This window comes from Manacus candei, unplaced genomic scaffold (assembly GCF_025592945.1).
Source record: "Manacus candei isolate 608988 ecotype Guabito, Panama unplaced genomic scaffold, ASM2559294v1 h1tg000017l, whole genome shotgun sequence".
Lineage (NCBI taxonomy): Eukaryota > Metazoa > Chordata > Aves > Passeriformes > Pipridae > Manacus > Manacus candei.
Window position 1 is genome coordinate 30,466,689 of NW_026138065.1, and position 112,394 is coordinate 30,579,082.

The 112,394-nt window shown below is 42.8% G+C and overlaps 3 protein-coding genes and 1 long non-coding RNA gene across 7 annotated transcripts; all 4 read right to left on the minus strand.

Moving 5' to 3' along the window:
- Positions 1-30,480: 30,480 nt before the first annotated feature.
- Positions 30,481-50,574, minus strand: DTD1 (D-aminoacyl-tRNA deacylase 1). The gene is made up of 6 exons (XM_051783005.1): positions 50,442-50,574; positions 48,088-48,178; positions 45,671-45,906; positions 39,068-39,165; positions 32,863-33,039; positions 30,481-31,080 (listed from the first exon to the last, which is right to left on the minus strand). Exons 1-5 carry the CDS (start codon positions 50,482-50,484, stop codon positions 32,884-32,886), a joined length of 624 nt encoding a protein of 207 aa, XP_051638965.1. The 5' UTR covers positions 50,485-50,574; the 3' UTR covers positions 30,481-31,080; positions 32,863-32,883.
- Positions 50,575-52,174: 1,600 nt separating this feature from the next.
- Positions 52,175-71,791, minus strand: SEC23B (SEC23 homolog B, COPII coat complex component). Of its 2 annotated transcripts, none has more exons than XM_051782931.1 (21): positions 71,704-71,791; positions 69,488-69,723; positions 68,425-68,482; positions 67,711-67,797; positions 67,269-67,505; positions 66,813-66,898; positions 65,863-66,007; positions 64,738-64,896; positions 63,600-63,715; positions 62,294-62,417; positions 61,877-61,957; positions 61,455-61,544; positions 60,844-60,950; positions 60,508-60,661; positions 59,030-59,107; positions 58,584-58,745; positions 58,121-58,207; positions 56,522-56,677; positions 55,632-55,697; positions 53,951-54,681; positions 52,175-52,860 (listed from the first exon to the last, which is right to left on the minus strand). In XM_051782931.1, the coding sequence occupies exons 2-20, from the start codon at positions 69,706-69,708 to the stop codon at positions 54,592-54,594; spliced, it is 2,304 nt and encodes a 767-aa protein (XP_051638891.1). In that variant the 5' UTR covers positions 69,709-69,723; positions 71,704-71,791; the 3' UTR covers positions 52,175-52,860; positions 53,951-54,591. The 2 variants fall into 2 exon arrangements, with proteins under 2 accessions (XP_051638891.1, XP_051638892.1); XM_051782932.1 differs by lacking the exon at positions 71,704-71,791 and adding an exon at positions 71,674-71,692.
- Positions 71,792-77,650: 5,859 nt separating this feature from the next.
- LOC127469029 (uncharacterized) lies at positions 77,651-79,610 on the minus strand. Its single transcript, XR_007903784.1, has 3 exons — positions 79,440-79,610; positions 79,072-79,275; positions 77,651-78,967 (listed from the first exon to the last, which is right to left on the minus strand). It is a non-coding gene; the product is annotated as an uncharacterized LOC127469029 (long non-coding RNA).
- Positions 79,611-82,576: 2,966 nt separating this feature from the next.
- Positions 82,577-104,084, minus strand: APLF (aprataxin and PNKP like factor). Of its 3 annotated transcripts, none has more exons than XM_051783891.1 (9): positions 103,866-104,084; positions 101,685-101,836; positions 100,275-100,401; positions 97,481-97,659; positions 94,441-94,829; positions 89,506-89,631; positions 88,204-88,250; positions 87,246-87,284; positions 82,577-83,427 (listed from the first exon to the last, which is right to left on the minus strand). In XM_051783891.1, exons 1-9 carry the CDS (start codon positions 103,939-103,941, stop codon positions 83,222-83,224), a joined length of 1,341 nt encoding a protein of 446 aa, XP_051639851.1. In that variant the 5' UTR covers positions 103,942-104,084; the 3' UTR covers positions 82,577-83,221. The 3 variants fall into 3 exon arrangements, with proteins under 3 accessions (XP_051639851.1, XP_051639853.1, XP_051639852.1); XM_051783893.1 differs by lacking the exon at positions 103,866-104,084 and adding an exon at positions 103,238-103,475; XM_051783892.1 differs by lacking the exon at positions 103,866-104,084 and adding an exon at positions 103,265-103,381.
- Between the last annotated feature and the right edge of the window lie 8,310 nt (positions 104,085-112,394).

The following is a 112,394-nucleotide window of genomic DNA, read 5'->3' on the forward strand; positions in this document are numbered from 1 at the left end:
CAACCAGAACATGCTCAGTGTTCAGCTCCTAAAAGCTAAACAACCTGAGAAGGTCAATCCAACACTGGGGATGGAGACACAGCTCCAAGAAGTACAGTGGAACAATGCAGTTTTCCCCTGTGTTAAGGTATATTTAAATACCATGAGGCAGATGTTGCTGAAAGTGAGTAGTGGGCGTGTTACATGTCTCCAAACATGAGTACAAACACACTATCTGGGAAGAGTATACAGAGGAAAAGTCATCAATAACAACCAGGGCAATTTATGTCTTCCCTGACATTGTTAAATGTGTAAAAAAGGGGTTTGGGGATTTCCTTCAATACAGTCTTACAAAGTGAAGTTCAGTTTATTCAGCTTGTTGAAAAGAAGGTTGAGAGCTGACTCAATCACTGTATATAGGTAATTATATACAGAAGAAGTGTCTGATAGCAAGGGACTTCCTAATCTCACAAAGAGACAGCGAACCTACGTGGCTGGAATCTGAACAAAGTTGCACCAATTCAATCTTGAAATAAAACTGTTCCTGTCATTAGCAGTGTAACAACCATTAGAGACTGGAAAAGAGTGTAAGAGGAAGCTTTAGAGTCATTCTCTGGAGACATTAGGACAAGATCATTCTAATTTTCTATTATAGTATCTTCATCAATGATAGAGACAGCGAGATTGAACGCATCCTCAGCAAGTTTTCAGATGACACGAAGCTGAACAGTGCAGTTGACACTGCAGAAGGAAGGGATGGCATCCACAGGGATCTGGACAAATTTGAGAAGTGGGCCCACAGGAACTTAATGAAGTCCAACAAGTCCAAGTGCAAGGTGCTGCACCTGGATCAGGGCAATCCCAGACATGAGCAGAGTCTGGGAGAAGACCTAATTGGAAGCACCTCTGCAGAGAAGGAGTTGGGGGTTCTCATGGATGAAAAGCTGGTTATCAGCCAACAGTGTGCGCTCACAGCCCAGAAAGCCAATTTTAACCTGGGCTGCATCAAATGAAGTGTGGCCAGCACTTTGAGGGAGGTGATTCTCCCCCTCTACTCTGCCCTTGTGAGACCCTGTTACGACTCGCCCCAGGAAAAGAGGGGGGGGGTAACCCAGGTTTTATCAAAAATTCCTTTGGGGTGGATTAAAGCGAAACGACACTAAATAATCGGTGTATGAAAATATATAAGATTTATTTTAACAATTTTGAATCAACAGGTAAGTTAACATTTTTGGGTGCTGTCATAATCAATAGGTAAACTAACACTTTTGGGTGCTGTCATAACCTTTCTGGGGAGGAGAAAAATGCATAGGGGAGAGAAAGGCAGGATAAGAGCCAGGGAGAGTAAGAGAAAAGAAAAGAACCCCTTTTGGGGGGGGGGGGGGAGAAACTGTTTAGGGGAGAGGAAAACCAGGATGAGAGTAAGGGAAAAGAGAAGCTGAGAGTATAAAAGAAATGGACATAGTCACCGCCCACTGGATCCAGCGATACTTGAGAGCGATGGTCTTGATTCGCAGGCGGTGGGGGAGAAGGAGAACTCCCAAATTCTCAAAGTCACCAGTCAGTTTATATACCCTCAGCCTGCTCTGGCACCTCCCTGGCATGAGGGGTTGTTTTTCCTTTTTTGGGCTTAGTCCACCAGAGGCACATTGTGCTGTGTCTTTTTGTGTTTCGCCTGGTTCCCGCCTTTCAAGTTTAGCAGAGGGAGGGCGGGTCCTGATTGCCCATTAGATGTGTCAATAGGCAAAAGCCTGCAAGGTCAGTTCTTGCCTTTTCAGGACTTCACACCTCCTAATTGCCCATCAGATGTGTCAATAGCCCAAGGTCAGTTCTTGCCTTTTCAGGACTTCACACCTATGTGTCAAAAGCCTGAGAATGCATAAATCATCAACCATTTCAGTCTCTGACAGACCCCCACCTGGACTGCTGCATCCAGCCCTGGGCTCCTCAGCACAGGAAAGATATGGAGCTTTTGGGGCAGGTCCATAGGAGGCCATGAAGATGATCAGAGGGATTAAAAACACCCCTCCTATGATGAAAGGCTGAGAGCGCTGGAGTTGTTCAGTGCAGAGACAAGAAGGCTTTGGGGAGACATTGCAGCCTTCCAGTACCTAAAGGGGGCTTATTAAAAAGAGGGAGAGGGACTTTTTATACAGGTAGATAGTGACAGGACAAGGGGCAATGATTTTAAACTGAAAGAGGGAAGGTTTAGATTAGATGTTAGGAGGAAAATCTTTACTGTGAGGATGGTGAGACACTGGGCCAGGTTGACCAGAGAAGTTATGGATGACCCATCCCTCTAACTGGCCAAGCTGGATGGGGCCCTGAGCAACCTCATCTAGTGAGTAGCATCCCTGCCCACAGCAGATGGGTTGGAACTAGGCAGTCTTTAAGGTCCCTTCCAACTCAAACTATTCTGTAATTTGATGATTCTAAGATAAGGTAGCACTCCAACAGAAAGGTGTTTCACTCAAATTTGGAGGTACACTTTACTGACTGTGTATTCAGAATTCAGGTGCCCCATCACAGCAGTCTCATTCTGTCTTGAAGCTCCGTTCCTGCATAATCCCCTTCTTTATGCTGTCCCTAATATATTTGTGATATTTATAACATTACCATTAAAATAACTACCACAACTTCATATTTTGGAACATCGGAAAACCTTCAGGGTTTAGAAACAACAGATTGCACACACCTCAATTCTCCACTGATCAGCTATGTTACATTCCTTGGTTTTGTATCATCTTGCCTTAAGGAAAAAGGGATGGGGCAGATCGTCAATAAACAAGGTACAACACACGGAAAGACTGATCAGAACTGAAAATGAAGAATGCTCTTAGATGCATGACTGCTGCACATCCCTTACATGTGCAGGCAAAACCCATACCAGCTTTGGGTAGCTAGGACAGAACATCCAAAAAAAAAAAAAATTGGTCAAACAATGGCACATGAAGATAAATCAGTCCATGAACTAACATTGCTAGTGATATTCCACCTGACTTTATGTATCTAGTAGTCAGGCATCCCTTCAACTGAAAAGGAAAACCACAACCTGAGAGTATTTCAGACTTTCCTAATGTCTCGGTTTGCCACCTGCTGGGGCAGATGTAGGCAAGTGCTTTGAACAGCAAATACAGCTTCCAACACCAGGTCAGTTCCCCAGGTTCTTCAGAGCTGTTCCCAGTTTGAAATGTGAGGAGTGTAAAGTGAAAAATCTGCGTTAAGATAAAAATACAGTCAATTTGGTAAGCGATTTCCAACATGTTTTTTTTTCTCTGACATTGCTTATTAATCAAGAAAAGAGGTTTCTAGCACACCAAAAATTCATTTATGCCAATGACCACAAAATTACTATTATTCACTAATCATGAAAATCTGCAGTTTGGTACTGCTTAGTACATAAACAAATATTTAAACATAAAAAATTCCCAGGTAACCAGGATTTTATGCAGAAATTTCAAGAGAGAAAAGGATCATATTGTGTCTGTAATTCATCATCGGTTTGTGAGGGAAACAGAAACTTTGAACTGCCTTCTGCTGCAAACAGGAATAGAAAACTGTAAAGCTGTGAAATCTGCATAGCATAAACCTGGCAAAAGGCATGGACTGTTGTTGTTTCACGACAGCCTTTGAATAGAACAAACCCATCTTTAAAATTTTGTATAATACAGCCATTATGCAACTCCCAGTGTTTGATTAGTCTCAAATATCTCCCAGATCCTGGCTCCTAACACTGTCAGATAATTTTATATTCCATATTTCAGATTAACTCTTTTCTCTTGAAGAACAGGAAGATGCAGATTTGGTCTCTAGTCCTGCTTTGTGCAGCATGTGTGTGGCTGAATAACAAGGTGTTGTCTGCAAGTGTCAGGCCTTATAATCATGTTCTGCTTGCTGCACCTCTGAAATTCCTGGTCTACCATCCCTTGCCCACTGTGCAGAGAGGCACAGACCACATCCATCATGCTGGGTACTGGGAATCATTTTTGGTATGAGGAGACCAACATTTTTAGAGAAGTTCCCTTTGTAACTGCTATTTGCAGTATACTGCACCCACATAAACATTAAATAACAAAAATATCACTCAGGATGAAAGAGACATTGGAAACTGAGATTTAATGTGAGTTATAAGGCTTAATTCCTCTTCTCCACAGATGCAACTCACAGAGGCTTCACTAAGAACTGTAACTGTGTATTTGAGGAGCAAACCATATTCTTTAGGAAACCATTACTGCAAATCAAAATTGTAAATTTCCTGAAGGCATTATGATGTAACAGAGACAAAACCTCCTCACTTCAAGTCATGATGATTAGTTCATAATATTAAAATACAATTATTTGTTCTTTGCTAACTATAAAAATGTAGACAAAAAGCAATAGTGGAGTGAAACAAGCAATAATAGACACATACTTTGAGAAGAATATAAAAAACTTGCTCAGCTTTTAATCTAAGCACAATTCAGAACACATATTGCCATTGCTATGAAATTAAAGGAAGAAATGTGTCCAAAAGATTCACTTCCAAGGGTTGAGTTTTTTTCACTGATATAAATATATATAATACTGCATGTACAGGTTGGTTCATTATATAGGTGCCTCATGCTTCAAAAAGCATTTAAATATTCTTTTCTTCCTTTTTTCTCCTAGAATATATAACTATAAGGTCTGAAGTAACTGTAGCACTTAAAATTCTATTGTACAACCATACATTATGTTATGTCACACCAGTTCACGTCAGAAGGACAAAAAGAATTACTTTCAGAAATAGAAAACATTTTCAGGCTTGGAGAACTTGGAGCAAACTTTTTAAACACATACATGGTACAACTTGCAATGAACTTCCAGGTACAAAACTGCAGCATGAGAAGACATATTACTACATATGGTTACTGCCTGTAGCTCTTCCCTGGTGTCTGCTAATTGCCTTAGTGACATCTGCAGCACCAGCTTTGGGTACTGGCAGCATCATCACCTCTGGCACCAGCGTTACACACTTTCCTCTCCTCTGCACTGTCATGGCTTGTTGGAACTGCTCCCTCCTCCATCCCCTGAAAAGCTGCTGCTTGAGGATCAGCACCCACACTTGGTCAATGCCAGCAGGGAAGGCAGTCCTGGAGACAAGCTGGGAACACTTCATAGGAGCTCACTCTCTAAAACGAACCCGTTAACAAAGATGAGACAGGAAATCAACAAATTAAACATTTTAATCAGAAAGTTTCATCCAGCCAGCCCAAACCAGTCAGCTGCTTGGGGAGACGGAAGCTTGTGCCATTCTGTCAGAAATCAAAAATAAGAGCAGAAAGAAGCAAATCAAGCAACAATTACACAGAAAAAAAAAAAAAGGTAATACGAGGGAAGGTACTTCTAGAATAAATATTAAGTAGTAGCCAAGTTATTTTTACCTAACTTCTCTTCTGTATTAAAGCCTGCTGAGACTCCTAATTACATTTTTTGTACAGAACACGTATAAATCATGTTAGCTTGCATGCTTCAAGGTGAAATGAGAAAACAGCCCATGGGAACCTTTTTTCTCTCTGTCTTATGATATATAATGCCAGATGTTCTTTTTGCATCTAACGTTGCTAAGTAATTGGGCAAAAGATACACAGTATGCTAAAAAATACACAAGCATGACTGTGAAGGTACATTCCCTCAAAAGAAAAACCTTTTAATATTCTGGAGTTGCATATCCTAATGTAAGCTTGACATTTTTGCCTCAAAGATGGTCAGAGAGACCTGCGAGGACAGTCAGCAAAACTTAACTAAACTGCATTCTCCAGAAAGAACTCCCTTCTTCTGCTCACACCTTTGACTTCACAGAAAAGTCTCATTTCTCCCTATTTTCTATGAAGTCTCTTGCTGGAGATCAGCGTGCCTGGCCCCCATTCCCATTTGCAGAGAGACCCCTCTCACAGTCAGAAGGGTCACGGTCACCCACAATAATGTTTTGCCTTTAATAACCTGGGGCTTTAAACCACATCAGAAATATTAGGTAAAGCCTTCTTCCCCACTTACAACATGAATATAAAGGAATATATACCAAAAAAATTATATCAAGTTCTTTCTAAGCGTACCTTGTAACATCATAGTCAAGCCTGATAACTTTTGGAAAGCTGACTTAAATTTGACTAAAGGAAGAAAAAAAAAAGGTTTTTTTTAAAAAGAGAGGCTTGCTTAAAACTCACCTACAAAGGATATTCTGTTTCTTTAGATGTTACAAGTGCAACACAGTAATAAAGAATATAGACTGAACTAATGTTTAAGCAGGCTGAAAAGCATTAAAGGAATCTGTTCTGGGCTTTCTGCCAACAGCATTCAATGGCAGAGAGAAGGGGAAGAAGAGAACCAGAAAAGGTGTTGGTGCTACATTTCTGGAATAAAGAGTCTAGATATAAGAAAAGATCAAATAAGAAGGAAAGAAACTGGAGGAGAAGACTTCAAAACTAGCAGAGGACAGGTTCTGACTTTTTGGTGAACTGGATAAGTTACGGAAGAAAAGGTTAATTTATTTAACAAAACACTCAGGTATTCATGTCTGCTGGTCCCCATGTCTACTGGAAAATAAAATCAATTTCTGATGAGAGTTTAACATAACCTTTTCATCATTAAAAGGTGGTATTTCATCTTCTTGTTTGCCTATTTAGCAGCTCAGGATCACTCACTTCATCTTCACTATCCACTCCCATCAACGCCAGGTCTGTGGTTACGTGGTTTCCATAAGTAATTAGCTGACCTTTAGTTCAAGAACAGCAGTGCAGCAGAGCAACAAGAACATTTATTAAGAAAACAATGCCTGTAATTGAGAGCTTTAATTGGAAAACAAAGTTGTATGTATGTACCCTAAAGAAGGGTAGGATGGCCCTAAAGTCCTTTCCATCTCAGAGCAGACTCAATCTATTCGTAAGAGGGTGTGGGGGAACAGCCCCTGTCCTTGTCCCTGACATACAGTACAGAAAAGTAAAATTGTTAGAATAATCTTGGGTTTGGAGTCCTTTTCACCTTTGCCACGACCCTTCCTTTAGTCCCTCTTTCCAAGACCAATGTGAATTAAAAACAAGTACCACCGTGTTGACTTGCAGAAGGTCACGGCACCCGGGGAACACACTGCTCTCAGTATACAAAGCAATCACCCTCACAAATGCTCATCTAAGGCCAAAGTCGTGTATTATTTAGACACAAAATGGTGATTAAAAACAATTACCTAAAATTAAGAAGACTGATTCCTAAAATACTACGCCGGGCATGAAAAATAGCTCATGCATCTGAACAAAAACCAGAGCATGTGGTCTGAGCCAAGAATAAACTGGCAGCCTTTAATACATATTCTCTGTTAAAAGTGGCATCTGTGGTATCCTGTGTGTGTGTGTGTGTGTATACATAGGCTTTTGTCATGCACAAGCCTGACATTATGTATTTCTGGGAACCAGTTAACACCAGCAACCACTCCAGTGCCTCTAAACCCTTCTAGAATTGCTTCCCAATATTTTACTGCAATCATTTCTTCCTTACTTCAGGGAGAAAAAAACCAAAAAAAACCAGTTTAATTTTTGTGTGGTTCAAGTTAGAGAGAAGCATGCTATTGTCAAACTAGTTTTCCTCAGTGACTCAGAAAGCTCATCCCATAGATTGAGCACTTACCTTCAGGTGGTGATGCTCCCCACAAAAAAAGCCCTTCTTATTGCAGAGGGAAACCTGGACTGTTGCTTCTTTCTAAGGAAACAGCATTCTTTATTTATTTTCTGCATTTTGTGTATATATATATATATATTTATTTTTAGAAGTTAAAATGCAAATTTATTGCCTATGCTGGGCAATCAGTTGTTCCCAAAATTTCTCTATGTAAATTCATATACCTCACTTGGTCCTTTGGAATTCTAATTATGTAGAGGAAACTGTGGCTGTAGAGGCTGCAACTCCTTTCAAGAAAAGAAAGGACAAAATTCTTCTGATGTCCAAAGAAAGTTTATGTGTAGTATTGACAAATCTCATGGCATTTATTACATAGAATCATAGGGTCATTTAAGTTGGAAAAGGTCCTTAAGGTCATACAGCCCAACCATAAATCTAACATTATCAAGCCCACCACTAAACCACTTCCCTAAGCAACACATCTACACATCTTTTAAATACCTTCAGGGATGGCAACACACTTTCCTGGGTCAGCCTGTTCCAATGCTTCAAAACCCTTTCTGTGAACATGTTATATAACATTTGTTTTATATATTCTTTAAAAAGTTAGATCCTGAGATGGATCAGAATAAGAATACTTCCTAGAATCAGAGAAAATTTAAGTATAAACTATAAATATTCAAAGCACAAAGACAAACCCCACCCATTTCTTCGGTTCATTGTTTTAAAATCATAATTTTCAATTAACTTCTTAACCAAGAGGGTAAAATGGGAGAGAGTAACTTTTAGCTAATTTACACAATTTCTAAGGGCCTGGAACTAACATCTGAATAGCTCCTGTGTTCCAAAAGACTTCTGAATTTAAGATTGGTAGAGATAGTGTGGAGACGGTTTATCTGCATGTAACAACTGTGCACTAAGAACAACAGTTCTTGGCAAGTAATTGTTTTGTTCTCGGTGCAGAGGTCTCCTGTTGTCTACAGCTCAATCTACGTCCTCAGTGAAATTACACAGAATTTAGGACAGTCTCCTTTTTTAATGAAAATCTTTAACATTTAAGAAAGCTCGATGGCATTGTCATTGCAAATAAAACCCAACACATAAATTACACGTGGCCTGATTTCAGCCCCAAAAGCCAAAGCACAATTAATGCAGCTGGCCAACAGCTCAGAATGATGCTGCCAGAAACCAGGGCAGGGGCTGTTTCATAGATGGTGACCCTCTGTGATTTATAATTGAACACAATATTGCATAGAGGGTCTATATATTATGTGCTGCACATTCAATGCTATGTAATAACTACATATCATTATTGGTTACTTGCCCATGTTGAGCAAGGGGATTAATGCTGAAACTCCCAGTGGCAAACACCAAGTCACAGCACTTATCAATGAAGTGCAGAGGTCTCAGCAAGAAGTGTAGGAGAATTACACTTCTGCCATGCTGTAAATAAAAAGCTAGGGATTTTAGCGCATTCTCACCAATAAAAATGGGATTTATTATAGTAGTCTCTAAAACAGACCAAAACCTATTGCATTTGATGTTGTTTTCAAACAAAAAGGCAGTAGCTTCCCAAATATAAATCTTGGCTCCAACCTACCATCCTAATGACCTGCGTTCAGATTTATTCACTGCTTCTACAAAACAACTTCATTCAGTCATATTTGCAGTCAAAAATCATACATAAGGGTTTTTAAAAGTGATATTTGCTTCACTTAATTCAGTCCTAATATTCACATGTTCTACAGTATCTTTTTTGTCATAAAATGAAAGTCCTACTTCGGACTGCAGTGGAATTCATCTTCTTGGGAAACTTTTCCATTGCACACTCGTTATTTCATATCATAATAGGAAATCTGTCTTTGAAGAAAACTGCATACACATCAAGTCCCTAAACAGTTCCTTTAAGGCAGAAAAGAAGATGGAGGTTGCATTGCAACTTTAAGATTTGTTATCAAAAGTTACACTAAATAAAAAGGGAAGAGATACACTCTTTATCCTTTCTAGTAACAACACAGCCTCCTCTTCCTAAGAAAGCAAAGTTGAGAAAAAAATTAATTAATTCTTACGAGGATGCTGGTGAGCAACATAACAGCTACCAGAAGTCAGTATCTTCTTGAAGAATTTTTTTTTTAATTTTACTATATTGCAAGGGTTCAAAGAAAAAGCTTTACTGAAAAAAAAAAAAAAAAAAAAAAAGAAAAATTATTTCATTATGTCACCTTTTACTCCAAAACCTCAGTGAATAACCTTCAGGGTAAGGAAAGAACTGTACAAACCATAGCACAGCAGACATGTGAAGTAAAATGCTGATTTCTATTACAAAGACAAGAGTCCACTTCCAGGCATCTTGATGAAGAAGAGAAACAAAAGCACTACAGAATCTGTAATAACTTCCTTGTGTTGTAAAATACAGATTTATTCATTGTCTCTGAGGAGCCATGCTTGGACGGTCAGACTAGAAAGAAGAAAAGGAAAATTTAACAGCTAGTAATGCCATAGTTAAATGCCCAAAATAGCTCTTGCAAACTTAGAAATCATATTTCTGAAATACTTCACAGTGGCTTTACTTTTGAAACTGATTTTCCGCTTTTTAAAACGGTAAATAACGTTCAGTTTTAACTTTGGATGTTGGCTTACTCTTTTAAACCCAGCTGTGCTGCATTCTCTCTGGCACACACTCCAGCGTCTGCAAGCCACAAGCAACACCTACTTGCCAGTGACATGGACATCACGTTCCATGTGGGGATGTCACGTAGCTCTGTGTGCACTCGCTGCTACAGCCACGCCGAGCAGCTCTGGAGGAGCCAGGACAGGGACATCAGTGCCCGCCACACTCCAGATCTGACTGGCTTCATGCAGAGCCCTTTGGCTACACACAGCTTCTTGGCTTGGTGGAGGACCCACACCTCTAGGGCTCTGCTTTCCCATTATCCTGCACAGAGGGGCTAGATGCCAAGTCCAGGCAGGAACAGCAGCAACAACCTGTCAGAGAGCTGTGGATGTCCTCTCTGCAGCTGTGAGCAACTCAGCCTCAAGCTGGTGAAGAGCAGCTGCTCATTCCCAATGTGGGGTCAGACAGCCAGTGCACAGGTCAATTGGGCAGTAAACTCAGCAGGCCAAGGGCTTGTGTCAGCTGAAGGTGTGAGTGCCAGTTCTTGAACTTGCCAGCATGAACACTTCCCTTTTAATTTCCTTTGCTCAGCCATGGGATGAGCTTATCTCAGCTCAAGTGCTCAGTCCTGTTCAAGTGGGAAAGGCTGTATCTCAGCAGAGCACCTGGCCTGCCTACCTGCTGTTGGCTGAGAGAGCTAAAAAGGGAAAATTTTTGACTTCTTCCCCCCCCCGCCTCCTCTCTTTGTGTTTGGTTACCGAATATTGAACCCACTGTGCAAGGATGTAGCTGCTCATCTGCCATGATTTGAGTAAGACTACCAAGGATGGCTCCCAAAAGCCTGGGCAATTCACCTGCCCACCACATCCTTGCTTCTCCTCAAACATATTCCTTCAAAAATGTTAATCACAGGCTCGCTGTCACAGCTTTTGTCCAAAGGCAGGCAACTTGCATAGACACCAGAAAAAACTAAAGTAGGTAATCATACCTTTCATATGTAAAGTTTCAAACAGCAAACAAAGAAAGAACTCTAATTATAAATTTCTTCAGGCAACCCTCTTTGTCATTCCAAAAAACTGATGTCAATTAGCATTAAATACTCCAAAGAAACTCCTCTTTAATAACATAAACACAATTTTGTCACCTTTCAAAGAAGAATTTTGTTAGAAATGTGTCAGTAGTGAAGGCATTTAAGCACAAGTATTCCAGAACAATACATATGTTGTATTGCAAATTCTATATGTTAAATCTGCTTCTCTTGAGGGCAGCATTTGAAGATAAAGAGCTATTGAAATTTTTTTTTAGCTGGCCTCATTTTGATTACAGAATTGACAATAAACTTTTAATATTTGTTATGATAATTTCTGTTGTCTGCATTTTAACTACTATCAAGTGTTAAGGTAGCAGGATAGATGCTTTGTTATACGTATAAATCAAATTCCAAAACTAAAAAATAAAGCCAGTGGGATATTGTCTAGAAAATGTAATCAAATAATACTCACTATCTTCTCTTAAATTTTCCAAGAGGCTGAACAAGTCATGTTATGAAAGTGCAGTGCTAATTTACGCTGCCCATACCTGTTTTTTCCCACCTGAATTCCTCTACCTAGATCCCAGAGTGTATCCATAGCAGTTCCCACCTCCCTTTGGGTGTCAAAAGTAGCCACTAAAGAGCAAAAGCAACCACTAAAGAGCAAGGCCATTTCACCATCTTCCCAGTGTCTTCCTTCATCTAAGCTTGGGCCTTGTCTGACAGCATCTCAGTAACCTTCTGTAGCATTCAACATGGGGCACATACATTACTTTGAAGTGGACACATTAGCTCATATTAAAAATACCTCCTTAAAACATGACATGTATGACATGAATTAAACACCACGATGAGTGAAATGAGTTCAAATGTCATTTTTTCTGAAAAGGTAACTACTATTTCTGATCCCCAGGTTCTGGATAATTACTGTTGACTATTTGGCATTCTGCTGCTATTGTGCAGTAGCACAAAGAACTGTTTCCCACTTAAATTCTGGAAATTGGTGCATACAGAGGGTTTTTGCTAACTGTACCACTTACCAAAGGGACCCCTGGCAACCTGGGCAACGCTCCACCTTTCTAATCTGAAAGCTTTTGCTCCACAGTTGGAGGGAGTTCCTCCCAGCTCATTAACTCCAAAATGAAGTTAAGGGCATCCTCATCTACAGGGTAAATCCTACATAACAAAACACTCCTCTAAAGTTTTGACATTTTACACAGTACATTAAAAATAATAAGGGGAATAATACATAGAGAGCTTTGCCATTTTTTAACGAATCCTTACTGATTTATATCCTAAGGACAGTAAACCTGTCAAAGACAATTCTAAAGTAAATTTGACAGTATCACCCTTGCTAATGCAATCAGATACTCCTCTGCTACTTCTAAAAAGGAAGTTAAACTGGAAGAAAACGTATCTGCTTTCAAAGGCATAGGCCTCAGTCATAGGCAGCACTCATCTCTGCAGCATTTTGTTATCCCACCTCTAGTGCCAAGGTCTCCTGCTACCAGGGCATTATAAGCATTTCCATCACATTTGGAGAAGGAAGAGAGGAAAAAAAAAAAGCCAGATGAAGTATATTTAGCTTTTGGGGGTTTTTAAATACAGAATTAATATGTTTCAAACTCTCCTTCCCCCAGAGATTGCATTTGTACATATTCAGAAACTAGTCTAACTTACATTTCAAATTTTTACAATGTGTGAAGAACTTTTAATGATGGCTTAATTGGGTAATTGGGGAACGCAGAGGGTATGAGCAACTGTTATGGCATTATGTATGAAAAAAAGCTATGTCATTCCCCAGAATAGTTTCCTGCCTACATGTACATACATTCCTGAATTTCCATCTAAATGGTAAACTAAATGTGCTAAGTGCACAAAAATATCAAACCAAAAATCTTTAATAATTTGCTTTTTTTCCAGAGATTCGTGTCAAAAGTTGTCTCATGCACACTCTAGTGTGGTTTTTAAAAATCGTTTCCTTTTTCGACGTTAAGGGACTTCATGTTTAACTGCAACCAGAAGAAAATAATTTTTTATGCAATTACCAAACAACATCCAAGGGAGAGACCCAAAAACCCAGCTCCCTTTAAGCAAATGGTGATTTTGCTTTGTCTCTGATAACAGTGGCATTAAAGTTGTCATGGATTGACCAGCACATGATCGTATGACTGTTTTGCACCGGGCATCGGGGAGAGTTAATCAGCTGTGTCCATAAATGTCATTTATCATCTATAATTGCCCTGTTACTTTCCAGGATGGAATAGCTAATATTGCAGTTGAGCTTGAAAACATCAGTTTTCTAGATTGTGATCTGTTTTAAAAAGAAGATTTTTCAAGAAGGTAAGCAATCTATGTGAAAGCAGTTGTGGATTATGTAACAAAAGAATAGGAAGGATTATATGTAATATAAATGAGCAGCCAGGTATTTCTGTCATGGAACTGAAGTTGTGTGGTAGGTTTGCATTTAGTCTTCTCTATATAAATATGATCTACAGAGCCACATGTACACCAAACTTTAACCATGCTCCTCTAACTACTGCTTAGAAAAGTGTGAACATCAGTGAACAACAGAATTTCACTAAATGCAATTAAAACTACAATGGACACAAAATCAAACTTTTATAAACATTTTTTAAAGTTACTTTGAGCTAAAAATGGTTTTATTGAAATACATTTGACATCTGAAACAGGAATCGGTATTTAAAACTAAGTAAATCTTAAAATCCTACTCTTTTCAAGCAGCTGAGTAATAACTTTAATGACATTATAAAGCTTAAATTATTTTGGTAAAACCTCATAAACATGGAAGTCTAATCATCTTTTCATGGATAACAAAAAAAAAGAAGAAAACACAAATACTCCATAATTTTAAATACAAGTTTAATTCTACAGGGCCCAGTTAAGAACTACACATTACCATGCAGTTACTTCTATGTGGGAAAAATACAAAAATTTGACTGGTATTTTTGCCTTGCTTTGTTTAACACCATCTCTAACTGTACCAGTTTGCCTCCCTCCTGACCTTGGCATAGCTTTTCTTTACTTTCATCTCTTTCAGACCTCTTTCTACGCATTTGAAATGATTCTTGTTGCTCAACAAAATCTGGGGACCAATATAAGATGTTCGATGCAAGAATAGAGGAAAGATGCTTTTCTCCAGGGTAGTAATAAACCAGGTTTTCACTATGGCATTTTTCCCTATAAAGGGGAAAGAAATTGGTTTTACTAAATTTAATCTTCACCCACTCATTTTTTTAATTCCAGATTTTCTATAACCCTCACTAAACTTAATCTCAGTAACGAATTAGCATGTACCATCCTCTCAAAGCACATGTTAAACTAGCCAGGCAAGAGGACTGGAGATTAGCAGACCTTATTTAAATAAGCAACATAGTATTATCTGCTTACCAGACCCTGCACAGTAAATTCACTGGATTAAAACCACCTGACAACAGATAAGGCAGCTGATCCTCGTGCTGCTCGTGTGCTTCAACTGCATTACTTAAGGAGCATCCAAATAAACCTTTCCTGTCACATGAAGTATCCCCCAAAGTAGGGGTACTGCATGTTTCAGGAGTATATTTATTAAATCAAAATCCTAGAAACACAAGGAATAGGAGAAAAAACACAATGCCTCCCTTTACCAGCAAACCTCCACGTCTGCAACACAGGGATCCTACTGCAATCCTCTCCTGCTGAGGGTTGGTCTTGGACAGACAACGCTGTGACCACTTGCTTAAATTTCACCTTAAAACTGTGCCACATGAAATATCAAAGCACTGCATCTCAAATATAGGGACTATCCTAATACTGGGAACTGGTTTAGGATTTACATCCAGCTGTCTTTGTTGAAGGCTCTGCAACCCACCGAAGTTTCATTAAAAAAATTAATTGCTACTTTTAGATTTAAAAAAAATAGTGAAATAACTTTAAAGATGCAATGAAAGCAATGGAGTTTAAGTGTTCAAGAATTGTCAAGCAAGAGCTCAGAATTTTAAGTACTATTTCTTTCTACCCTCAATTTTATAGCCAGGCTAACAGACTGGAACTCTATACTTTCTCTGAATCCACAGAGCCTGTTTCAACTCCTTTCTTTGTGCCCAATAAAAGATACAAGGATGTTACCAAAGTGATTTGTTTTCCTTTGCCCTCGCCTCAATCAGCAGCACATCATATTTCAACATTTTGTTCATTATTCTGCATTATTTATAATATATACTGGATTAATTATTATATAATAATGGATGTATTTCTGACCAATAATTCGTGTTTGGTTTTTAAAATTTCACTATACATCACTTCAGTGAACTGATTTGGAAGCCACAAGCCTCATCATAGCACATTTTTACAGGTCTCTGTTTCCTAAATTACTGTATCACATATAAGAGTAGGGCAGAACATGATGTCCAGGGATGTTTACAGACACTTTCCAGGAGTTTGCAGGGAAAATTTTGTCTTATTTGAGATCAACACATACTCAGTATCCACATCCACTCCAGAAACAACAAAAGCAACCGAAAATTTCAGCAAAGAATATCCTAGACACCCTAATTCTTTCAAAAGCTTCCGTCAAGGAAAAGAAGTGCACCACATCAAGTCCACTAGTGAGAACAGGCTTTTCTCATACCAGGTAATTTCTCAAATAGCCTCTCCATGTGTTCAAGCTTCACTTAGTTATGGGAGGGAGGCTTCAAAATGCACTTACTTGAAATTTTAGTACTTTGGCTGAGAAGTTTTGCAGACAAAAATCACAGAATGGTTTGGGTTGGAAGGGATCTTAAAGATCAGCCAGTTCCAAGACCCCTGCCATGAGCTGGGACACCTTCAACTGATTGAAGACCAGTTGCTCAGGACCACATTCAACCTGGCCTTGAACACTTCCAGGGATGAGGAATCCACAGCTCTGGGCAAGCTGTTCCAGTGCTTCACTACCCTCACAGTAAAGAAGTTTTTTCTCTTATCTAATCTAAACCTGCCCTCTTTCAGTTCAAGGGCAGCACCTTGTCCTAGCACTGCATACCCTTGTAAAAAGTCCCTCTAACCTTCTTGTCAGCTCCTTTTAAGTACTGTTCTGAAACACTAATAAGGGTTAAAATGTTGCTTAATTTGATTTTCTTCCTTAAATAAGGGAAATCAGAGTCAGTCACATATGGAAGACAAGAAGAAAAAAAAACAAGACACTGAAATCAGGATTAAGAAATAAATATAACCCAGCCCTGAGAGCTATGTTTTTGGATCAAGTGGATAACTTGTTAGTATTTTATAAATGGAGGATGAACTAAATTCACCATTATCAAAAATTAATGAGATACTGTATCAGAATTTGAGCTTAAAGAAAACTTTAAAGTCTTGAAGTTTTCTTTCACGAGGCACACTAGTCACTTGTGCTACTTCACATCATAATGCTGAGGAGAACTGTATATCAAGGGTGAAATACATTGAATTCTGGCAAAATATTAAAATATTAAAAGAAAGACAGCAAGTAGCCAAAGACCAAAAAAAATGATTTTTCGAATGTATTCTCTACCACATGAAAATTCTTGTTTTCCAGCATAAAACACTCTCAGGTGCATGGACTCAGGTCACCATCAAAATCTTTAAACTCATTGATGCTGTAGCTTTAGATAGAACATAAAGCTCAAAACTTCCAAGAAGTGGCTGAGATTTGACATCTTCACAATATTTAATCCTTTGCATAATATTTTATGCATTGAAACTGCTTGGTAAGAGAACAAGAAGAGCTCAGAGACAGTAACACCATTATTTCAGAATAATACTGCATTTTGCCATAAATGAATTCCTGTAGGGTTAGGAATGAGGATCTGTAGTACTAAAGGAAAAGTCAGCTATAAGGATGTGAAGGTAGCTCACTGACCTACCATATGTATATTATTTTGCCTCTGCAATTATACACATTGCACTGTAAAACAACCATTATTTTATCATATTTTATAGCAGGGGTGTGTGCATCACATGCCATGCAAAAAATTACTTGGGTCATATCTAGAAGAATATATCATTCACTAATTTCAAGTCCTTGTTGGAGCCATTGTGTTGAACTGATACACTGTTTGCATGGCATGGTGCTCTTATTCCAAGAATAATGAAGCAGGGAAGGTACAAAATGTGTGTGTATGTGTAAACAAGTTATAACAGTGTGGCTTAAATGTGTTAGCTTTGGCTTCATGCACAACACTGGCATGCAGAGAAAGTATTTTTCAATAACTCATCCTTACTGTACAGAATCTAACTAATTAAGAGTCAATTTGATTCAATTACGGCATCAAGCCAAGTTCCCAGCAGACAGAGATGAGCTGACAAGGCCTTTTGAAAGCACAAAATCTAGACTGCAATTATGCTCTACAAGACTCCTCCTCAAAGAGCTGAGCTTCCCAGAGGAGGTTTCAGCAAGGAGCTTTAGCACGTGGCCCCAACCCCATACAACATGCAGGTATTAAAGGTGTGACTTTGTCATCTCAAGAGTTAAGGAAGGAGAGCAGGAAAACTCAGTAATATAAAGACAAACCCAGTTATGAGTCATATCGAAATGTAAGAGGTAAACTTCCTCTTTTTGGAAAACCATTCACCATGTGATCTGCAGCCAAAGGTTAGGCACTTTTGAGCACCTGGGCTGTAGCTGTATTTAGGTATTGTTTCCAATCATTTTTCATCACCACCACAAACTGCTGCACACATAGGGCTCACTTCTGCTGCTTCTCTGCCAGACATCTCATCAGTATTAGCAACTCCAGAATAATGCAAATATCTAGAGTCATAATTATTTGTGAGACATTAGAGAACAACTACATTTTATTTTTTCCTCATTACTGAGATTGCTTTAAAGAACAGCATTTCAATAATATGCTTTCACACTGATTTACATTGCTGACTGGCTGCATAAATTACACTGCACGTGGAGACTCAGGTGCCTCTAACATTTTGTATTCCATTATTTGGAGTAGGCAAGCAATAAATGTGTTTTAATTAGAACCAGAAACAGATACTTGATACAACCCAGCAATCCCTTTCACAACAATACTGGGTGCCCGTGCTATGCATTTAGATACAGGCTTCTCTGGAGTTCAGAGGTGAACATGGAAGCTGCAGACAAAATTAGTATTTCCTTCTGCTGAACTGCACTTACTGAGATATTGAAACAGAAAAAAATCATCTTATGTAATAAGTTGCCTCTCCGACCTCCATCCTCCCCAGCTAACAAAGGACTGGGGGACAGACACCAGTTCTTTTGGTTACTCAGATTTATCGATGCTGCTCAGAGATGGCAAACTATGTATCGTTGGAAAAGTTTACAAAGGCAGTATTTGATTTAAAGACGTTTCTGGTACTGAAAACTTTACCAGCCCATCTTTCATTCTTGAGGAGTTCAAGGAAAAAAAGCAGCTCTCGGTATCTGCTGCATCCTGACCTCATCAGCCTGACAGGAGCCCTCAGTCTGACACACAGATTCAGTGACTGCTCAGCTGACAATCCCCTTTTGCTAACAGTTAAGATAAAGTGTCTCCTTATTATTTTTCAGTTTTAAACATATTTAGTCTGTATCAAATATCTTTGTTCCTAAGTGCTGCCAGTCATGTGCAAAACACAGGATTCCTGGGAGAAGCTTCTCTGCAGTGTCTTCCTACTCTGGGAATTGTTTTCTACTCTTGGTTTTCTGCTGAAAAAGCTACTTATTTCTTACGGATTGGGCACATCAATAAATACAGCAGGGCTCTGGGAGGTCTGGATCTGCCCCTTGGCACAGCCATCCCATGCCAGTCTGTAGGGCAGTGGCTTTTTCTTTGGCTTGGCAGTGGACGCTTACACCTGACAAAAGAGCTGATACACGTTACACAGCACAAAATAAACAACAAATTGCCCAGAACTGGTGATTAGTGACTTCATAGGATGACCTCACCGTTTAGCAATTTGTCTGTAGTAATAAGGGAACCATCATTTTTAAGCTGTCACTACTGTGACATCCCAGCAGAGCAATTGACCTTCCTGACATCTATACACATGAATTGTGGTAGCTCTTTTCTCTAGTAAAGAATTAACTTACCTTCAAAGAAAAGCATTTTAAAGAAGATTTGGGGCTGTATACCTTCTTCAGACCAGCACAGTGGTCTGCTGAAGACACACCATATTGATCATCCTGTTTTTATCCTAAAATATTAAAAATGCAGTGCAGCAAAAAAAGGTAATCCTTTGTAATCAGTTATTTATGCTGAACTAATAAAGTTGCATAAATATAAAAATATAATACAGAGGAGAATCACTTTCTCCCTGTGGAGGACACACCAATAATCTTGCTCAGATGACAGACTGTTGGGTTCACATAGCTGCACATTATTAGCAGCATATTGTATGCTAATAATAATAAAAAAAAAGTAAGAAGTAAAAGTATAAATCATATTCATTGCTTATTACTATCTACAATCCTACTTAAGCATTACATGTGGTTTTCTCCTCCTACTCCAAAAGGTATCATACTGGAGGCATCAGTCCAGCTCCCTGTAAAGAATACTTGCACTAAAGTTTTGTGTGTGTACATATATATGTATGTATATAAAATTTTACATAGATATTCACATAAGTCTATGTGAATTAAACTATTACTGTCACTTTAGGACCAGAGAGAGATTATCTTCACTGAACAAAATCCTATTACAGAAACAATTTCATCAGAATCAAACTGTTTTGCTGGTGCTGCTGAGAGTGATTAATAAAACCATGAATTTTAGTCTTTAGTCTATTCAGAGGTTTGGTTTCCTATGTCTTGCTATTATATACCATTATTAAAATCTTTTTGTTTCAGTAATTTGATAACAGTTTTACATACCTCTTTGCAACTAAAATTAAATTGAAAACATTGAAATTTGACATTACAATGTCCAAAAGTAGAGCTAAACCTGTAAAACTGTATCTGATGTCAAATCAATGAAAGTCTAAAAACCCAAGCTAAATGATGACCATTACCATGGGATAGAAACTTTCTTAAATTCTCCAGTTTGGCACACTGAGCAGCAACAAACAAATGTGTAATTCAAAATTTACCTCACATTTCTGGGTTGCTCCTTTCTCCAGGATTACTTTTATTTTTTCAGTGTATCCCTAAAATAAATATTTTTTTTCCTTAAAAGACAATGGAGAACTGACATAGCCTATTTTTTTTCTCCACACATTCAAAAGAGAAATCAGAAAAATACAATATATTCAATACTTTAAATATAACCTGAAAAGCTAATGGTGGAAAAAATTAGACAAATTTAATTTAATTTTTCACATTTGCTCATTTACCCAATAAATAGAAATGGAAATCAAGTTAGGTTATTAAAACCATTAAGCTAACGTATTTCTGTTCTGGAAATAGGTCGTATATCTCACTTATAAAAACATATTAAACAAAAACCTTTCTCAGAAAAATCTCTTAACAAAGATTCCCTTCCCAAACATAACAAATGAACTCATAAACAGATGCAATATTTATAACACTTAAAGAATTATTCTGATGTAGTCTCAATACACTCTTTTAATGCATTTCAACTCCATTAACATTTAGACTGCCTTACAGCTGCCAGGATAAATTCACCTGATAACAGTGCAAAAACTATACAAATTATCATTCAGAATGCAGCAGGACATGGAAATGAGGCAACAGATTCCCAGGTTGCCTGATACAAAATTTGGGGCAAAGAATTTCTTCCACACTGAGGATGGTGTCACTTAACACTGGATCCATCTTGGATCCAGTGAAATGGATCCTTTGAAATGCCTGTGTGCCCATTTTCAGCACCCTCAAGCACAACAGGAAAAAAGAAGTCATTCTCATTAAGGAGATACAATTAAAGGATAATTAAAGTGCACAACTCAATGATTTTTTTTTACTAAATTCTCACTGCAATAATCATCATAGGTGGTGTGCACAGAATCAGTCCTATTAGTACTAGAAAAGATTCCTTATTTACCCTTATATTAAAGATGTGTACAACATGACTACATGTGCTGACTGATACAAACTGAGATACAAATCAATATATTAAAAATACCTGCAAATTGTCAAGCCCTCAAAAAGCAATCACTGAAAGAAGGAGAAACCCTTACAATCACCATGCCAACTAAACCTAAGCACTAAGTGCCACATCTAGTAACTTCTTGAACACTTTCCAGGAATGGTGACTCCACCACCTCCCTGGGCAGCCTGTTCCAATGCTTGACAACCCTGTCCATGAAGAAATTTTTTCTGAAGTACAGCCTGAACCTCCCACGGTGCAGCTTGAGGCCATGTCCTCTTGTCCTGTCGCTAGTTTTCTGGAAGAAAAGGCTGACCCAAACCTTGCTACAACCTCCTTTCAGGTAGTTGTAGAGAGTGATAAGGCCTCCCCACTCCTGCAGCCATTTAAGCTCTCATGGACCTACTAGGAGAGATTAAAAAAACCTTACAGCTGAGGCATTATCACTGTCACCTGATAAGACCTATCCTGGATATCAAAGGCGGCCCCAGAGAGACCAATAAAGATTAAAGTTTTTGCTCATCACATGAAAAGAGCCCTCAAGTCTGATTTGAGCTTTGCTGAGATGCCTGAAGAGGCATCAGTCAGCAAAGGTGACTAAGCACTGACCCCAAAGCCTTATACCATCCTAGCACAGTAGTGAGTCCAACCCAATCTGCCCTGATGAGTAGCTCAGTCTAGTAGCCACTTACACCACAGCCTCCTAAAGACCCACACAACTGGCTTGGAAAATCATCATGCAAAAACCCCCTTTTTTTTTGGTAAGAAAAGCACAATCACAATTGTTTCTTCAGCCATTTTGCATCTCTGCCTTCAATCTGTCTTGTTGAATTGGGAAAGCAGGATGCCAGAGCGTGGCTCACGAAGCGGAATCAAAACCAGGCTGCCTGCCTGAACCATGCTGGGGGGTTAATGAGTGACAACCACAACAATCATAAAATAAAACGAGACGCCGCAGACTTCAATGGGCATTGCATCCATCAAGGGGACAATTTTGGAAGGAAGGAAGAAGTAAAACTGCTCCTACAGGCTCTCTCTCTCTTCCCTTACTGTGAAGCTAGTACAGCAAAACCTAAAGGTCCGAAATATATTCCATATATTCCACTTTGTTACAGAAAAGGCTGTTCGGTATTTCTGTAAACAGTAGGTGAGAACATCGGTCCAGGTCCTTCTCAGCACCTTTTATTTTATTTTTACATCCTTCTAAATATTTCCAAAACCACCACAAAGCCCACTTTTCAAGTTGTGCTAGAAATTGCACTTATGCAGGAGCCCCAGGGGCGTGGGTTCACTTTTCAGAGGGGGGTTACAATAGACAGAGGAACAGCAGCTGATCAGCTTGATCATGGGGAAAGAAGGGATGCTGGAAAGCAAGATAAAATGTGCTCAAAAGCAATGCATCTGGGACCTTCCCTATGAGGTGCTAGGCATAAAACAGGAATTAAATGTATTCTGAGCTTATCTTTCCAAGTACGAGTATTCTAAGTAGGAAATAATAGAAAAAAATTGTTGACTGACCCCTCATTGATATGCAAAATCTTTCTGCCTTTTCTGCCTCCTCAGATTGGAGGATAAACAACAGTGCATCAAGAGAAGCAACAATTCTCCCAGCCTGAGATCCTATTCACCCTCAAAGGTACTAGAACTGGCACAGGTGAAGAAACAAGTGAAACCACATCACCGCAGAGCACAGTCTGAACACTGATGCAGAAAACAGCTAACAATTTTCAAAGTCAAAGTTAGGAGATCGTAGCCAAAACTTCTGGGCTAATGTGAAAACCTTTTTCCTAAACCATGTTCAACGTAATCAGCTCCACTTTCAATGTCTGCACTTTTATTCTTGCAAGAATGCACCGTGCTGTCCTTCAAGATGGTTTTCTTATCAGCATATTCCATGGACTTGTCAACAGCACTCTTAGGTAGAAACATTAGTCTGAACCTAAACACTCAGATCATTTTTCTTTATGGATTTTAATCAATAATGCATTCTATTTCACTGTAATTATTTGTAGGAACATTCTGGCAAGCTCAATATACTTTCACCAATGGAGCATAATGGAAAAAATACAATTTGTCTCACCATCAGGAATATTTCCAATCAGTTTTTACAGCAGAACAATGGGGATTTTCCCAAAACAGGGATGGGGAAACGGAAATCTAGTCATAAAAAGTTTAGTTAGATGTGTTAAAAATATACTTATATTAAACTAACTGAACATAAAAGAGTTTCTCATGTCCCTCCTCCCACCTGAAACGCAGAGGCAGTTTTGCAACAGGCAGACAACTTGATGGTTGCAGTGGACACCTGAACATATGAAGCCCACTGGTTATATTCCAATAAATTTCCTAAAACTTAAACTTTTCATTCTTATTCTTTTTAATCCATAATAAATATTAAACATCCCCATTGCTCCAGCCTCCCTTTCATCAAGTTCTCACTACAAATTAGCATATCATAAGCCATTCTAGTAGGTTCAGGGGGTTTTGTTCAGGTTCCTTTTTTTAAAAACATTTATTGACTTCTTTGAAACTTCCCACACTGGCCGGGAGTTCCTTGGCTGGTCAGGGCATCACAAGGTTGTTGCCCAAACTGCTCCACTTCCAGGAACACACCCACGAATGTTGTTCCCCAGATGATTGCTCTGTGTGCCTGCTTCAGGAACAGCAAACCTCAGCGTTGTGAGACCACGACAAAACATCCCAAAGCACACAGTAATCAACTCCCCACAGAGAGGAATATTCCATCTGACTGCCCTTTTGAAGTATTATCCTGAAATGATAGCTTTTAGAATGTGAATGTGTTTTAGGATTAAAAACGAATGTGTTTGCTCTTTACATTCCTATCTTGCGTCCTCCTAACTCCAAAGAAACAAAGAAAAGCATTTAGAGAAAACTTATTCGCAGCTAGCACAAGCCTTTTATTTCCCTGTAGATAAAAAACAAAAATCCATTGTATAACAAATGGTGTCTGACTTCAGAGAAGCCAGAGCATCTCAAAGAAACAAATTCTCAAGCTGGAATGAGAGACATATTCATAACCTAATTAAAACTGCACAAGCAAAGGCAATCTCCTCCCTTAAAAGAGCACTTGTACACATGGATGATCATACTCTGGCTTCATTCAAAAGGCACACAGCTATTTTTGCAGGCAGATATTTGTCAGTCATAAGGAGTAGTTTACGGTATTTGTAAGCATTGAAATTATCTCAGGAAAATCCACCTCCTGCCTTTACGCCCATAACACATATCTTGGTGCTGCCAAAATCACAGCAGTGTAGCTTGAGAAATGCTCTAAACTAAAGACAGCCCAGAGCCTGGAGGCTTCCATTAAGGCAGCAAAGACAGTGTTGGTACCAGCACACAGCTGTGTAAGCTGCAGTGACAAGGGGCACCAGGCACCCCAGTCCAGTGGCTGCTCATTCCCCTGGCAGGTTCTCTGCAAGACTGAGGGGTTTGCACAAATGTTATGCAGAGTACTGGGTTCATACACCAAAAAAAAAATTATCATATTGCACAGTTTTTGAACAGAGAGGCTACCTGGAGAGTGCAAATACTTACAGCAAATACACACACTCTGAAGAAACATGGATGTCAATTATGACCAAAATGATAATTTTTCTTTAAGGAAGGAAACTTCAATGAAAACCTCCTTAACCCACTGTAGCAGTTTTCGGTTTCTTAGGTTTTGCTGACACCAGGTGGCACAAAGGGAAAGAGTCTCAAAGCATTAAACATCTCTGTTCCTGTTCCACCGGCCACGTCATACCTCACCCTCTCTGAGTCAAGATTTACTACAAAGCCAATATACTCAAAGTTTTAGAAGAGATGCCATGGAAGTCTTTTACAGGTTCAGCCTTGACATCTACCATATGAACTGTTCACCCCCAAGTACTCCAATCTTTTGCATACAGTTGTATTAGTGCAAAAAAGATTAGTAAAAAGACGTATATTCACTCCGTAGAGCCATGAGCTTTTCAACTACCCGTATAAAATGAATCCCAGTTCTTAATAGGAAAAAATTTTGCCATGATACCTCAGCTGGTCCTGGTTAACATCCCCCAGATAACCTAAACATGAGGAAAAAACACTTTTTTATAGATAGCAAAGTACTCTCTTACACAAGGAGTAAATCTCCTCTCCTTGCATCATGACTGAGCCCCATACACCAGTGTTACAATATATTCATTAAATCCATAATAATTTTTTGTCAAGGAAATAAAAGGATTAACTCTAAAATATTGAGGGTATAATGTTAAATACATAAAGAACAAAAACATATTTAGATACTGCTGACTGCAAGTATTAAAGTATTTATTAAATCAGAGGATCTCTTTGAAAAAAATTAGCATGGAAAAATAAAATATTTAAATATTTTGAAAATATATTTATGGGGTACACAAGTGCCTTCGGTAACACTGAAGTCCATTTATTCAATACATATTTTATAAGAATATTTACAGTGTATTTTTGTGTGCTTCTCAACAACACATTTCAGGCCACAAAACAGACACTTGCAATTCAGCAGTCTCACTGAGGCTCCAGCAGTGTAAGGGTTTATGAGCAGCTTTAATATTATTCACAAAGTTTGTTTCAAACACCAATCTCACATTTACTTTTTCTATGTGTACACTAATTTTTCATTACCACATTTCTTGACGGGGCCTCCTGTGACATCCTCAGGACTTTGTTACAAGCAAATCCACCAAGACACGTTCCTTGTGTAAAGGCAAATGCTGTGACAGTGGCTGTGACCATGCATCCACATCACTTCCAGAGCCCCAGCACACCTGCTCACACAGCCAGCACCCCCTGACTTGTAGTGATGAGTGTCCAGCACAGAGACGTGCTGCAGCCTGGAAATCCTGACCACACACTTCCTTTCTTAAAATCTCTTGGCAACGCAACCCCAGAACTGTTCCCTGGTCCATCCCGGTCTCTCTAAATACTTGGTGTTGTCATTACCAACTACTCCTTTAACAAAGATTAGTAGGTAAATGATAACACACACGAAGCATACACAGAACAGAGATCAAAAGCCTTAAGAGAATTGTGAGAAGCCAGCTTGAGAGAACGCCCTGGCAAAGGCATTTTGCTTTCCTGAATCCTTCCCCCAAAAACCCAGTGCAGGACAGGCTAGGGAACAGAGCAAGCACCACTGACTTGCTCATGGCACCCAAGTGTTTTGCCCAGAGACCCGCTGCCTCCTCCTCCCAAAATCACGTTTTCACTGACACAGGTACTCTATCGATGCTGTCCCCACTGTGCTGAAATTGCATCTCATCTCTGTTGAAACACTGAGTGATTCTTTTGAGCAGCATGTGATATAACTAGCAAGATTTTGAGGAAGAGCAAGAGACCTTATCATGAACAAGGCTGGCAAAGGTCCTTGCAATGTGTACCACAAGTCCAGAGCATCAACAGGGATGTGAGCTAATAGAGGTGCACGGGCACGAATAATATCGAGTCCACACCAAAATTCAGGTGTCCAGCAGCACACCCTGCTCTCAGGGGCTGTGGTGAACACAGAAGACTGCACAGCAGGACAGCAGCACACACGGAGATGTCCTGCCCTCAGTGTCTGTCCCAGCCAGTGCAAGCAGAGATATTCAGACCCCACTATGCTGTGGGCTGTCTCCAGTACCTGGTATCTCTTACCCACCGAGGCTGTGCTGCTCTGACCTCAGTCCCATTTACATCTGTGGCTTCCTAAAATGTCCTACGCTAACACATCACGTGATGTAGTTACAAGGGAAACAGTTGTGGTTTTTTTTTTTTTAGTTAGGCTTGTACTTGCTCCATTAGCTCTTCCATGCTGAGTGTGGAAATCCAAGGTCAGCCGGAGCTCAGCATTTCCATGATTCATTCTCTAGGACCATTGTCATCAAGCCCTCAAGCTTCAGCCTGGCTTCTCATACCTTTGAGAGTTCAGCTTTGAGCCATCTACGCCAGGGTGAACAGGAGGCTGGTTTTCATAGGACTGGGACATGGTTTATTTAGCCTAGCAAAGCGTGGACTGGGGAGGAGACAGGGTGCTCTCTTCTTGTGGCACTGGAAATAGAAGTACTTACAATAAAACTGAGGTTGGCATGGAAAGGAACGGGTACTCCGGAATATGGAAAGGTGACCAACCTCAGGATTTCAGACAACCAGTTTATATTTTCACACCATCTGTCCTGATTCCTGCCAGAGCTCTGCCATCCCGCTTTCACTGAGAACTAGTGAACATGCACTGAGAACCATGGGGACATGCAAAAAGCTTAGGAGGCTGTCTTTAAATTGTCACCAAATCTTTCTTGTCTGCAGAGTCCATAGTTACATGCAGTTGAGCTGACAGATAAGCATTTCTAACCAATCAGATGCAAAATCGACTTAAAAGGGGCATTTCTAGGGACACTGTGGAACAGCTCAGGATGGACTGGCAGCCAGGGAAGAGCAGACACCTCACACTAAAAAAACCCCAAAATCAACCTGAAAACCTGCTCAGGGAGGTCTGACTGCCCTTTGCTGGGCAAGTACTGAAAGGTAGAAACTCCATTAGTCAGAGCGAGGGTACTGGTCAGCAAATAGAACAGCCAGGCTGCTGGCAGAGCAGTTTCCCCCTTTCTAAGAACCCTGTGTTTTACTGTACTGGACCATGAAGAGGTAATTCTCCTCCCCTTCCTGTTCCACAGACTCCAGCTCTCTCAGGTCCATCAATAGCACTGTCATCACTGAAAGGACTGCAGATCAGCTCGAACTGCAAGCCCAAAAACCCACAGGTGACTTCATTTTTGGCTGGCTATTGAAACGTGGCTTGCAATGAACCTGAAACTCCCCTCGTTCTGTGGAAGAACATATTTTAGAAAAGTGTATTTTAGAAAGGTGCAGCAAATTATTTTGAGACTGAAACCCATCATCACGGAGCACCAGATCAGAGCAGAGAGAGGGAGCTACTGCCAACACATTCAAACAAGGATTCTTCAGGAATGAGCATTTCTGTATATCAGACCAGTTTTAATTAATTGTCCTAATAGCTTCTACAATTGGAAACTGTGGACTTATCCACTGGGTACTTACATCAATGGTCATGATATTTTCCCTTTGATTCGTTGTGTTTGCACCCCAAATTAAAATAGTCCAATCATTTTTCCAAACAGCTTTGGACAAACATCACTTACTCTGACTCTTCCATTCTTAAAATCCCATTTTTCAAACTAATGTAGCCCATAGATTCAGGATCTGAATGGAGATGTTTGAAAACACCTGCAAAACAGGTTTTTGGTGTTATAATTATTGTATTTTCTGGTTATAGCAGTCAATGAAAATTAGCAGTACATTTCCAAAGAAGTCCTAGCATAACTTCTGCTTACCAGGGGGGGCTTCTTCAGAGAGTCTTCTATTGAGAAAATATTCTTTTCCTAAAAAAATATCAGTCTGAGGAACAGAGACAGGAATTCATGTCTCCTGGTTTTTGCCTGCAGCTCACTACAAGCAGAAAAATCCATGGGACAGATACTGAGTTTCAAAGCCATGCAACTGCACTCCTAAAAGTGGCCTTTGCCAAGTTTTTCTGCAAGTAGAATAGGCCAGTAGCTTTTGTTAAAACAAACAGTACTTTTAACAAAGCTGGTTGGTATTTTTTTGAGTCCTGAAACTAATCACAGTGCATAAAAATACACTGAGGACAACAGGAAGCATCGGTCCCAAACATACAGCTTTCCTGGATATCTCCATTTCCTGGCCCTCCATCACCTCAGACCGTGACCACATCCCAGTTTATGGTGAGCTTATCCTCATGCCTCCCACATAAGGCAGGAGAAAGTTACTGCTTAGAGGAGACTCAGAAAGACCATGCAGTGGGTCATGCAGAGAAAGCACAGCTGAGCAGGGAGCCAAGCATCAGCTCCCTACCATCTTTGCCCAACAGCCCCTTCTTTGCCATTCTCCTCAAACACAGCTAGAGCATCACCTGTTGCCTCCCCGAGACATATTTATGACACTTCTTCTTTTCACTCTTTATTGTTCTTTGTAGATTAGCTTCTACCAACTTACCTTTCAGAGTGCCAAGATGGGGTTTCCTTCACACCCTTATCTTCTTAAGGACAAGTTGCAAGCCAGAAGTCAAGATTTCAAAGGTGCTGGAGCAGGCAGGACACTTAAGCTAATGAGGCGGGAGTGAGGGTTGGTTGGCCCACAGCCCCAACAAACCTGAGAGGCAGGCACTCACTATCTTCCTGCCCAAATTTGCATTCTGCAGCCAAATAATTTTGCAGCCACTGATTTGACAACAGCCCATTAGACTGTAGCCCTAAGTGAGGAAGATTCTGAAGGGAGAAGACACAACAGGTATATATATCTCCAGAGTGAAAGAGCCTTGCTTGTGACAAGGCTGTGACCACAGGCAAACTAAACTGCATATCGAGGTGAGAAATTATGTAATTCTTAAAGGCAAGACTAAGTGTAACACTTCAACCTATCCTGCCTACTCACTGTTTAAATGCCAGGTGTGTAGCTTGCCAAATCTTTACTTAAGCTTGGTTTTAAAAAGCCCTGTCAGGCTGCAGTTCTCAAACTCTCCTATCTTGGGTTGACTGATACTTTACAACACAAGCAGCCTACAAGAGGAAAGTTTAAACCACACCCCCCCCCCCCCCAGTGGCTGCACAGTGTAACTGTGATGTGCATTTGGATTAACAACAACTCTCATCAGTGAGTTATCCCTACAGTCAGTGAGTATCCTGGCTCTCATGGGGGCCATGGCACATGGCTAGGGAAGACTGTACGGGCAAGGCAGGCCTGGAGAACAGCCATTATAAAAGGCACCACCACCTCTGAGAGAACTCAAAGGTGCAACAACCTGCAGCCTTTCATTTCCCCTGAAGCTTCCTTGGCTTTAACACCCACAGCAGAGCAGTTTTGCTGCTGCTTCTCAGCTCTTGCTGTTGGAAGCTGCTGTTCTGTCTCTGCTGGATCTGACAGAAGTCTTCACAGGACATGATGCAGCACGTCGAGCAGCTGTGTGCCATTTTGACAGACACCACAAAGTAACTAAATGACTTCGACGTGTTAGCAACAGTAAAGGTTTCAGGCCAGCAATCTTCCAAACTTCCACAGAAGTGGATGAGTTGGAACAGTAGATGTTCCTTGGCCTGTAAGTTTAGCTCTGTGTCCCCCACCCTGTTACACACAGCTGTATCTCAGGGAATGCAGTACACAAACACCAACAGGCACTCAGCTAGCATCATTTGTTTAATAAAGTCTTTTCTGTCTTTAAAAAAGTTTACAGGACACATGTGTTCCACATGATAAAACTACTAGCAGCTGATCTTTCCCTGTAATAACTTAATCCATGCAGAAAGACCGGGCTGCCTACCTTGGAGTTAACAGCAGCTAACAACTGACCAAAATACACACAGATCTACACACTGACATGGGTACAGGTAGCACGTGACACGGTAGGATGAGAATCAATATACAAGCCTTGGAGAATTTTCAGAATTCAAGTGCAAGTTTAAGGAAAACCCCTGATTTATTTTTTTTAAATGGAGCTTATGTACTGAATGTTCTGCTACGATCTGCCTACAGTCACCCTTTATTCAGCAGTCATGTGAAAACACATACACAAAAATGTTAGAAGTCCTTTTCACTACTGATACTACACATTAACAACTAACTCAGATAGCACTGCTTTGGTTGTTTCAATACAGAATGATAGGTTTCTAATGTCTTAGTTCTGTTTTCCCATTTTCCATCCTTTTCCAAAGTCGTTGAAGAGTGTTGCTGAGGCGAATATTGTGTTTTTCTTCGAGAATCCACTGTTGCTTTTGTATAAGAAACTGTGGAAGGCAAACAAACAGGAACATTACTATAGCTAGAGTAGCAATGCAGTAGGATTCCTTCAAATCCCAAAGAGAAAAGTATCTTTACTTATTGTCACAGCATGAAAATTAACGCTAGGTTATTTGTTTATCACATTTTAGAAACGTTCAGCTCCTTAAAAATTCAAATGTTATTGGAAAGATTGGACTGACCAAAGCACTCTAGAAGCTCTACAGACTTGTGCTGTCTAAAATGTTCTTATTTCAGCACACAACCTGGAAACAGGGGGCAGAAAACTTGTATCCCTGTAGCACAGCAGCAAGGCCAACAGCTGCTGAGAAATAATAGTACATCATCACTTCATTTTCTAAGAGCACATTTTTCTTCCCAATGTGCCTGCTCATCTCCAGGATCAAAAGAGGAAGATGCAACAAACATAGAGGCAAAGAGAGCAGAACTCCTGTGATCCTAGCTGTTGTACCATATGACAATCCACTTCTGACTGCAACTCAATTAAAAACAGAGCCATTTCACACCAATCTTGAAGCTGCTCTTCACGAGGCCAGGACTTGAGAATTTCTTTGATCCCTTTGCAAGGTAAATCTAAAACAAATTTCCAGAAATCTATTCAATGCCTTAGGCAAATTGATTTGTATTAGTACCACTTCTGTAGAACAGAAATAATCCCCCAATGTCTGACCACCAGGGAAATTAAGAGATTAAAAAAAAAAACAAAACACCAAAAAATAAAAGAAAAGAAAGTAACTTTGGGAGCAATGTGTGATGCTGAATAGTATCAGCCAGACTGAACTCTAGGGACAGGAAAATGAAAGGTTAAACCTCGATTTTGCAAAGCTGTTAGCAATTAAACTGCACAGCTGGCTCAGGGCTACAGTGTGCAGATGAGGTTAATAATACTTTCTTGAGAGCTTAGACATGTTTGAAAAGTCAAAATCAGCAGTGTGGCTTTTCAGGGGCAGGGAAAGGAAGGTAATGAAAGCTGCATCCTGAAGACTTAAAACTGACAGGAAGAGTATGATAAATACATATCTACATAGGCAGATAATCCATGGCAAAGGAATTGCATCTATATTCAGTCTAATTCCATTCACTCATGTCCACTCATGTGCCCTGCAGGTCAAGTGCCTGAAGGGAGAGAAGATCTGCTGCCAAACTCCAGCAGCAAGTCTGGCTCTCAGTGCCTGGCCTCGTGTCCTTATTAGATGGTGAAGGTATATGAAATAGCCTGTTACCAAGTCATCCTGGGAAAGAACAAACCCAGGATGGATGGGTAGGAACCATGACAGGAAGTTGCAGTTCTGGCCTGTCTCCAACTTCTGAGCTGTTTTGCACTTCCACTGCCAGGGACCATGTGCTAATTTGAGCACTACAAATGGTGGGGGCTGTTCCAGAATGACCTGCCTGCTAGGTGAAGAGAGAAATATAACTGTATATCTCCACTCTGAAGAATACAAAGCAGGATTCTGAGTTATATCACTGCTGTATTATAAGATCAAATTCCTAAATTTCCTGAGTCAACCTTGAAACAATCATGGCTGGGCCAGACTCACAGACACACCTCCAGCCAATCCCACAGCTGGGAAGAGATTTTCACCTACTCCTACATTCTGGTGTGTGACTGCAGACAGAAGCAGAGGTTACCCACCAGCAAGTATCAGAATTTCACCTTTCAGCACTTCTAATGCAGCTCTCTGCATGTGCTGCTTCAGTAAGACACACAGGGTTAGAGATTGCCAAGCAGGAGGCCACAGCTTTACAGAGGAGAGGAAAAGCCAAACCTGAGGCCTGCTCTGGATGAGCTAAGGCTCTCTTTCCGAAGACACATCTCCTTCTGCTCCACTGCTGGCGCTGGGGTCATCCTTGTTCCGGGGGGCATTTCTCTCTCTACTTGACTCAGAGGGCACCTTAGTTCTGGTCTTCTCTTTTCTTTGTTGCTGTTTTTCAAGTTTCGTCAGCTAGTCACAAAACAAGGAGAAAACACTTCATGCAAAAAAACCATTCCAGATGTCTATTTCTAAAAACTCATAAATGCGAGCATTTGTATAAAACTTGCAATTTGGATTCACATCACCAATACATATATCAAAAAAACAGGAAAGAAAAAAAAAAAGCTGAAGACTAGGATTTCCAGAAATTTAGAGAAGACAGTGAATTATCACCATGCACTAACACAATCATCCCAGAGCACAAAAGAGAAGTGCACATATTCAAAGAACTACCCTCAGTTTTCCAGGGTTCCTTCTTTGTCCAACACAATCTGTAAATGTGGAAAACAGTAAAACACAAGGACCACAAGAGAGAGCTGGATTCCACCAAACTTCTGTTTTGAGCTTTAAGTGGTGGTTTTGTAGTTTCAAAGGTGCTGACAACAGATGTGTCCCAAGTTTGGCCATCCAGCACACAAGAATAAATTCATTTTTTTATTTATCCAGAGAAAGATCCATGTGAGCTTTAGTATCACCTAGGATATACAATAACCATGTGAAATCAAAACCAAAGACAAAACCCTCAGCTAACTCTACCTTGCCACCTCTCAGTAGAAATGCTTTCAAATACTACTAAGAGTCAAGCTAAGTTGCCCACAGCTGTCACTTCATCTCTTCCTGATTTTTCAGAGAAGTAAATTTTGGGGATGCTACATACTGATAGCTACTTAAATCATCACACTTTGCACAATTTATCTGTGTGGATTTCTATAATCTACTGATTTTCTTTTTAACTCATTATCTGACAACGCACTCATTGACAACATGAATGCTACTCTTCAACCAACAAGAATACACTGTTATGTGACATTTTTTAAGTCACAATAATACAATATTTATGTGGAATTCATGTCTTCCTGACATTTAAAAATGTAAGTTACTTAAATGTCAGTCTTCAGAAGTTCCTTTCGTTTAAAACACTAACATTTCCAAGGGGCATTACACAATTATTTACCCCTCGTATCAACCAAGAGTGAGTACACTGCTTTACTGTAGTGATACAGGCAGGTTCAATAACAAAGATCTGCTACAATGCTTTCATTCTCCTTATCCCTCCCACTACAGGGTCTAGGTCCAAAATATGGTACGAAATATTACGTGGTTTATTTCTTTCTGGACCATAATGGAACAAATGGTCCCACAGAGATCAGTTCAGTGTCTTATCAGAATATATGCATTAAACACTGAAACTGCCATGCCAATTCCAGCCAGAATTCCACAATTATTCATAATGCTTTCAAAGTTCAGTGGGCTTTTTTTCTGAGTTGTCACCACGTCACCTCCCCAGGCACCCTGTAAAACCTCATCTTGCTCCATTTCTGTCTGGCTACTTCTATTAGCCACAAGTTCCTACAAATAAATACAAAGTACATCTCCCTAGTCTCCCCCAAACATGATATACACTTACAAAGCATTCTGGGCACAACTAAACTAATCTCAGCAATAATCCCAATAAACTTCATCAAGACAGCACAGAAATTTGCTACACTCTTAGCCCTTGGATAATTACATTTAGCTCTGTAATTATGCAAATGGCTGTATGCAAGTCCAAAAGGAATTACCCAAAATTGCTTCCCCAGTTAAGGACAGAAACTACAATGCTTGTGATTTGTTAGTACAAATGTTTGTTAGAACATTAGGGAAAATCCTTCTGTTTTCTGCATCACAGCCAAGAGTGAAGAGAAATATCTGATCTCCCCTCATTCTCCAAGACTGTGTAAGAAATGTAGTCACTATTACTGAACTCAGTACAGAATCATTGCATATTGACCTTCTTCCCTTTTATGCCTTTTTGTTTTCACATTTCTTATCCAGTTTCTAATCCCTGGATTTGTTTTGACTTCCAAGCAAAATTTGTTGCACATCTGACTTACTAAAAAGATGTTTTAAGAGCTCAATTAAATGCCAGCAATTTTTGACTTTTTTACTTTTCCATTCACACATCCAAAATTCAAAAAAAAATCACGAATCTTCAGTAAAGGCTCAGCAATCACTAATGTCTACTGGTGTAAGAATCTTTTGATTTACTCCATACTTTCAAATAATTTGCTTACTATTAAATCAGACCACAATGAAACTGAGCAATTCACAACAAACTAAACTCCAGTTGCTTCCCCTGCTTACTAGGGTTTCACAAACAGCTGTGATACTCTCTTTCTTATTTGTATATATATAGATTCACACATCTTATATATGTTATATATACCCATATACATATTTATTGTACAAGGAAGACACATTTATTTTTAATTGTTTATTAAACCGCGATTTGTTTATATCCCTCTAGCACAAGGAATAAATAATATACATTTGAATTAATTATTTTTATTAATTACATTGCAGAGGCATTATAAATTTCAGATTACCAATTACAAACACAGACAACCTCTCAGACAAAAAGAGGTATTTCACTGCCACATCCAATGACATAAAAGAGCTATTCATCAGCAATTATATGTCTAATTTGTTTTGGCTAACATCATATTAAATACTGCAGGATGGTTCAGTCATCTCTTCTGGCTAAAACAAAAAGCAAGAACATAAAAACCACACCATCCCTAAGACTTAGTTCCCATGCTACAAGGAAATCAACAGACTATATAACAGCAAAAAGAAAAAAAAATGCCACAGGCAGGGAAGAGGAAAGAGAATGACAATTTAAACTGGCTCTTCCTCATCACATCTTGTATGATGGGTAAGTCAATGGTACACATGTAAAACAGTATCAGGAAAGGATGCCTCAGAGCATCAGAAACAGCAGTGCCTCTGACTGTGTGTTAAGGTCTCAATATGAGCTAGAACAGATACCCAGTAACAGTTAAAAGTGCTGCCAGTTTTCAAGTAACAGGGTTCTTCGAAACGTGGTGTTGATCAAACTCTCAGTGCGTCCAAAGCACACAGGGTTGGATTCCTTTATCAGTGTCTCTGCCACTGTAAAAGCTCACCCATTTCTGTGACAGACAAGAATCCCCCAGACCAGGACAAGCAATGAGCTGGAACCCAAGGGGGCTCATGAAATGTGCATGGGCAACACACTGCAGAAGGCAGGAGAGCAAACTTTACTCTTACTCTCACTGCAGACTGTCCAGTACCCACTCAGATACCCATACAAGAACTCTGACCTTTACACAGGCTTTAGGAACACACTCAGTAAGAAGATCCTTGGTGTATCTTACCTTAGGACAAGTAACAGTGTTCTAAGCACATCCTGCACAAGAAGCCTCATCTCTGCTGATGAAATGAGTTTTAAGGAGGAATGGAAGCCAATCAGCAAGTGAGACTGAAGCAGAATCAGACATTCACACTAAACAAAGATTTCATGCCAGAGAAAGTTTGAAAACCAGCATCCTTCCCTTACTTCTGTCCATGTTGTGGCCACCAGGAAAGTGTTGTCAGATGGGTAAAGCAGGCAGCCTTGAACTGTGAAAGCAAAATCCTTACACAAGCCAACATTCCCCAGGAAAGAAATGGAACCTTGAAGAATCCTGCACACCTTGGTGATTCCTCTTGGGTTATTTAACACCTACACACGGAGCAGCGGGGTAAAAGCTCTCTGAATCCTCTCCATTTCAGTCAGAAACTGCACTGTGCCATCCTCTGGGGATCCACCCACCCTTAGGTCAATGATTCCCACTGACTGCTTCAGCAAAAAAGATTGCTCACCAGTTTTGCCCTAGAGACCATGACACCATGGGCTCCATCTCATGTTCACAGGCAGCAGGACAGGATGCTGCTCTCCATCTTGCCACTATGCGGTCAACTGCAGGCTACAATAAACGCTGCTACACAAGGGATATGGCACCTGCACCTGAGACAGAGCCCTGCAAGAGCATGGAGAACTGTGCAGAACACACTGCCTGATGGCATGGAGGGACCATGTCCTTTCCTACTCCACAGAGACTTGTAGTGGCAAAATCAGAGGGTTGATACCACCACAAGTACCACAACTAAACCTCAACCTTAACAAGTCATAAACACGGCACCTGAAAACACGGGGCCGTAACCCTCTTGATGGTTAATGGACAGTTCAAAGGGGACATCAAAGCACTCTGTTTCTCTGCCAACCCAGCTTTCTGCAGACTATTTCCCAGGCAAATCAGGCAGCAGCTCAATTCCCCCAAGTGGGAATGTGAGTGCCTGAATCTACAAGTAGTTCTCACTCCAAAAACAGAGCTACTGCTGCTAATTATGCACAGTTTGGCCTGAGAACTGGTGCTAAAACTGTGAGGGTACAGAAAGAAAGACCAGAAACAGAAGAACTACTACTTTACAGTCTTGCTCCACTCCCCCTCCTGAGGAAGCTGTAGTGAGCAATGAGGTCAACTCTCAGCCTCGTTTTCTCCAGGCAAACGTAGAGTTCTTTGCTGCTCCACACAGGACATTCCTTGCAGCCCTTTCACCAGCTTTGTTGCCTTCCTCTGGATGTATTCAAGTACCTGAACAACCTTCTTGAATCGTGGGGCACAGAACTGCACATAACACTCAAGGTGAGTCTGCACCAATGCTAATTACAGCTAATCACCTCTTTAGACTGGCTGTTTAAATTTGATACACCCCAGGATGGGGTTTGCCCTCTTGGCTGCTCAGGCACACACTGCTGACTCCTACTGAGCCTGCTACTGGCTAGCCCCCCACACCAGACCCTTTTTGGAGAGCTGCTCCCCAGCCATCCCTCTCCCAGTTTATATTTTTGTCCAGCACTGTTCTGTCTCAGCTGCAGAATCCAGCATTTGGCCCAGCTAAATGTCGTGCCACCGATGACTGCCCAACGCTCCAAACTATTTAGATCCTTCTGCAAGGCCTCTTGTCCTACAAGAGAGTCAAGAGCACTTCCCAGTCTGGTATCATCAGCAAATCTGCTAATGGTGCATTCAGCTCCTGCATCCAGACTGACAAATATATTGAACAGAAGGGGTACCAAAATTAAGCCCTGAGGAACACTGCTGGTGACTGATTGTCAGCCAGCGGTAGCCCCACTGACTACAACCCTTTGAGCCCTGCCCTTCAGCCAGTTCTTCACTGTGTATCTGCTTATTTCACAGCTGGAGGACTTGTTGAGAAGAATGCTGTGAGAGACAGTGTCAAAAGCCTTACCAAAATCCAGAAAAACTAAATCCACCACCTACCCTTCCTCCACTATGCAGGTGACCTTATTGTAGAAGGGTATCAAATCAGTTGGACAGGACTTTCCCTTTTGAATCCATGTTGACTCTGCCTGATGACTGCATTGCTCTTTAAACGCCTTTCAACAGCACCCAGTATGATCTTCTCCATAATTTTTCCAGGTACTGAGGTTAGATTAACTAAATTGTAGTTTCCTAGTCCTTCCCTGGTGCCCTTCTTATAAACTGCAGTAACAATTTTAACAAGGTTAAGTGAAACGTTATACAAATAAGATTGGTGTGGCCTTGCTGAGGCACAGTTGGTAATAACAAGCCCTCCCCCTTCTCTTTCAGCCTGGAAAAGTCACTGTTGTGTTTAGAAGATGAGAAAACCTCATTACTGTATTTGGTTTGCAGCATAACTTGTGCTGTTCCTAAGAAGAGCTAACTCTCCGCTCCAGAGTTAAATTTGGGACTTAAATTGCTGTTCCCTTTTTTCTGACAAAGAGGCATGTCTCCAGTTCCATCCAGTCACCCACATGCACAAGCTCCTACATGGCAAGAAACTTCACTAAAAGCTGGCAGGGGTGGTTGTCCAGGCATATTAAAAACATCATTAATGAGTCATGATTAAACAGCAGCTTTAATGATGAGGAGGAATAAACTGTAAAAAGCTTTTTTGCATTACACATGCACAACCTTTACCAGGACAGCAGGCAGCTATCAACAGGTCAGGGAACTGAAGAAAACAATGAAATTATTTACTTTTCAGAGGCTGCATAGGAAGGACGAGGTCCTTGTGTCTAAGGAAAGCTACACTGCTTCATAACAAGAATGCTACAAATCTGCAAAGGATATACATCACTCTTTCCAGACAGACCTTCTGGGTCACTTACCTGTTTAGGGTCAACAGTGGCAGCTGGGGACTCCAGTTCTATTGTTACAGGACCATCGTTCTGGATGTGTACCTGCATGTAGGCACCAAACTTGCCATCTGAAAAGGGAAGAGACAAGAAGTGCTGAGAGCTCTTGGAAGGATAACACATACCAAAGTGTTCACCAAATGTGCTACCAAAAAAAATAAAAATACATGAAAGGACTAACAAACTGCAGAAAGCTACTAAGAAAATAACAGTGTATGTGCACCCAGCTATGTAGTCTGGCATTCAGAGATGATAAATACACAGCTAAGTATAGAAACATCCACAAAACAAAGTCTACAGATAATCAAGGTGCTCACAGTTCAGGATAAGTGGGATAGTTCTCACAGTCAGGAGATGAAATTTTAAAGGATGTAACAGCTAAGCCTAAGGATCCAGTCCAACTAACCAGCTGATGTTTTGAAGAAACTTTAAACATAGGCAAAAGATAAAAGCCTGTTCTGAAGCATTTGTCATTGAATACTCTAGAGCAAGGAACACTGATGTGCAGCTCAGTCCTAATCTGCTACAGCCATTTCTACGTTCCTGCTTGCAACATAGGTTGTTCTTTGACAGAGTTTGGCAAGAAAAGGTGGAAAAAAAGACACTGCCTACTCCTTCAACCTTGCTGACTTCAGAGGAATACACTCCTGAAATCACAAATGTCTGTGTCATTTGTCATCAATGGCATTTATTAGCATACCAGCTGAGGCACAGACCAGATTCTTTGTAAGCATTTGAGAAGCTTCTATGACGGCAGAGCCATGACATTTTTATCTTGTATAGTTTAGGAAGGCCATCCTGTTGTATGCTGTCTTCTCCTCACATCTCATTTTTCCTTGTCCAAACTTCGTTGCTTCATTTTTTCTAATCTAGCTCTCTACTCCTCAAACTCAACCCACTCCTTGCTGAGCCTATTCTGCTCACTACCACATATTCTCTTCTACTGTCCTGCACACCTGAGCAGCCTTTATAGACTATCCTGCAGGGACAGTAACAAGAAGAGATGTTCCCATATCCCTACAAATGCATGGAAGAGAAAAAAAGTGTACTGCAGCAAACTGACAGCAGTTATCCAAAGACTGGAGCAGTCTCACTTACTGGGAAGGCAGGCCTGGAGTCAGCTCAGCAACCCAACCAAAACAACTTCCAGTACCACCTTGGACAGTGAGCAAGAACATGCTAAAAGCCATAGGCTCAAACTTCAGTGACACAACCACCACTGGGAATATTTACATGAGATTTTGTATAGCTACACAGCACACCTGTTGCTTTCCACAGCAACAGGTGATGTCCCTGACTGAAGAGAGATCAAGCTATTCTGATTTTTCAGACATGTTACTGGGGACAAAGAGCTCTCAGAGAGTTCCCAGTGTTTCCCTGTCACATCCTCTAAGTCAGACAGAAGTCTGATATTTGCTTGAAAGAAAAAGGAAAAAGAAAAGGCATGTTCAGGTCTGTCCAACACATATGGGCCATATCACAATCAATCTACCACCCAACTGCTTTTCCAAAAGCTGTATGCCACAAGACACCCTATGAACTAGAGATACAAGCTCTGGCAAAGCCAAAAATCATAGCACTGTACAAAAGTCTGCTGCCAAAATTTCAGCAGCCAAGGAAAAGGTTCTGGACTGATCACTGAAGAGTCACAGCAACATAAATGCCAATGGAAGGGGGGGTAAGAGCATGATTTGAGGGATTTATTCTATTAAAAGATATGTAATTTATTGCATAATTTTACCAGCTGCTGTCCTCAGATGTTTTGCCCCATAGAGGACATGGCTGAAAAGAATGCATGGCTCCTGCACACTCTGTGCTTTCCTCATGGGATGCTTCTGGATTTCTGTTCTGGCAGCTCTCTTACACAACAAAACCAGGTTCTAGTGGTCCCTTGATTCCCACAGCTCTTTTCAAGAAGTGACCTCACTGTAACACAGCTTTCTGCTCTGCAGCTTTAGGGTCTGATCTTGCCTGAAATAACATGGTAAAGATAAAACCTAGTTTCAACATTTCTTCTTAAATCAATGCCTAATTCCTCCTTAGGAAGACGACTTCTTCAGCAGAATCTCCCCCAGCATTGGCTGTCTGCCTCAAATACATGCTCCTGCATTCCTTCCCTTGTCCACTGTTGTGTCAGTATGTGGCAATTCATATAACCTTTCAGAGGGGGGGCATCTCTTATTTGTGCATTATGGTTTCCTGAAGAGGCAAGCTGGGAGACAGCCTAACTCCCTTAAATCAGACTGACATCTGTGGAAACACTGGATGTTGCATTCAGGTAAGAGCACATGGGGGGAACACATCACTTCTGCAGCACTCAGGCAGACAGGATGCAAAGTTCTGCCCTTGAATGCAACTTCTGAAACTCCGAGGCAGATAAATCCCACTTCTGTACAGCACTGCAAAGAAACTGAAAACATCACCTCTTTCATCTCTCTGTCCTGAGAGTTCGGATTGATTTTCACTTCTCAGTCAGAAGGAGAGGAGCAGAAAGAATCCACCCTCCTTGCATATTGCTTGTTACCCCAGCAACTTCAGGTAGATTTATCACATGACCCTGAACTGTCCATGGGAGACAGTAATAACTTACCCTTAAAAACACTATTTCCTTTCATGCTTTTTATACAATAATGCACTTCAGTGTAGTAAATCCTTCCCCACTTTTCAGACTCCTTGACTTATAAATTCACCTTACAACATCTTCTGCAATAAAACAGGATCCTGGAATTATAATTAGTGTCAAGTTTATTCTGCTGGACATCCATCTCTCCAAATTCCTTGTCTCTAAAAATCAGGCATGCATACCTTCCTCAGAGGTAAAGAAGATCTTTATCTACGGTGAGTCAGAGAGGCCACATCTGAGATGTAAAAACTTGAAAAAGAGATATAATTTACTTTCAGAATATTTTTGAACCTATCTCAAGCCTTATGACCCAAAAACCTCACACTGGTTTTATTCAGGAGTTACTTTCTAAGCTTGTCTACTTAGAAAGTTATTTTTAATTAACACCATGCGAATATCCTTGCTCCAGATAAGGACACTTATTCTGAAGTGACAACACTTACAAAGGGAATTTAATCAAGGAGAATAATTCTGCTTTCAACTTGTACCAAACCTTAATCTGACTTAAACTCTTCCTTGCGGAACAATCCTCTCATATTTACTGGGATATTCCTACTGAAGGAGCATGACATTTCACACTCTTTGCCATGCTAATCCTTACTGCCTCAGAACACTAAATGCACATGGCAAGGCAGAGAGCAAAGGCCCTGACACGTAACCTCTTCCAAGATTTTGTTTGTCAAATGTCCCACTGCTCTGGGTGTGAAAGAATGGTTTGTGCTTCTCTTTACTTCCCATTCTGAGCTCCTAGCTGGCAAGCTCCAGACAGACCAGATAACAGACAGAGGATCTGCCTGCCCAGCATCTCTAAGTGGCACACACAGCAGCCTAACTTCCAACAGCCAACTCATCTACCGAGAAAAAATAGGAACCAGAAAACACAGGGCTCTTAGACAACAGGACACGACATTTATTGATCTATCTTTGCCTCAGCTACACAAATTCCAGTTTCAGTGATTACATTACTCCTCTAAAACGCATTAAGCAATTTGTAAGATCAAAGGGAAGGGCACCTAAAGCAATCCAGAGAACCAAACTCTAATCTCCCAATAACTACAACTGTGTGTATGTAGGGGAAATACATGAGCAGAGATTTTGTAGACAGCAGCTAGAGCCTCATGCTGATAACACTAAACCTAATTAACAGTCCAGCCCCTCATTTACCAGAGCTCCTTCCCAGGGCCCTCCCACCACCCTTTGTAATCCAGCAGCATGTAGGACAGCCCCCAGCAAGTCAGGTTTTGATTTCCTCAGGACTTTTCCAGGACAGAATTCAGTATGTTTGCATGCCATAGTAAATCATAGATCAGGAATTACAATTTTACAAAATTATACTTCAGCTCAGGGTAACTGTAAACTCTGCTGATGCTACCACAGGACTTGGCCTACCACCTATGAAACTGCCAAACTTCATAAACTTTGCATGCACAAAAATAACTAGATCAAACAAACAAACAAACAAACAAAAGCACTGGCAAAGCAATTGGCACAACAGAAACTTTGACCTAACATAGTCGTAACAATACAGACTGGTACAGCTTAATAAAAAAGCGAAATCATAAGTTAACAGGTAGCTCCAGTGCTGCCAGCAGTTTGAAATGCATGTGTTTTCTGACACAATACCACAAGGCAGTCGCTCTTATGTTTCTGTGTTTTCAGCACAGAAAGAAAATGCAGAAGTTACGGCTCTTTTTGCAGAAAGTACTGGCAAGCAAGTGCCAAAATATGGGCACTTAACAACAGTGGTTATGCATTTCAGGTATACAACTGCTATTCACTGAGAGAAGTTCAGAAAGCTGTTGTCAAATTATAAACTGATTGAAGGTACTTCAGAAACAGAGCTTTTTCCAAAGCCCAAGGACGAAAAAGTAGATATACAGAGATGTATCAATTTTTCCACACCTCATTTAAGTGAAAGAAGAAAGTCCATATTTGCTCTTAGTTTCCCAGGATGTAAGTGTCAACTCAATCAAATCTCACCAGAGCAAATCTTATTCTCACTAACTTGCCAGGAAGTTCTGTTACCAGTTTCTGAGGCATAGGAATGGGTCCTAACTTAGTCAGAACTCATCAAAGATAAAGATTCAAAAAGCAAATATTCTGAATTAGTTAGAAGTTTTCTAGGTTACCAACTAAAAAGGATGCAGGAAAGGGGTATGAGAAATGCATTCCTTATCATGAACAAATGTTGACTGGAAGAACACATCAAGCCACCAGAAAAGAGGGACATTTTATGTGTGCATTTCAATGTGCCTCCTTGGAAAGCACTGAGATAATTAGCCTAATCTTAGAGTCGATATAAAAATTAGCCTATAACTCTTTCCCCAGCTACCAGTTTTCTGTTTTTTTTTTTACTTTTTTCCTCATAAGGAAAGTAAGGCTGACCATTATCCATTAACAGCCACCATTTAAAAAATAGTCTTTTCTAGGTACTTGTCTTCTGGTCAAGTGTAGCAAAAAATCAAGTCTAAATATGAAAATGGACAGAGAGCAATCAGAAAAGCAAACAGAAAAGATTAAGAACAACAATACCCAGGGAAGCCAGGCATTCTCCAGTAAAGAGAAGACTGTTGCATACGTGACACAGAGTTGAGAAAAGATAGCCTAAATCAAATACTGTTCTCAAACAACACATTACACCTCCCACTGTCGTCATTACCATTTAACAGGATGTAGAAGCAAAGTGACAGATGGAACTATCACACACTGGTGACACCTTCAAGCCTGACTCAACATATATCTCAGAAAAAGTGCTTGTCCTGGGTTAATCTAACTACACAGCACAAAACATCCAGCTTTTGAGGGAGCCTGACCTCAGAGCTTGTTCTCATGGCTGCAGCCTCTCTGTGTTACGTTGTCAGTCATTGCTCACGTTGTGCAGCCAATAACAACACAAGAACATCCATAAGTCTTACTGTTCCAGAGGAATGACAGGAAATGGCTTGGTTAGAGGAAGACTGGAGTGATCACCCTGCCAGGCCACTAGTGAAAATACCATAACATCCTCTCAGCTACTAGCATATAAAGACAGCTCTTTGCAAGTGTCCTAGTTACAGGGGCTGAGAGCAGTTTATCACTATGTGGGTATAACCAAAACCATATTCTACACCCTCTATGTCATTTCTGATGGACTGTTAATAAATAGATTGTTTGCAGCAGCTGCCCAGGGCACACCTGACACCTCAGGCTGGGTGTTAAAAAAACACTGTGAGGCAGGGAGTGTTCCTTTGTATTCACACCAATAACTCCCCTCCAGGGAGGCATTAACACCTTCACACCCAGCCTGAGGGGTCATCTCTGCTAATGGCCCATAATGGACTGTCGTAACAGGCAGCTGCAACAACCCAGACCATCAAAAATTCCAAAAATATCCCATGACTCACAGAGTTAAATCACCCATTGTGAAACTCCCCACTATAGGGGAGGTACTGGGTATTCCCACCTGAACCTGAGCATATAAAAACTTCAGGTTTTGGGACTTCTGGCACCACTTGTCGGATCCAGAGGAGGACCAGAACTTCAACAGGACTGCAACTGCCACTTCGACAAGACTGCAATCGTTACTTCCACAGAACTGCCACCATCATCCAGAACAACAGGCTTCCTTTCCTTTTACTTTGTCCCCGGGAGGGGCCATGTGGTGCTTAGCACACTGACTAACGAACACTGTTCTGTTCCTGTCCCAGGGTACTGAGTTATATATCTGTCTTCGGGGGTTAAAACCAGTTTTTTTCTCTGTATCATTGTATTTATTGTAATCTTTTTAGTAAATTGTGACTCTGACTTGTAATCTCTCTTGAGTTGGGTTCACTTCTCCTGCCAGTTCACTTTTAAACCAGCACAGCAAGACAGACAGAAAATCACAGAGTAAAGAAATCAACAATTGGGAAAGAACACATACAAGAAAGGTACGGTGGTCACATCAAGGACCTTACCAACCCTTCAGTCCTTACCTTTAATAAGCTCTGGCTTGTAGGCTTTTCTTAGCTGCTCTAGGAAGTTGTTATAAAAACACTCTGCCTGCTCTGTGGGCATTGCCATGTGGTAGTCAGGCTTGTTTCCTTTCAGGATGCACTGGAGGGTAAATTGGCTCACACACAACACTTCATACTGTTTATCCATCACACTTTTGGACCAGTGCTTCCCGCTCTCATCTTCAAACACTCGCAAGTTCAAGATCTTTCGAACCCTAGCAGGAAAAAGATAATTCTTAAATTGTCCCATGAGGAATCAACATACAGAATAAGATAACAGGAAAGGCAGATGCATATTCATTCTTTCTCCCCGTAACAAGATATCCCTTTGCACCTTCATTCCTAAGCCGTGGGAATCTCGTCACATTATCAGAGGCATAACCTTATACACCTACACAGTGTTGTCAGATCATTAATCCACACCATCGTTTTATGGAGAATGGGATCAGAACTGAATAACTGCATGTTATAGAGTGACGTAAAGATGGCACAGTAAGTTAAGAAAGTTCACTCTTTAATATCTGATTTTATGTGTCACAATATTCCTTAACATGTGAACAGCTTTGGGAATTTTAATCCTCCCACCGCACTGGAAAATCACACTTAGTATGAAATGAGATCATCCTACACTGTAGTTGTTGCCAGTCATGATTCACATATGCACCTCCTGCTTTGTCACTTCCTAGCACTATTCCCAAACCAGGTCCCACAAGCCAGATGAGGGCAACACTTTTTCATCAGGAGAAGAGGAAGGCAAGGAACAGGGCAGAACTGCAGGTGGCAGTAAAGTGGTGATTTGGACTTGTTTGAATTTTGGACCCATTTTCGGCTCTAATACTCAAGAGAATAAGAGGAACTTCACAAATGGATCCTGAAAAGCAACAGGAGGACTTGCAATCCAGTCCGTGTCAGGACTTTGATTGGTAACAGGACTGCAAGCCACTCCCCTGTCTTTGGTTTCTTCTTCTAGCTTCTCCACATCTGCAGCATCAAGAGACTATATCAAGTGCAAAGCATTTCAATTCCAGTCATCAGCCAGGCATTCTATATGGCACCAGAGGTGAGGCCGTTAGTACAAGATAAAGCTGAGACTTTGTTATGGTCTAGCTCCAGGGCTTTGCCATCACTAAGGCACAGTCCCAAGAACCATCCTTGCCAATCTGTGTGTGTCAACAGCAAACAGAATTAACTTCTGAATGAAATAGGTGGTTAAAAGCATCCACTGGAAGACCCCAGCAGAAGGCTTTAATCATCATCACTGCTCTGTTTTAATCTTAGAGGTGTTTGTTGTTTCACTTACAGGATTACTAAAGTTTCCTTTAATAGGACCTGAAAAACCTGGTTAAGCTGATTTCTTTCATTCCTTTTTCTCAGATGCTGGCTTCCTGCCCTTCCTGCATCAGTCATCCCAACAACCTGGTGTTGAGAGCACAGTCACTGTGGATCACCTGCATGTAATATTCAGAAGCACCCTCCACATTCACCAAGGTAAGGATAAGAAACAATGACAGAGCAAATGTTACACACTGAGGGAGGCAAACAGTAAGGTAAACCAGTGAAGCATGTCAGAATAAAACCCCCTTCAGTTCTGCTGCAATTCTCTACAAGTTTCAAACATTTATGTGAGATCTTTGTTGACCTTCAGGTCATATCCTCAGTCTCTTCCTTTCTGTGCCACATCTGCTAAGGGTTGTTTTCACCGTCCCTCACATTCTTCTCTCTTCACTGCTTGAGCCTTTCCTCTCCTTGACATCAGTCAGCTCCACCACCTGTTTCTTCTTTGCCTTTGTAAGGACTGAGGTCAGTCTTAGAATAATGATCTGTCTGAAGGAGACAGAAGAAGCCCCTGGAGAACTCCTCCTTGCATGTGTTTGCTGGCTGAATTACGCTATTCTGTGGCCATGGAACAGATGGCCAGAGCCAGTCCTCCAGGCTGCCAAAATTGATTCATGTTTCCACACAGCTAACTGACAGGAGTACCCTGCCTTTTGGAAGAACAAAACTTCTGTGCAAACTACAATGAGAGTTTGAGGTTTCTGATAAATCCCATCCCTGAAGGATGGATTTCTTCTGGGTAAATTCATGCAGTAAAAAGGACAGACAGCTAAAAAAGGGAAATCTGAAAAACCCAACATGTTGATTCTTCCTTTTTGAGTCTGCTCTTGTTAGAAAACACAGAGACAGGGAACAGAAACAGACTTTTCTCAGTGGAACATAAACTAAGAACTAACTAAGAAATTTGTATTCAAGGTAAAATCTCAAGAGGAACTAACAGGCAAACCTGAATCTCCCAATAGGAATAACCAATTTGTTTGGCTACTGCACAGGTATCAGTGATTCAGTACCGGCAGTAAACAAGTAAAACAGCACAAGGCAAAAGGAAATAAGCGACTTACATGTGCTCCAGCTCTCTTTGTGTATCTTCCAAAGAAATGCCCAGCAGCACACAGAGGCCTCGTCCTATTGAGCTGATCTGTTCACCACCCACTGGGGAAGGAGAGGGGGAAAAGTAAGGTTAAATGCACTGACTTGTTTTATGACACAAGTAAGTACTGGTTTCAGCTGGAAAACTGTTCATCCACCAAACAGCATTTCCAAACCCTGCTTATCTGTGTTAAGTTTTTAGAGATTAAAGATCACATAGAAGCATTCTTTCAAAAGCTTCCCAGTGTCACTTCTTTGTGAGCTCAGGATGCTTATTCCAGCATTTAAAAACTGTTGAAAGATTTTTACTACTGCTGGATCAGCTGTGCCAACCAGAGAAAAGGCAGAACTCTCTCCAAGACTTGTAAAAATTATCCACCTGGTTGATGTCACTAAGTTTACTCAAGTTCTCTACTCCACCATTCCCTTCATACCCTATTTATTGTGAAAAGGTGACTTCTACCTTCTACCCTCACGAATTTTTTGAAATATGAGTTTTAACAACCTGCAAATTCTGCCCTTCTAATTGGGAACACAACCCCTTTAATGACATTTACAATAAAGCACAAACCATCAAAGATCTACAGCGTTTTCCTAAGAAATGTTTTAAATTATCTTAAACTGATTATCTTAATTTAAATTATGGACCGTGGTTGATCCTGAGATCACTGTAGTAAGATTAGATGCAGCCTTAAAACTGAGATAAGCACCAGTTACCCAGCTGTTAAAACTGCATCCAGGCTCATGACTGGGGAAAAAAGCTCCAAACATTCTGTAAAATGAGAGGAGATCAGGTCTCCAGCAAAAGCTGAAAGCTTGTGTCTCTGCACTAGTGGCCATATCAGGACTATTCCCAATGGGCAGAAGCAAACCAGGGGGAAAAACTCCTCACAAAGACTCTTTCCATTTGATCTGGGTATGAGTCCTCCAGCTTAGAAATCTGTTCTGCTACGTACAGCACTCTCTCCCTCAGAGTGACATCTCAAACTCTTCAACAGCCAGAAGCAATAGTTTAAATTATTCCCCAGAGAAGTGGCAGTAAGTCAGCAAGAACTCCGGTGGTGATGGGGACTGACCACTGTTGTGGCCGCAGTACCAGCTGTGCACAAAAGCTGTGCCCCTTACACAAACACGCTCTGTCAGTGCTGACACACAAGCAGAAACTGTTTTATAGCGTGAAGGCCATCCTGCTGCACACTTCTTGACCCCTGCGCCGCACAGCAGAGCTCACTGCCTCACGTGCGAACTTCTTGGGGATTTTAAGCATCTCAAGCACAGAAGGTCCATCCAGTGCAATAGCGGGGACATTCCATCAGGACACACCATTCCAATTGGCACCAGGGCTACTGACCCAGGCAAGCAGTGCCCAGTGGCAGCAGGGACAGCACCACTGACACACGCAAGCAGTGCAAAAAGGGACACCAGGCTGCACTGCCAACGTGCTCGCAATGCTCCGAGGTGACTGTGATTGTACTGCCAATGCACAGGAGCCACAGGAGAGGGAAACTGGGAGGGCACTGCCACCACATACACGCTGCATGGAGGCACCCTTGATTACAGTGCTGACACATTCGCTGGGGGAAGGTGATCACAGGCTCACTGCTGACATGCACACGCAGGACAGAGGCAACTGTGACCGTGGTGCCAGCACGTGTCCGTGGTGCAAGGAGGCAGCTGGGATGGCTACTCTGACACACACACAGGCAACGTGGAACAGTCACCGGTTCAGTCCTGCCACGCAAGCAAGCGATGCAGGTGGCTGTGGCTGTCGTGGCACACACGCAGGAGCGAGGGCTCGCAGAGGGGATGGCACTGCCAACACACACAGCGCGGCAGTGACCAGGACGGCCCCGCCGACACGGACACCAAGCCCGACAGAATTCAAGAAGCGTTTGGACAACGCTCTCAGGCACATGGTGTGACTCCTGCGTATACCCTGTGCAGGGCTAAGAGTTGGACTCGATGATCCTCGTGAGTGCCTTCCAACTCAAAATGTTCTGTGATTCTGTGAACGCAAACAAGCAATGCAAAATGACTGCGATTGTGGTATGAATACAAAGGCACTCGAGGAGGCGACTGCAGCGGGACTGCCAGCCCATGCCGGCAAGGCGAGGATGTACACAGACCTCGACACACAGACCACACGCGCAACCCATGAGGGAGCTGGGCTGGGCCCCCGTGGGAGAAGCAAGCGAGCCGGCCCACGCCAAACCCGCGCAGCGGGACAAGGAAAGGGGAGCGCACACATGCATACATAGACACACACACACACATACACGCACACACACACGGCCGCCCCCAGCCCTCCCGGCTGGGGCGCACTGACCTGTGACGCTGGCCTGGGCCACCCGCTGCACGATCGCCTTCATGGCGCAGCGCGGGCCGGCGCCGAGCGGGGACAGGCGGCGGCGCCCGGCAACGGCGGCCGCTCCCTGCCCGCCGCCCGCCCGCACCGCCGCCCCGCGGCCGGGAGGTGCTACTGCAGCCCGCCGGCACCCCCGACAGCGCCGACAGGGGCTGCTTGGAGAGCAAAGGGACAGCTGTGCGCAGGACAGGAGTGCACGGACTGGGTGTGCACAGGGCAGGTGGGTGCAGGACAGGTGTGTGCAGGTGTGCACTGACCACGTGTGCACAGGACAGGTGTGTGCAGACCAGGTGTGCACAGGACAGGTGGGCACAGGACAGGTGTGCCCAGGACAAGTGTGCACTGACTGGGTGTGCACTGACCAGGTGTGCACAGGACAGGTGGGCACAGGACAGGTGGGCACAGGACAGTTGTCCACAGGTATGCGCGGGGCAGGCATGCACAGATGGGTACAGGCTTGTACAGGCCCAGTGTCTACAGGAAAGGTGTGTTCAGGGCAGGTGTGCACAGAGGTACACGGGACAGGTGCGTAGAGGTGTGCACAGGACAGGCATGCACAGGTGCGTAAAGGACAGGTAGGCACAGGACAGGTGTGCACAGGTGTTCAGTGTGTGGAGGGGCTCCCTTCCTCTAAAGGGGAGTTAATGTCTGTAGGGTTTTGTGGGGGCACCTACAGAAGGGAGAAAATGCAGGTAACCAGAGCGGCACCTCTATAGCACGAGGCAGTGCCCAGAGAAATTAGTGCCTGGGAGTAGCCCTCTGGAAAAGGAGGTGGTAGCTGTAGGGACCAGAGGAGTCTATATGGAAAGGTGAGTCTGTAGGTGCATGGACTGTGTGGGGCTTGTGTTATAAAAGCTCCAATAGAATTATAGAATGGTTTGGGTTGGAAGGGACCTTAAAGAGCATCCAGTCCCAATCCCCCTGCTGTGAGGCCTTTCACTAGACCAGGTTGCTCAAGGCTTTATCCAAAACCTTGCTTTGAATGCTTCCACAGTTGGGGCATCCACAACGTCCCTTGGCAACCTGTTCCAGTGCCTCACCACCTTCACAGTAAAGAATTTCTTCCCAATATCTACCCTAGATTTTCCCCCTTATCCTACCACTACAGTTCCTGATGAAGAGTCCCTCTCTGGTTTCCCTGTAGGCCCCCTTCAGATACTGGAAGGATCTGGAACCTCAGGTGTGTGGGCAGAGACAGCTTTCCTTATGGTAAGATGGGAGACCTTAGAGAGACTTGTGTGGGGTAGGGCAAGGGGTGTCCTAAAAAAGCTGTAGGGAGAGCCTTGATAGAAACAGGGAGGTGGGGCAGGGGCAGGCAGAAGCCCCTACAGAAAGGAAGCTCTGCCGGTGCAGGGTCTTGGGTCAGCTCCCCCCAAAAGGGAGGCCATGTCCATAGGGACTGGAGGAAGCCTGTGGGAAAAGGAAGGGCTGGGGGCAGAGCTCTAGAAGAGGAAGTGGAGGCTGCAGGGAGCCCCTGCAGCAATGAGGGTCAGCAGTGAGAGAAACGAGGGGAAACATCAACAGCAAATGGCCAGGAGATTGGAAAGGAGGTGATGTACATAAGGATTAGAGAAAACCCTACAGAATGAACATCGGTTATGGCCACGGAGCTAGGGGACAGCATCCTACAAGGGGGCATAGCATGTATAAGGATCAGGAAAATCCCTATAGAAACAAGAGCCTGGAGCAGAAAATTTAACAACTTTTAACTCGCAGTAGTTGTAATTCATCCCTCATAAGCTTTTATTTGAAGGATGAGTAAGAACTCTTGTACCTGAAACATTAAACTACACTCCTTCCCATTTACTAATTGTTCTTCAAGTATCCATTTCAGAGCTGCTCAGTTGAGAAGCCATCCCAGGTACATTGTGGATCATCCGGGTATGTCCTGCACACCAGCTGGGAAATCACACCTGGTCAGAGCATTGGTTGCAGGACACCAGGCAGCACACAGGTTCATTACCACCTCACAGGACACCTGATGAACCCAGTTCATGTTCAGCAATTCCAATACACAGACAAAGAACAGCAGCGATCCAAGCGGACAAGAAGGTTGGCAAGTCCAGCAGAGCGGTGTCCAAGATGGAGCTGTTGCTTCAGAAATGCAAGGGACAATTTTCCAGTGGTGGTCTGACATAAGGCACTGGGATGACATTCTCAGAGCCCCAACACAATGTTCTGAGCTTTCAGGCAGCTCACTTTTCAGAAGGCGGGCTGCCACTAGAATCAAAGAATGATACCACACGCCTGAGCAGTCGAGTAAGAGGAGGCTGATCATCTCTGTATGTTATTTCTGTTCTCACTTGGAATCCGAAAGGTGTTTCCGTAGTGTATACTTCCTTACGGGGCCCTTGGTTCGTCTGAGGATCATTTTCATTCTCTAAGGAATGGGGGGAGGGTAAGAGGGGAGACAAAAGAGAGCACAGCAATAAAAATGTTTCATGCTTTCATCATGACACAACAGCAGCCACATGGGCATTCAGTCTTCTTTTCCCTTTTCCTCAAATTCTGAGGAATAGATAGCAAAGATCTGGTAAGTCTGTAGCCAGAAAAAGTGATTTACTAGGGTAGGTTAGATACCTGCACTGGCACTGGACAAGAAACAGTACTACAATAGCAGCAATAACAACTGGCTTCCAAGTTACCCACATTACAGCTAGCTCAAGCAGCTCAGTGCAGAGCTGACCAAAGGTTAAAGTATTGTCCAAAGGCCTCTTAAACACCGACAGGCTGGGGGTGTCGACCACCTCTCCGGGAAGCTTGTTCCACTGTCTGACCACTCTTCCTAATGTCCAGTCTAATCTGCCCCCAGCACAGCTTTCAACCACTCCCACAATGTAAATAAAAGCAACAGTTCGGGAAGACTCTAGTCCCTGTTCCTGTGACCTGCGGTGAAGCACAAGCTTCTCCCTTCAACAGGGGATTTATCTTCCTTCAGGGTTAACCCATTCGGGCTGCCGGGGGGGCCGGGCGGACACCCGGTTCACTCACCCGGCCCAAGCAAAGGCCGCGCTCCGGCTGCCTCACAGTTGCTGATCACAACTGGGTTCTGAGCTATCACGTACTACAACTACGTGACCATGACCAGAGTACAAATGAAGCAAGTCAATCTGAAAAAAAGACCGCTGCTGTCACTTCCAGACCCAAGCGTCCCGAGGGGCGGGCGTACTGCCGGGGTAGCGCGGCGGGGGCAGCACCCGGCCCTGCTTTCCCCGGCCGAAATACGCGGCGGGCGCGGTCTCAGGGCCCATCCCGGCGTTTTCCCCCAAGACTCGTCCCCGGACGAGCCCCGCGCGCGGCCGAGCTCCCTCACGCAAGCACCGCCCCCGGACACGCCCCGCGCTGCCGGAGCTCCGCCCCCGAGCGAGGTTCCCCCTCCGCCAAACCCCACCCCTAGGCCCAGCCGCGTCACGCCTTCCCGGGGTGACCCGAGGCACCGTCCCCGGTCCCGGGGCCGCGCCAGCCCGTACCGGGGCCGCCGCCGCTCTCGGCGCCGCCGCCGCTGCCGTAGCGGCTGTAGTAGACCATCCCGCCCAGCGCCGTCCATCCGCCCAGCGAGTACAGCAGCGCTGCCCGCGCGTTCCACACGGCCACGCGCATCGCGCCCCAGTAACGCCGGCGCTCATTGGCCGCGCCCCGCCGCCAATGGGGCGGCGCGCAGGGCGGGGGCAGCGGCAAGATGGCCGCGGGGGCGGCGGGGAAAGGAGGAGGCAGGAAACGCCCATTCTACGTACACCTGAAGTCGGGGACAGCACGAAGGGGTGGTTCTCTTACCTGATTTTATTTTTCATTAATACAGTCCGCTGGTTGCCAAAAACCACTTCTTAAGAACACGCCACATTAAAATTAAGCCAAAGACTGTCAAAATCTCTGTTGACTAAAACATCCTTCAGCTCTAATTACAGTGTGTGAAAAATGTAGAGTAAGCAGAATATAGACAAAAGGGAATACAAATAAGTTAGAAAGGAGCAGTAAAAACTCCCCCGGAATGTTTATTTCATGTAATACTTAAAACCCCTAGTTTAAAAGAGAGAAAAGGAAATGTAACTAAACTGCTCCATTTCTGTCATCAACATGATCCATGTCTCTTCTTGCTCCTCAGTTTGATCCCTCATGATGCACTCGAAACTGCCAGCTTTTTTAAGTGGTCCATGAATACCTGGAGACTCACATCATCTGTCAAGATTGGAGCTCCTGATTCCTGAAAAAAAAAAAAAAGAAATAATGAGCCTAAAATACTGTTGTTAATGCAGGGGACTAATTGAAAGCAAATAAAATGTTAGCGCTCTGAACTGACTGCCTGCTAAATTAACCACCTTTTTCTCCTGCAAAAGACAGGATCAGTAGAGATCCTTTGCATCTCTAATGAAAAGTTGCTACTTTTTGGCAAGAGCACTAACACTATCCTCCAGTACAATCTGAATTACTGCAGAAAAGTCTCTTCTACCTAAAGCATTAGGAATTTTGCTGCCCAAAGTGCTACACAAACAAGATAAACAAAAAGGATATAAAAGTCTAGTATTCTCAGATAGAATTCTTAGATCTATATGTATCCATATGCTAGTTAGTTTTTCCAAGATACTAAATACATTGTGACCTATTTAAATCATATTTGTAGGGAAGGGTCAAGATAAATTTCTACATTAGGTCACCTGAAATCTCTAAGAACATAGGCTACATAAAATCAGCTGCTTCCTTCAATAGCAGCCAACACAGAAAATTCTCCTGGTTTGCCTGTGCCCCCCATGCAGCTGGGATATGGGAAGGGAAAAATCAAAGGGAAAAACTACTCCCTGTGGAAACCACTCCTTTCCTGCCATCAAGCTACTCAGGTCCTGAACTGTTGATGCATCACCTCTGTTTGGACAGGCATTCCTTGGACGCCTTGAGGAAAAACCTCAAAATCAACTGGGTTTTGTGGAAAATTTGTGGGGATTCAGTACAAGAATAGGAACACGAATTAGTCATCCAGGCTTGAAAACTGTTATTCTCATCATCTAGTGGTCCCCACCAGTACTGTTTATCTTATCAACAACCATGGTAAGAAACTGAGGGCAAATGTAACCTGCTCACAATGCCTGCTGCCCAGACAAATATGTACATGTACATTTTACAGCATTCCCAAACATGAGCAGCTCTTTCATTGCTTACCTGTCCCCATGCATAGAGGTTATTGTGGGTCTGAGATGGGTTCACTTTAGACAAGAGGAACCGGGCCTATCAGGACAAAAGAGAAGTAGTTTTGTAAAATGACAGACCTGTGAGCCCCCTCAAAGCTTCATACCACCTTAGATCCATGACTAGAGATGTTCCTCTGCTTTTGCAAGCAAGGTGCTAATGTAACTTAAACAGGTTTCAAGTCCAGAAACAGCCCTGCTCCACAGACAACCAGTGTCCAAGGGGCACTGAGTGCTCTGCTACAAGTCCTGCTCGCCTGGCAGGGCAGCTCTGGTTCCATGCAACACGGGCATGTCACCAGCTCTGTCCCTTGCATGCCCCATCTGCTCTTCAGAAAAGGGGTCAGTAGAGGACCAGTGTAACAGAGTCACATCAAAAATCAATACCAAATCTTTGTTTTGGACCATCAGTTCCTGCCTCTTCACTGCTACCAACAAGCCAGGCACAGGGAAGCACAGCACAACTGCAATTCCAAGAAGAACAACAATAGGAACTACTTTGTATCCTCATTCAGTGTTAGAGAATAAAGGAGCAGGTGGTCAATCATTCAGCATTACTGCAGGCTAACTATAGACACATAACCAAATCATTTCTTTCCCACTTCTTTGGGAATAAAAATGTATTTAAGTCAGCTTTTCCATTTTTTTTCCCATCCTCAGATTTCAAAAGTATATCCAGCAAGTGACTTACTTATTAAAAGACAGAGTTGTGGTAAAAGCTCATGAGAAAATATGCAAGCTCTGTACTTTGAAGAGCTAAATTACCACTACATTTAACTTACAGAACCATCCTTCCAGAAAAGCAGAAAGACAGCCATTTGCTCTAGGCAACAACAGAAGGAGTTCCTCCATAAACTTTCCTACCTGACTGCCCCCATGTTCAGTGTGGATGTAACGTGGCATTGGGAATCTGGTCTGCAGGATTTCCTGGCCGTCATCCAGTGGGGCTTGCAGTAGGTGCTTGAAGTTTTCATATTCAGGCATGTCTTGGTATCCAGCTTTCTGCCACTGTGCAATAGTCTATTGATGATACAGGGATGAAATGAAAACAAGAGTGGAGATATCTGCAAGCCTCTCCTTTTTAACCTGCACACCTTAAAGCAGCAAAATGTTACACATACTTTTGCTTACAGGGTAAAAGCACCCTTTCACTGCTCTGGCAAAAACATTACTTTCTGTCACTGAATTTAAGCACAGGCACTCAACACAAAAGCTGGTAGCAATTTGTGCAGTGCAAAAGCAATTAGTTGAAAGTGATCTTCAAGCCTTTATGTTTCAGCCTGTGCCAACACAGAAACATGAAGAATCTGACTTGACCTTACAGTATTTTCAAGGTACCTATTATATGTACTATACATATGTAGCAATTGTTCTACACATATACAGGTCACACACTTAGCTCTTCCTCTGTCTAAATTTTACCGAGTTGCTGAGTGTCTTGCTCTGCAACAGCAGGTAGAAACTGTTTAAGGTCACTCCAGATTTATTGTCATTGTTGACTCAAGTGTTCAACTCCTGTTCGTGTCAATTGGGTATCCCTTCTCACTTCTCAAAGGGAACAAATCCTATATGGAGTGAAATCAGGAGCTAACAGTGGGGCTGCCAAAAACTATCATGCCAAACTTCAAGCGTTCTAATAACAGTCATCAAATAACAGCAAAGTAGCTTAATTCAAAGACAAAGGGAAGGGTTAAAATACCTCCCAAAAAGTTTTCACTGATAGGAATCGTATGAGGGAATATGGATAGGAAGGATATGAGGGGGGAAAAAGGCATCAAAGAACAGGGAGTTTTCCAGAGAAAGAAGTGGAAAGCAGCCTTCCTCTTCGTCCCTTACCCTATGACTACTCTAGGATGTGACACATTTTTGTTCTTCAGCTACAGTATTGCACTGCTCCCTTCCAAAATCTGACAGGACTGAAATACAGATCTACAGGCCTGCATAGTACACAGGCAGACCCAAGTAGATCAAAGCCAAGGGGTAAGTCTGTTTAGAAAGAGCCAGTATATAAGCATTTACCTCAGTAAGGAAGAAATATAGGAGCAGCTTCCAAAAACATCCAGTATTTAAAAGCAAAAACTGTAAAACTGCCTAACTGATTTAAGAGAAGCAGTATTTAAGTGTCAAAACCCTGCAATCAAGTACCTGAAAACCAAACTGTAACTCTCTGTCCTGCTTAGTTTCAAATTTCTCTAGCCTCTTCCAGGCATGGTAAGGGACCACCTTCATTACCAAGCTAACATAACAGCTGCTACTCAAGTGCAGAACACATCCTTAGCAACTCCAGTATTATTTTAACTCTGATAGTGGAGAAATTCTATTCAAACAGGCAGCATGTATACCATGTCATTAAGCTCATGTGGGCTTTGCAAGAAGCTTATTTTACACTAACAGCAATGCTGTCCACATGCATGGCAGGAGGGAGGGAGTGCAAACAGAGAAAGAGAACGTGGTTCACTGTACCTCACCAAGGTAGATAACTATCTGGAAGAAAGTATCCATCAGGAGGATTCTGTCAGGAAGAATACTGCTGCTATCCAAAAGCACTGGCTGGAGAAAATAAAGAACAAAGTCAGGCACCCCTAAGCCCTCAGAGGTCTATTAACCTTCACGGCTGGCCAGACAGCTTGTTGAACCCTGCCCATACGGGCACTGCTCAGTCCATGGGAATGCCCAGCAGAGTGTGGCCAGCCTCCTGCAGCAGCACAGAATGGAGCAGCAGGTTATCAGCACCTGTATGAAGTGCAGGATGCCAGAGAGCATCCATGGCCATCCAAGTGTAATTTGATATGATCTTGAACAAAAGTATCTCAGCTTTAACAACTAAAAAAGAAATATAGGGGCCTTTTTGCTGAAATAGTGTTACTCTGACTGAATACTCGTTATTTTGGGTTGATTCACCTCTTCCTGTAAAACACAGACTCACCTCAGGAGGCCCATGGAAAGAATAAGCATAAAGGATGGGCTGGATCATAATGAGAGACTGGGTGAGATCTTGCCTAGCAAAGTGGTGACGGTAATATGAAGATTCATCAGGACTGTTATTGAAGACCTGCAGGAATGGGGAGCGTCGTAGATGGAACATGAACTGCACCAGAAAGATGAGTGAGAAGAGAAATGTCAGCCAAAGTTGCCAAAACTTCTGGACCCAAATCCAATCTTTCTGAACAGCAAATTCTTTGGAAAAAAGTCCACCCCTAATTAACTACTCAGAATTCTTCCCCTATCAGTCACTTGCAGCACTGAACTACAGGACCAGTCCACTAAATTAAAAAAGCACCTGTTCCTCCCCTCTTGAGTCTGACAAATAGTACAAGGTGTTTTAGTATCACTCACACTCACTCTTGCACACTTTTCCCACGACATCCTTACCTGAGGATACAAAGAAAATGATTCTGACAATCTGAAGGAGTTGGGATCATCTTTGTTGTATTGTCCAAATTTCTGACACTGTTGGAAGCAAAATGGATACTTTGGTTATCTATCTCTTTTTTCTATTTTTTCCCCCTTTTTTTTTTTTTTTTTTTTAGAATTAACACCTTTTTTTTCCCAGAAGGGTGTTCTCTTGGTTGTTTTTAAACAACCAAGGCATGAACCTGATGAGAACAAGTAATTACAACATTCACATTCTTTAAGTCAGTGGTTACTCTGTCTTACTGGAATGAGAATGATGATTCAATCTACTTATATATATATATATATATATATATATATATATATATATAAAACCCCTAGATTTGAAATTATCCAAGACTGAAAGAAATAGTGCTTTGAAGATCTCCATAGTGCTTCTTCATATAGTGCTTCTAAAGCACTACCCATTAAATCAGGGCTACTACATTATACTTAAACTGCTTTGTACACTATGAAACAGTTCTGTGACAATTACTTCCTGCTAGAACAGCAGCAGACTGGCATTTCACCAACTGCTTCCCTGAAAATAAGAAGCATCAATGGTTTTAGCAATTTAACTATAAATGACTCCACAGTCTTTTCAACATGCAGTGTGCTTGTTTGTGTTCAAATCTCAGTTTTTCAGTGTATGATGTGCCACACTGTGTTAGTACCAACTCCACATGGGTGTTTGGACAAGGTCAACATTGATTTAGACGATCTGGGCTTGTAAAATTCAAAGTAAGAGACAGCAAGAGCTTGAAGAATTAATTCAGATTATTGCTCTGAATTTAGCCCACATCTGAGTGCTGTGTCTAGTTTTGGGCTCTCCGGTGTAAGACAGACATGGATATATTGGAGTGGGTTTAGCAGAAGCCACCAAGCTAGTCAGGTGTTGGAGCATCTCAGGCAGAAAGTAAGGCTGAGGAAGCTGGGTTTGTTCAGCCTGGTGAGGAGTGGGATCAAGGAGTCCAATTGCTGTCTACAGCTACCTGACTGGTAACTGGGCAAATGGAAATTCTGACTGGGAAACAGAGGCAGGGGAGATCAAAAAAGGATCCTCGTGACTGTGATCAGACATTGGAACAGACTGTTAAGAGAAGCAAGAGAAACCCCATCTTTGGAGATCTTCAAAACTCAGCTGAATAAGACCTTGAGCAACCTGCTCTAACTTCAAAGTTGGCCCTACTTTAAGCAGGAGGGTCATATCAGAGACCTTCCCACCTGCATTATTGTGTTTCATTATCACTGATTCAATCTCAGGTTTAACTCTTTCAGCACAATGGGATGTTTACCTGACCACAACTTAATTCTGAGCTATCACATACTACAAGTATGTGACCACGATCAGAGTAAAAATGAAGCGAGTCAATCTGAAAAAAGACTGCTGTTATCACTTCTTAGACAGCATTTTTACTAAATCAAGAATGCACCCAACCGTAGTCTGATTTTCTTACCAGCCTGATCAGCTGTCTGTCCAGCCACCGCAGAACATCAGGTCCCTCCTCAGATTCAGCTCTGTACACTCCCAGTCGTGCCATCAGCACGGCAGCTGCTTCCTGGTCAAACGCAGCTTCTATATGCTGGAGCTGAGTCTGTGCATCTGCCCAGCTACAGGGTTAGTAAAGGGTTAGTGCTCCATGCATCCACCTTCGGCAAAACCCAAACCAGACTCATCCTCCTTGTGCCAGCTACTCTGTGGCCACTGCATGCAACAAAAAGCTAGAAAAATTCCAGCAGTCTGCAGCTTAACTTTCTGCCACTCTGCTGGAGAGCTGGCACAGGATACTCACTTTCTGGCTATGGTGGTGACACGAATGCGCTTTTCCGTGCTGGAGTGTTGATACTGAGTGACAAACTGCACTGCCCCTCTGCTTCCCTGAGGTATCGGTGCGTTGTGCTGCAAATGAAACAAGGGCAGCTTTCAAAACATCATGGCTTTTCCACAACTCTTTCCAACTGTAACAAGCCCACACGAAACAGAAAACAAAGAGAACACACATGGAATAAAATTCCTTTGGGGTAATCTTCCGAGCTGCCACAGTTACTTCTGAGCCATCAAGTTATTACAACTTGAAGGACTGATTCTCCAAAAATTTTAACATATTTTAACATTATTTATTCTCCACTGCACCTACTGGCAAAAAGACAATTTCTTCTTTGTTAAATAAATACTACAGAAAAAAAACAAGGAAAGAATGCAGGTTTTGTAAAGAACAAAAATAAGAGAAAATTTATACCCACGAAAACAATTTCTGAGACTATTTCTTTATTACAAAACACTTGATTGCTTTGCAACCATCCACCTGCAACACAGGGGATGTCACTGCACTTTCTAGCCCTGTAACAAGTAGTTTGATGTGTAAAAAAGATGATCAAAAAAAAAAGAGAAGCCAAGACTGACCTGATTTACCACTTCAAAATAAATGGCCAGAGTTGTACTGGGATCCAGACTACAGATTTTCCATTGAGATGTTCCTCCAATTCCAAGCTCCTGCACAGAATCAAAAAGAAAGCAGCAATTTTGCCTCTAGCAGCAGGAAAGGCAAGCTAATGTCAAATTCTGATCCAATGCAGAAGTAATGGCAGGCCACCTAGATTCATTATCTTTTGAGTGTGAATGAAGTTACTGAAGGCCATACAGCTAAAGAAAGCCTTATGGGGCAAGAATTTAGTCTAGGAAAGACTGTCACTTCGTAGGGATGTTTCCAAGTTGTTCTTCTCCTTGAAAACTCTGATATTCTAGCTGAGCTGTAGGGCTAGACAGAAACTTTGCACTGTTTTTTTTACTTTGCTATTAAAGATTTTTCCATGTCAGAAACTTACATTTTCAGAGACACACGGGCCTTTAGCATTCAGTGATATGCATGGTCCAATAGCTCCTGCAATTTTCAGCTCCCTAGAGGTCTAGAACAAGGTAAAAAAAAAAAAAGTCGTGGATTTTTTTTAATCAAGTCAATCAAATAGAGTACACAGTCTAAACCAGTTGCTCAGCTTTGGTGAGATGATAAAAAAACCAAACCCACAAAACAACAGCAACAACAAAAAAACCCGCCACAAACTTACTAAGCTTCCAAATAAAAATTCCTTCCACCAGCGTGGTGCTTCTCCCAAAGAAGCCAAGATGACATCTGACCTCAAACATATACACTTTTATACGCCCCAGAGACTTCAACTGACTTTTGAGTGAACAGCACTTGTATTATACCCCCATTATGTCATCCAATCAAACTGATCTCTCACCTTCACATCCAAATTTGCACCAAAAGCCATCCGAAACTCCCCGTTGTACCCTTTGTTAAATACCCGCTGGAAGGTCTGTTTGAAGAGAGAAGTGTTGAAGGAGTCTCCCATCACCATGTGTCCTCTGGGAAAGAAAAAACAGTACACAAGGGAACTGAAGCAACCGGGAACTAGAAGTACAAAGGATACATCCCTGCAAGTCTAACACATGCAAACACATTCAGTAACTGTTTTAGAGCATGCCTTTGCATCAGGGAATGCAGATTCATGGACTGTCAAAGCCAGACAGGTTAGTAGTGCTCTGCCTTTGCCAGCTTGCTTTCTCAGCTATATTTCTTACCATCCCTTTAGCTGCCTTCAAAATGTTCATGTTCCACGTGTTAGAAATGTCTCAGCTCAAGAAGGCTCTTTGCTCAGCCTGCTTTCCCTGAGCAGGGCTGGACCCCTCCACACTACACGAGGGATGCCTGCACTGCTGCAGCACTTGGACAGTTGTGTGGGTCTGTGATGGGCCTCCCCTCAGTGCCATGGCAAACCCAGCCCTGATCAGATGCAGCTTTGTAGTGCAAACAAAGGGTCTAACAATGTCTCTGCTGCTTACTGAGCACTGAGTGATTATTTACAAACATCTTGCATTTCCTCTAACCATCCTTTGGCTCCCTAGACACAGAGTATTTTAAACGGCCAGTAAGACATGCCGAGCCTCCAAAAGGCCTGGTTTGGCACACAGCCTCCCCACAGAGACCATATTCAGCAACACAGAACACAGACATTTATTCCTTAGAGATATCACTTAAAACTGGACCCAGGGAAGGCAAGAATCCCTGGAGGAAGCACAAGTGAGCTGTTAAGCAGAGAAAATCAGGCCCATACAAGAAAAGCTTCTACCCACCAAGCCTGACAGTTGTGTGATGGCACTTCAGTCATGCACAACCACAAAGCACGACATCTTTATCCCATAAATTCTGGAAGGGATACTTGCTGGCTCCAAAGGAGACATAAGGCACTTGCAAAAGACATATTGCACCATGCTTTAGAATACTTTTCTCAAAGCAGGACATAGAGTTTTATAACAGCAGTGCTAACTCACATGCTGCTTTGACACTCCAGAAATGTGGACTGGAATCAGGTAAGGTTTGGTCGTTTAAGTCCTGGCAAATTCAAACACAGTGTAGAACAGAATAACAATCTCACCCTTCTGCCCTGGCAGCAATATTAACTGCTTTTTGAACCATTCTTCCCCTCCAAAAAAAAAAAAAAAAAAAAAGGCAGGTGTCAACTTTGTGCTGTCCTGCTCTGAACATACCCGGTGAGGTTTGCACAGCACTTCATCTCCAGCAGCCCAGTCTGGTCCAGGGCACAGGCATAGATGTCGATGCAATGCCCGTTGGCTGCAGTGCGATTAGCCAGAGTCTCGTAGTGCTGGGGAACACATACACAGTGCTCAGGATGAACACATGCACAGTGCCCAGGATGAACACATGCACAGTGCTCAGGATGAACACATGCACAGTGCTCAGGATGAACACATGCACAGTGCTCAGGATGAACACATGCACAGTGCTCAGGATGAACACATGCACAGTGCTCAGGATGAACACATGCACAGTGCTCAGGATGAACACATACACAGTGCCCAGGAGGCTGCAATTGGGCAGTGTTTCTGCTGCTCTCCAGCTGAGGCACACACGTGAAACACAAGGTACAAATGGGGCAATTACCAGTGCTGTGGTAACTAAACAGCTGTTTGCTCTTGCTGCCCTGCTGCAGCACACTTCTCCCATCTAGGATGAGGGATGCACTTGGATGAGATTGAGTTGCATGTCTCAAATACAGAGAGTGCATGAATCACGTGGGATCTTTGCCTGTGATGACTTAGTGGAAACCCAAAGATTTCTAGGTGATAGTTAAGAGAATAGGTGCCATACTGCTTTCTCTAAGCTGACAAGGACATTTCATGTCTGACATTTTTACTATTTTAACAATTGTTTTACACATCAAGAAGAACAAAGGAAGCTTTCTGGAAATGACCAATTCTTGGAAGACAGGTTTTTTTCCTTCCCAGAAGGAATTACAGTGATGCTGATGAACAAACTCTCCACCCAACATCAGCTAAGAAATAACACTGAAATACTTTTTTCTCTGAGAAGATACAAGACCATGCTGGAGAAATAACTAGGAGAAAGTCTTTTACCCTTCCCTTGACCATTCTCACAATTTATCACACACGGAAGACTGGGCGTTTCAAGCACAACCATGCGAATATCTGGACATACCGTTCCTACACTGATAGAATAGAATATATTTACTGGGGAAGGACATTGGGCAGCTGTCAACATAGCAATGTATAAAGCTTTGTGTACTGTCCTTTCTCCCCCATGTAGCGTTCCAACACAATATTCAGTTTTAGCTTTTAAACACACCCAGCAGGCACTAGCACCTACTTTGGTGGCCTTCTTCATGAACCTTGCATTATCCTTCTCTATGTCATGCCAAGAACGGATGGGTGTTTTCAGTTCATCCCCCACCACCATGCCTGGTCCTTGTGTCGGTGGCCCGCCTGTAAACAGCATTATTCTGGCCCCTGTGTTTGGAAATGTGCCCTAAAATAAAAATAAAGACTTATATCAGAAGGAAGGGAGGGAGGGAGGGAAGGAAGAAAAAAGGAAACTTATTAAATTAAATGGTGTTATGGGGTTTGAAGCCTCTTTCTGAATTTTCGCCATGCCACCACGCAAGGGTGCTCACCGACAATGGCACCACAGTCTGGCCAGGCAGCAGTGGGAAGAGCTCTCTGCCATCCTTCCCCGCATTCCTTTGGTTTGCCAGGGGGAGGGGGGAAACCACGCAGCCGGGCGGTCTCCAGTCTCTTGAGGGGAGGTTTGGAGAGACAGACCATTTTCCCTCTGTACCCCTGTGGTTACTGTGTTTTGTCTGTTTTGGTCTGTATTGCTCTCTGTTATTAGTAAAAAAACTGTTATTTCGTTTCTACACGTTGCTCTAAAACTCTTGTATTTTCAAATTTACAAAAAGTTTGGGAGGGAGGGGTCTCTATTCCATGGAGGTCCTGCCTCCCTGGCATACATTGTCTTTAACCCAAGACAAATGGCAACAATGCTTTCTTGAGACAAGTGTCTGCATGTGTTTCTGCAATGTCATAGGCACCTGTCCCTGCTAGAGGCCACCTCGATAAGTAGCGATGACAATCACAGCACTCTGATGAAGTTTAAACCCCAACTATGTTAAGCTTCCTGTTTTCAAAACAGGAAGCAGGCAGTTTCTGTTCACTTTTATCTTAGATGACCCTCAGATAAATCCAGTGCATGGTATCACCTGTTGTGTGGCCATACACACGAGACCTTTAAACACCTGTGAATTTTACCATTTAGATGAAACCTCCAGCCCACTCTATATCAGCTGGTGCTTATACACATCAAATGTCAGTAGAGACAAATTGCCCCTCTGCAGCCCAGTGTAACCCAGATGGACTGACACCTGCACACATCTCAGCAAACTCTGCCATGTGCTTACTTTGACCTGCTCATCTCAAACAGCAGCATTACAAGTACCTCCAATAAGCCAACTGCGATGGAAAGAGCTACTCCAGTGGAACGTAAAGGTCTCTTTCCCTGGGTCACTGGCCACGGGTCCCTTTGCAGTTCTCCAAGAAGATCTGTTAAATTCATGTCAATCTTATGTACTGGCTGTAGAAACCTGCAAAAATTCAAATGAAATGTTGTCCTACTTCTAAGTTCAGAGAAGGAAAAAGGTGTCCCTTTGTTCCTGGCACACATAAATTGCACTGAAACAGCAATCAGAAGCAAAAAGACACGTGGCACGTTGCCTTCTTACATCCAAACTTTCCAAGATAACAAGCCTGTGCAAAACAAAAAATCTGATCAAAACAAGACATCAGACACTGACATGAAGGCAAAGTCACACAAAGAATAGGAAAAAAATTCAATGGTGATTTAGTTTGCTGAAACATGAGAGCTGCCACAGAAAAAGAGGAGCTGCAAAAGAGAAAACTGTATTCAACAGAGGCAAATACGGCTTTGCTGTTCAGGGGTCACTGATGATCATGTTTTGGATTTGCTGGATCAGGAGGTAAGAGATGATATATAGGATTGTTATCCATAGTCCAGGGCCCCCATTTGCCAGTCAATCAAAGACAGGTCCTTCCTCCAGGTGACCCCTAAGCAATGTGCTTTCCAAAGACAGCCACTCTATGTTTTACAAGTAGAAATCTAGCCTGAAAGGTAATCATGTTCTTGCAACTGCAAACCTAAGATACTGTAGAAGTCTAATACACTGCCTGCAGCTCTAGTAATCCCATCCAGCAGCTCTAGTAATCCCAGACATACATATCACTTAATGTAGAGAAATAACTGTGACAAGACAATGCCATTTAAATCTTCTTTCTTATAAAAACTTCTCTTAGGAAAACCAGGTTTAGAAGCATGCCCCTAAGGGGCACAAAACATCTGCCCTGCTCATCTGCTGTGCTGGTGAGGCTTACCTGCTGGAAATAGGAGGTTGCTCTGGAGTTTGAAGAGGTCTTCCCTGTTGCATAGAGACGGCTGGCCTTGAAAGCCCAAGCATATCCTAGAGAACAGTAAAGAGGAGGCAGAGGAGATGTACTATCCAAACACTAAACATATTACTTACATTACTATTTAACATACCCTGAGGCCTGCAATACTGTAGCAATAAATATATTTAAATCTGTGAAATTATTCATCTTTGCACTCCCATTAGGAATGGATCAATGGCTCCATTACAGGAGATACACCAACTCAACCTTGGACAAGCTTCCAAGGGATTTACAGAGGCAAAAACTGGGAGGGCAGCAGGCTAACAGTTAAGAGCACTGAGCCCTCCTTTCTACCCAAGAGCCCTGTGCTTAAAAGACTAGCAGTGGTGTCAACAAAGCTAACAGGAACAAGCCAGTGGCCTACAAGATAGCAGAGCATACCTGTATTTGCTTAGCTGTCAGGTCCTTTGTGCCCCGAAACACGTAGCTCTTGGAAATCCCTTCACAGCTCAGCTCATGGACCTGGACCATCCTGCCAAAAGTGATCAGCCCCACCAGAGCACTGGCAGGCAGCAGGCTCAGGGACATCTGGAGGGACTCCTTCAGCGCCTGCAAATCCTCCTCTTCCAAGCACGTGTCAACAACATACAGGAAGATCAATGGCGTCTGCGGACCTCGCTGATGTGGAAAGAGATGAATTTTAGGGCCAGGCATACACCAGGTGACACTTTTTAATGCCTTCAGCCAAGGCATAAAATTAGTCCTGTCATAAGCACCTTGCAGACATTATTCATTTGCATTATCTAAAGTAAATTAACACATATATAATCTGTCACAGACAAGACAATTCTGGGGGCTTCAAACTTGCCTGTGATTCATTTACCTGCACTATATATTCAATTGTTGAAAACTGAGGCATAAGCTCTGCTGGTTGATTGACTTCAGATATGCCTGCATATGCTGGGGGGAACTGAAAAAGAGAACAAAAAATTAGGACAAGGAAGTTGCAGGACAGAAATGTAGGGCTCTCCTCTTCAGCACAGAGCCTGCCCTACTCATGATGTGGTTATTGAACTCTTTATTTACTGCCACTGCACCAAGCTAATTAATTCATGACAAGAGACCCACACTGCTGCCTTCCTAAGCACAAACAACAAGTGGCCAGCAGGATGGACAGCTGCTCGATCCAGGGTAAATACAGTATAGGACTATAGCAGCAACTGTGCATTAGCTGAAAGTCTTGTAGCCATGAGGTAGTTTCTGATGCCAAAAGTCTACTCAAACCTAATGAATTTCATACTTTGCAAGAACAGTAAATATGAAGTGGAAAAAACACACAGGAAACACATGGGACAAAATAGCATTTTTATTTCCTTTCTATGTCCTGCAAGCCACCAAAATCACTGGCAAAACTGGACTGAAAATAGCCAAGATGTCAGGTAAAGCAGACTGTATTCTGGCCTGGGTTCAGCAGACAAAAAGGCCAAGGTATGGAATCTAGAGAAGGACAATTTAAGCTTAATGTCCTTTGTCAGAGAAGGCTATCAATAAAATGTTCACTGAAAAGATGAAAGGGCTGATGCTTTTTCCAACTTACCTGATTTCTCTGAAAACAGAAGTTACAAGCCCAAAGCTTGGCCCGATAGTCAACTTGGCTGCAAGGGAAAGATGAGGCATTAGCATGACTTCAGAAACAATTTTACAGCACAGCCTCACAATTATCCATGCTGGTTCACAGCACTGAGGAAGAAACAGTATCAGACACTCCAGATTGAATAACAAATGTTCTAAGGATTCAGACTCTTGTTCTATGGCCAGAAAGTTCATTAGCTTATTCAGCCCTGCCAGGCTTGTCAGCATGACGGACCACTGACAGCTCTCGAGAGCAAAGGCTCTGGTAGACAAAGACTTGGGTCTAATCCTTCTTTCACTACACTTAGGCTTATCTCAGTTGTCTTACTGTTTGTGCAGCTGTAGCACAAAGTTCTACAGTCTCAGAGCAGCAGGAGGCATCCACCTAGATCCTGTGCAAACACAGAACAAAGAGGCTGTTCCCTGCCCTAAAGAGTTTACTCTCCTCAGCCTGTTACAACATCCTGCTGCTGTGGTATGCCTAGCCATATTCTTAGTTCCTAGGTTTGGTCTCATTTTTACTTTCTCTTACTAGCTTTTCCTGCTTTTTCTCAGCCCAATGCTACACTCAGAGTATGCATGATCATCACATGATTTTGGGACCAAGCTTATTCCTCTAAAATTACTTCCTGATGTTCATACTGGAACTGACCTACAAGCAGCTGGATGTGGAAGCAGGAAAACAAGTGAACATCACAGTCCAGAGGATGGTATCAGTAAAACTGGCATCTTTGTTTATTTTGAGTTTCAACATTCACCACAAAATTCTCTGCAGTGGTAGGAGGACTGGTCGTTTCATCTCTGCCTTAACAGCCTCCTCCTGCCTTCTCTGGTCCTGCCAGCTCTAATAACAGACATGTTAATGTATCTCCTTAGGCACGTGTGGATTTTAACAAGCCCAGCAGATCTAAATGAAAGAGCCTCCAGGCACTGGGCAGAGAAAAAGGGGAATAAGGAAGTAGTGAAGTTCAGATAAAAATTAGGTACTATTCAGCCTCTCTTAACATCCCCAGCCAAGAAATTCATACCAGAGCGGGTTAAGCACTGCTTTGCAAGTTGGCCTGCTGCAAAGCACCGGTTCATACTGCACAGGAGGCAGGTCAAGACGTTCCTTCAGTGGGGTCAGGAGACAAGCCAGCGGGACAACCATCCTTGTGGCCTCCAGCCTGCTGGAGGGCCACACGTTCCAGCTGAAACGCACTCCGTCACGCTCCTCATTTTGCTGGATGAACTCCAGGTAGGTTGCCATGGGACTGCAGAAGCTCTGAAAGGACATAAGAACACACGTTCAGGCAGCAGTCACCTATTTGGACAACAGGCCTGCAAAGGAGGTCAGCAGATCGGCTACAGGTAGGCACAGGGCACTGCAGGACAAAGCCAATACATTACAGTGCATTAATCCCATTATCAAATGAACCATGTGACTACATTAATCTCTTCGGTCCACTTCTCTCATCAATTTACAGCCAATCCAAATCCAACAAAGAAACAAGGAAATCTGAAACTCAAAGCCAGAAAGCAAGGGGTTTTCTTTTCTTATGATCCACATTTAACATCTCAATACCCAAACAGCCTCATGCTGACCTCAAGGCAGTCCTGCTTGACTGGGCTAGTAACAGAAAACAGGTCAGATTTGCAACACACACCCTGAAGTCTTCAGCTGAAAAGCTGAGGGGAGAAAGAGAGGCCAAGTCTAAGACCAAAACATTCCTCACATATGTCACCTGGCTGCCAGTCTGACCTGCTTACAAATGGAAAGGAGCACATGACAAACTGCCAAAAAAGATCTTCTGTGATTTTTAGACACCTGCTGGGCATGGCACCATTGTCCCACTCCCAGTAAGGAAGGAACTGAGAGTCCAGCAGACTTAAGAAAACATCCCATTCCGGGAGAGATATCCCCAACACAACAGAGGAGTCACTGTCTGTACTGCTTTACTAAATGCTTCAGAATAGGACATGAACAAAAGCCTCCAGGCTGTCATTGCCTTTGATGTCTCTGAGAAAGGGAAGAACAAGCCTACAAAAAAGTTGCTTGTCAAATCCAGTGCACAGACACCACACCACACTAGCAGCACCTCACAGAGCCAAGAGCAGCAGCTCCACAACCTGCTCCAGACAGGGAAACTCAGAGGTTCACCTACAGCTGCAGATGCTCCAGCATTACCTTACTCCTGGTCCTCACTGCAGGTGGGATATTCACAAGGGCCACATGCATGAGAAATGAGAAGCATCACCTTCACTCAGAGAAGTTTTCCTGCAGAACTCCGAACTCACTGACATTTTCTTTGTCCTTGCTATTGAGGATGTAAATCAAGCTCACGGAGAATTGCCCTATATTTCCACTCCCACCTCTGGACAGACAAAGTGGTTCACAACACATCCCCATCACAAAAAGGTCTGTTGGGGTAAAAGTCAGAGCTGAGCCTCCCTGTAAAAGATCCTGGACATCAGAACAGTAAGACAAACACCTGACACCTCAGGTATGCAGCACAGCCACAGGACAAATTTATGCCACATTCCTCCAACTGAAGCCCAGCACCTCTACCCTGCCCCAGGCCGAGCCCGAGTTGCCATACTGGGTTTGGCATGGGCTGTGGTCCTACTTTGGGGTCAGGACAGCAGGAGGGGAGGTGTTCCCCCCTCCAATGAAGGGGGGAACTGCCCATCTGCCTGCCCATCTGCCGGCCTCCCCGCCAGCGCAAGGCAGGGGCCCATCCAACCAGTGGGAAGGTCCCAAATCCCCTACTCAGGAGATGACGGACCCTTCCAAAGCCTTAGCAGAAGAGTGGGGGCAGAATTCCATTCTCCCCGTGGGATCTGCTTAGGGCACAACGCTGACACCCGTTCCCTCCAGCAAACCTATAGACAATGCTGCTGCTTCCAAAAAGTTCCCTGCTGCTGCTGCTGCTGCTACAGGGAACCCCACGGATCAGCCGGCTGCCGCACTTGGCATGGCTGTAAGGGACAAAGTTACAGGGAACACCGCTGAGCCCCCGTGCTGCTCTGTGGGAAGCTGCTGACCCCCATGGAAGCACTGAGACAGGGGACACCACTGCTCCCCCAGACCCTCCTGTGAGAGACACCACCGACCCCCCCAACCCCCTCACAGGAGACGCCCCTGACCACTCCCCCCCGTCCTCGGGGGACCTCAGTGACCCACCCACTCTGCCTCCCCTCGCGGGGAACACGATCCCCCCCACCAAGTTCCCACCGGAACCCCCGCAGGCCCCGCCGCTCCCACCTGCCCGCGCCGCTCCCGCCGCTCCCGCCTCTCCCTCCCGACGGGCCCCGCCCGCCCGGCAAGGCCACCTCAGCAGTACGCGCTGCCCGCAGCCAAGATGGCGGAGGCAGCACACCCCACCCTGCCCCCCGAGGCCCCGCCGACATCTTGGCTAAGGGCACCCTACGCTGCCGCAAGGAAGGAGGCGGAGCGACCCGCCCCTAACAAACATGGCGAGGCGGCGGCGTCAGGGAGGCCATCTGGGTTAAGGGTGGCAGGTGCCGGATGGGAATGACGACAGACGGAGTGTCTCTGCTAAAGGTGGGAGACGCTGCGGCGTTCCCGCTCCGGCGCAGGATGGAGGAAGCAGCTCTGCTCTCAGGGTGCTCGGCAGCTTGGGAGGGTGCTGTCATGTTCAGCAGGGAACATAGAACCTCCTGGGAAGAGGTTATCAGTAACGCTCCACTAATAACACAGACACTTTTTAAAGAAATAAACTGCAAGCCGCAGAGAGCCTCACCTTTGCCTCAGCTCCCAGCTCCTCTCTCAGGCAAGAGCTGCTGTGCCCGGGCACATCGGCTCAGTGAAGCCAAGCCATCAGGCCACCCAGGCCAGCAACGAGGCAGGGACAATCAAATGGATTTTCTTTCCTCTCTGTTCCCAGAAAAAGCTTTACCCTCACGGTTGCTTGAGGCCACGCTGGTTCATCACTCTGCCAGGAAATCTGTACCCCAGCCCACTGGGAAGACTGCTGCAGTGCCTAGATGCTCTCATGATGGCCACAATTTTCAGAAATGCACCATGGAGCCTGTGGATATGTGGCAGATGTTTGACCAAGCCTGACTTGCCCCTGGAATTTGTCTCTGCCTTGAAACTAGGCAAATATGTTCCCTCTTTCATTGCTTCCTGTTCTGTTGGTTCCCAGAACCTTTTCCAAAGCCAAGGAGGCAAGACTGTTCCTAGTGAGACCGACAACAGGAATCCTCCACTATAGCTTTGTGTAATGCCGGGCAAGTGGGATTTGTCCTATCTGAATGCACGCACACAAATCCATCTCTGAATGCTGCAGACTTCCACACGTACTTCGAGGGGCAAAGGCATTGCAGTGAAATATCTCAATCTGCTTCTACTGGTTTGTGTGTGCCTTAAATTCATGCAGCCAGTCAGGTCAGCTTATAAATATTCCCCAGGCTTCTGTGTGGGTATCACTCCACCTTTGCTTTAAGGAAATTAATGCCCTGTGATCTGCCCATGCACTGTCAAGCTTTGGTTTTTTTCCTGCTTTCTTTCTTTTAAATACAACAGAAATCTGTGTTTTGAGTATTTTTTATTTTTCTAGAAGTCGTTGACTAGAAGAAAGCCTAAAGTTTGTTCTCAAGTTGCTTAAAACAACAGGAGCAACATATTTGAAATGCTCTGCAGCAGTGTGGTCATCCATGCAGGTTTGATCCCCAGTCTCCTGTTTTTCTCTGATGAGTCCAAACTCACTCAGTTATCGTGTTGGTGTCTGCCAACACCTGATATGATAGATAAAAAACTCAAGAGATGCAGTGCTATGGAGATCCACTGATGCAAGTGGCCAAAATGCCTCCAGCTACCTAGCACAAGAAACATGAAAGCTTGGCAAACCATGGATCTGGAATTGCCTGTAGAAGGTAACTTTTGAGACCAACCACAGGGTGATTTCTTACTCTATGAGCTACGTGGGACACACCTCATACTTTTCTTAGCTATATGAAGGTTTTGGTAAAACCAAGCACTGAAAACGTGGCCAAGCTTGACACATAATGAGCAATTAGGAAAGTAAATGTTTTAAATGTTGCTGCGCAGTTTGGGGTGGAATGCTTGGCTGTAAAAAAAATTTTAAAAAAAGGCAATCTCTTCTCATCTTTAAAGCACCTGTAACAATCTGTGACTGCTCCATTAGCAGTCCTGCTTCCCTTCCCTGGAAAGGACAGAAGGAATTGGCTGGCAGATAAGGAACAGAATAAGCACACAGATAAGAGCCATTTTCAGAACACGGAATTCCACAGTGAGATTGAGGTTATCCAGGGAAAAATTCAGGAAACTGCTTTAACCAAGAGCCTTCACTCCTTCTTCCCAGAGCAGAAAAGGTGTCCTTTCTACTGAAGCCTGTGCTTCAGTAGAAAGCAGAGCACTATTACAGGTCCAAAACAGAGCAAAATGAAACATTGTCTGAGCTGAACATTAATTTTGCCTTCCCAGATTCCTGACATAAGGCAAATTGTGTGCTCTGTGTAAAATCTGTGAACACAAGCGGAAAGATCACAAATACAGTGGGAATAAAAAAAGCAGAAGCATTCTACTTAGGAATGTATGCTAAAGTGTATAAAATTCTGATTACTACTAATGCTAACAATCCTCAGACCCAGGACTTGCTCTCCAAGCAGTATGAGGCAAAGCAAATCAGCTCTTCTGAAGCTGCCAGTTTGTCCTTCATTTTACATCTTCCTCACATTATCACATCAACAACAAAGCACAGACCCCAGGGCTTCACAGCCATGCTGCACTCACCCTGCTAGCATTAGATTAACTAAAACACTTAGCAACAATTGTGAGTTTGTGTCCTGCTTTCAACTAGGATAGAGTTATTTTTCCTCCCCAGGAGCTGGTTTAGTGCTGCATTTTGGATTTAGGATTATATTGGTAACACCCTGATGTGTTAATTTTTGCTGAGCAGTGCTTAGTGTCTAAGTCAATGACTTTTCAGCTTCTCATGCTGCCCAGCCAGCCGGGAGGCTCAGGATGCACAAGAATTTGGCAGGGGACATAACCAGGACAACTGGCCCAAGGGATATTCCATACCATATGGTGTCATGCTGAAAAACAAAACTGGGTTGCCAGTCCACTGCTCAAATACTCCTTGGCCATTGGGCAGTAGATGAGGAGCAGCTGCATTGTTCATCACTTGATTTATATACTCTTTTATCATTATTTTCCTCTTCCTTTTCTGCCCTCTTAAACTATCTTTATCTGAATCTACAAGTTTTACCTTTTTTCCTGATGCTTTCCCCCATCCCACTGGGAAGGAAGTGAGAGAACAGCTGTGTGGTGTTTACCTGCCTGCTGGGCTAACCCACATCAGTTCAGAAAAGGAGCACAACCTTACAGCCCTGTGTTTCTGGGCCAAATAACCCAAGTAAAAGCTTTCCATTCTTCAATTTTTCTGGAAGAATTGCAAGCTTGCTAAAAAAGGAGGAGAAAGGAAAACACTACAGGCTCCCTACCTAAGCCCCAACTTGTTTTGTTTAACAACTGAAAGACAAAAAACCTTTGAACTCCAGTTCCCATCCTCCACACTTCCCCCAAGATCTCCCAAAGAGTGCACAAAGTGCAATGATTAAATTTCTCAACTTGGAGGTGAACATTTTCAAAAAGAACTTGGACACCATCTCCAGAGCTTGTCAGGGTACATTTTTGTCTCCTCCAGGTTGCAACTAAGCTGGGCTCAGCGTGGCTGAAGAGGGCCTGGCCACGCACTTATAGCAGGTGAAGTGACAGAAAGTCCCAGCCACATGAAGCAAGAGAAGGGAAAGGTGGTCTCTGTGTGGTGGAGGCTAGCTCTGTTTGAGATGTTTCGCATCAACAGGAGACCCAGCTGTCTCCACTCACTACAGTTTCTTTCAAAAAAAAACGTCTCTGCATGTGGAGGCAAAAAGAAAACCAGGTTTAAGGGCTTCCTCTTTTTTTTTTTTTGGAGACCTGTGGGAGCCATACCAGGACGAGACAGAAGATGGTGCTCGAACAGCATCATCATGGCTGGGCTTCGTGAACGAAGATTTGAGAAGGACTCTACCCACGCTTGCTGCAAACGCGCTGATGGGTAAAAAGGCCAGTACGAGAGAGACAAGTCCGGTTGCAAAAGGCACAGCGGAAAGTTTCCTTAGGCGGTGTCGGCAAGACACGGTTCTTTCTGTGTTGTCTTTTCTCCTCAAGAATGATTCTGCGTGTGTTCTCAAAAGGAGCAGCAGTGTTATGAATAGTGTGTCTCCATGTCTCCCCATTGGAGGCCAGAGTAGACCAATGATGATGATTAATATGGTCAAAGCTGAGATATTGTTTCAGGGAGTCCTTGTATCTCTTCTCTTGCTCTGAAAATCTAGTCTGAGTCCTAAAATTGAACATGGATGAAGACTCCACCCAGACGAAAAGTCCCTGGACAGAAAGCTCTTGCTGCCCATGGATTGCAGAGGCTGTTCCACCAACTGCACTGGAAACCCAATGCCCTGAAACCCACCCTGGGAGAGGATGGACAGGAGCCTTCTCCCACTGACCATCACTTTCTGGTTTCTCTCCCCAGAGTGCCAGCAGCTCATCATATGGTGTTTATCCATGCAGCCCTCAGACAGGCCATCGTTGGAAGACCTTTTCAAAAATTCTTGGCTGCAGGACCTTCACCAGCCCCAGGAGACAGCAGAGATCCATCCCTCTGTACAGAAGGATCCGGGATCCTGGCAAGGAACAGCTCCATGTGTCTCATGGCATTAAGAAACAAAGAAAACCACTGTTTCCCTATGACTAGCATGGAGTAGGGATCATAGCTGGTGAGATGCTTCCGCCGGTGCTGGGGGAAGTTGTGAAGGAAGTGGCTGAGCACTTTCCACTATATTTGAGAAGATGTGGCAGTGTGGTGAAGTTCCCACAAACTGGAAAAGGGGAAACCTCACTCCCTATTTTGCACATTCATATCAGTAAAAGAAACCTCCAAGCTCTTCCTCCAGTCCGAGCTGCATCTTCCCTGCACCCCCATACTCTCCCACCTGTTCACGTGCGCTGCTCCCCTCTCCTGTGCTGCCTCCTGGCACAGGGCTCATCCCTCAGCACCTTCCTTGAGCAATGATTCATCTCCAGATACACCCAGGGGCTTCCTCCAGCTGCTGCAAGATGCTCTCACCATCACTGCTCGACAGCCTCCCTGAAATCTGTCGCTCCCGTCCAGAAGGTCCCTGCAGAAAGGGTTCCCAGGCAACCACCCAGCGGACCCCGCCCATCATCCTCACTGGCCACCGCTGTGGCTGCCTCACCCCTTGTCATCCTCACTGGCCACAGCTGAGAGGGCTGCCCCGCATGGGAGGGGAAGGTGGGTGGAACCACAGGCGAGGGGGATGGAGACGAGCTAGAGGGGGCGGAGCCAGGCGCCTCTTTTTCGGGGACGACTTCAGTGCTCCGTATTCATCATCAGGTGGCAGCAGTGGTTTAAATCCCAGCCAGGATCTCAGACTTGCTGTGTTACACCGAGAGACAGAAAAAACCCCTCCGAATTGTTTCTATTTCCTTCATATCGAGCATATTTTCTCATACTTTCACGCCCTTTCTTGTTTTATATATAAAACTTATATCTGTATTTTCCAACCCTGTATATCTATATTCAGAATTTCTTATACTCTTAAGATCCTGTATATAATGCAGTTGTTACAAGGTTCTATTTTGAAATCAATTTTTATATAAAGTAGTATTATTTTTCAATATATAGAAAAACGAGAAATGTTAGTCTTTAGTATTTTTTGCGCCCTGCCCACCCCCCAAGGAATTTTCAGGCATTTTTGGAAGGACCCTGCATAAACCCCCTCACTCCCCACCAATCTCACCTGTATGAGGACGGTGCCTTGTCTCCACTCAGGCTCCACCCAACCATGCTCCCCCTTGTTTACTGCCCTCCCGTCAGTGCCAGATGTCTGAGCCCTACCGTAGGACACTGCTGCAGGGAGATCAGCCCATGAAGCTTTAGGACACAGCTGTACTGGGATCAGACTTTGTGCTCACAGACCCACCTCAAACTGAATCCACAGCACCCACACCTTGGCCTCTGTGCGCCTCGGTCTGTAGGGAACAACCTCTGCAAAGGGGCCTTGGGAATGAGCACCGGACACAGGACACGGTTACAGAGTGCTGAATGCAGCGAAAACTTGAGTGTTCTCTGAAAGATCTGAATACCACACAGGAAAAAAAGAGGATTTTCTTTTAAAATGTAATTTTATTTTATATTTTCTAGAGAGTTCCTAGCAACACTTTCCCATTACTGAAGGGAAAAAATACAGGTCAGGCAAGCTTATCCAGCAGTAGTGAAACATGCCCTTCACAGTGCGATTGCACCTGTCCTTGGAACTCCACTATGGTCCTGGCACTTCATATTTGCACTGACAAAGAAAACTGCACTGTTGAAAGAGTGCTGAGATAAAGAAGGATACATTAAGGGGACAAGAGGGACACACAAATAAAATAAATAAAGAGCATTTGTAAAACTTTCTTTATACAAAATAACTTTTCCTTTGGAGGGTGATTTTCAATTTTTTTTTTAATTGACGGCCTGTACAAAGATAAACCTTTCACCAGAAATCATTTGAAAATGCTGTTTTTACAAGCAATAATGGGAAACTAATCAAACCATCAGTCTTCTGCAAACTGCCGAGCCTCTCCTCGGAGTCGAGGGTGCCAAGCTTTGGGGCCAGCCCTGCTGCAGAGCACAGCCACTGGTGGCCCCGGGGCTGCTCAGCACGGCAGGACTGACACTCTGCTCCTTTTGAGTTCAGCGTCCTCAGACAAGGGAAAAACCAGTCACCACCTTGTCAACTAGACCAGAGCACTGAGTGCCACGTCCAGTCATTTCTTGAACACCTCCAAGGATGGTGACTCCACCACTGCCCAGGCATCCCCTTCCAATGCCTGACCAGCCTTTCCATGAAGAAATTCTTCCTGATGTACAGCCTGAACCTGCTCTGGTGCAGCTTGAGGCTATGACTTCTCCTGTTGTTTGTTACCTGGGAGAAGAGGTTGATCCCCACCTGGCAACAACCTCCTTTCAGGTAGAAAACCCGCAGATTATTTCCAACTATTTTCTAGAATACTTGTTAGGAACAAGTTGCTCAGATGCTTCACTGAGTGTGATACTTTCTATACCCCTGGCCTGCTGAGTTGCCGTAGCAGGAAAAGTTGTCCGTGACAGAAAAGTCTATGCTTTTGAGAAATCACAGATATGAACCCAGCAGTCATGGTTTGTGTTCTAAGACGGAGGGCACTGAGCTCCAAAAAGCTGAATTACAAAGAATAAGTCAACGACACAGAACATGAGGTGACTGGCATGTTGTACCAAGGAGATGAACGTCTAAACTGGATTACCTATGACTTTTACGATGTCACATTTATTTTGCCTCATGGCTGCACAACTCAATAACTGAGCTACCCAAGAAGTTTGCAGACCACCTGTAAAACAAAAAAACAAGAGATGGGTATAGCCATGGCTGATGGTTAGAAGGTTGCCTACCACCTGTAAAAAAAAAAAAAAAAAATTAGACGGAATGTGCCTTGGTCCACCGATGATACAAGACCTAGAAGAAACATGTAATTCGGTCCAGGAAGTAGAATGCTCACCTTGCTCATCTCCCCTCCAGTGCAGATAGCTCACGTCACCCAGGGCTCATCATCTTCATGCTCAGAAACAAAAAGCCAAACTATAAGGCACTCAATGGACCCAAAATTGGTGACATTGTCTCTGTGATGCCGAGTGATGACCCGCCTTCTTGCTCTGCTGCTCTGGCTTCCTCCAATTCTGCTGGACACCCTGTCCGCTGGCCTCTGGACAAAAAAAAGGACTCATCAGCTCACCCAGATGCTCAGTGAAAGCTTAACCTTTTCAAAGTTCTCATGGCCATTCAGGAAATCAACCTCCCCCATATCTGCAAGAGCAGGATGCTCGTGTGCCACCTGCTATCTCCCATGCCGTGAAGCCGGGTACCTACCCCGAGACACCCTTGGCAGGAAGAAGAGCTGGCCCTGGACAATGTCCTCATCGTTGTTGAAAGGAAGGTCCCCGCAGACCATCTCATAGAGCAGGATGCCCAGGGACCAGGCTGTTGCTGAATAGCCACAGTGGCAGTGGAAGAGGATCCACTCCAGTGGGCTGTATTCCGCTGTTCCTACAGGACAGAGGAGGAGCTCATCAGGTGGATGCTGCCCACTCCCAGACTCCTGCCCAAGCATCCCTGAGGGTGCGGGGGCTGCACCAGTGGCACTCAGTGTGACTTGCCACCTTCTTGCCAGCACCCAACTCGTTTACAAACTTTGGGTTGTAAAAGAAAGCCTCTGCTGCTGGAAGAGGGTGTCGGGGGCCCTGGGAAGGCCCAACTGCCACACGCAAGGAAAAGACGCATGCCTGCATACGGAAAACCTTGCTTTTATCCCCCTACGCCCTAGCCTGGCCTTGGCCAAGAAAAAAATCATAGGCCAAGGCAGAAAAGGGGACTAGAGCAGCCCAAGCCCTTCTGCATGTACAAGTGAACACAGGCATCGGGATTTGCAACCCCCACTCTGCTACCTCCGTGGGTTTTTGGTTTTGCTACACTGGCTCCTCACCACCAGCCCCAGGCCCCAGGGGGTAGTGGAGGCTGTCAGCAGGGCTGGGAGCTGAAGCCTTTCAGGCTGGCAGAGCCCAGAGTGTCCACTCTGGTGCTGCCACACAGTAAAACGAGCCAGGGTGCAATCCTCTCAGCTAGATGTACCCTGAAGCACTTTCAGGCTGGCAAAGTCCAGAGTGTCCACTACAGCTCCCTGACAGTAAAGCAGGCCAGGGCAAAAACAGTTGCTAGATTTGTCCTTCTCTTTGCAGCCTTTCAAATCCACACTACACTTTCCTTCTCACATAGATGGACTCTCCTCTCCCACTCTCGCACATCTGTCTTGGGAACCATAAAGAGTCCAGCAGCTGAGCCCATGCAAAATATCCTAACCCGCAGGAAAATCCTATAAACTTTAGATAAGGGGCAGAGTTTTTAAGCTTAAGAGCATTGACCAATCAGCATCCAACATTCAAGGCTGTGAAACAACTCATTAGAAGCGAGAAGATACAACAGTAATTTATGGACTAGGATCAAAAGATGAGTGCTTAAAAGACCATGAAAAGGACTGTAAGTGCAAAAAAAGGACGCTGGATGGCAGTAAAGACTGTGTAATAATTACAGCTTTTCTCTCCGCAAATTTCCCTGGGAGAACTGGAGCTGAAAAATTTTCGCTTTACAAGAACACAACGGGTTTTGGCCTGGCTGGTTTTACTGTGCGGGAGCTGTAGTGGACACTCCAGACTCTGCCAGCTGGAAAGTGCTTCAGGTTACACGGAGCTGAGAAAAATGTGCAGCGCAATGTTGGGTGTGTGCAGTTTAAAGGCTGATGCCTTGCACTTCCCTTCTCAGCTCTCCCGACTATCTTGTTCTGTCTGTCTTGCAGTGTTCTTGTAAAGTGAAAATTTTTCAGCTCCAGTTCTCCCAGGGAGAGAAAAGCCATTAGGATTCTGTTCCAAAACGCACCCTTACATATGTTGCCAGGTAGTTGTAGAGAGTGATAACATCACCCCTGAGCCTCCTCTTCTCCAGACTAAACATCCCCAGCTCCCTCAGCTGCACCTCAAAATCACTGATGAGGCGGGGATCCCAGCAGCTTCTAAAGTGACCTTTGTAATTCCACTCAGAACAAAAGAACACGGGACAAACCCCGATGTAAAACCACCAGTAATCATGGATAGTAAGAAACATCTCTGAGCGCATAGCTGCTCAAGGCACAAAGTCACCTTCCTCAAAACCAAGACTTGGTAAGCGACAGAAGACACACTAAGATGGCAACATTCCCTGGAAAAAGGCATCCCCAAGCTAAAAAGGATCACCAAAACCCCATGTAAACTTCTCCATCTGCTCATCTGCTGGTTCCAGAAGAAAAAACACGGAAGTTAACACATGGAGAGCATCACAGGAAGCAGGAAACCACAGCAATAAAATATGGGCATGCAACACTCTGAAAAAGCCAGGGGTGAAAAAGCCAGGGGTGAAGCACTGCTCCAGAACAGCTCTGTAAAGTGCCCCAACATACATCAGTCACTGCAGAAGTCAAGAGAAAAGCCATAGGGTGAAACACCTCAAAAAGAGGTGGAAGCCTTTGAAAAGCCAAAGAAATAAAACAAACAGGTCTGAAGGACTACTCCAGGGCCACGTGGTAATGCACTCCAAAAAATACCAGGTAAGGAAGGAAACAAAAGAATCAGTGAGCAATGTGCTAAAGAAAGGCAGAGAAGGACTTCTCTGTGAGGCTGTGATGAACGACTCCAATAAAAGCTGGGCAGTAAGGTGAAGGAAACCAACATAATACGAGATTCCAAAAAGAGCTGGGCCTTGTGGCAAAGGGCTCCTGCAGGGGCAGCATAGCACAACACAGCGTAAAACTCTTCAGGGGTGACACAGTGAAAGACTTTTGTGGGGCAGCTTCTCAGGGTGGACAAGGTGAAGGTGGCTCCAGAGGGTCCATGAGGTAAGGAGCTGGCTCCTGAGGTGGTCAGGAGCAACAACATGGTGGTCCAGCAGGTCTGGCCCATGGCTTCCAGACTGGCTCACCTGTCTCCTGGCCCTGAGGGCAGCAGCTTCCCCACCCAACACATCCCCAGCATGGTGGGAGCAGGAGGGCTCAGGGCTGTAGGGAGGGGCTGAGGCCACACACAACTCGGTGCAGGAATGGCAAGGCCCAGGCACTACCGGATTTGGTTTCCCTTGGCAGTTTTTTCCCCAAGAGGAACCTCATCACAGCAACAGGGGCGTGTGAGCCTGAGTCAAAAAACCCAGCATGAGTATTGTAGAGGATACCACATCTACCAAGTCCTCCTGAAAAGTCCATAAAAACAGCTGGAGTGTATTTGGATGCCTATTTGCAGCCACATAAGAATGATTCCCATGCTGAACTTTAGGACTGTGTCCAGCTCCAGTCAGCTGTCCCAAAACATACTAAAACTTTTCAACTTACTTTCTAGGAGGTTCAGGGAAGTGGTGAACACACTGAAGGCAAGATATTCCAACAATGTCTTTAGAAATCATAGAGACACAGTTACACATCTTTCCTACTGTATGTTACAAGTTTATTTGTGCAAAAATACAGTCAGTCATCAAGACTTCAGCTCTGCTGAGAACTGAACACAATTCCAGTGATATACAGGCATGGAAAGAGGTACTGTTGTAATTGGAGCAAATACACCATAACTGTTGTTGAGTCAACCAAGTGGTTCAATACACTTTGAGATACTGTTCTCAAGTGATTTAGACAACCTGTACTTAATTACTGTACCTCAAGAGAACCAACAAAGGTTGGGAGCAGAATAATGAAGTTTACAACTGCACTAACTCAAAGGAACATTAAAAAATGGTTTAGGCTTTCCTAATGCCAGTATTTCTTTCAAGCGCAGGGAGATGAAGTTTTACCAACCTTTAAAATTGTATTTCAGAGTAACTGTAAAACAAATAGATGAAGAAAAGAGAAAAAACAACCAAAACTTTCAGAGCTCCATCCTGTGGGTCCACTTCATAAAAAAAGCACCACACCACCCCCAAAATAATACATATGGACAAAAAAGCATTGCTGAATCCCTCGGCCCCACTAAAATCTTCCTGTAGCTTCTACATCACTGAGAAAAAGTTTTCAAAAAATTCCTCTCCTCTGTGCAACCATGTTTTAACAGAACCACATTGGAAACTCGTAGCGTTGTTCCAAGTAGCTATTTTTTGGTCTTAACAAATCTACCTGCTTCTTGCACAAGTGTTTCAACATCCTCATTGTCCTTTTCTTCTGAACTTGGTTCCCAGTCCGAGTCCTCATCAGTAGCTTCACACTCCTCTTCCTCATCATCTATAAAGCTGTCATTGAGGTCATACTCATTGGCTTCACCATCATTGGCACTGTCTTTCTCCACAGCCCTTTTTCCTGTAGGGACAAAAATGTCCTGAATATTATGAGTATTCCTGAATCATACGTGCAGAACTCAAGAGCCCTCCCAGAGCCCACCAAGTTAAGTCTCTCTCCTCGAGAGGAGAAGGAATCACCTAAACACATCTTCTGATTTACTTCCATGGTTACTTTGATCCTAGATCAAAGACGACTTCTTCATCCATCTATATATACTTAGGGCTATTTTATACTTTCAGTCTTTGGAATCTGACATGGCTTTTAATTCCTACTCACTTCTCTCTTCAGGTGAGAGAAGGGTGTCTTCTATATCACTTGCCTCCTATGTTCTCCATTTGGATCCATGCTGGATAGTCTGGGCTTCCTTTCTGAATATGGGTTAAGGAAACAACAAGTGCTGAACACTTTCCTGAGCTGGGGGCAGCCTACCTGTGTCCCAGTTCAGTCTGTTATATCTCACTGCTTTCCAGTCTGCTTCCCATCCACCTGCTTCACAACTTACACTCTATCATCAAATTGCCTTCTGCCTTCACAGCTTTTCACAATAGTCTTTATTGGCAGGAATCATACTTGGAAACCTCTCCTTAGAAGAAATGGATGCCATTCACAGCATGCTCCAAAACTTTCTTATAGTTTGTCTTGAGCAGTCTTTGCATTGCTTGAATATGTTGGCACATTTAAATTGATCCCCAGAGGCAGGATAATTCTGCTGTTTGAAGAAGCCTTACCTATCTGACTTGGTAGGTATCCATAGGTAGGATACATACACAGCTGCTGCCATGGCAGCATTGACTTCTTTTATTTATCAGTAGTGAGCACCTTCAACAAGGTAATTTTCACTGCATTTTGGCAGATATATGTAACCTTTTCTCTGCAAGCCTATGACATCTCCCTTTTTCTTACATGCCCACAATTCCCAACTAGCCATGGCCTGTTAATATTCCAGTCATGTCTTGTTCTGCCACTAAGTCACACCTCTGAGTTTATGCCTCCAATTTTTGCATTCTTATCTAGAAATAACCTCTCAATGATATAGGGACAGATAACTTATCTGTTGAGCAGTTATCATCAGCTTTCAAATGAAACTATAAACATGTATTTTTTTCTCAGCTACAGACCCCAGTCCAAATCCTCACGTTTATATTAACCATAAGCACTTTCCAGCAAACTCTTAAAGCTTTAGGTCAGAGTTTCAGGCACTCCAGCACTTTCCAGCAAACTCTTAAAGCTTTAGGTCAGAGTTTCAGGCACTCCAGCTGTGTGTGGCGAACAACCACCACCACTGGCACCTTGTGCAGTCAGACCACAGCCTCTCTCAATAACACTTTTTTATTACTGGGAATGCTACTGTTCCAGAATTATCTTCCTTTTTATGCTTGCTAGTTTATTGTTTAACAGACTTCAGTGGAAATTAATCATGGCCATGTCAGCCCATACCAGCAGAATTTCTTGTAAGATTCATCACAGACTATGGTTCTGCAGAATGAGTTATGGCTTGAAGGGGAGGGGCCAAAACAAAGATGCTAAATGCAATAAGAACAAAATCCCACTACTCAGACTAAGCTTATGAGAATAATAAGCCCAAGAGCTACTTAGCAAAGAAAAGCTCTTCTTCACTTTCACACCACTGTGGGGACATTTTACAAGAGAAACAGGAATTCTGGCACAATACTTATGACTTCTGTATTTTTCCTATAAATGCAGGACTAGTATACTATGTTCTCCCTCCCTGTACACCCATGCTTTTGGATTTCAGCAGGGAACAATGCACTTCCTTCCATGTCTTCCCCATCCACCTCTTTCCATTGTAGTTTAATCAGCACCACAGCCCCCAACACTGCTCATTAAGCTCAATTCTGCCTCTTCCCCAGTGCTGTATTTATAAAGATGACCTTTAAACTTTCTCTGAAAGTATCTCCTTCATGTAGGGAGAAAAAGCTTGCTGACCACTCCTCCCAAAGAGTTCTATTTGGAAGTGAGCTGATCAGCTTGCTAGAAAACCTACAAAGAAGTGTGTAGGAGAATCCTGCATATTCCATGGTCACAGCAGGTCATTCATCTCAGTAGCAACAACACAATGAGGTCATTCAGTTGTGACAATTTAATGACAGCACAACTCTTGACTTTTTTTTTTTCTTCCTCCCTCACTACTCCCCCAGTAATTTGCCTCAGACTATTTCTCAGAACATTCTCTGCAGGCAATTCGTAAACCCTCTGGTAGCAATTGGACTAAAAATGTTAAAAACCAAACATGTCAAATGTCACGTAGAGCCTTTTCTCTTGGCTGGTGGAGTTTAAATACACATGTAGGGAAATTAACCCTGCTGTGCTTAATGGTGCAGTTGTGCCAAACAGCACAAAATAAAGGTTAGTGAAGCCCTGACTGTTTGTGTGACCCTGCTTGGTACAGCTGCCTCAGGTGTGAACCTGCTGAGCACTACACTTTTTACAAGCTTTGCCCTCAAGAGAGCTAAGTGAGCCAGTCAACATGATATTTAAAAATTTTTAAAAACCCAGTAAATATGAACAGCACTTTAATGAATTAATTCCCTTCTTTCCCCTGTGCATGGAATATCAAGTCTTCCCCGGTTCAACGAGAGTTGAATTTGATAGATTTAGACTTTTAGATCTGTACACAGCCCAGCCTCTTTCATCCCAAAATCTTCACCACTCACTACTCTTACACTGCTGCCAACAGCTCTGACCACTTTGTAACACATTTTTACAAGGGACCTCTGATCAAGATGGGGCTGGTACTTGTATCACAGGATGCACCAAAGCACACAGGTAACAAAGACACCTCGGAGTATTCTGGTGCACAGATACAGCCATAGCAAGCATTTGGTGAGAGCCAAAGTGCACACGTTTGATAAGGAATTGGTATGGGAGAGAAATTTCTCAGCAGGAAGTTTAAAACAACCTCCTGCACCCACCCACAACAGAAATAAAGGCCAAACCACTTTGCCTAGAAAACTAACTACAACTACTTGCACTTTTATTTATTTTCTCTAGAAGGCAGATCTCATTTGAGGAATTCTTTAGGAAATGCCCATCCACACCTTGGTGATCTCAAGGAAGACAAGCCAGTTCCCACTCCCTCTCAACATGCAGCAGTTCCACACCTTCCTGTCTTGCTCAGGCCAGTGAAAGCAAAGACTGCATAGCATCACACTTTCAGACTGCTCTTTAAAGCCCACTTTTAAATTATTTTAGAAAGAATAAGAAGCTTCACATTTAGAAGCTGAGACACAAAAGAATCCTGGAAGCAGCCCTAAAGAGTATTTAAAACTAGAGTGTGCATCTACAACATACAAACTTCTTTCACTTTAGTCCTAACAAGCCAGTATTTACCCTGAAATATCAATACCTAATTGTAAGAAAAGTTCATATGCACAGATTATCACTTGAAAGTTATTTCAAAGTCAATGGAATGCAGAAGGAATATCTACACGTTTCAGAAGTAATCAATCTTTATGAGAAAACCTTAACTAGGTTTGTATGAAATATTGGATTCTTTTCATCCTACTATGGCCCCTGTGTAAGGAAGGAAGAATTGATTTAGCCACATGTGTCTCCCCTTAAAAAGCTTGTTTGTTTGCTTGCCTGCTTCCAGGGAAGTACAGAGATAATTATCCAGAAAGCCTGGCACAAATTCAATTGAAGCAGTATCACTTGTAAAAAAACAAGAAGGGTTTTTACTAAAATAAATAACAACTACTTTCTCCTCAGGTAAGTATTAGCAAGCATCTATAGTACTACTAAATGCCAAAAAACCCACAGCAGACCAGCTGTGCCCCATGCTGATATGCCCATTCATAACTTTAGAACACACTCACCATTTCTTGAAGTTCGTTGTCGGGTTCCTCTTTCAGTTCCTAAAGAAAGGGAAGTTGTCAGTCAGGACAGAGTGAACCCTGACATAGGGGTTATGCTATTAAACAAATCCTGCAATGGTTGTGCTGCACTTACAAGTATAAAAGCTACTCTGCTGCCCAAAACCAGCAGAGTTGGGTTGTCTTGAATCAAGGCAATCAAGGGTTGTCTTGAATCATTCCCAAGAGATTATCCAGATAAACTGTTCTCAATGTTATGACCCCTGCCATCTGTAGACCAATGTCATGAACAAAGGTTAGGGGTTTTTAAGAAGAAAGCTGGAGTATTTAAAAGCATTTATATATTTTACACGATTGTTTCCATAACTGCAGTTCCTTCCTTAGTAACGTCACAATCCTGAGTCTTTACAGTACAATACATTATTACAATTCCATAACTGCTCTGTTTATTGCATTGGGATTTCATGTGGAAAAAAAACCCAGATTCAATAACCTAGAAAAAGCACAAAAAATGTGAAGTATCTCTTTCAATTCTTTAAGAACAGACAAAATGTAAACATCACACTCCCCTGTGTTTTTCAACAAGTCAAGTTGCTAAAATATAAAAAGACTACAGAGTGTTAGAATAGGAACTCAAATTCAGTTTTAGGCCTCAAGAGAACATATATGCAAAAATTAGTTCTCACAGTAAGAAAATCACTGGTCACCCCCCCCCCCAAAAAAAAATACAGAAAGATGACAGATATGGTTGTGATGTTTGGTTCAGAGCATCAAAAAACTTTAAAATTGTAACTTATCAGAAGAAAAACAATCCCAGAAAAAAATTATCCAAATATAGAGTAAGATGTAAATTTTATTCTCAAAGTAGATTAAAGCATTTTATTACAACTTTTGGTATCCATCACTGGGTTTGGGGTTTTTTCCCCTCACACTTTGAGCAGTATTGAACAAGTTGGCTTACCTGGAGGCACAGTGTGCTTGTATTCCAGCTTGTGCTGAGGGTTCTTCCTGCAAAGAAGAAAATAGTAAAAGCTTGATTCATCACCTTGTTCCACACTTAAGTCCAGAATTCCCTGGTATTTTATGGGTAATTTTCAAGGCATAGCATTTAGATCAGTGGATTATGCTCCCTTCAAGTAGTGGCCAACAGAGGAGGACAACAAAAATAACATTAAAAACCTTCAAATTATATCTGTTGCTTTATCAAAAGAATTATCACTGTTTCATGGGAGCCTCTTTTCCTCTACACCCAAAGAATGAAGCAAATACTAAGAAATTACCAACTAATACAGCACAGAGGTTGTCTTATCTGGAAGGAGGGACAGTTTGGGGTTTAGATGAAGTATCCATTGTAGTCCTGAAAAGCACGTTGGCAATTTCATTACTGATATAAACCTACACTGCTCAGCCTGAGATGAAAAGTCTCACAGAAGTTTATAAGAGAAACACTTTTTTTGCATTAGCTGAATAGAACCATGGCTTCTTCTTAACAGCTGCCCTCATTTTGTTAAATTTCATGGAGAACATGCTCTTTAGGATCACCACACTTTCCAAGAGAAAAGGTTTCTCTGCAGGAAGAATTTTTATTAACAGCAGCCCTTAGTTTCAACATGGCCCCACAGAAGTCTTATTGCCTCAAAACATATCTTTTTATCCATTGTGGGAATTCCACAGCAGTGAAACTCTCCTAAATAAAAGTGTAAAACCTAGATACTGAAAAACAAATAGAATAAGACAGTATTTTGAGGAAAATCAACACTGCTTAAAAGAAAACAGCAGTCAGCCATAAACTGTTTTTTATTGTTACCTCAACTATGCTTTCTAACAACTCAAATACTGATTAAAATCGTTTTTGTACAAAATCTCAACAAACACTTTATCAAAATTTAAACTAAAAGTTACATATCAGGAACACCAGGTAACAATAAATTATATATGAACAATACATTTATATAAAAGAACAGTTTACTGAATGCTGAAAAGAGAAGAAGTGTTGAACGTCAAGTCACTCAATAGGTTCCAAGAGTCAAGTTTTCATTTGCCAGCTGAAATTACTAACAAAGCAGTGATTTTCACTGTGTCACTATGCAAAATATGCACAGTCCCAAGTGCTTTAAAGGTAGCAGTCTGACCATGGTATGTTTCAGAAGTCAAGGTTTAACATCAAGAATTATTCTCATTATTCTACTGTCATTTTGCAACTGCAGGGGAGAACACTGTTAACCTGTAAACAAGAAGAGCCACTTTGTGCAGTGTTTCTCACCTATAACAAGCTGTTCCATATGGACACTCGGGCCGGTTGTCATTGTTATCCTGAGATATCATCTCCATGTCATGATAGTCGTCATCATTAGGGTGACTGAACTGCTGGAAGTGAATGGGATTCTTCCTGCAAAAGACAAATATACACGAAAATCTGACTGTTCTGCTTCAACACAAGAAGCAAAGACAAGAAAGCTGTTACTGAATCAGTGACAGCTCATTTTTCTGTGATTACGTGAAGAGGAGCTTTTAATGTTTAACCTGATGCAGACCATAAGACCTGCTTTCAGGATAACAGAAGAAAAGTTTTGTCTCAGCTGCAACAGAGGTCAAAATAAGAATTTTCCCATTTGCCATCAGCTTTAAGTTTCAGACCTCCAACACATACACAAGAGGTTTTATTAGAACAACACATCACCACGATGACATGAAGTCGCACCACAAGATGCAACAACCACAAGTGCAGCTGAGTCACACCAATGTTAGTGATGAGAGCACGTGACCAGCATCCACAATTTCCTGCTCTACAGCACTTGAATCCCAGGTGAGCAAGTAGGGAACACAAATACATGCATCACTGAAAGAACATTCCTGCTGCTTCTATGCAATAAATTTCCACACACCACGCAAGACAAGGCAGCCATAAACAGCATCACTTACAGAAGAGTTTTTCTTTCATAGAACTGCTGTAAGTGATGTTAAAAAGAACAGAGAAAAACATGTTGTAACTTCAGGAGAAGTTCATGTGACAGATCAAAACATACTACAAAAAAATACATCAAAATGAACACACTGGTGCAAAAAGCAAATCTACCCTTTCCCCATGATTTCTTTTAGAGATGCTTTTTTTTCCGAGCATAATCTTTAAAAGCAAGAAATGTGAGACATTTAAAATTTTTTTTTTCCAAAAGATATCCACAAAAGACTTCAGTGATTACCAAAATTATTCCCAGAGTACATAACCTGTAGTTTGTTTGTGCACTTCTCAAAGATCCAGTATCCCTTGGATCTACTTCCATAGCTGACAGGCTTCTTGCCCTAGTCTTTTCTGTTATTTCTGCAAACTGTAGGGTAAATAAAATAATGCTTCACTAGAAACCACTGATAGGTTGCATTTACCAATCTTTTATTCCACAAGTTCTCATGAAACATTACTTCTTATGCCAAATTCAGACTGACTGCCTAATTCTTTTCCCATTTAAAAATAAATGGGATGAAACCAAGTAATTTTAGAGCCTATTTGCTTTGTTTTCTCAATGAACAGAGCTAACAAACTAGCAATAATAGCAAGAATTCTCAGTCATTTGAAACACAATTTATCTTCTCCAAAGGATACAGCAGCAACTAATGTTCTTTGAAATAATTTTAATCTGTATTCCTACAACAAGACACATGTAGCATCGCAGTCTCCAAGGAAAGAAGACCTTGTAGCTGTCAATTAGCCAATTTATTGTATTTCAGGAGATATTCTTTTTCCTTTCAAAAATTTACTTCAAGACCTACACTAAACAGCCCTTACTGGAGAAGAGGGGTAAAAAAAGAAGTAAGGGAAGAGCAACAAATGCACAAGACCTTGTCACCAGGCTCCAGGAGACTTTGGGCCAGTGGATGGTGCTCCTCAAATTATACATTTTTTGTGAAGCACCTTGAACATGTCCCATCGCAGAGGCTCAGGACGAGTAGAAACATCATATTTTATCTCACCTTTACCTGGAGAATTTGTACTTATTCTACTTCTCTGTGTAGTGCAATAATACCCAGCAAAATAAATGGAAGCAGAAAAGTGCATAGGTAATATTAAGCAAATATTTTCCCTTCTTGCAAAAAAAACCCCTAAGGCTTCTTCCTTAAAAGTTTTGTTTGAGGTTTTTTTGTCATTTATTTTCAGACATAAGATATTTGAGTTACAAGAGCACATTATCACACTGTAAGCTGCACAAAGTTAAGGTTCATAACAAAGCCTCACTGCACAGGGATTTGTTATTCATTTGATCAGATCGAAACCATTAGGCCTTACTTGCACAAAAAGCAACCAATTAGAAACCTATTTTAAGAATAAAGTTTTATGACCATTGCCTTCATATAAACATACTGACACAGTAACTGCAGCTTTGCTTTCACAGAAGCTCTGAATTTGTATACTCACACTTCATGATGCAGGAAACTATGCAAACAAAAACTATGCAAATAAAACTTAAAAAGTTCTTCACCATCAGTGCAGTCAACTCAAGCAGAAGTTGGGAAGTATTGCTCAGTGAAATATTTAAGACAGCTATTCATCTATGCAGCCACCAAAAGCAACTTTAAAAGCTTTTTCTAAAGGAACTTTAACTGACCACTTCAGAATCCCTGACTCCTCACAATCCCATGCAGAAGACCCACGGCCATCTCAAGGGCTTATCTTCTCAGCTACTGGAAAAACTAGTAGTGAAAATGTAATTAATTACCAGCACTATTAAGAAAGCTGTAGAATTCAAGCCTGCAGTTATGCCACAACTACACATAAGATGTTTCTAAGTTCTAAATTTTAAGTCTTATTAGAAGACAGGACTCAAAAAAAAAAAAAAAAAAAAAAGACAGATGCAGGTCTTTAGCTGCCAGACTTATAAGCTTAAAGCGAAAGGAAAAAATACTTTTATAAACAAACAAACAAATAGCAAAATATTTAGAAGAACACACAAATCTAAAGGTTGGTTGACCATCTCCTGCTTTGACAGGTACAGGAGAGATTTACACATGCCCATTCTGCAGAGAACTGTATCCCAGGCTATGGCAAAAGGAATTGTGGACAAAATTTGTGAGTTCCAATGTGAGAACAAAGTTCAGGTCTCCTGTACCCCTTCTATGTGGCCTTTGAAAAGGGGAGGTGAATTTACTTTTATTTTTAATTTCCTATCCTTCTAACTTCAGAAAAACAAGCAACAGACAACGAAAAGAGCACACAACAGTATTCAGAGGGTGAGTTCCTTGACAACAAATATAGGCAGCTACAACACGTACAGAGCACTTTGTCTCTCAGTGGTAACAGCAGTTCCTTTCAGTTTGGTAAAGCTTCAGGCCACCTCAGAAAGAGAATATGGCACTGCAGGAAGGTGACAAGAAGATTCCCTGGGGTGAGAGGTTCCATCAAGCTTGGTTTTTTCAAAACCAGTGATTTCAAATTCATAAATGAAGAAACTGAACAGTGGGTTACAAAGTTATTTCCTAAACATTTAAGACATGTATAAGAGAGATCTAATCAAATTAATAGATTTAATTCTTAATCTGTGCTCTAACACAGCTCTGCACCAATGCAGAAACAGCTACTTGGGAGCCTTGAATTAAAAGCAAATACAAAGACAGACAACAAAGTACATTTCTATTACTGCAAACAGGCGGGTTCAGTCTCATGACATTTCCTGAAGATCAAAGATGACATTTTTGATACTCCCTATTTACAAATTTCTTTGACTAAGTAGGATTAATATGTGTTATTTCTGAACATTTTTTTCTTATAAAGCAATACTTTCCAAAAGTACTGCTGTCAAATGTTTTACAATCAAGAGAAGAAACCAAGAATAAATGTGCACATGTAGATTCCTACTCTCTATTACCTGTACCTAAGATTTGCCTTCCTAAAGATTAGGAATATTTCAGCATATCAGAGCATTAAATCACCTTAATACCCATACAGGGGAAAACTTGTCTCAGCAAAATTAAAAGTAGTTGGAGCAAAACAGAGGCTGCATTTGTAGTACTGAGTCAACCGAATTGTCTAATGAAACGTGTTTTCATCATAATCATTACGGGAAAAAATGAGATACACGAAAACTGGAGTATGATGTGCTCATGAACACAACAGCTTTATGGTTTTGATATACACAGTTATCTCAGCATTAGGCTCACCAAACATACAGTCACTTGTGCTTAGTTGTTTTCTCCTCAAACTCAGTGTTTTTCTTATTGCTGAAGTCCCTTTGGGGAAGGAGAAGAAAAGTCACAGGACTCCCTGTTTCCTGGATTAGCCGTTTACAAAGCACACGAGTTTATCTAGAGCTTCTCCTAAATTTAGTTCTCAGGTCACTGGGCATTTTCTAGTCTCAAGAGCACCTCCAGATTTCCACTTCCCTTCAGTATAAGAACACAGGATATCACAGATCTTTTCTGGGCAGAAATAACTAGCAGGAGGCCAGGCACCCAGCACTGGTGTTCAGGAATTTTGCTGGAACATTTGTATGACAAATCCTCCACTGTGAATTAAGAGGATATGAGTGGGAGAGAAAGAGAGGAAAAACCCCCAATTGTTGCAGTATTTCCAAAGACACTGACCAGTTAAGGGTTAACCTGGAGTTCCTAAGTATGCCTTGTTCTGGTTTTAGGAGGAAATGAAAGCTTAAAAAAAAGCACCAAAAAGCAAAGTTATAATAAAAGAAATTCTTGATTATTTAAAGGTGACAGATAGTAAGTATTTTAAACACTCAGATCACAAAGCAGGCAATAAATTAAAAAAAAATTTAAAAAACCTTCAATAAATACAATCATCTTTCATATAAGTCTCGCCTGCTAATAAAATAAGGCTACAGGGTCTATGTTGGGCATTTCAACCTTTTACATCTCTTCTCCCTGCTGGTTCCTGGTATTGTACACATAGATCTTTTATTTCTTTTTAAAATGGACCTTTGTCTCTTACTTCCTACAACACTTCCATCTTTTAATTTGCTGCAGTACTTCATCCCTTGTTTGGGCTATATTAGCAGTTGCAAGACATCTTGGCTCCTCCTTTTACCCTTCTAAAATTATTGTTCTGCCATTTGTTTCTCATCAGCCCCCTGTTCACCAGAAGATCTTTTTTCAAATTAATACTTGTAATGAGTTTACAGTTTTCCACAGAGAAATGATACTAATACATTACTTCTAAATAGCAAGCTAGCCCAAGCTAGTTTTAATTTTGCTTTACCTGTAACAGGCACTTCCATACATGCAAGGTGTCCTCTTATGCTGGATCGTTTTGGAGCTTTCTGAAGCATCTGCACTTCTGGTTGAATCAGAAATCTCAGTCTCGCAATCCATACTTTCATCAGGCTCAAGAATCCCTTCCTGGGCACCACAATATTGGGAAGTCCCGCCCCAGTGAGCTTGTTGGCTTGTAGAACCAGTACTCTGCTCTTTGTTTTCTGTTTTCTCAATTCTATTGTCTTTACTGGAGGTCTGACCTACTCTTCTAGAACATTTGCTATGCAGCTGCCTATCATTTTTTTCCAGAGAACTTCCAGGGTTTTTTGTTCCAGTCTTGCCATTTCCTTCCATATCTCTCGTGGTATTCTCAAGAGGAAATCCAGATGTATTCTGTGGAACAAGGTTACATTTTGAAGGACCTGAAAATTTACACTCCAGAATTCAAAGCTTTAAAAGTCAAACTGTGCCTCGTCATTCCTGCTTTCAAAATCAGAGAACCACAGAACAGTCCAGGTTGGAAAGGACCTCGAAAGACCATCTGGTCCAGCCTTTAAAATCTTCTAATCCACTTTCCAAGCTCAAGTTCACTGCTAAATAGAGCTGCTGAATGAAAGGCTGGAGTTAAGAAAACAACACACAACATACTTTAAAGAAAACTTATCCTAAAGCTCCCATTTTTGGCCACTCCCACCTCACAACACAAGCTCCTCTCTCACCACCTCAGTTTATGAACAGTCCAAGGACTTTAATTTGAATTAACTTCCAATCAAAAGTAGTCCTCTTGAAAAAATTAATGGGCATTATATAGATGAAGATACAGTAGACTCTGGAAGAATGTACACTCCTACAGTAGAATCAATTTTAGTCTGTTAAGTACCAAGATATATGGAATATATATATATTTATCCATATATGGCAGATATATGGGAATTCATGATACACACCTTGAGCTTAAACCCACCCTGATACATCTTAAATGCTTCAGATCGTGACTAAATCATAAAACAGTCTGTCACAGATACCATCAGAGAAATAGTTCAGCTTTGACACATACCGCATTTTAAAATTTTGGAACAAATGTACATTTAAAATGAGAGATGTGTTGTTTGGAAAAAGAACACAAGACAAGAACAACTGAGACATTACCTGGAAGCATATCTACATTGAAGGCTGAAGTACTGTGATACATTACAGAACTATTCTAAGATCTCTGCTTATTATCCAAGTTTCCCCTCCAGTAAATTTATACTTAGTTTACACAGATGTGTTTGGCAAAGCTTGAAAATCAGACGGTGCTTTCTTGTTTGATTTTGTTCCTTTCAATGCAAGCCTCATAAAATTTTATCCAAAACCAGAGACAATTACTTTTGAGCAGCAACGTGATTAAGAAAGGGCAAAGTCAGCATTAATATCAGATGATCCTGACAGCAGCACATTTAGTAACTCAACTCAGAGACAAAGATAACTCCCAAAATAAGGCTCAGCAAACAACTGCAGCTTAGGAAATCAGCCTTCCTTTGCAAAGGGAGGTACAAATTACCCTAATTTGCCGCTCCCACTTGTGACTCTCTACCACATCCATTGCCTGGATGTGTATTGTATATTGTACTGTATATTGTACTTAAAGAGACTAAACACAGTTATTAGGATCAGCTACACACCAGGCTGTGATCCAGGGAAAAAAAAGCCACCCGCACTCCAGCACTGGGATAACACGGATGGGCCCGCAGCGCTCTCTGGCGGCTGCTGCCGCTTACAACAATTTTCCCTACAGAACCTTTTCTCAGTCGCCTTAAATAGGACAGCAGGACCGTGATTCGGCCTTTGATATCAAAACTACCGTCTTTCAGAGCTCTCCATGACTATTAATTTCACTTGCCCTAACCCATTAGTTCTTCTGCAAAGTTACGAACGCTATTTCTTGCACCGCGCTTGAGACTGAAATGATTTATGAAATTATTAGGTGAAAACAAGTAAGGCTTCCTACTTAAAAATCGAAGAATGGAATAATTCATTATGTAGTCACTCACCTTATAATCTGACGAAGAGAAAATAGCACAGCAGCTGTTATTAATGCACCTAATGAACAGCAAAGCTCACCACTTGGAACACTTTCCCAGACTGACCACTGTTACACCAAAACTACTCTGAAGGGTTTGCTCTCCATGAGCAGTTCATTTCAATTAGCTTTAAGATTTAATTAAAAAAAAAACCAAAATCAAAACCCCAATCTTTTTCAGCGTCAAAATCATACCAAATAATACTGCCTTAAGTGTTTTATCAGATCCTGGAACAGATCCATGCAATTCTAATGCTAGACATTAATAACACCTCCCCAGGTTTTTCACTTAGAGGATACAAGTGAGAGCCTCAGATTGCTCTCACCAGCATATGCTTTGTTTTTCTTTGGCACTTTCTTTTCCTCACTTGCAAGTTGTTGTCAGTAAGGATTTGGCTGCCTGTAAACTGCTGTGAGGTCGCACAGACAGTGACCAGCTGGACTGCAGGGTCTGTTCACTCATTGCCACAAATCGTTTGGGATTTCAGGTTATGGTTTTTTTTTTTTTGAGACAGTGGCATAAGCACACTCCATGCTACCCTTCCTTTGAAACACAGCAGCTGCTGAGCCACACACCATCATTATCTGACCATAAAACTTCACCTGCTAGAATGGGAATAGCTTGGGCAAAGCCCAGTGTCACACCATCACCTATCCCGTCATGGTTCTCAGGAAAAGAAACCACACACACCAAGCCACTCCTAGGACCTGTGCTTTGGCCCATGTCTTCCTGCCACTTGCTGCAAAGTCTAGTATTTCTGTGGAACATTTCGGCTGTGATTCCCAGATTCCAAGGTGGAAATAGAGAAAATCAAGTCACTGAGGGTTTCCATGATCCTTGCTACAGAGCTGCCCAATGGACTGGTAATTCAAAACAACAAACCATGAGCAGAACACATAGTTATGTTGTAGAGCTAACCTTCAACATGACACTGCCAACTACATTCTCATTTTTTTGCTCTTTCCTGAGCCAAAAAGTTACCTGAGATGAAGGAATAGGGATGTAAAAGCAGCTCCTTTTCCCTTGATCTTGCTCTTCACCTTCAAAGTGCTCTACAGTTTCTCCAGAAGCTAATCTTTTTTTCTGTTGCACATTTACTTCTGATTTCAATGACTCCATGACACTTTCTCCCCTTCCATGGCCTTTTTTCTTTCTGTGACCTAAAAAAAAAAAAGAGAAATAAAAGGGTACTTTTGGAATGCAACTTCTTCAGTGAAATCCTGACCACGTTAGAAATCTATAGCTACATCAAAGCAGGACACGGCGCAAATGGCACGAGAAACAGCAGCAGTTGTGCCTGTGCTGTTTCAACAACACATTTTACAATTACTGCTTATAGGAGTAAAAAGTATGTTTGAGAACGAAACAGACACTTGAGGGGGAATTTGCAGGAAAACAGGAAATACGTGGCAAAGGATATTCTGGAGTGAATGTATCAGTATGAGTGACAATAACTCACTTTACACCTCAGAGGTGTAAGGATGGCTTACCACAGACCTTTGGTGTAACTGTCCCTTCAGACCACCTGTTTAGACAGGCAGACATTAATTAGGGCACAGCAAAATCAGAGTGTGCCCATTTCCCTGGGTAACCACATGGTAGCTGATCATTTCATCGGCCAATAACCAACACAGAAAAAGACAGCGAAATAAAGTTCTGTCTCTCTGAAAAAGTTCACATCTCAGGAAACCTCAAGATCTCTGTACTGAAGCAGTATTTTCTGGATATACAGCTGGGAGAGAGCCAGGGCCACCCTCCTGATTTTGCTATAGCTTCATCTGCTGCAAAACACACTCAGAAGGAAGATACTTGATGCCATTTTAAAAGACTCCAAAAACACTCTTCCTTCAAAAAAATGTGCCAGAGTGATGTGTATGAAGCAAGGAATTTTCCCAAATTTTAATGTCTGATTTAAAACTCACAGATCAGTGCTACTTTTCTAGGTAGAAGACAGAAAGGCATAAAAGGGCAGCTTTTTGGATTTCCTCTCTACCTTTCTACATTCCCATCCAAAATCACTCTAAAAAGATGCAAACCACTTCCCAGTTTTAAGAAAATATTTTTGATTTGCAGAAGAGATTGGCTATTTTATCAAAGCATCCCATTCTAAGCTGGAAAGACCTCATCTAATAACTTTTTTAACAGCTCCAACAGAGTTTGCATGTAACCCCAGCTCCCTCAAGGTCAGGCCTTCAGATACCTCTCACCCACACAGCTCCAAATCTCAATACCAGCAGAATCACAGCATCCAGTCTTTGTAAAAAACATTATATTCACACATATAACAAATGTTATAGTGCTTGTAGAGAAAAAAAACTGAACCAAACAAACTCCACTCCTCAAAAAATACAAAACGAAACCACAAACATAAGAAAACAATCACACCAGTACAGGACTCAACATAACCAGCTGAAGTCCTCTGGTACATGCAATTTTTACATCTGAAGGAACAAGCCAGTGAGGAACAGTCAAGATTTGGAACAGGGGAAAAAAGAAAAAAACAAACATCAAAACATAAATTTTCTTTTGTTTCTTATAATTTTCTCAAAACTAGCTTTTGAGGAAAGGAATAGGCAGAGGTGTGGATGGCACATGACTGAGGTGTTTAAAGCCACAGTTGCCCAGGTCAGTGCACACAGACACCTGTATTTACTACAGGAGAGAAGACACTGCATGAAACACTCCAGTTGGGCTGCTTGGGCATCAAGAACCAAATCCACCACAGCATCTCAGCAGAAACAGCAGCTGGAGAGAGAGACACTAAAGCAGAGCTGCTGCACACAGAGGAGTGGACACACACTCACCACCCACAGCTCATAGCTTTGGACTGATTAACAAAGGAAACTCAGCTGTTCACACCCGAATCATCTCATACCTCCCCACTGAAGGACAAGCAGGGTGGGTGGGGCGTGCTGCCTTCAGCACAGAGGAGGACAGAAATGCCAGGGGAGCTTTGCCAAGTCATTTTCCTCCTCTTCTCTCACTTCTTTAGTCCTCCAGTTCCACCAGTTAAAGTCATCAGGGCAATAAATGCCGTGAAGTAAGTTTGTCTAATGGCAGCTTAAGTAAGAAGCGCCCAGAACCAAAGTTGGACATGCTATAAAATTTTCTTGAGGTTTTGCCAATGCAGCACCCTTGTGTGTCCTGCTGACAGTGACTGAACACAGCAGCAGCAGTTCAGTAATTTCCTTTTCCTGGAAGAACAGGAAGGAATGCAACACTATTTTAGCCTCGTTGTTAAGAAAGTAGTGTACTGTGAACAACTGCTCCTCCAAGCAAGTAACTCTGGACTAAATGATCAAGTTTGATTCATTCACAGTTAAAAAACTAACACCCAGCACCACCCAAAAAAACCCCTACTTTAAAAATCTGTAAAATTAGAATCTAAATTTAGAAGGGTAAAACATCACTAAGTGTGGAGAAGGACTGGAATTAAAAGTACAGAAATTACCTAGAATTTACACATGAAATAGACAACTTTATAGGAAAGGGCTACAGAATATCCGATGCTCAGATGTCCAAAGGGAGTTTATTATCTGGCATTAAAAAAAAAGAACAGAAAGAAAATCAACTGATGATAAAGAGCTCTATCACACCCATAGGACTGATGACAAAGGAGACAACATAAGTCGCTCTCCATCAGCTGCCCTGCACAAAGGATGGAAAGAGAAGTAACAAATTAACACTTTCAATCACCATCATTGTAATGGAAGAAAATTACATCAAAGCACAGAAATGCATATTGGAATGCAATTGTACCACACTGCAAACCTACCTGCTGTCATTACGGGCTCAGACACCCTCTGCACCAGGAGATCTCCTTCCAGCATCCAAGATGGAAGCACTCTCTTTCTTTGAATAGATTTTGACTGTTCACTGTCATTATCGTCAGAAAGAGGAACCTGAAACAATATTTACCTTTAATATTTAAAAGGTACTGTTTAGTACCTTTATCCAGTTACAAAAGAGGGGAGGAAACCAGATCACAGTTTCTACACAGTTGCAGCCTGGGTGACCACTTACTTTTTTTTTTATAGTTCCTACTCACTCAGAAAAACAAAATCTATAGAAACTCTCTTGCAGCAGAAAATCCCCTCTCCTTAGACCTTTGGAATAAATATCTAAAAGGCTACAAACTGAAACTTTCATAGAAGAGCTTCACCAGCACCTTTCTCTAGAGTTTCCACACACAGACATAAGAGAAAGAGCAGGTTTAACAAATGCCTCTTTGTCCAAAAAACCCCAAATAATACAAACAAAAAACCCACAAACAGAAAAGTCTTGCTAAGAATGGTAGGAATGCTACTTGCATTCCTGCAATTCCCTTCTCCAGAACGCAACCAGACTCTAAATCCCGTCTGCAAAAACAATGTAAATACACCAAAGTCACATTCATTATTTACTGAAAGCAGCACTATCACACTGAACCTCCACTTACTGACAGACAAGTAAGTGTCCACCTCAGGGATCTCAGCTACAGCAAAGGCTGACACTTCATTTGTCGTGTGCAGTTGTTACCTGCTGTACCCCAGTACTGGCCAATGTGTGGCTTTAGCACTGGATGCACAACAGATGGTGTTTAAGAAAAATCCCACCAGCTCCCCACACTATTTATCAGACTGTCTGAAAGCCACTGGACCTGGCAGTGTTTAAAAAAAAAAAAAGACAAAAGATGCTCACTTTGAAAACTGTTTTACTGGACAGCCAGGGAAACACTGGGGAGTTGTTTATCCATGTGTTTGTATGGATCTTGACAACACAACTCCATCCCAGCTGACAATCCAAATGAAACAGGTTGCCAGGACACTACAAACAGGTATTACTTATAGCCAGTCCAAGACATCCACAGTCCAACTCCAGGCTCTCCTCTCTCCTCTTTCAGAGGCTTTTGGGCTGGTTGGAACAGTCATTCATTCCCCCAGGCCTTCACATGTACTCAGGGACAGTTACTGATATGGACCAGAGACCAGAACTGGACTTTGTTCTGTAGTACTCAGCTCCAGCACCGAGTCCAAAACACTCCTGTAACACATTTATGTACTTGCACAGCACACAGATTTTGAGCAATCAATTTTGACTGCAGTAATTTACCTCTCGGGGGGAAAAAAGGGTATAGAAAGCACAACACCTTTGTAATTTTCAACACACACAAATAATGAATTTCATTAAAAAATTAAGCACCCACCAGATGTCTAGAGGCAGCATCATAATTTCTCATTTTTGCAGCTCCCTGTACCTCAGAGCTGGAACGTGATGGTTCCATTAACAACGGAATACAGGACATCTCAACAGCATAAACAGTTGGTGCTTCTTCTGCATCAGCTTCTTGAGTTTTTTCTGGTAAAGCAAAATATATTTTAGGTACTCACACATCAGAAATATAAACATGCACTTTTGACTCAAACACAAAAGCTGGTCTGTATGTTTGTCACTAATAAATACACTTTGAAACTGAACATCAACATCTTATTACACCAACTTACAGAGGAAATAAACATGCTTTTCTTTCCCCTCACACCTAAAGAATTTTGAACAAAAGACTCTCTAACCACTGCTGGCCCCACTGCTGTAGTGTTTTAGGGTTTAAGGGCAGAATTTACACTGGTCACTGCCATGACAAAACTTTGAGAAAGCTGAAATTACAGCTCAGAATTTGCTTTACTGTAAATCTGCGCAATTCCCCAAACTCTGGTTCTACACTAAATGTCAGGCAATGATTTTAAGATCTGGTTTTCAGGGTTAGATGCTCAATTAATCCAGTACCTTCTGGCAAGTTCTCACTACAGGTTACAAGTCTGCAGCTCTCAGGTGCCACCAGCCACTTGGATGCTGGTTTCAAAAGCCCAGTTCAGAGCCACCACATCCAAAATGCTTTTTAAGTTGTGAAAATGCACCCAAACTGCAATTGTTTTTCCTTCAAGACTTTGCCCTTCCACTACTCAACTCACTGGCACAAAGCATTAGGGAAAAACAAGTTTAATTGCTGCTGTATTCCCTGCACAGCCATGCTGGGGAGTCACTGCCACCTGTCCCTCAGCTCTCTGTACTCCAGGGAAGGCACCAGCTGAACTTTCTCTTCATTGCCTCATGAAAAGAAGCCTGAGAGGCCAAGAGAAGACAGGCCAGGCTCTGCCCAAAAAGGCCCCTCCAGGGGCTGCTCGGGAGGTTTTGGCTCTCCAGGGGCTCAGAGAATCACCAAAAGGGTCAGGATGGAAGTGACCACTGTGGGTCATCTGGTCCAACCCCCCTGCTCAAGCAGTGTTATCCCAGATGACGGGCACGTGGCACAGGATTGCATCCAGACAGTTCTGGAACATCTCCAGTGAGGGAGACTCCACAACCTCTCTGGGCAACCTGTTCCACTCACACAGTAAAGACGGACTCACACCGTGAGTTCTTCCTCACTCTCAGGTGCAACTTCCTGCGCATCAGTTTCTGCCCGTTGCCTCTTGGTACTATCGCTCTGCGCCACCGAGCAGAGCCCGGCTCCATCCTCTTGGCACCCCCCCTTACAGTTATTTATACACATTAATGAGGTCCCCTCCCAGCCGTCTCTTCTCGAGGCTCCCAGCCCCAGCTCCCTCATCCCTTCACCCTAAGAGAGATGCCCCATTCCCCCAGCCATCCCCGCTGCCCTCCGCTGGTCCCGACCGCCCCCCGCCACGGACCCGGCGGTGCCCCGAGCCCGGACACGGGGCCGCGGTGCTGCCTCTCTAAACCCCAGCGGACACGACCTACCCCGGCCCTGCGAGGGGGTGTCGCTACCTCGGGCCCGCGGCTCCGCGGGGCCGGGACGGGGATGGGGATGGGGCCGATCCCGATCCCGGCAGGAGCCGCCGCCGCCTCCTGATGACGCGCGGCCGCCCCGTGACGCGGTGAGGCGCCGGCTCCGCGGGCCCGAAACCGCGGAGATTCGCCCCCAAAGAGGCGAGCCAGTCCCCTCCGCACCCGGACGGCAGGGACATGGCAAGTGGACACCCAGCCCCGGGCGCTGCCGCCCACGGCCGCCCCAACACACCGCGACAGCGGCCGCGGTGACGCCGCCCCGCCCCGGGGCCGCGGGGATGGACGCGGAGAGCGCCGGCGGCCGAGACAGCGCTGCAGGAGCAGGACCGGGAGGAGGAGGAGGAGGAGGAGGACAGGGAGACTTCGTGTCCGCCCTCCCTCCCGAGGTGAGCTCCCGGATTTTCGGCGGCCTGGACGTGGAGAGCCTGTGCCACGCGTCCGCGGCGTGCAAGGGCTGGCACCGCGTCATCGAGGGCAACGAGCGGCTGTGGCGGCACCACTGCCTGGCCGTGCGGGCCGTCTGCCGGCGAGAGATCGACTGCGACCGCGGGAACGGCTACTCCTGGAAGGTAAATCCCACCTCGGGGACACGGCGAGGCTTCCAGCGTGAGCGGTGGGAATGTGGAAGGAAATGACATCGGCGCGTCTCGCCCCATCCCAGGGTGATGGGGGCAGCGCTGTGGTGACAGCGCGGCTCCGTAGCCGGACAGCTGGTAAAATGGACTGAGAAGGAAGGCAAGGCTGTATTCTTTTTCCTTCTCAGGCTGGCCTTTTTCTTGCCCAAGCTGTCCTTTTTCTTGCCCAGGTCCACACCTGTCGCATCCCGGTTGTTCCTCACCCTGCCCTGCACAGCCTCAGCGCTGACCCTCGTCCCAGCAAAGCCGTAACACGGGACAAAGCCCGTGCAGACAGGGCTGGGAGGGAGAAGATAACATAACGCTGACTAGGCAATGTGTGCTCTCTGGTTTTATTTCATGGGAATAGGTGTGCTGGTTACGAATGGCTTCCTGGAAAATCATCCTGGATAGCTCTGCCTCGATACACCTTGAGCGACAGGCATCCAGGAGAAAAAAAATTTGGGGTATGGAAAAGTAAACAAGCAGGAGCTTTTAAAGGCTGTTTTGAAAATCTCCCCTAACAGTCCCAGTTACAGGTGGTCTGAAGAGTTAGGGGCAGGTTCAGCTCCAGAACATACTGGATGATTTCTCACTGTTGAATCCAGCCTGGAAGCTGAGGTAGATCAGGAAAGGATCTGGTAACAGGTTCCACAGGGTACTCTGGGCCAGGTGATTCCCCCACCCTCAACTGAGCTGGTGTGTTTAAGAGTTGGGGGGGCAGTGAAAGGGTGAAAGAGAAAGAAGCAGCAGCAAAAGAAACCAGGGAAGCCACAGTTCTGGGCTCTGACATTTCAGTAGAGTTGCTGCACTGTGAGGTAGTGGTTGCCCTTTTGGTGTACAGAACTTGATACTCTTGCACAGCAATTTCCGGAACTCCCTGCACTGATTGTCTGTTTTATCTGGAGGGGATTTGAAATAGAAGCAACAAACACACCAAGTCAGCATTTTCTTACAATAAAAGGTTGACGGAAGAGAAGAATCCAGCCAGCCTCCAGAGTTAAAGGTCACAGATAACCTAAACAGGAAGAGAAAGTGAAAGGTGTCTCTTTTAAAGGGTAAGATGAGTTCCTGGTTTAGGTTTTTCATCTTGACCATCAAAGAACTGAGGCAGGGATTGATTTTCCACCCAACTTTGAACAGAAAAGTTGGAAGTAGACAAAGGTCTGCTTCTTGGCAGCACTACACCTTCCTGGGCTTAGTGTCTAGAGATCCAAAGGCACATTCCAAATCTAGCCTTAGTCTTCCAAGGCAAAACTTACTTGTATTGAATGCTGCTTAAATTGTTTCACTTCCAAGATCTGAGCAATTTGTTTTTCCACCAGATCACATTATTGAGGAACTACTGGAAAAGCAAAGTGAAGCAAGAATGGCTGAGTGGGAAATACAGCAACATTCCTTCACAACACAGCTTGCCAGAGAAAAGCATGTATCCCATGGATGTCGACACATGGGGAGAAATCTTGGAAGCAGAACTTGAAAGATAAGAAGCCAGTGCTGATTCTTGCAACTCAAAAACCTTTTGCCAATGACACAAACTGTTTGGCAGTTGTCGAACTGATTTTGAGTGATTTTTAACTGATTTTCAACTGATGATGAAAGTTTCTCGAAAGAAGTTACAGGTGTCTCTTATTTGCACTTTATCATAATTTTATGTAAAATTCTAAATAAGACTAATGTTCAGTTGTAATTTATGTTTATAAGTTTAATGCTCTGCTGTATTGTCAAAAATATGTTGATTGTATTTCAATTTGCACTTTTTCTTTTGAAAGAGATGACTTTTATTTAAAAAAAGAAAGGTATGCTTGACTTGAAGTGTATCCTACCAGCAGCACATGCGAGCCCACAAAGGAAGGACAAATACAGACACTGGAAAGAAAAGATGATGACAAGGTGGCCACCTCAGTATCAGCTGAACATTCCCAGTGACCATCTCAAGGGACAAAGTCCTCAAAAGGATCTCTGAACTTGTACCCCAATTTTTGGCACCAACTTGAAAAACTGCTGCTGGTAAAAGAGGATGTACCTGTCACATTATCTAACATAAAAGTGACCACAAATTCAACTTACTACAATTCTCTTTGAATATCATCTTTCCCTACCTTCTTTGCACTAAAGTAACTGGGAAAAATGCTGGGAAGGTCTCTGTTGCTCAAATTCCTGCAAAATTCAGTCACCAATTTTCTATGGGAAGACTTCTACCATGGTTATGAAACTTGGTTATTTAACCCTTGCAGAATATCTGGTGAAAATATCCAGGCTCACAGGCTGTTTGTTTTAGGTGCTCATATCTACAGATCAAGCAAAAGACATAACAGCCAGGTGAAACAGGTAGCTCTAAAATGCTTCCAAGAACAGAATGTTGCCTGATCCTTTTTCTAGTTTAGAGCATTCAGCAGATTTCCTCAAAACTGATCCATGTCCCTCAGCTTCCTGCATGTTCCCCCATTAGAACAGGTCTTCAGTCAATAAGCACTAGTACCTTTTCTGAATCATAAGTAACATATTTAAGTGAGAGCTTTCTCATCAACAGCACTGCATAACATGATGCAACTACTGGATAATGTTTTTTACACATCTTTTGCAATCTATTCTTTGTAGATAAGTGTTAGTTCTAGGAGCAGGACCCCATTGCACTAGGTTTTAAAGATCTCCTTTTAGTGCCAAAAGAGTTGATGCTGTTCTTGTGGGACAGTTACTGCATTAGCCAAAATGGATGCAGTACCCAAAATCCACTGAAGCTTCTGCTGTCACCCTGCTACCAAACATGACTGAGGTGTAGCTCACAGGAAAGAACCCTTGCTAAGTATAGGTGTGATGCAAAGCTCAGTGAATTGCCAACACTGCTTCCTCTATTATTAGCTATTCTGCTCTAAGGTTATATCTAGTTAGCTCAAATTAAAAAAAGAAAAAAAACACACCAAAACCCACACCCAGGCACATCAATTTTTCACCAAAGCTGCTGCCTTGCTCCCTGCTCACAGCATTTATCACCCCAACTTTAAGAGCACTAGAAGTGAAAAAGTGCATATGAATTCATAAAGAAAATAACACTAGCAGTACATTTTCACCACCTCAAAAGTACCCAATTTTTTTAGTCGTGGGATAGGGAAAGTGCATAATAATGGATCTAGTCCCTTACCCTCTCACCCAGCCTCCTCTGTTGCCTTCAGTCTCTAACTCCCAGACATTTATCCCCTGTTCCTGCTCCCTTCATGCTCCTCAGCTGTCAGTTCTCATATATAGCCCCTCAGGATACAGTTTTTAAATAGAATAATTATTCTGGCGTAAGTCCTACCACAGTTATTTCACTGTGCACTCAACTGTAGCTTCTCCCCCTTCTCATATGAGTGTAGGAACCCACAGTATCTGTTGTACCTCTGCCTCTGTTCAGATCAGGTGGCTGTGCCTCTTAAACATGAGGAATTAAACACTTGGCTATGCAATTAGACAAGGCCTGGATCTTCAAACCTGCAGTAACAGTGTTGTAAGTTTCCCATGGAAAATCTATTACTGAAAAAAAACCACAAATGTTTAAGTACAAATTCTCATAAAAACAAAGGCTATTTCCCCTCTCCACCTTGACTCTTTCCTTTAAGGGTTTTAATTCCCCCTGGAGATGTCATTACATCAATTCTGGTTACCTGTTCTATTCCTCTGTACCACTGCCCACCTACTCAGCCTCTGCTTCTCTGCAGGATGGATGTGTCCTCTTCCCTTTAAAGACACCCCAGCAGCATCCATTGCTCCAGACAATGGCACTCCCTACACCAGCAGGTTTGGGCTCAGCTCTTTCCCTTCCTACCTGCCAACACCAGCCACTGAAATGCCAGCAATAGGAAGATTGTAGCAGTGCCTAAATTAGCACTCATACGTGGGTATCCTTCCCTAGAGAGCATCCTCACCCCACCTGCACCCCAGGGCACACACCAGCTGCCCTCACACCTCGGTGGCTGGTGAAACCTTTTTTCTGCTCCAGTGCCCACCTCTTACCCACATGTTTTTGAGGAAGTGGAAAGTTCTACTTTAGCAAACCCTACCGACCTTCCCACTGCATTGGCACACCACTTCTACCCTCCCACTCAGACCCTGTCAGCTGCAGGAAGGTCCCTGAGGCATCCATTGCCCAGGCTTCCCATCAGCCACCCAACCTTCCTGCTTCCCCAGCTTTCCTAGGACAGAGAGGCCCTTTGGAGAAAGCACGTGAAGCTTGTGTGGTGCAGAACAAATAGCAGATGTCCTCTTCCCACACACCCCAGCTCTGCAACATGGGCTTAAACCAGCCAGGCTTCTGTGGGGAAAACAGGTTTCCCTGCTGCACAGAATGTCCTGAGCTGCTGCACGCAGCTGGATGTCAAAAAGGCCAGCACTGAAGTTCAACATGAGGTCAGTATTTTATTTCTGCGTCTCCAAAACCACCTTTGTTACAACCTTCTTTGCAACTACTCAGTATTGCAGTGCTCTATTTCTGAAACAAGGAGCCACAGTGTGGCTTTATTTCATCATGGTGCAGGATGTGGCTTTGAGCCATTGCCATTAAAAACTAAATGAAAAAGCAAGCATGAGATATTTAATCACCACAGACTTTTCTTCATTAGACCACTCAAATTTCAAGGGTAATTTTGTCAAGTGTTTGTGCCAATAGGCAGATACATGCAGATAGGTACATCCCTATGCTGGTCATCTTTGGAAGGTTCCAAGTAACTATTCTGTCTTCCCAACTGAAGACAGAATAGTTGGGCTCAGGACTGGGATCAGCTGCTTCAGCTCACCAGGGCTGACAGAAAGGCAAGAAAAGCATACAGCTGGGAGGATTTGGGCCATGGGGGAGGTTTTTTTATTTTCTCTCCAAATGAACTTGGGTTGAGGCATATCAGATTCCCAAGAGCGTGCTGACACTTCGCAGTTGTTTTTCACCATATCGCTCATTCAGAAAAGTCTGTCTCAAAAACCACAGAAGAATTCACCTGCTGCACTTAATACCACAAGTCAGCAGCAGCTTCTGATCAGCACAACACTCAGAATTGGGGGTTGGGGGCAGATTCAGGCCTCAGTGCTAAGGGCAAGACCTACTTCTGCTATACTGGTAAACCAAAAAACCCAAGCTACAGCTGTGGGTAGAAAGGGAAGAAGGAGAGAGGTGATGGTCAGCAAACTCAGAGATCCCACAGGATCTACCAGGATGAAACCCAAGAGGACAATTCAATGTATGGCCACAGTGAGCTGCAGCCTCCCCTAACTCCTCAGAATGACCCTGTCCAGCACCACCACCCATGTCCAGCAACTGTGGATTTACAAAGCCAGATGGGAATAAAAACCAGCCTGCTAGAGCATGCAAATTAGGTACAATATTAGCTTTTTTTTACCCACATTTAAAAACGTTGTGAGCACAGCACATGCTCATTTTGATGCACTGTCCTTAACAGGCAGAGGAGCTGCTGTGTGCCAATGCAGAGCGTAACTGCACAGGCTGTTTTGTTGCTGAGACACCAGGCACTTCAAGCTGTACACAAAGGCTTCTCCAGATGCCACAGGACACCAGTGGCCATGAGATAATGTATCAGCCATAGCACTAAACATTGCTTTTAAACATCTTGGTGGTGTCAGAAATAAAAAACAAAAGACCCTCAAATGCTGCCAGCTGCCTATGGGAGGATTCAACTTGAAGACTGAATTGAAGGTTTTGAGCAAGTCAGGAACAGAGAGTAAACTTCCAGCAAACAAACCGGCCACCTTAAGCCTTTAATTGTTATAGGGGGAAAAAAAGAAAAAAATTAAAAAGGCAAAATGATTTTTTGCAGCAGTATCTTACAGCTAATAAGTGAGATATAACAGTACTCCATGAGAACTTTACTCATCTGTTCAATCGAGGGAATACTTTCAATGGCTTCTACTACTTTTCTATCACAATGCTAGAGAACAAGAGCACTGAACAAATGTAGCTAGGAGATCCTAACACCTAGATTTCACCAGGTACAGAATGTACTATTTGACAGCATAGCCAATAATAGAAATGTGTCTCAAGTTTCCTTTAGTGTGGCTGACCAAATTAAATCAGCTTTTCTAATGCACCTTTAGTTTTGAAGACCCTAGTCTGTATTTTATCACTAAATTAGACTGCCCTTTAAAGTCATTCCAACATGCAACTCGTCAACATATGTACTTAGAGATAATGACACTGGGGACTGCCCAAATATGGAGATTACAACGACACCCAATACACATAAAGGAAGCCCACACGTAAGCATGAGGAGATGAGAACAGGTTTTTGCTGTTCTAAGGGGGTAACTAAAGATCACACAGTATGTTGTAGCCATTCTAAAACGTCACTAGGCATTTACGTTTACTTATCTGAGATCCACTTTATGATGCCTAATAAGCAGAGACAGAAGCTCTCTTTTAGGATGTTTAGGTCAAACTAGTTTTAAGAAAGAAAATACGGCATGCAGAAGGAGGAGAAAGGGGAAATTGAAGATGTAACTTGGGAAAGAAAGCCTTCTTTTAAGCAAAAATATTAATTAAAAAACAAACAAACAAACAAACAAACAAAAAACCAACAACCCCCAAACCACAAACTAACCTTATTTTACAACTTATATACCAAAATGATGAAATAGTTCCTTTTATTAATCAGAAGCCTGCATAAGGGGGTTATAAGTCTGATATAAACAACTCTTCCTGTTATTCAAAAATACCTCATAATGTTGATTTTGTTACTGTACTTTAACCATCATATACTTGGGAAACACAGCAATTAAAGCCTTCAAAAGCAGGACACCTGCATACACATATAGCAGAAGCAGTGGAGGACAACAGTGGTTTCTTGCTTTTCTTTTGATATGCTTTGGTGCTTAAGGAAGGATTTTCATGCTTTTCCTTTTTATGTGGAAGAAGACACATGAAAAAACTGATAATACATTGATTTATATAATTGATAGTCTATTAGTCTGCAATAGGTTGTTCTACAATATTTGATAAAGAGAAAGTAGCTAATGGCAACACTCTATAAAAGTTCTCAATGTCCTTTTGACATCTGAGTCTGGGGACATGGGAAGATTGGGGTGTCTAGTTGTTTGGGGGTTTTTAATGACACTAGTCAATCCCCAGTTCCTTCTCCTCTCCCTTGATCACTCTGGTTTATCAATATTCAAGACACACTGCATGCAGATTTTAAAAAACAGTAACAATCTCTCTCCCTTTCAACTGCTGGAAGCAAAATTCCCTCAGTTTCATCAGCGTTTCCCTTTGATTCTTTTCCTCCTTCCTGCTCAGCCATCTTCTAGCAAGTGGATGAAACAGAAGGAAAGGTATTGCCATCTTAAAAGAAAGGCAGAGTCTATGTAGGGGAGTGAAGAGTTTTACTATAGCTCAGTGAAGTCCAATGAAATAAAAGAAAGCAGCATTTTACTCAGCTTTCATACAATCTTACTCTCCCTTTCACCAAACTGGGAAGAAACAAAAATTAAGCAACATACAAGAGCCAGAAACAAAGCGTGGAAAGCCACAGTTTTGGTTCTAAATGCAAAGCAGGAAGTCTGTGTTCTAATCCAGAAAAAAACCCCAACCTTATTTTGAAGCCAAACGAGAAGCTCTATTTCAAGAAGTTTCATGAGTAACAACAAAAGAAGAACCTTGTTTTCAGTCAGAGTTCACAGTGAGCACAGAACAATCTCTATACATCAATGAGAAGACCACAGATCAGAAGCGAAAATATGTACACTTTCCAAAACACAAACTGAAGGCACCCACAGAAATAGCAACAACCTGCAGAACAGTGTTATCTACCCGTTTTGCTTTTTAAAGTTCCTCCTGTAGTCTCCTCCAGTTTTAAAAAGCACAAGCTGAAAAAGAACAAGAAAAAACCCCAACCCATCCTCACCCCACTGCCCTCCCAAAAAACTCCCACCCTACTAAAATGTTTCTGGCCCCCACCAAAAAGGTTATTTAAGGAAATCTTTCTGGAATTTTAATGCTGCCTAAGCCTGAATTCAGAACAAATAGAGGCACATTGCAAACAATGAAAAGCACTTATCAAGAGCCCTGTGGAGCAAGTTGTTTAAACTTAAAATAACTTATCAAGTATTTGAAAACAAATTAGGGGGAAAAAGAAATAATTAGCATTTAACATTTGTAACAAAGTGATCTCTAAGTCAAAGACAGAAGCAATACTACTGCATTGAAGAGTTATCTGCAATATTGCAAGAAGAAATGAAAACAACAACTTTGTCTAAAATACAAGTTTGACATTAAATGTTGGATCATACCTCAGAGGCCCTAACTAGTTTTTTCCTCTTTATGAACACAATTTGATTATTACTCAATAAACTGTTCTATTGCTGAAGTATATTTTTAGTAGACCTTTAACCCTGTTAACTATTCTTTCAAATAGAAAGTGAAGACAGAACGCTGCAAAGAACAGCACCAATATAACCACATTTAGCAGCAAAATAACACTGGCCTTACCTTTCAGAAGAAAGCTGCAGGGCAGGGAAAGT

What these genes read in the sequence shown, in the direction of transcription:
- DTD1 (XM_051783005.1), bottom strand. Translation starts at nt 50,484, where the DNA reads ATGAAGGCGATCGTGCAGCGGGTGGCCCAGGCCAGCGTCACAG. An exon ending in GGCCCAGGCCAGCGTCACAG is followed by an intron (nt 48,179 to 50,441) that starts GTCAGTGCGCCC and finishes CTCCTTCCCCAG; the next exon opens with TGGGTGGTGAACAGATCAGC. An exon ending in CAAGCCAGAGCTTATTAAAG is followed by an intron (nt 39,166 to 45,670) that starts GTAAGGACTGAA and finishes TTCCCTTTTCAG; the next exon opens with ATGGCAAGTTTGGTGCCTAC.
- SEC23B (XM_051782931.1), bottom strand. Translation starts at nt 69,708, where the DNA reads ATGGCAACCTACCTGGAGTTCATCCAGCAAAATGAGGAGCGTGACGGA. An exon ending in GCAGTGCTTAACCCGCTCTG is followed by an intron (nt 68,483 to 69,487) that starts GTATGAATTTCT and finishes TTTCCCTTGCAG; the next exon opens with CCAAGTTGACTATCGGGCCA. An exon ending in CTGAACATGGGGGCAGTCAG is followed by an intron (nt 55,698 to 56,521) that starts GTAGGAAAGTTT and finishes TTGTCCTGATAG; the next exon opens with GCCCGGTTCCTCTTGTCTAA.
- APLF (XM_051783891.1), bottom strand. Translation starts at nt 103,941, where the DNA reads ATGGGGCGAGACGCGCCGATGTCATTTCCTTCCACATTCCCACCGCTC. An exon ending in ATGCTGCCTCTAGACATCTG is followed by an intron (nt 100,402 to 101,684) that starts GTGGGTGCTTAA and finishes ATATTGTTTCAG; the next exon opens with GTTCCTCTTTCTGACGATAA. An exon ending in TCCCTATTCCTTCATCTCAG is followed by an intron (nt 94,830 to 97,480) that starts GTAACTTTTTGG and finishes CTTGTTCCACAG; the next exon opens with AATACATCTGGATTTCCTCT.